This window comes from Cheilinus undulatus, linkage group 13 (assembly GCF_018320785.1).
Source record: "Cheilinus undulatus linkage group 13, ASM1832078v1, whole genome shotgun sequence".
Taxonomy (NCBI): Eukaryota; Metazoa; Chordata; class Actinopteri; order Labriformes; family Labridae; genus Cheilinus; species Cheilinus undulatus.
This window is the reverse complement of record NC_054877.1, coordinates 35,550,929-35,668,404: the sequence shown is the minus strand read 5'-3', so window position 1 is coordinate 35,668,404 and position 117,476 is coordinate 35,550,929. Positions and strand designations below refer to the sequence as shown.

General features: G+C 38.9%; 2 protein-coding genes across 6 annotated transcripts; both read right to left on the bottom strand.

Moving 5' to 3' along the window:
* Positions 1–9,004: 9,004 nt before the first annotated feature.
* Positions 9,005–101,267, bottom strand: LOC121519628 (cAMP-specific 3',5'-cyclic phosphodiesterase 4B-like). 5 transcript variants are annotated; one of them, XM_041802413.1, is made up of 19 exons: positions 101,127–101,267; positions 100,569–100,848; positions 96,575–96,643; positions 70,070–70,222; positions 61,652–61,899; positions 51,890–52,084; positions 51,747–51,783; positions 49,789–49,859; positions 48,966–49,015; positions 28,794–28,906; positions 16,326–16,419; positions 13,974–14,188; positions 13,791–13,889; positions 13,243–13,407; positions 12,823–12,922; positions 12,489–12,643; positions 12,267–12,389; positions 11,991–12,173; positions 9,005–11,285 (listed from the first exon to the last, which is right to left on the bottom strand). In XM_041802413.1, exons 4-19 carry the CDS (start codon positions 70,109–70,111, stop codon positions 10,932–10,934), a joined length of 2,244 nt encoding a protein of 747 aa, XP_041658347.1. In that variant the 5' UTR covers positions 70,112–70,222; positions 96,575–96,643; positions 100,569–100,848; positions 101,127–101,267; the 3' UTR covers positions 9,005–10,931. The 5 variants fall into 5 exon arrangements, with proteins under 5 accessions (XP_041658347.1, XP_041658349.1, XP_041658348.1 ...); XM_041802415.1 differs by having other exon boundaries at positions 100,569–100,703; positions 101,127–101,221; XM_041802414.1 differs by lacking the exon at positions 101,127–101,267 and adding an exon at positions 101,059–101,073.
* A 6,903-nt stretch (positions 101,268–108,170) lies between these two features.
* LOC121520457 (leptin receptor gene-related protein) lies at positions 108,171–116,168 on the bottom strand. Its single transcript, XM_041803917.1, has 4 exons — positions 116,059–116,168; positions 115,623–115,698; positions 110,484–110,670; positions 108,171–110,263 (listed from the first exon to the last, which is right to left on the bottom strand). The coding sequence occupies exons 1-4, from the start codon at positions 116,072–116,074 to the stop codon at positions 110,147–110,149; spliced, it is 396 nt and encodes a 131-aa protein (XP_041659851.1). The 5' UTR covers positions 116,075–116,168; the 3' UTR covers positions 108,171–110,146.
* Between the last annotated feature and the right edge of the window lie 1,308 nt (positions 116,169–117,476).

Genomic DNA, 117,476 nt, shown 5'->3' with positions numbered 1-117,476 from the left:
TGGAGGAGGTTAAGTTTTGCTAGCAGCAGCATGAATGCAAGTAGGGATTAGTGACAAGTACTTCATGTTTAACTAGAAAAGCACTCAGAGAGCGCAGTCATCTGCCATTAGCCCTATCTCCCAATAGTGAAGTATCCTTCAAAAAAATTCCTGGATCCAGACAGTGATCCTGATTACTCCCAAAATCTAATTTGCCAATTACTCCCTCCCCATTGGGTGGAAACGCGGTGAGCCAAAGCATTGGCTTTGCTATGTGAAGACTCTCATGGTGGAAACATTGCCTGTCGGTGCCAACAGATGCACTGACAGTCTGACCCCTTGGTCTCACTGGACAACTGGAAGTCATGGCAGAGGGTGAATATTCCTCTATTCCTCCCAGCATTGTGAGTATTCTCGCAACAATTCGCTGTCTTTCTCTCTGTTATGCTCCGACTCGTCTCCTCGACCGGGCGTGTGTCTTTCAAACTCTATAAAGTCCAAAACTTTGAACAGAAACACACCCACAAATGCTGCTGGGATTGAAGTTACTCATGTCTGCAATCTTCTGGTGTAAAGTAGTAACAACAGTAGAAAAGGACTAAGCAAGCACAGACCTCCGCCATTAGCCCTATCTCCTAATAGTACAGAATCATTTAAAAAATTCCTGGATCCAGACGGTGATCTGGATCTCTCCCAAAATCTAATCAGTTCTTCCTAATGTCATCAAAATCTGTCCATAACTTTTTGAGTTATGTTGCTAACAAACAAACTAACTAACTAACAAAAGAACAAACCATGTGGATCACATAACCTCCTTAGCGGAGGTAAATATACAGCTGTGTTGAGAGAAAGAGCTGAAATTGGCTGTGTGGAGCTGGGAGATGATAATTAGGATCAGCTGGCCATCAGCTGATCACAGCTGGACTACCATGTCCTGCATGAACTAACGCTCTGCTCCATGTGTAGAATACATTTTAAATAGAGACATTTTTACAACATATAATCATAAACTAATCCTGCACACAAGGATTTTTGAACCATAAAACAGCATTATTTGGACAGAAGACAACCAGGTCATCTGCATACCAGTCGTCCATCCAGTGTGGCTGATTCTTTTATGTTTTCTGTTTATTCATAAAGGCTGTTTCATGTTTGTCTAAGTCGATATTAATCTCAGCATGCTAGGCCCCACATTCCTCCATGAAAAGGTCAGAAAACACATCCTACATTTTTGGGTGTGTTTTGACATGTCTCCTACATATTTTCATTTTGTGGATTATATAATGCTGCCATACAAAATCTATGTATTTGAAGATATTTGAGACAGTTGCATGCAAAGGCAAATCAACGCTGAGCAAGAAACAATGGTATATCTATGACGACTGCCGCCATGTTTGATAAAGAAATGATTTGTGACATTTTTTTCTGGGAAGGACACATCCTGTTATTGTCCAAATCCTTCATTTTTAACTCTGGACACACAAACACAAATACAAGAGGCCTGAGAGGAAGAGAGATGTCTCATCTCATCTTTTTCCAGATTCATCATTTTCTTTTGGACTGTCTTTTCAGGGAACTTCCTCACAGATCTGTCTCAACCACTCTGAGCTGATCTTTGCCATTTACACACAGGCCCGGGCTGTTATTGAATTATCCTGGAATGCCCCATATTACCCACAGTTTCTACCCAGCGACTACAGTCCTCACTGTCAACCCAACTAAAAACAAACAGCAGCTGGCTAGGAGAAACTGCAGGAAGACATTTGTTTTCATAAAGTGGGTATGGAGAGAGCAGGTTTGTTTTGCTGGAAGTGGTTCTCTTCCTCTCCAGCCTCGGCCCCAGGGCTGTGGATGCTTTCAGGGCCTGGCTGGTGCAGTGGAGAAACGAGGTAGACGGGGCTGTCAGCTGGATGTCCTGGCAACAGAAGCCGACAGCCAAGCCTGAACCGAGCTGGGCGTTTCACGAGCACCAGGGCCAGTCTCCTGACGTCAGACACCGGCAGACCACAAAACTTGTGTTAGAGTTTTAAACAAACTCGCTGCCCATTGCTATGGCAGTACGGACCACCACCATGGAAAACGCTTGTCCTCGTCTGCGTCCGTGTTTATCATAAACAGCTGCCACATTTTTGCTGAATCTGAAGGAAGAGGAGGCTAGTTCAGGTTACTCTCTGTCATTCAGACATCCAGACAATAGTCAACTATACGACTCTCCTGCAACTTTTACCACCAACTCATGACGCAGATTTTATGTAACACACAGGTTTATTTTACAACCCTACATTTTGAAATGTCTGAGGAACAAAGGAGCTTTTAATGACTCCATTGCTGCAAGCCATTGTGCCATCATACCAGGCAGTTTTCATAGCTGAATAATGAGTGCCTTTTGAATGCAACTGTGACCATGTCAAGGTGATAAAACTTGGCAGATTCATTAGACTGTTGATGTAATCCTGACTTAGTTTATCAGCCTCTCATTCTTGTGACCTAAATGTCTTGGTGGCATGCATGTTGCCACATTTTCCAGCTGTTGCAGTGTAATCCCAGGGGTATATGAATTTCACATAAATACGTTGCAACCATAAGTTCTAAAGTTTTCTGAAGCTCCAAAAAGTGTTTTCATATGTGATATTTTAAAGGGGACATATTATACAAAACACACTTTTTCAGGCTTTTCTAACAAAAATATGTTGCCCTGGCCTGTCCACAATCCCCCCAAAAATCAGAAAAAGCCATTCCCTCCCCTCCTCTCTTTCTCCACATTACGGAAAATGTGAATGTGTGTGCTGAAACTAGCCGTTCTCAGATTTTCCCCTCGTGATGTCATGTGGGGAGTTAGCCCCACCCCCAGGTTCGATTGGTCCGCCCCACTTGGAAGAAAATTCTACCTTCCTGAAAGGAGGATCAGGAGAGCCCCGTCCATTAAGCCACATCAATTTCCTGAGATGGTGGAGTCAGACGGCTCAGTACCATTTAAAGCCACAGACATACACTATATTGCCAAAAGTATTCACTCACCTATCCAAATAATTGAAATCAGGTGTTCCAATCACTTCCATGGCCACAGGTGTATAAAATCAAGCACCTAGGCATACAGACTGTTTCTACAAACATTTGTGAAAGAATGGGTCGCTCTCATGAGCTCAGTGAATTCCAGCATGGCACTGTGATAGGATGCCACCTGTGCAACAAGTCCAGTCGTGAAATTTCCTCGCTACTAAATATTCCACAGTCAACTGTCAGTGGTATTATAACAAAATGGAAATGACTGGGAATGACAGCAACTCAGCCACAAAATGGTAAGCCATGTAAAATGACAGAGCGGGGTCAGTGGCTGCTGAGGCGCATAGTGCGTAGAGGTCACCAACTTTCTGCAGAGTCAATCACTACAGACCTCCAAACTTCATGTGGCCTTCAGATTAGCTCAAGAACAGTGCGTAGAGAGCTTCATAGAATGGGTTTCCATGGCCAAGCAGCTGCATCCAAGCCATACATCACCAAGTGCAGCGTCTGACTGCATTGTGCCAAGTGTAAAGTTTGGTGGAGGGGGGATTATGGTGTAGGGTTGTTTTTCAGGAGCTGAGCTTGGCCCCTTACTTCCAGTGAAAGGAACTCTGAATGCTTCAGCATAGAAAGAGATTTTGGACAATTCCATGCTCCCAACTTTGTGGGGAGAGTTTGGGGATGGCCCCTTCCTGTTCCAACATGACTGTGCACCAGTGCACAAAGAAAGGACCATAAAGACATGGATGAGAGAGTTTGGTGTGAACTTGACTGGCCTGCACAGAGTCCTGACCTCAACCCCATAGAACACCTGGGGATGTGAAGTCATGGTTGACAGCTCTGTCAGCAAGTGTGACTTCTAAAGCTAACCTTGCAAAGCAGATGGGTTTACCTGATTCCATGTCTGTCATCAGGCGAATCCATCTTGAAAAGGTCCAATCCAAGAAGGGTTTAGCTGTGCTAGCCAATCACAATGGCTGCCTTATGTGTGGGGATTAGCTTGGATGTAGCTACATAGCAGCAGTTTTATCAGAAATAGACTGAATCCAGAATCCAGAAGCCTTTCATGACAGCAAAGATGTTTTGCTGTTCTCCCCACAGGTTTGCGATCATTTTGGATGGGGTCTGCCACTGTATTCTATGGTTGCTGCTGCGGTAGCCATTAGCTCAGATGTAGCTGTAGTAAAGCAGCAGTTTCATCAGAACTGGCCCGCATTTTCCTTTGAAACAAATACTGTGAGTCACACTGAAAGCTTGTCTTGGCAGAGAGGATGTTTTTACATGTCACCCAACTGGCCTTAGCATCAGTCTATTCACAGAAAAGCTTGTCTATTCACTACTATGGCAGCAGTAGACTGTCAGCTCAAGAGTAGTGCATGCATAGAACCTTACTTTGACCTGTCGCTCTGATTGGCTTGTCATGAATGTGACAGATGGAATGTTCCTCCAATCACCTTTTGAGAATTCTTTAAAAATGCCTGCCCTTCCCAGATACTTTCTTTGGGAGCTTTCCCAGGCGGATGTGAAATATATCCATGCATCAGATATATGAAACCGTCTGGCTGGTGTGTTAGGTTAGCTTACAGCACCCTTATCAGAGCAGAGAAGGAAATGTAAGGAGAAACGTAACAAAAAACAACAAGAGAGTCTCTTACTTCTCGAGCTGCTTTGCAAGGTAAGGATACAGAGACACACTGTCCATGTTTTATGGTATGAAACCATTAATAAAAGACATGGGGATTGTCTATCTCACTGTACACACTCTCTCTGAGTTTGGCACTGACTCATAGCAGTGAGCAAAGCTCTGATGCTAGTGAGGAAATAAGCCTCTGATTGTTCAATAGAATCAACACAACACATTATGTAATGCTATCTGATGGGTGAATGTGTTCAAGCAGAAGATTTGCATAAATGTTAGAATACATCATGCATTGGATTCACGAGTATGGTACTAATGTAGAAACTCTAAAACATTGTCTATTGTATCAGTACCCTCTTCCTTAAATGCACAGTTAGTAATTTCTGCCACAAGTGGGCTGTTATTCAAAACAAGATTAGGAAATATTGACCAGAATTCGCCAAAAGGCATGTGGGAGACTCCACAGTCAAGTGGAAGAAAGTATTACAGTCTGACGAGACCAAAATGGTGCTTTTTGATCATCAGACAAAATGTTTGGCATACATCATCCCAAACACACTACCCCCACTGTAAAACACAGTGGTGGCGGCATCATGTAGTTGGGATGCTTCTCAGCAGCTGGCCCTGAAAAGCTTGTAAAGGTGGAGAGTAAAAAGAATGTATCAAAATAAAAAAATCCTGGAGGATCTTATTCAGTCAGCAGGAGAACTACAGTTTGGAAGATTTATTTTCCAGGAAGACAAAACCTGAAGCATGCAGCAAAAACTACACAGAAATGGTTTAAAGACAACAAGGTGAATGTTCCAGAGTGGCCGAATCAAATCCCAGACCTCAATCCAATAGAGAATCTGTGGCTGGACTCGAACTGTTCACAGCAGATCCCTGTGCAACCTGACAGAGCTTGTGCAGCCTTGCAAAGAAGAATGGAGTAAGTAATCAACTAGAAATAGATGCCACGTGGGAGTTACTTCTAGAAATAAATGTCATTTCAGTGCAAAAAAATCTATGTATTATACCTTTAATTTGGTGATGTGAATGGCACAAGCAGAACTGGGGGGGGGGGTAATAGAGAATGCAAAAAATGAGTTTGGCAGTTTTTATGAGCCTGGATTCCCACCATTACAGTTTCCTGGAAAGACTTTTATGAATCATAAGAATTCTAGCTGCTGAGCATTGACAGAAAATGAGCACTGAAGATGAGATAACCTAAGTCTAAATACCTTTAGTTCATTCCTGCCTTGTCTGTCAAGTTGATATTGTTTTTTTTAAAAACTTGTATCTTTAAAGAAGATCTCTGGTTTTGATTCTCGCCCTCCTGTTGATCACGTATTCAGATGATTATCTACTTGGGTCAAGGTGCTCTCAGCCATGGGAGAGTGAATGCCCTGAGGGCTCTGCACATAGCTTCACTATCTCTGCTCTTCCTGTTTACATTGTTGCCTCAGCGTCCAGCAGCTCTGAACCCAAATCTGAGGGGAGATGTGTCATCGGTGTCACTGCAGGGAAATGACGGAAAGCGCTGGCTGGTTTTCCCCACAGAATTACAAAAATGGAAGTTAAAAAACAGAAACAGATAGAATCATAATGGACTGGGTCACTGACGTCACTCGTGTTTGTTGTCTGCCTTTTAAAGCTCTTTGTTGTTATCTGGCTGCTGCTGTGCTACTGTTTTTGATGCTGAAAGTGACTGTAATACACTAGAGTGGAGTGGAGTTCACGGCTTTTTAAGACGGATTAAAGCCTTTTTCAAAAAAAGGGTTTAGTACATTTTTTACTCCATGCAGCATTGATGTTTTATGGATTCACTGTAGGACTCATCAGCTCTGATTTCCAGCTGTCCCAAGAGTAAACTTTTTTTTGCAGATTTTGTGAATAGCTCATGATTTTTCATCTTTAATCCAAATTTTCTTGAACATGCCTTTCCCCATGTTCTTTTGTCTTGTTCAACCAACAAAAAATGAAATAGATCATGATGACACTTTATTTTTCCCTGATAGTTTTAACCTTATAAAAATGTCCAAAAGAGTGGCTTTCTCTTTGCCCAATAAAGCTTAAACTGGGGAAGAACTCAGGCAACCATTGTTGTAAGAAGTTTCTCTCCGATCTCAGCTGCTGACCTAGCACCACAATGGCGTCAATCATACCAACAAGTCCCAAAATAATAGAAATGGCTATAAAAGTGCTAACAGAATTAATGTTGTAACTGTGGCCTTTTAAAGAGATGCACTACTTTCTTTTTTCTACAGTCTGTAAAACTACTGCAAAGTCAGTGTCCTGGGAGCTGAATGAATTTAGCCCAAGTGAACAGTAAACCAAGGGGGCGGGGCCATGACACCTGTCAATCATTTACACAACAGAAGTGAATGGAAGAAGATGCAGCAGTGCCTGGGATTTAAAAAATAAGCCTTTTGAAATATATTGTTTTATTGTAGCCATTAGATTTGACAGCTGCTCTGTTTGACGGTGTTTTAAGTCAGATATAAAGTTTGAGGAATAAATAAACACGTTAGTCCATAAACCAGCCTCAGTTTGACAAGTATGCTGAAACACATCAAAGTGTTTTCCAGAGGTCTACATTGCCATTTCTTGAAAATAAAGGCCTTTTAAATGTTTCAAGATGATTTTTGAGACTGATCTTCTAAATTCTACCACTACACTAATCGCTCAGATGTCATGGGGACATCAATGTTAACATGTTGACAGGGGTGACTTGAATTTTTTTCAGATTTTGAAAAGGTGCCTTGACAGAAAAAAAGGTTGAGAAGTAATATCTTTAAACAGACTTTAACGTGAAAGGAATGGTGGTGAGTAAAAGAAAAATACTTCAGCTGACATACGTAGGCCTTTTGGTCCAGCCTAAAACTCCACTAACTTCTTGGTTCATAAGGCCAATATTTACAGCCAATATAGGCAGGTATTTGTTGTAAAAGCATTTCTTGTGAAGAGGCCTGCCCACAGAATTTGCCAGGCCCCTGAGAAACACAAGAAATAGGCTGCCCCACTTGTGATTCATGAATATCAATAAATGTGTTGGATCAGCAGCATTCGTGCTGGCATCCAATCTAGCAAACTGTGTCAAAGTTTTAATGGCTTCTAAAGCTGAAAATATATTGGTTCTATGTTTTAGCCCCTTTTGATGGCAAATGGTGCCACTTTTTGACCTTTTTTGGCTTCTTCGTCATGTTTTGCCTCTTTTAACCCATTTTGATTGCTTATGACCCACAAGCATCACTTTTGACCCCCTTTTACCATTCTTTCCTGCTCATTTCTGCCTCTTAACAAATTTCTGCCAATATTCACCCATTTTTACCCTATTTGTCCCATTTTTCCATTTTCAACCTATTTTTGCTACCCTTTGACCCATGAGCATCCATTTTTAAACCCTTTTAACAACTTTTCTGCCCATTATTGCAATTTTTAACCAATATTTGCCACTTTTAACTGCTTTTCACCCCTTTTTTCCTGCCTATTTTTGCATCTTTTGGCCACTTTTAACCAACTTTTACAATTTGTATTCCTTTAACCCATTTTGTTTTTGCCACTTTGAGACCCATATTCACCATTTTTTACTCCAATTTCACCACCCTTACCTGCCCAGTTTTTAACCAATTATTCACCCTTTTTTGAGTGAAGCCCATTTTTTGATACTTTTGGACCCATTTACACCACTTTTCTGTCTATATTTGCCACTTTAAATCCATTTTCACCACTTTTTAAAACATATTTTTGCAAATTTTCACCCCTTTTGAGCCATCCTAACCCATTTTTGTCATTTTAAGCCTTTTTTTTTGCTCACTATTGACCTATTTAAATCCTGTTTCACCGCTTTTTCTGCATATTCTTTCATCTTTTAACCTTTTTTTGCCACAATAATTTAATAGGTCAACCCTTAAAGTTGTCTCAGTTTATTCTGCTTTATTTTTTTGGCATCCTGGCATTTGTGCACATCATGGCTTAGCTATTAAGTCTGACTCTACCTCCAAATGACAGTTCAGAATAAGGTAACTCTGTTTAAAGAAGAGAAAAAGTCTACATTGTACTACAGCATGAATAAATACAGATATCACAGATTAAATTTACAAAGGACCATGATTTTGCTGACGTATATGGGCCCCCAACTTGACAGGGCTTCAGAAAACACTCCCCTTTATCCCCCCTTATGGGCAGCCTTGGTTGTAAATTGGGCAGAAATGTTCATATCTGCTGATATTACACTTTTTAAGCTATCTGCTGATAACAATATCATGCCAATAATTTAGTGCATCCCTACTCTGAAGATAAGGACAATAACATGTTCAGTAGATATCAATTAATCTGCTAATGTAACCTTTTCTTATAATTTCTTTTGTGATCAAACAAACAACAAAGACCAAAGAATTCTGTAATACATGCCCGTTTTAATAATCTGATAGAAAACATTTGTTGAGCACAACATACACTGTTTAACCATATATTGTGAGGAAAACACTGAAAAAATATATTTGAAACGTTTATATTTCAGCAAATATTCCTTTAGCTGTACAATGACCCGTCACCGTACATGATCTACTGCAGCACAGATTCAGCCTTTTTAATCTGGATCCAGACAAACAAAATCCAGACGACTTCTTCACCTCACCCGAGGTGTTGTTGGATCATCAAACAGTTCAAACGTTACATTTCAAACTGTCAAAAACTGAACTGCATAACTTCACTTCATAGCAAAGTAGCTTGTTGAGTACAATAAATCAGAACCACCAGACAAGTTCAGTCAAACTGTGACATGTGGTAGTGCATATAAATAATAACAAATATACAGGGAATATTAACATTCAATACCAATATTATCATATACAAGAATAGGATAATAAATAGACTGTTACAAACAGCTGAAGAATCAACGAGACTGTGCAACTCTGTTACACACAAACACTCTCTCACTCACACTCGTATCATGCCTTGACACGATATCGTCGGGTTGCAGCTCACATGATGTACCTTCAAGGTAGTGTTGAACGGATCAGCAACCAGCTGCTGAACCGTCGACTTAGTCAAAGTGCTGGAATAAAAACTACAGGATATAATTATTTTATAGCTAACAGGAGTCTCTTTTTCAAATGTGCACACAGTCTCACAGTCATTCAGAAGGTCAAAACAAATCACGGTGTATTCACGACAATGGAATGCTTTTTAACCACAGCAGGTGTGTTTGTGAGAGCAAATCAAGACTTACAGAGAAAACAGATCTATTATGACGTTGGTGCAAAACAAAGACAGGGGATTTTTTGTTGATTTACTAAGAAAATTAATTGCTATACAGAACCTAAAGGCCTAACTACTTGTCTAGCTACAGGAAGAAATAGCTGTTTTGGAAGTTTTACTTCCCTTTAAGCATGGGATCAAGCTTACAGACGTGGCAGTGAATTCACTGAAGTGCTCCCTTCAAGGGATCTTTGGATTTTTTTTTAACTTTAGATGCTTTTTCTGACTTAAAATGGCAATTTTTCTTCTTGAAATAATTTAATCTGTGGGTTATCAAAGTGCTTATGAAATGATTTGTTTGAAAACAGCTGAATGAACATATTTCAAACCAAATTGAATTCTCATTTTTGGTTTTGCATGTTTACGCCACTCTTAGTTATTGATTCTCTCCTCGCCTTCTGCTGCCACAAAGTGCAAACTGTGCTGGGAAGTCAGCTGATTTAAGAGATACATCCACCAGACGTGAGAACAAGCTTATACTATTGCAGGAACATCAGGAAGACTGTGTGAGACAATTACGTCCGCTTGTAGAAAATCTTAAACATTTTTACAGCTACATGAATGTGTTCAATAAATTATAAAAACACTTACAAAAAGACAAGGTTGTTAAAAAAAAAGGCACACAAGTGACGAGTGATAAAAAGAACTACTTGGTTACACAGAAATCGTGGACAAGTAGTTTTGGTTGGACGCTTTAACAGGTGGCATCCGATCCCGACACAATACGAAGAATCTGAATGAACATAAAAATGTCCTCAAGTGCAAGTTTGGAAGTTTCATCGTCCCAGTCCTCAGACACACATCGTCCATTCCACCGTCTTTGTGAGGATTCAGCCTCTCAGTAGTCCCCTCTAAAGAGCAGATGCTACTCTCCACCAGCTCCATTTGAGGGGGCTCAAAGACAAACTGCCACAGGGTTTCCTAGCCTTGTATGCAGGGGTGCCCCACATTCAGTCAGGCCCTCTTTGCTAGGCAGCTCCAAAGAGCAGGATTGCAGGATTTCTCTACTGCAACCAAAAGATTTCAGCTGAAAACAGCATAAAGCTGCTCGAAAACGGCGGCAGTCCAGCTATGTTTCCTCCGGCGAGACGTCGCGAGTCGTCATTTCGACCCCGCCCTCATCAGAAGGCTGGTCTTGGAGTGTCACACCAGTCTCCATCATCCCGCCCTCCCCGTCTCCGCCCTGATCGTCCAGCGTCAGTTCAAACTGAAATTTACTTGGCGCAGGTCTCCCTTCCAGCTCCCCGTGTGAGCCGCCCTCCCCATCGCTGCTGTAGAAAGGAGGGGAGGGGCTCTGTGGGATCATGCTCTGGTACCAGTTCCTGTTGTCCTCCAGGGTGTCCAGGATGTCCTGGGCATCAGGGTGGACCAGGTCAGCCCATGTTTCCCACAGTGGGTGGACAATGTAATCGATGAAGCCAACCTGGAAGTAAAATACAAAGACGTCAGTGATTTGCCGACAAAATTGATCAATGCTAGAGCCCTAATGAAGCAAAGAAAAATCAACTCCGTGACGCTTTGTCTCACAAATTCACTGGAATTAATCCTGTACATCACTTCAATCAATACCAAAGATTTCCAAAGTGCTGCACAATGGATAAAGCAGATATAAAACCAGGCAATTTTAACCACTTTTCAACACTTTTTCCTGCCCTATTTTGCCTCCTTTTACCACTTTGACTGATTTTACACCTTTAACCCACTTTTGCCACTTTCAGCCCATTTTTCCCATTCCTTTACTCAATTTTTCCTATTTCATACCATTTTTGCTTCCTTTTATGTCACTTTTAACCAATTTCTGCCAATTTTGAGCTTGGTGACAGATTGTCATTCAGTGGATCAAGTGGAATTAATCATATATATAATGTTTATAATAATACTGCATGCTTAAGAAACCAAAATATATCAATTACACCCCCTGGGAGGAAATTTAATGCCAATTGACAGTAAAGAATCATTTATTCATAAACTGACATCAGTATCTATGAAGATATAAAATATTGTGACACATATCATACCCTGATTTGAGTAGATATGTAACATCCCTAATTATAAATGTGCAGAAAAGGTCATGAGCATTTCTGTTTGTCTCTGTTTTGTGGAGCTTAATGTTTTAATTTTACTCTACCTGTGTCCTCTCCACTGACGCTGTATGCTTGTCACACATAGGGCTGATCTCCATCCCCCTCTCCCTCTCTCTGTCTCCCTGGTGGAAGAACTCGTCCATGATCCTGTCTGTCCACTGTCGGTACAGATCCAGAGGCTTGGTGGGGTTGCTCAGGTCGGCACAGTGAACCATGTTACGCAAAACCTGCAGAAAACATAAATAATTCAACACCTTAGATCTCTTCGGTGCATCAGACTGTCTGGTTTTTGTGTATTTGTGCCTAAGTGTGCTTCTTACCTGCATCCTGTCTGTGTAGTTGTCCAGCAGCAGGACTCCAGAGCTCGTCACTTTCTTGGTTTCCACCATCGTTTTCAGATCGGCCAGCAGGCTCATGTGTTTTGACATGTCTGTTGCCAAAACCTGGAAAGGATAAAAGGGACACGAATGAGAATGACAGAATAAATTAAGTGTTTTTACATAAGAATGAGAGCATGTACAGGCGTGCAGACATTTGCTCACCATGTCGATGACCATCCTGCGTAGCGTCTGCCTCTGCTTCTTGCTGAGGTTCTGGAAGATGTCGCAGTTGTCTTCCTGCAGCAGTTTGAAGCCCACAGCCAGGTGGTGATTCTCCAGCACTGACTCATCATTGTACATCAGAGCAAGCTCAGAGTCTGCAGGCAGAGGAGAGGGGGGGGAGATGTTAAATTCAGTGCTGTTTTTTAAACTTGGCAACAATATCCCTGAAGAAAACACTGTGTTAGCGACAGATCCTCCAAAAGCGTGCAAATATTTCTCTTGTAAATGTAGACTAAATAAAACATGGTTGTGGAAATCCAGTAAAGGGGCCTACTGGTGTTGATGAGGAACTGGTTGGACACTCCTGGGTGGTCCACGTCATGAATGGCTGCAGCGAAAATGGCCGCCAAGATCTCCAGATCAGTGAAGACTGCCTGTGTTTAAAGAAAGGGAGAAAAGGAAATAAACAGATGAGCTTCAGAGGAAATAAACTGGCAGAGCAAGGTGTCAGACGATTGTTCAAAGGCCAATCCTCGCATGTGTCATCCTCTTCGGCATGCGATTTCAGGGGCTTGCCAGCATTGATGACGTTAATGCCAGTCAGATAATTATATCATAATAAAGAAGCTGAGAAAAGGTGTTGGCTGTGTGGCCTAACTTTGAGTATCGGCAACCTAATTTACAACCAATTCAGCAACGAATAAAGCTGAAAATGTTTGATTGTGCTCTGTATTTTCACATCAAAGTAGCTTACATCGAGCGCAGGGGTTGACAGGAGGATGTGTGTTGACTGTGCTACATCAGCGGCGTGCAGGCTATTGTGGTACGCCACATCCGAGTGATAGTGTCCCTCCAGGGTCAGCATGAACGTCACAAAGGTGTCTGTTGGAATCTTGAACGTCCTCATCAGGTCTCTCTCCTGTATATGACACAATAGGACAGAAGGAAAAAAACAACAGTGAGAAGGGATGCAGCATGTTTTTCTGCACTGATTTAAACAAATTGTAGTAGTCAGTGGACAAGCGATCAGACCTTCAGTCTATTCTGACACCATAATCAACAAATTGTGACTCATTTCTTGCAGAAAGAGCTGTAAATGAGGATGATTCACAGCTAGATATCTTTTTCAGCTGTCCTCTAGCAGCTGTCTTTTGGCCAGGTGAACATATGGTACATGCTGACATGGGCTGAGCCTTATGTTTACTGTAGCTGTGTATGTGTTTGTATCAAAGCTTTCATATTTTATTAAAGATCTTTCTGACTGAGATCAAAATGGGAAAGTTGCAGGATGGAGGCACTAACCTGGAAGATGGTGTACATGGTGCAGGTGAGCGGTCGGTTATGTGAGTGCTCAGCGATTTTGAAGATATTTAGACCCCATTTGTTGATATTCTCCAGCTCCTGAAGAGGAAGAAACATCTGTGAGTATTCCAGCGGGTAACAGGATTTTATATGTTGTTTTCTTTTGCCATGCCCTTCTCTTACCTTTGAAAGCAGCTCCTCCTGGTCTGTCTTGACCCCGAAGCGGTTGCCGGTTCCTCCAGAGATGCTGGGCGTGTGGCTGACCTTCCTCACTCCACTGATTTGAGTCATCATCCCACCCTGCTGCTGCTGTTGGTGCTGCTGCTGCTGGCCCTGCCTCCTCTTCCTCTCCCTCGACTTAGGGACCGGACATGGAAGCTCCAGCTCATTCTGCTTGTCTGGAAAAGAAAAAAACAATAAAAATAAGAATTAAAAAGTGTTCTTATTCCAGGAGCTCTGAAGACAAAAACAGGCTAGACTTGTTGATGGTGGGTTGTGTCCCTGCAGAGAGTGAGCAAAGTTAACACAGGGAGACAGTTGACCTCTAACACCTATGTGACAACACGTTAAAGCTGCACTGATACTTATTTAATTAAGAGGCAGTCCTTCAGTTACTGTTTACTCTGCTTAACATAAATGTCACTTGACAGCTAAAAAACGCAAATGCTGAGCCCCAAACAACACATTACTTTACATAAAAGAGACTGTGATAGACAAATAGTTCAGAAGTGCCAATGGGGTTTTACAGTTCATTGAGTAAGTATTCATCCTTTAACTTCCTATAATTTGTAATGTTATGACTGCAAATGGGGGGATTAAAAAGCATGCATGCACAGAAATAGTCTGTATGAATGAAGAGCTTTAAAGCAAAGCCCGCAGGTTTACTTGTGCATCAAACAGATTGGATGATGTCTGAATTCATGGCTCTAAAAAGGTTCCTAAAGTTGCCAAAATACTTTTCAACACTATGGGGTTTAAACTATACAAGCTCCTTAACAAGCTATTTAATGACCAATAGTATCAGAAAGTACAAAAGCATCAGAGAGCAGATGGCATTGTGGTCAAAGTGCATCCCATGTATGTGGGCAGCCCAGGTTCAAGTCTGGCCTGTGGCTCCTTTCCCACATATCTCTCCCTCCTATCTACACACTGTCCTTCTCTATAAATAAAGGCATAAAACGCCCCAAAAATATATATAAAAAAAAGGAAAAAAACACATTAAACAAAACATCGGTTGTACTTTAAACACAAAGTTGCCTCAAGCAAAACAGATGGAACACTCGATAACTCTCATAAATACATTGGCAATATTTTGGTGCCAATATGCTGCCAATGTCTTTGTGCAATTACGACAGTATGCAGGAGACTTCCTGCAATTTTTGGAGATTAAAAGAAATAAAATTCACATTATTGCACGCCAAGACTTGCATTTCGTTGTCTTGTTATTGAAACAAGTATTCGTCAAAGTTTAGGAATCAGTAAAATGACAACTATGAACTGTGCAATATGGAAAAGTACAACACGTGCTCAATTCATGTGCAAAGCAATGCATGTGTTCAGAAAAAGCTTCATTGGCCCGTTTATTCTGAGAAACTGAGGAGCACTGCAATAACAATCCACAAAATCTTCAAATACTGGCTCATTAAGCCTGAACATGGTAGTATGCGGGTTTGTTTGGTGCATGTCTTGCAGTCTGCAGTGAGCGAGACTCCCTTTGTGAGTTTGTGCACCACTTACGCTGCAGCAAGACAGAGGAAATATATCAGTCCTGCTGTGCTCTCCACAAAGCACAGGAAGAAAGTGATCTCACTACACCTGACAGGTGTTAGCTACAAAGCAGATGACAACAAAACCACAGAGCTTCAAAGAAAAAGATGACTTCCTCTTCCTCTGTGTTTGCCTCTTCCATTGTCTCAGAATGTTTCACCGCACCACTCCTGTTTTTTTCTATCATCATTACCCTGTTACTAGTGTATAAAGATGGAGGTGTATCCCCACAGGAGCAGGGCATCAGTGCAGACACAGCCTTGACAAGCACCCTGTCTGGGTGAATGATGCCGTTAAGTTTGATGGGAAGGTGGAAAACCTGAGAGGCAGACTGAGCGGGCTGGCAGTGAGTCATAAAACGCTGCGAGGCTTTTAGAGTCAGGGAAATACTGCTGCCATCCTCCTGATGAATAATAAAGCATCTGAGAAGACCTGATGGCACTGTATGTACTCTCTCCTCCTTCTTTCCTCCTCTTTGCCTCTTATCTTTGCAGAGGGGAGTCTTCCCTCTCTCTACTCGTGTCCTTCCCTCCTTTCTTGCCTCCAGCTGGAGAGAGGGGACTCTCTGTCTCTCCCCTGCAGACTAGATCAGACTGGTTTGAGAGTGCTGAAGCACACCAGGTACTTAACACATGCTTTGGGTGGCCTCACAACCTCTGCTGCAAGCACACTGGCAGTCTCCAGAAGGATGTCGCCTCATGTATGCAGAACATTTCTGTGCATGCTTCTTGGAATGAGTGTGTTGTTATTTGTGTGAGCTGTACTCACCTAGGAAGGTATTTGAGATGTATTCTGACACTTGGTTGCCTGATCGACTCATCTCAGACAGGTGGCTCAGCTCCCGGTTCAGCATCCTCTTGAACTGAAGACAAAAGACAAAAAAAAAAAATACATGATGAAAAAGGTTTCATACAAAGGGGACATATTTATTGCATCATTTTAGTGCTTTTTCAGAGCAGAGGAATTCAGCATTTCCTGTTATTTTTCACTGAAATGTCCCCTGAGAGCATGGCCTGTTTTTTTTTTTTAAGCGCCATATAAGGTCGTGTTTACGTCCTCTTGGTCCTAGTTTAGGTAAGCCACATGCCAGCAAACAAATCATACTTTTATTACACAGTATGCTCCTATTTTTTTCAGGGAGACAAAATGTGCCAGTTTTTCTCAGCACACTGAGCAAGAGGGTGACAGAATCAGTACTCAGCCAAAAATAATACATAAAGAGAGTAAATTCTGACATATATTTCACCAGCTGCAGTGAAAAGACTTCAATACACAAAATATGCACACATGCACTACCAAACATAAACAGTCACATCTATGCCCGCTCTCCTCCAGGACACACCTTGATGTATCCCCAGGACACAGAGAACAGGTAGTTGGCCTCAGGCATGGTGCTGAGCTGTGCTGAGCCCCTGGTGCTCCCCAGCAGAAGCCCTGTACGCTCCTCTCTGAGTGGACCCCAAGGCTGCGCTCAGCCCCGAAACCTGCAGCTCAAAGCACCACCAAATCCCCGCCTCCTGACGCTCGACTGCGGTAAAAACGCCCCAGCTGTACCGCCAAAAAAGGGGCTGCGGCGGACCCCTACACTACATCCTCAACCAAATATCATATTGTCGCCTCCTCCTTTCCAAGACTGCAATGCTGCTGGCGAGAGTGATGGAATCCCCCTTGGACACGATCAATATTTCCTTTTCTTTTCTCCAACGTCTCTCTAAATCACAATGTTATTCCAAGATACGACGGGGGGGACATCCAGCCTTCTAGAGCCCAGATTGTGCAAAGCAGGGAGGAAGACGATGCAGAAAGATGGAGAAGACGAGGAGGAGGGGGTGCGCTCTGGCAGTAGAGTCCCCTGTGGCGAGGGCTGATGGAGTCTCTCTCTCTCTCTCCGCCTCCCTCCCCTTGCTGAACACTGAGCCATGCACAGCACTGCAGAAAACAGGAGAATCCCCCCCTTATCTCTCTCTCTTTCTTTTCCTCCCTCACTCCTGTGCTCTCTGCAAACCCCCTCCCACTGTCTTCTTCCCCATGCACTCCTGCTCAGTAATGCAGAACAGATCTAACGCACACTGCGCAATGTGAGGCTTCAAAGCAGAGCAGCGTTTGTCACATGGTGGAGGAGGGTATTAATTTACCACATTGGCTTGCTTTTTTTTTTTTCATTTTAAACACTACAGCACATTTTATTCCCCCTTTTTTGGTTCCAAATTTCATTTTTTCGTCACTGCCTTATTTCTTGTGCTGCAGATAAAAAAACAGACAAACTGAGACAACGGATGAGAGTTTTCAGTCTGCCGCCCACCAGTGTACCACCAATTGCACGACAACCTGAACGCCATGGCAACAGAGTCACATGCCACCCCCCCCTTTCCTTATTCATTCTCACGGTGGTCCAAGCTCTGAACACACTGCATCACATCACATATAGACACATTTAATACATGCTGTGTGCTCTAGACTGACATAACTGGGCTTAACCCTCCAAAACACAATTACAGACTGTCTCCTACTAATAGAGAGGAGCAAGAAATGATGCTCTGATGTAAACCACATCCTTATCTTTATAATGAATTCATATGAATGATAAGGCGGTTAATTCTTTTCCTGTAATATAACTCTCATATCCTGTTTTTAACATCTCTTTATAGACAAAAAGGCAAAAAGCAAGCTTGTGCAAATCTTTTTCAAATACTGACGCACACAGATGAACAGATTCATAGTTTGGATGCACATCTGCACAGATTTAAATTCAGACAAACTACAGTGCACTACAGCCCAATATGAAGCCTGAAAATGTTCTTGGGCCCACCAAAACTCTCATTCAACCATAACCTGAGACTCAAGTAACTGCCTCTGCATTTTTATTTCATAAGCAGAAAATTTCAAAGCAAATGCCAGTTTTTCAGAGACATTTACAACACAGGAAAGTGTTTGCATGGTCATTTAGTACAAATAGTGAGCCAATAGCATTTATATTGTTTAAGCAGACGTCTGCAAAGTCACTTATATTTTCTTTTCTTATATTAATCTCTTTTAGTTCACCTTGTGACTCCATACACCCTGTCCTTGGAAAGTTAACGCAGCTTTGTAGAATGTTTAATGGAGCAGCTCCAGTTAATTCAGCACCAGTTAAACCATGACACCTATACTGTACTTATGACAAAAGAAATGTTGAAAACTTGACATGTAGGTTAAATCTGGTGTTGTTTGTAACATCCCTGACTTAAAAAAAAACAATTAACATGTAATCAAGTATTTTTATATTCATTTAAAACTTGATTTTACTTTTCAGAATTATGTTTATGATTTTGATATAAGGTAAAAAGCTCTCTCGCTGCCCACCAGTGGGCCCCGGTCCACACTTTTGGAAGCACTGGTCTATATGATGAACATTTTTGTACATTTCTTTCTTATATCTTCATGTAAGAGCAATTGTGAAGCCCAAATTCCCCCTTGGTGTTAATAAAGTATTTGTGATTCTGATATGAGCTATTTTCCAAGGGCTTTTTTATTTCCTATACAGAACCAGATCCTCTCTAATATCTGTCAAGCAGACAGCTAACATCTACTTGACTGTGAAACTTGAAAACCACTTTCAAAGAGCTGGCAGCACTCAGAAAGCCAGCGTGCCAGAGGCGGTCCATAAAAATCAAAGAGAGCTCGTAAGGACAAAAATGTGAATTGGAATCAGGCGGCTTTTCTTCCATTCAAAAGGAAACTTGTAATTGATTCTCTAAAGCTGCAGAACAGTGCCGATTATTGTGACCTATAAGAAATGAATCAGGCACAAAGCCACATGTCAGTCACACAGGGTCACATAGTTCAGCTCAGACACAGCGTGTGTTCACGGTGTGACGGCAGCGTCTGTGTTCAGGAGAATAGATTACTCAATGCATGGTGGTAATTCACACATCCTTTTACGTTAGTGCTCACTCAGAACAAACCCTCCTCTTTAGTTACCTCCACATGTTACATAAACTCAACTTATGGTTGTTTCTAGGAAGGCAATAAGCTGATGTCTATCATCAAGTTTGAATATTCAAAACGGTGCACACTGCTGTCACTGCGTCAATGTAAATGACATGCTTGGGGTTATACCAAAACTCTATTTACATTTGAGCTAACTCAAATGTGTACAGAAACTATGCAAACATTTTAAGCCAAATATGCATACTGTTACATCTTACTGGCCTAAAACTTTGAACAAACAACAAAAAAAGTAGAAAATTCAGAAACAAAAACAAGCAAAAAGGAAGCTGCAGATCAATCTTCTCCCCAAAAATAACATTACTATAACTTAAAGTCAAACTAAAACTTTTTCTTCATAAAGCAGATCAGTAGCACAATGTGGGAAACTTTCTCACCTTTTTCCAACCTGTGAGCATCTCAAAGTTCTTCTCCTGTTTTTCAGAACAACATAGTCCCATTGTCACGCAACAGAAACCCGTTAACACAACTAGAAAAAAAGAATCAGTAAAGATCCTCGAGCAGTAAGTCCTCTTTAATGCTCTAACTGCTGCTTCCTATCTCTATACACTCTTTTGTCAAATGGACTCAGACAGGAAACGTATGGCGATAAAGCCTAGACTTAACTGGCCGGCCTCTTCAGTCTAACATTAGATAGATGGCTCCTCCCTCCAGCACAGGCCCGAGCATGCGTCCCCTCCTACTTCCCCTTCTTCACTAGATAGAGAAATTCACTGAAATCACTTACTAAACGTCCTGCCTCCTAACACGGCCTGAGGCTACAAACTACTTAACATACCTGAGTTTGTCACTAAAAAGTCCCAGACATTAAGTTAAACTGAAAGCCATGCTGACGTAATGTGGAGGAAAATCACAGATTACATAAATATATCTAGGACAAATCTTTAAAAGTGCACCGAGTTTAAACAGAAAACTTTAACCTTGACCTAAAAAGAGCAGAGATAGAGGCAGGATTGCACAGCTTGACATCATATTGCAATACTTTTTTTGTGCAATTTCACAAAACCCACAGTGATCCAATGCTTCCTCTGTCCCGTGTGAGGCTGTTTATTGTGCAAACATACTGTGCATTAGTGAGTTGCACAGTTTTGAAACACTAGAAAGACATTTCCTAGAAGCCAAGGAACAAATCTAAGAAGAAAAGCTCTTATTTACCTTCCGTCTATGGTTTATTTTCCATGCTAGCGTCAGATTACAGAGGTTCAACTTTTTAATTACAATTAGGCACCATAATCACTACTGCAGCTTCAGTCAAACCGAATCAAAACACTATAATTTAATGTCGATTACCCCTGCTGCAGCTACAAACCCACCGCTACATCTGTTTCAATAATTTTGTCATTTTTTCCCCTCTGAAAACGGCGGCACTTCAAAGTTAAAGTGACCACACGTGAGTTAAAGTTTCCTACCCGCTCGGGGGCTCACTCGCTTGCTTGCTCGCACGCTAACCCACAGAGCTCTACCCTCCTCTAACTGGATTCAGATGGCAGAGTTTGTCCAAGGACGCCACCAGCTCCAGCATTAAAAAGTGTAGCGAGGGTAATGATAGTGAGGGGGCAGAGAGGCAGCTCCCCCCCCATCTCTGAGGTCACAGTGAGCAGGCTGGTGGTCAGCAGGGTGTGTGGTCCCGTTTAGACCAGGATACACCTGCGCCCTTGGACACCGAAAGTAGAGACACTTTGGGTTTGACGGTGGGTTCAATTACATCCTCTCTGAAAAGAAATGGGCTCTTTTTCAAACATCACGTCATATAAATTTAGGGGAACGAGGGAAACTGCAGATTCTGTGTTAAGTGAGGGAAAATGTACAGAGAAGTCATTGTTATGGCAAAGCGAAACTCAGACACAGCAATGAAGTGTCATTCTGCTTTAGCAACCGTCTGACTGTACATGATGAATATCAATCTAACGTTTATCATCATCATTAGAAATGTTAATTTGGGTTGCAGGTTTAGCTCAGTTGGCAGAGCAGGCGGCCATAGAGAGGCTGCAGTTCTTGATGCACTGTTGTCTAGTCGTCATGTTTTAAGTTTAAATCTGAGCTCAAATTGGGACTTTATCAGACAGTCCTGGAGTCATCAAGTGGAGTACACTTAAAGTCAAAGCAACTTTAAGTGAGCACTGTTGATCAGAGAATGGTTGTGTCATCAATCATATCTGGCTATGGTCATTTATTTTGTGCTTCCTCAGATCAGATAGATGGATAGTTTATTGTCATTGCATAGCAAAAACACAACGAAATTTCATTTGGCAGGCTCCTCTGTAGCAGCAAACACATCGTCCATCCCGCTGTCGAAGGAGTGGGCACCCAGGAGAAAGATGCTCAGTACGGCAGGTTTGTGTGGGGCTGCTCTTAGCCTAGCCTGCAGCCAGTCTCGATTGCACTGCTTCCACCTTCTCACACAACGCCATCTCTGCCTCCTCCCTACCCTGCTGTGGGGGTTGTGCTGCTGCCGCGTCCTCCTCCTTTCAGTCTCCGAGCGCCCCGTTCTCCGGATAATCTCCGTTGGGAAAGATTCAAACTCTGGAGGCATGCTTCCTTTGCAGTAGTCAAAGAAGCAGTCTCTTATACACAGAATGTCAGTTCTGGTGTGAGTGTAGGGCTTTGCTTTGCTGCTAGCGATAGAGCACCAGGCTGCTGCGTCAGTATGCGTCGCCACCATACTGCCTCAGTAGGTAGCATTCAGTAGTCTCCTGTTGATCAGGCAGTGTCCCGTCGCAGTTACTGGCAGTTGTTAGCTTTTAAGCTAGCCAAGTCTTCTTTTTTGTCTTTTTTTGTGTTTTTCTTGAACAACAGATGTCAGTGTGGACTAGCTGTAATTTTTTTAATTACCACATTTAATGATCACAAGCGTATTAAAGTATATGGGAAATGTTGGTTCTAATCGGCCCATGGGAAGAATAAACATGACTTATCAAAAAGTCTCTTTTTCGTTGTCATCTTTTCTTATGTAAAAGCTCAGTGTCCCTAATCTCCCCCTAACTCACTTTCTGCAGGAGGAGGAGGAGGTCTGAATCACAGGCAAAATCATTGGATGGCTTGATTTGAGTCGCAACGGCTGAGTGACAGACAGACCGCTGCGACTGTCGCCAGTGACAGTCTCGAACGCAAATCTTTGGTCTGAAGTGGACTTAAAATTCAAAGTATTATCAACATGTAACAGTCAGATTCTATATTGCAGTGCTCACGTCTGGTGGTAACCAAGGTAAAACGTGGATTCAAAAGAAATGCGCAAGTGATATAGTCTCTCCTGCTATACTGTGGAAACATGCAAGATGCAGAAAATTAATGAAAAATAAAACAATTTTATATACTCAAATGATAAAACACAATTTCGGACAGGCCTAGTTTGAATTACAAGGTTTCATATTTACCAAGTTTGTTCTGCTGAATGCGACTACACTAAATGTACACACTGCACCTTTAAGCTAAGTAAATCTCTGGCAGATAGCTGTTAAACTTGAGTCTGATTCTGTTCAAGGTTTCTTCCTGCTAAAAGCAAGTTTTTCCTCAATACTTTAGCTTTGCTTAATGTTGCCAAGTGCTGTGTTCATGGTGGATTAGTGCTGAGTCTTTGCAAGTAACAACAAAGAGTGCAGTCTAGACCTGCTGTTTTTGGAAAGTGTGATGAGATAAAATTTGTTAAAAATTTATAAGATTAAATATTGATTTATTGATGGATATAACATACATACAGCTAGTCATTAAAGAAACTTTCTGAACCCCCTCATGATCCAGGGTCAGCTTGTGGAGCAGGGTGAGTCCTACAAATATCTGGGAACAGAGTTAGACACCTGTCTCACCTTTTCTCAGCATGTTAACTCTGTCTACAAAAAAGCACAACAGCGCCTCCATCTGCTGAGAAAACTAAGGATTTTTAATGTCAGCAAACATATTTTAACCCTGGTTTATATCTCACTCATTGAATCCATTCTCACCTTCAACATCTCATCCTGGTACAACTCCCTCACCATCAAACATAAAACAAAACTCCCCCGCATAGTTAATCAGGCCAGCAAAATCATTGGTTCATCCCAAAATCACCTTCCTGAACTGTATAAGCGCTCTGTGATCAGGAAAGCCACCCTGACCACAGAAGACCCCTCTTCACCATTCCTTCCAGTTACTGCCATCAGGCAGATAGTACAAAGTTCCCCTGGCCTGGAAAAATATCTACAAAAAAACCCTCATTCCTGCTGCAATAACCATCCTGAACAATATGAAATGGGTGTGTTTTTATCAGTTCACACGATACTTGTTTTTTATCAGCTGTTGCTTTTAATATATGTGATTTTAAATGTATGTTCTTATGTGTTGTCTGTGCCTTGTCTCAGACAGACAATAAAGTTTATCTATACAAATTTTAAAAGAAAGACTTTGCCCTTGATTCATTTTTTATTTTAATTCTTCAAAATAGTCACTTTACTTTACAGTTGTAAACTGCTTTATAAATTCAGGCTCTTCTGTTATTACTCATTCCACACTGAGCTTTTTGATGGATTATGAAGTAAGACAAGGTGAAGGGGACTGCATGAATCACTAGCACTTGATAAAGCTTTTCTAACTTGTCACTGTCAGAGTCGGATGACATTCCCCCCTCCCTCTTCGTTCACTTGAACATCCCGTACTGTTTAGTGTTTACTTCATGCACCCTCCTAAGTTTTGCTTACTACTTTTCTGTCTTTTCCTTTTGTCATTCACAGTAAGAAGACAGATGTTACATTTATCAGATATCCTGACAGTTACTGTGATAGCAATTAGTCCTCCAGTAATCAGTGGTTTTCAAAGCAATGGTCTGTTTGTTGCAGTCAGTGTTGGCTTTAAAGAAATAGCAGACCTAAACTTGTTGATCAAACTCAAATATTATTGATCAATCAAATATCCAACACAAGAAATAGATAATGCTGCAGTAGTAAAACTGTATTCATCAATAGTTTTCCTTAAAAACATGAATGGATTGCACAACAGTCAAACACAGATAGGAATTTAAAAACTGAACATCATAAACTCTTGACCTCCAGTCTTTCACCGCTAGCCAACAATGCTCAGAGCTGGTGTTGGGTCACACAGACAAGACTCTGACTCAAGGAGAACAATGTGCCCGGCCTGCCTGACCGAGCGCCTGTACTGCTATGCGCCTGCTGAGCCTTGTGTCCATTGTCCTGACAGTCCCAGTGACGTGGTTCTCTGTTCAAACTCAACCTAGCCGCATGGTCGAAGCGCTGCCATTGTCATATGGTAACCAAGGAGCAGAGTGGGGGGGGGGGGGCACAGGAAATAAAGAGACAGGAAACCTATGTCACGGTCACAGTCACCCACCACGGTCTGAGCACACTCCCCCCATCAAAACCGCCCCCAGACCACAGAGTAGAATAAGGACGGATATGGACAACGCCACCCTGGGTGTTTATAATCTGACGCCGCCATACTGTCTCCACTGTTTGCGAGGGGTTGAGTAATACTGTCACTGTATGGTAAGTCGGTCAAACTGTAATCAAGTTAAAAATGGGCATAAAGTCGTTCATTTACATCAAAGCAAAGGGAAGTAATAAATTATAAACAGTTCCTTTGTTTAATCTTAAAAAATGTCTATCTTTATTCACTTCAACCAATTAAAAAAGATGTGTTCCTTTTTATATTTCAGTTATTAAGTTGGATTGTGCAGTGATTTTGCCTTGAGGAGTAAGAATTTAATTTTTCTTTTGACATATGCTAGTGGGATTCTTCGGTAACGTCTATGGCTGTTAATGGACTGAATGTTTTTCATAGACATGCATCACATGAGGATGTTTCAAAGACTATTGAGATCCCCTGAATTTCCACAATTAAAACTTTTTTTTTTCTTAAAACGCCATTTAAGTATTGGATAATTCACCAAAGAATTTGAAAGAAACTCTCCCCTACAGGATCAATGTAACACCATAGATGATCCCATTATTTCTGCAAAGCATCATCACAAAGTCAAAATTTCATGTTGTTCTTAAACCACATTTTAATAAAGATTCAAATCTGACTCAGCTGTAAGTATTTCCAATTAAGTGAATACAGTTACGCTAACATGCTAAGCTAACATTGCTTATAGGATGAATACACCAGAAACATGAACGTAGCTTTACCAATTTGTTTCTGAAATGGGGGTTTTAAACCCAGTGATGGGGGTCGCCATAGTGAATGTGCTGACACCAACTAACCCTTACAGACAATTTACAAACAGACAAATGAGTAGAGCTAAGGTGGGCATTCTTATGCCAAACTCTTATCCTTCAGAAACTCAGAAAACATGAGTTATATATTAAAAAGAAGTCCTATAAATTTATAGAATGTATGTACAGCTTTAATCTAGAATTCTATAAATCTATGTAATGTTTCACAATGTAGACCATATTTAGCATTTCAATTAGCAGATTTAACGTCAGAAGCATGCTCCACTTTTTTTCTTTTGGGAGAAAATTCAAGATAGTCAGCATCAGGACCAAAAATCAAATTATGATTGAATAACCATGGCATTCACAATGCCAGGTGTATCTTAATTACTCAGAGGTGGTGTGGCAGCCACTTGTCAACATGGGAGCAGCCTAGAAATAATAACACTAATATTAGCTGAGTTATAGTTTCATGACAGGCTTGCAGATTAAATCAATATTGTTACAGTTACTGTTTAGACTGACTGCAGATGTGTCCCCTGCTTATTTGTAATCCTTTAATACCTGCCATGATACTGTGTGTGCACCAGCATTGGAGTTGAACTTTTTCATCTATCTACCGCTGTGGCTGGTGGTTTTAAATATCGCAGCATTATTCAATGAGGTTTTATTTAAAAATCAAGGATTATAATACTCAAGTTATGTGCTATTTAGTAAAAGGGAGTAGTTGCATAAACAGTCCGAACGGTTGATCATTTTAAACCATGCATTTTTAACCAATTTGTCTGTACCTGACCATGCAAACATTTGCTGTGCTTCCTACTGGAGCACTGTAAATTCACAGACATAATCCAGAATTCTAAGTTTTGGGCTTGCTGAAATTCAGTATTTTGTTTTCTGCAGTCTCAAGCCAAAATTCAGGCTTTGTTTAATGTTTTTTTGGACTTGCAAAAAAACCCCACACACTTTAGCAGTTCTACTAGTTGTAGTGGAGAACTACTCTGACATGAAACCGTCCCAGCACACAGCAGCCTTTAAACATTTGACTATAGCTCTGACACAGGGAGGAGGAGGCAGGTTTTACTGTTCAGTGAGTGTGTAGGTCTGCTCAGCTTTGCTCATAAAGTCAGTAGGAACAAGAAGAAGAAATGAGTTTAATTTATGCTGTTTACTGTCACTAAATCACTTCATTAGGCTCAGCTACTGTTGCCATGAATTTGTCTTTCATCTGGTGTTTTGTTGTTTCTCTTGTCCCTCTCCTCTTCTTGCTTTCTCAACCCCTCTTCTACAACTTCGTCAACATGAGCCTGGTTTGCTGGACAGTCCTGCCCTACTGTTTAGGAAGGTTTATGTCACCACTGTAATGGGGCTAAATGATGCTAGTGCTGTGCTCATGGTGATCAACGTTGGTCTTTATTAAAATAGGTTATAGTCAAATATCAATGATTAACGCTGGTCAATTATAGGCCACAACAGACAGTACAGTCTAGACCTGCCGTCTTTGTAAAGCGTCTTGAGATAACTTTGGTTATGAATTGCTGCTAAACCAACAAAAATTGATTGATTGATTTTATTTACCTTCCCCAGTGGCTGGTAGATTATGCAAATTCACCTAACACCGCTTAAAAAAACCCACATTCAGCTGGTTGCAGGTGCCAATACCCCACTCTGGTGTGTACTGTTGTGAATGTTCAGTATGAGACAACTCTGACAGAGTCTTTAGCAGAAAAAACATCCAACACTGCTTTACTGCACCTTCACTTCATTGTTTAAAGCAGGTTTAATGTAGATGGGACCTTTCCTGCTCCTAGTGCAATGATCATAAAAAAGACTAAATATGACAGCTTTTAATAAACTGCCTCTGCAAGGCAAAGAGTAATTAGATCCAAGACAATGTCAATAAATGTTACTGCTACTTTCTAACTGGGTAAAATAAAACAGTTGAATCTATCTTTAAAGTCAGAACGAACTCTCCTCTAATGAGGCTTTACTTTCTGTTAATCTTAAACTTTAGTCTGGCAGACTGATGTCTGTCTGTTTTAGTGTGACCTTTTGTGATGACGTCACTGCAGAAAGTAGACCAGTGTTTAACTACAGTCAACATTACAACAGAGCCAATATTCACTCTGCACTGGAATCATTGATGGATGGCTCTGAGTGCAGGACTGAATCATATTCATATTTATCTGTAGCTCAGCCATGTTGTATTACTTGCTATGTGTTTACTTTGAATAATTTCAGGAAATTACAGAGAAGAACAATGCTCTTTCCCAGAATTGTGCATTTATGGTTTTCAAACATACCTGGAACTCAGTTATCATTTGTGCAAACCAACTGCTGCCCAAACTTTTTACAAGACATCCATAAAACGATGGAGCCAGCTCAGACACTACCACAGAACTGCTGTTACTTTGCAAGTGCGTCAGTGTGGCAAAAGGCAATTAACATTTTGCATACACTTTGCAAATTGGCAACCACGAGGCAACAAAGACCAACTGTGCACAGGTCAGACAAGTCCACATACAGAGTAACAAAGCAGTCTCAGTATAGAGTTCTCTTACAGCAAAAGTTATTAAATTAGAAGTTATCAGGGCTTAAAACTAGGAAAACATCTTGAATATCATGACAGTGTACTGTGTTCCCAGGAGGTCTTATGGTGCACATCATGTCAGTGGATAGGGCATGCAATGCACCGTATAACATTTATCAAATGCTGAAGTTGTGCTGTGAGATGGAATAAGCATTTTAGTGTTTAAAAAAATACTTTTCAAAAACTCTTTGGAGATTAAATGTTGTCATGCAAATATTAGACCTCTTTGACAATTAAACATTGCATTTTTCTACTTATAAAAACTTAAATCCAGATGCATTTTTGCAAACTCAAAGAGAGTTTTTGGTCAACCCAGAATCTATGGTGTAATTTCCACATAAAATACCTTACTGAAAAAAAAAAAACATCAAAAATTTCTGCAAGGTGTTATTTGATCTGAGACACCTCCAAACAAAGAGTGTGTGATCCTTTTTCATGTTATATGCATGCAAAACTTTACAAATGTGCTGTCTGCACATATGCACATGATGATACATTTGAGGTGAATGATCCTACCTTGTTAGAGGCCATGTCACTGACTGAGCGGTAAGTCTGGATGGTCTCCAACTGGTCCAGACACCAGTCCAGCTCCTCCATCGTCTCCATCGCCAGCTTTTGATAAGACTCATCTGCCAAGAGACACATGGACACGTAATCAGACCTCAGAGGATCTCTGTCCATCGCAGAGCCCCCCGACACCATGCGTGGAGGTCCTAGGGTCCCTGAGTGGCTTGATCTCACGGAGGACTGGCCCGCAGGACATCCGGGAGACGTGGAGGAAGAGGGGGAGGCGTGTACACAGAGCTCCTTCATCTCGTTACTCTCCACCACCTCGGGAAAGTTCAGGGAAGTCAAACTCTCAGACAAACTGAGGCTAGAGTTTCTGTTTGCCCAGCCTCGCTCTATAGTCTCTTTCTCTTCAAACCCCCTCTTCCCCTTTGCTCTCGTGCGCTCTTCAAGCCCCCCCCATTCCCCACTCTGTCTGCTTCCCCCACCCCCTCTCAGAACGGCTCTGCTGAACGGGTGGCGTGCAAACTAGGCGGTCTGCTGCCTCCTGCTGTTGATGTGTCTGTGACCCTCCCTCTCATTTTAACACATACAAATGATGTGTGCATAGAGGGGCACAAACACACCATCAGAGCTTTTTTTAAAACTATCTTCATGATGTTTTTGACCCAAATGAAGGTAGCTCTTGGAAATCTAACACGTGAAACTTACTGGAAGAAAAGAGTAAAGGTGAGAAACCTCAGTGAACTTATTTGACGCACTTTGCCAATGCTGCAAAGACAACTGTTACAACTCCTTCTACTTCCTTTCTAAAATGTGCAGACCACTTCAAAACTTCACTCTGCAGCTCCCACCACACCAGCATGATTCACAAACTGGCTCTCTCCTCTCTGAACCTCTCAGAGGGAGGGGAAAAACTATATGAAACACCAAACTCTGTGTTTGCACAAGCAACACGAGAGGCAAACTTTGACTCCCTGAATTGAGAGGGGGGAGGCCAGGCCGGGGTCTCTGTGTGCCAAAGAAACCAAAACGCTTCCTCTTTGGCCCTGAACTCACACAAAACATGGAGCGGAATTATGACTGAACACTGGAGTGAAAATCATAGCTGTCGTTTGACAAAATAGCTGGTCATTAGCAGTTATTACTCCCAGGTGGGTAGACGCACGCGATGTAGAAGTAAAAAAGTGGTTTAGAAGAAATGCTATAAAACATGAGGAAACAAATTAAAAACATCTTTCTCTGGCGTATGAGGCAGAAGGTTGATTCAACAAATTTTTGCCCAGAGGGAGGGAGCACTGAGCGCATCTGGATCTCCCAACCTTTCTTTTTCTCTGGAAAAAACTCATCTCTACTTCATAGGGCTTCACACATGGAAGACATTTACCCCATATGCTTAGCACAACAGGACAGCCAGCATGCTGCTCCCCAATTTACGTCAATATAGTGGATCAAAGCACTTCAAAGCGCAGTAATGGCGTACAGACTCAGAACCACCGGTGTTTGACGAAGAACTTCAGTGAACTCTCAGATGGTATATACGCAGTTGAGGAAACTTTTAAACATTCAAAGTATCGGAGGATCATGATGACAACAGCCCCTTTGACTCTAACAGGGAGTCAAGTTTCAACTGTTTAACCTTGACTCTGCTTTTCAAAATCAGGCCACCTCGGCTGCAAGCACTAGTCTCATTCCTCAGGTCAGACAATTTTCCTTTACTTCAGCTCCAGGTTGGAGAATTTCAAGGAAACCTTGGCGACAAAATTCAGCTGGAAGCCAAGCTATTCACAAGAACCACTGGCATCCAAGTCATGTAAAAGTCAGTGACACAAAGCATCAAAGCAGCTCATGCAAAAGGCGTTGAGCTGTTGAAACTGGGTATACACCAAAGTGCGGCCTTTTGCAGCCATAGGAACAGGAGATGATGCCAAGAAGGTGAGACCACATCCTGCCCTCATTCCCTTCAATGAGGGCTTATAGAGACATTCGGCATTTCAGGAAACATCAAAGGCTTGGCTTGTCCACGCCGCCTTCATGACCGCGATTCAGGTCAGTTTGAAGCTGGCGGTTTATTAATTACACAGTCCAGGATATGATGGCAGTAAAAAAAAAAAAAAAAAAACCTTCAGATGGAGAACAAAAGATTTCTGCTTTTGGTGTCTGGATTCAAACCGCCTCTCTAGCGCAGGATCAGTTAAGCAGAACTTCACATCTTCATCTGCTATTTTCTTCAAAATGAGCACACAGCTGGACTTGAGACTACAAGGGTCTAAAATGACATTAATATCAATTTGGAGTTAAATATTGCAATCAAAGGCTGGTAAAGCAACAGATTTTTTTATTGTTGTACATTGTTCAGTTTGTTAAACAACAGAGGACTGTGTTATTAACCACCAGGGAAATTTCAGTAATGACATGTCCATTGAATGTGCAAAACCCATGCCCACTTTTTAGCATATTTTCTGCAAATATCACCGTCATTATATCTTGAGACATTTATATTTACACCAGGACTATACACTACATAGTCCTACTATATTTGTGTCCCAGTCTTTCAACTTAATTTGGGCAAACACTGTGCAAATTTCATCAGATTCAACCACAATTTTTGAGTTGCATGACTCACTTGGCAGTTGAACCTACTTTCAGTCAGATTGTGCGTCGTTTGTGCTGTGTACAGAGGGACATGACGGCCAATCACAACCTGCCTATAGCCCAACCAGTTGCTCCCAACTGGTCAGATGGATTTCTGTTATGTTTGATATTTTGGTCATACGACTGTTAGTTTAGTGTGAGCACATCGATCGTGCACATTGGTTGTGCACTGTAAGCGATTCCATTGCACAGTATGAGCTGACAATCCAACACGTCTGTTACAGAGTGGTCTTGAAATTGCACAGTATATGCCTGACCTAAGCAGATGGATTGTTCAGACTCCATGTCTGTCTTCTGGCAGCCACCAGTGTAGGAATTAGCTCGGATGTAAGTATAGTGTAGTGGAAGTTTTATCAGAACTGGACAATATTTCGTTATGAAATAAAGGGGAAAAAACACCAAAGCTTTTCATGATGGGAAAGATGTTTTTGCTCTTCTGTTCACCTGCTCCAGCATGAGTTTGTGAAAGCTAGAGAAGGTTGTAGTGTGAATCTAAATATACAGTGGCTGCTGGTGGAGTGATTAGCTCTGATGTAGTCACAGTGGCAGTTTTTTTTTTTTTTTTTAGAACTGGATCGCATTGTTTTATTTTAAAACAAGAGCAAAGAGCCACACTGAAAGCTTTTCATGACTAAATAGATGTTTTAGTTCTTTTCCTGACCTGCTTCAGCATGAGTCTGTGATTACTAGGGTTGGGGTTAAGGTGTACTGTAAGCCGCTGTATACAATAGCTGCTACCGCTGTAGCGATTAACTCAAATGTAGCTGTAGAAAAACGGCAGTTTAGTTCGATTTGACCACATTTCTTTAAGAGGACGAGAGCAAACGGCCATACCAAAAGCCTCTGTAGGGAGAGATGCTTTTTTGAAACAGCCTATCTGGAATCAGGTGAGCTCTGCATAGTTCCCAGTTTTTTTTTACATTAATGGAAACTTTAAACCAAGCATAAATATTTTGTTGGATACCAATGTCTGCCTTTGCTTTATGCAGATTTTTACACAAAGCACAAACACAGGCACACAGTAGAAGTAGATAGAAAAGATGATACATCAGTGTTTATGGTTAATAATAAATACACAGCTAAATGAGCTGACACATTTCATAATATGCCTCGTCAAAGGTGGACTGACGCATATTCAGACTGAAAAACCTGCTCCCAGACAGAGTGAGAGGTACTTTTCCAGCCTGACTTCGTTGTGGAAGTTTTTTTCCCCCTCGTTGAGTCCTAATGCTTTGACCATATGCTGGAGGCTGCTGAGAGGACAACAGACCTCAGTGTGCAGACAGACCCCGTCTGCCTCCCCCTTCTCACCCATTTCCCTCCCACTCTCTCCCCTATAGAGCCACAAACCGGCCTCTGTGAGAGCCATCAACTGCACCAACGACCAGGGCTGGGCTCAACCTCATCCACCTCCTCACCCCACCTCCACACTGACCTGAGACACCTTCCCCTCATATCCACCTCACACTGACCCTCTCTGTGATCGTAACCCCCCAAAAAGTTTGTGGATGAAGATTAAGATTAATGTGCCGAGTTGGACTTCCTTACATATTACATCATCAACTGATAAACTATAGCAAGAAGGAAAGACAAATCTATATCCTTTACTGCTAAATATTTCTGATTCATCTATTCAAGTATTTAAGAATAAATCTATTTATTAGCAAAAGTAAAAAAAAAAAAAATCCTTGTACAGGCTGGTGTTAACAGAATTTTGTTTTATAAAGATTATACATTTATAGCTTTTCATTAAGGAGATAATTTCAGAACCATCTTCATTTTTGAAATATTACTTATTAATCAATCACTCCCTTTGTCACTGTCAATATAAAAAAGACTAATAAAACCACTCAACCTGGGAGGCTTACACTCATACCCGGAAATTTTCTGCTAATTCTTACTATGGCAATACTTCTTGCTTTCTTCTATTATAACGTTTTTTTTCCTCTAAAAGACATTTTTTGCAATTTTCTTTATGAGTTCAATTTTTACATTTATTACAATAATTACTTTATCTTTGGTTTCATGTAAGGAACTAAAGCAGTAACTTCCTGAACTAAAGCATGGAGGAACTAATGTAACTGTGCAATTCCTTTACTGGTCACTTGAGGTCCCGTAAAAAAAAAAAAAAAAAAAAAAAAAAGCCAAATTTTAAAACTCTTTTAACTTCCACTGTTCTACAAATACAACTATTGTCTCCAAACTTGATCTCTCTCTGAAATAGATTTTAAGCACATATGCTTAGGCATGCTTGCTTTAAGAGAGAGAAGTGTTCCAGAAACTGTCTGCTAGCCTTCACCAAGGTTGCTTCAGTTTCTGAACTTAACCTGGAGTTTGTTTCAGAATATGTGCATGAAAAGCACAGCTCAATTTTTGTTTTTTGCATGTTAACAGGTCATGGCTTTCAGACTGTCTGCATGAGTGCTACATCTCATGTACCTGATACTCATAGCCCAGAATCTAGAGAATAGAGGGCTCCCCTTTATCTGCAAATGATAAAGATTAAAGTATGCTCTATGCATTGTTTATTTTGGCAGATACTCTATATTTAGTCTCAGACTTTAGATTAAAGTCTTATTAGTTTTAACCACATTTTCATCATTTTTTTTGCTCTTTAAAGTTTAAGTCTAGATTTAATCCACAAAAATTTTTCAGTCCAGTTTCAGTCAAGAAAAATGTTTTACATTTGAGTCTTTAAATTCAGTCAAAACCTTTATTCTCCTTAAACTTATTTATTCAATTAGCCAAACTTTAAATTTAGAGCACTTAAACTAATGCAGCACTAAAACTTTAATCAATTTGAAATATTCTGATGAAAATTCTGACTTTGAATGCTATCTCACCTCACCTCTGCTTGTGTTTTGACAGATGTGGATTTTCAATGCTCAAAAATCTTGCACTAACATTTCAGTCTTGTTCGGTCTCCTTGAAGAAAATGAAACTTTCTCTTTGTCAGGATTATCATCATCAAAGATCAATTAGCTGCTAGTTATCATCCTGGCTTTCTAATAAGAAATAAGGTTGTAGACAAACATTTTTAGTCATATTCTGATAAAATCAACACTGGTTCGGTGTGCTCTCTTGGCCAATAATATCTGATAAATGAACAGCTGGTCAGGTAGCTCTACAAAAAAATATCATCATTGGAAAAACAATGGGTGGCTCTATCTTAAATACAGCAGGATAGTTTCTTTATTAGTAATCCTCTTCAATTAAAGCTATTTGATCAATCAAATCTTGAATCAGATTGTTTAACAGAAGCAAAATCATGAAATCAGGGAGAATAAAGTAATCAAATTCTGGTTTTAGTCTACACAAAATATCCATGTAGTCCATCCATCCATCCATTTTCGACACTGCTGGACTGGTCGTCGGTCAACTAGAGGGCTTCCAGACAGAGACAGGGAACCAGGAATACTCACACACGCACACCTATTGCCAATATAGAGTAATCAATTAACCTAATGAGCATACCTTTGATGGTGGGAGGAGGCTGGGGTACCTGAAGAGAACCTATGCATGCACAGGGAGAACATGCAAACTCCGCACAGAAAGGTCCTGACTGGGAAATGAACAACTGTTGCTGTGAGGCAACAACGCTAACCCCTGCTCTGCCGTGCAGCCCAATATCCAAGTTGTGCTACTCAAAACTTCTTAGCAGAATTACAATTACTTTGATCCACAAACTCAGTATCATCCTGAGCTCAGCAGTGTTGGATTCAGCTTGGATTACAGGAAAATAAAATCAAAATTAATAAAACAATAAACAAATCTAAAAAGTGGCTAAAATTACAAAAAATATGATAGATTTTGTCACAAAATGACATTAATATCAAATAATAAATGCTAAAATCAAATTAACTGAGGGTCTTTTTAGTTTGTATGGAATTTTGTGGAGACTTTATGAAGTGTGATGTGAAGTCACCTTTAAATCATTAGCAATACAGATTTTGTGATCCTTGAATATCTGTGCCGGTTTACAGTGATCCTATCCAGGATAAAAAGGATAAAAGTACACTGGATTATGTGATCCTTGTTAATCCAGATGAAAACCTTTTGAACAAACTGGCATTGGTGTTCATCAACCACAAGGATTTAAATAAGCAATAGTGTGAGAATTACTGTACCGTGTCAACCAGCACAGAATAAACATTTGAGTTTTTATGATGAGGCTGGACAGACACAGTGACTAATGTGACATGGGTCTTGTTTATACAGAATAATTTGACTAGTAAGGGAATAATGGGGCCATTTTAAACACAGAGTCAATGAAGAAGACTTGAGTCATCAGTAAGAGGAAGTGTAAACAGCTCTGAGCTATCAGAATATACGCAAACACACATTCCTCAACTTGACCTCAGCACATCATGAAGGAGAATGCACTCTGACAGCGATACGTGTGCTAACCCAGTGGTGTTTGTTTCATTCTGTTCTCCATGTGGAGCTGAGACAGACAATGATTCACTCACGTATCACCCCCAATGTACGTCAGTTTACCCACATGATGAAAGAGGGGAGTGAAGTGTTGACATGAAGAACCAGAGGAGACAGACTTCTTAATCCTTACGGATGTTTGTCCAATCAGCGAGCAGCACAGACAAGTTACCTTCACAGGTAAACACACAACTGTCTGGAAAGTAAACTTTATCTTCTTGAATGATTGATGAACAACTTGGCATCAGCATATTTCACTATTTGCTTTTAACATATAACAGAACAAACTTGGCTTTATTTATAGTGTATTTGCATATCATAAACTGCGCTAAATTTAGAACGTTTGTGGAGCTTCAGCATCATTTTAAATGTTTTCCCGAACAATATTAAGTGTATATTTAAAGCAGTTTCATCTGTTTATCATCTCATAAAAGAGCTGATATACTGTAAAATACCAAATAATCGCCAGGTCCCTATTAACCGCCGGATGTGGCAGTACATTTTGACAAATAAACGCCTGCTCCAAATAAACGCCAGGTGTAATTTATTTAAAGCTCCGATATGTCACTGAGATGAGATGAGAACCATATAGAATCAACTCTCAACACTCACCCCGTGCCCCCCATTCCTGTTCTTCTCTGTGTTTGACTCATGGTTTGACTGTCTGAGCTCCGTAGCTCTCTTTACGTATCTCCTTGTGGATGAGAATGTCCGCTGAATTGAATACTGACGGTGGCAAAGCGCTTGTGGAGTGATTTTGCTCGGCTTCTCCATTGAAATCAATGGCCGAATTACAGGCAAGAAAACACTTCATCTCATCATGAACAAATTCTACACAGGACTAAACACTGCCGTAATTCCGCCATTGAATCAACTTCTCACTGAGCTGAGATACAGAAGCTACAGCAGCCAATAGGAACCCTCCCTCTGACCTGAACCTGACTGGCTGCATGTACTAGCCTCCTCAATGGCTGGGGCACCCCCGTCCCTTGCTGGTTTTCTCAAGTGAGATAGAAGTGCCATGCCCCGATACAGCGAAAAAATAAAAAAGTACGACATAAACTTTAAACTGTCTGTCGTCAGCTTTGTGTTTGTTTAGTTCCTTACCAGTATTTAAAGTGTTTAGAGAGTGTTTAGTTGACAGAAGAAGACAAAAGTATAACTATGGTACTGTAATCTTGTCTTAAAAATGTAAAGGTGATATTCACTCTGGTTTAAATAAATAGTTTGATTAAATTTACCATATTTTTCCAATTTTTGCAAAGGAAGATTTTTGTGAGAAAGGAATCAAACGCCTGTTCCAAATAGCCGCCTGGTCCCAAATAAACGCCTGGTCTGCTCAGTGATTGAGACAAATAAACGCCCTGGCTATTATTTGGTATTTTACATTACACACATGGATCACTTCCTTGGGTGTACCTGTTCAACTGCTCAAATAATCAATCAGCCAGTCACATGGCAGAGACCATTACATTTAGGCAGGTTACCTGAAGTGTGAGTGGTCATAATAATTTAAATCAAGGGCTTTAAAGTGTAAATAAAGTTAATAGCACTTTGATGTTACATGGCACTGATTGTTCAACTGAGCTGCTATTTTCTTAATGTGCCAACTCCTGACATGAAATCATGAGGGGAAAATCTGATAACGCCTTGTTTTAGCAAACATTTTCTGAACGGTGGAGAAAGAGAGAGAATGTTTGTTTCTGATTCTTGGGGGGACTGTGGATAGGCCAGGGGCACATATTTTTGCTAGAAAAGCCTGAAAAAGTGTATTTTTCATAATATGTGACCTTTAAATATCAGTATTGATATCTGTGTCTGCTAGAACGAATCTGCAAATATTGTCATATCGGATATCGACAAAAATTCAATATTGCGCATCCCGACAAAATTCGCCAACAGGGAAATTTAGGCCCTGTTAGCATGACAAAAGTCTGCTTTATTTTCCATCCTTGTATTAAAATTGTTCCATGTGCAGACATAAAAAACACTAACTGATAGTATCAAGAGTATCTCATAGGAACTGTAAAAGCCAGTTGTAAATTCACTAATAATAATGCAGAGACCAGAGAAAAAATTTGGATAAAAATGCATTATATATGCACACAACAATGTAAATAACTGATTACAAACAGGATTATACAGTAAATCTACCCGTAATGTAATCCTACTCATATCTTTTATGAAATGTATGCAATTAATTGTAATTAATTAATCGCAACGCTTGTAATGAAACAGATTTTTTGTTTCTAATAGTTTGGCAGAACTAACTCACATATAACTGCAGCAGTGAGTGATGGCATTCAGCACAGCAATGTGGACATTCAAAGAGGATCGAAGGCCGGTAGTGCTAACATATTCTGTAAACCAACTTTAGTAAAATACAGTCATTATACCGTTATAGATATTTGCAAGAATTGTCATATACGATAACAAACTTTTTAAGTTAACATCTGCTTATACTGAAATCATGCAGATAATCTTCCTACCCTATGAAGAAGTTTGGGAACCAACCCTTAATCACATGGAGAAGAAGGTCCTTTTAAAACGATTTAAATAACTATACTGAATAGTATAATACAGTAAGCCCTCCTGTAAAGCTATATTTATATGATTATGATTTATGCAATTAATTACAATTAATTAATCACAGTGTGTAGCGACTTAGATTTCACTGGTGTTGAAACCTCACATCTCCAGTTTTCATCATTTGCTTATTGTTTTCATAAATCAGTGCTACAGGTCACTCTTTACATGTTTGAGCAGGTTTTTACCAATTGCAGATCATTTTAATGTGTGAAAAAACTGCTATTATCATTAAGTGTTAAAACTACTTGAAAAATACAGCTTTCTTTTACTCCTTGAAAAATTGTGATTTTGGAGATAGGAGGTTTGGGCTCAAAGCCAGTGATTTATTAAATGCTTTACCAGGTTTAAGGGGTATGTTTTTTTTTTAATCACACAATAATGAGTCAGTCAAAATGTGCCAAATGAGTCTGTAGTGTATAAAAACATTTTAAGAACAGTATTTCAAAAGCTTTTAGCAGTATACAGATAGTGCATAATGCACATAAAAATGAACAAAAAAAAAAAGTCTATATTTATTAAGTCATTTCTGCAGAGGTTCATGGCATGCCTTCCTTCTTACTTCTAATGCCCAGTTTAATCTTCAGTAGATCGTCTTGATCATGTCTACATGCCTGAATATACTGATCACTGCCATGTGGTCGATGAGCAGATAAACTGGTGTACCTAATAAAGTGATCTGTGCTGAGGTCTGCTAACTGGTAATGCAAATTTACTTAGAAAAATGCAGTGTTCAGTAAAGAATTCTGCATTGGTGATGAAATCAGTGCATGCATGATATAAAAGGTTTATAATCGATACTTGGATAAAATATATGATAACTGTATGTTCAGTTGGGATGTGGCATTGGGTTGGTGAGGTTGGTGTGATCATTAAAATGAAAACCTTGTGTGACACATTTACCAAAGGAGCCCAACCCTGAAACCACATTATCAGCCTTTTGTCTCTTTTCACAAACAACCTTCATACCAGATTATCTCTCTTCATAGTTTACAACTGCAGCAAAATCTCCCCACGTATCAAAACAAAAGGCTTCAAGAGTTACACAAACAGCCACACAGAGGCACACAAGCACACACACCTCATCAGGGCCTGTTTGACAGCTTCCTCACAATGAACCATGGAGCTGTGTTGGCACGGGCCAGCCTGAGGGATGGGCCGCAGCGAGGTTTATGACTGTGCTGACGTCAATGACATAATTCAAATACTTAACCAGGCTGCATGCTTCCAGCCCTCCGGATCCGCTCTTCTGCCTGCCAGCACGGAAAACCCGACACAGATTCTTAATGTGGAGGAGAGCAGAGCGGACTGTAATGCCTTGACAGAAAAATGACAAGTCAAATTTGTTCTGGCTGTGTTCAGCTGTCTGCACACTATCCTATTACACCTCATTTTGTTTGCTCTGTCCTTACTTCTACACTTAATAGTGCATTTTTTTGCATTTACACAAACCTGCACTGAAATTACAACACTTCCTCTGATAGGAAAATGATTAAATGTTAGATTGCATCAATCTGCAGATCAGAGGTGACTAACAGATGTTTTTTCTTCTTTCTGTAAGACTAACCTGTTTGCCAGTAGTTGGTCATTATTTTCTTTAAGGACATGTTTACAGAAAGAGACAAAAGATAAATGACTAAGGCTTACTGTGCGTGGTCCCACGCCCTGTCCAGTTTACGCACAAAGTCACGTGTGTATTTACTTTCAAGGCAAAGAATGTGTTTGTTTTTGAAGCACTCAATTCATTTTGCACAGTTTGCATTGCATTCACTTCTTGGAAACAGGCCCACTAACCATATGACTGCAGTACTCCCACAGAGAAAGAAAGAAAGACAGTGAAAAAGACTTAAAGGTTGCATTCAAAGCTAATAAAGATCAAAGCATAATAATGATGATGATAAAACCTTTTGTCCTTAAGTCTATGTCAGGGAAACAATGCTCCCAAAATGTTTTCCCATGAGAGGTCTTTAATGAGCCTTGGTGAAGGGCCCTTTCAATGGAAGCACACTGACATATGAGGTATGGCTAACAAATGACTGCACCTATGAGGATAAAATCACGTGGATCAGTCACTCTGAGTGTTATATATTAAAGGTTAGGCATTCACGTTAAACTGCTGCAAGTTTCTAATAAGTGACGTCTTTAGCTTACTGCCAGCTACTGACTGAAGTGCACGTGTTTTTGCTAAGGCATTGGAAAATTATTCGCTTTGAAGTTGAGCAACACATTAACTTGAAATTTTTGGTGAAAATGAACAAAACCGCAGCCAAATCTTTTTATATATTAACTGATGTGAGTGGGGAACACTGCATGTCACATGCACATGTGTTTGAATGGCACACAAGATTTTGTGCAGGCAGAGAGGATGTCTAAGACGATGAACATTCTGGGTGCCCATGCACATCAAAAATTTCAAAAACATTCAACAGATTGAAAAAACCATTCGAAATGCTTGACGACTCAGTGGAAGGATGATAGCAGGAGTGGTCTCCATCAATAAAAACAATTTGGCAAATTTTGCATGAAAATTTGAACATGACAAAAGTGAGTGCCAAAATTGTCCCAAAAATCCTGATCAAAAGGAAACAAACAAGCAAATTTGTGGAGACATTTTTGAACAAACTGAAGGAAACCCAAATTTTTGATGATCATATGAGATGAAACTTGGATACTCCAGTAAGATCCTGAGACAAAACGTCAATGCATTGAAAAACACCATCATCACCAAGGATGAGAAAGCACAACAAAGCAAGTCCAAATCCAAGGTAATGTTGATTGTTGTCTTAAAGGGTATAGTTTTGGAGGAGTGGGTTCCAGAAGGGCCAACACTATTTCAAAACAAAACAAAACCAAAAAACCAAAAAACAAAAAAGATTCTGAAAAAACTGTGAGAAAAAGTCTTAAGGGAGAGACCACAATGGTGGAAAAATGGTTTCATTCTTTATCAAGATAACGTACCAGCTCACACTATGCTCTCGGTAAAACAGTTTCTGGTCCAAAAACAAATCACAGTGCTTGTTCAATCTCCTTATTCACCTGATGTAGCACCGAGTGACTTTTTCCTTTATCCTAAGTTTAAATCTGTGCTCAAAGGAACATTTTTTTCAGTCTGTGACAGAAGTAAAAAAAAAAAAATCAAAACACAAAGGTTCTGAGACAACTGACCGAAGAAGAGCTACTGTACTGCTTTGAGCATACTGAAGGAGAAAGCCACTGAAAAATGTTTATGTTCAATTAAACTGTATTACAGCACGAGTCTTGTTTTTTAATAGCCATACCTCGTATAATGGAAAATTAAACTTACGGATGTTTCATGATGCAAAATGAGAGGAATAGCCACATTCATTTACTCAAGATAAATCTTCGATTTACTGAAAACAAAATTCACCTACTTAAAAATACAAATAGTGCTTTGAATCCTGTTTATGTAGAGGGTGCTCCAGATGATTGAGAATGTTGATTTTAGCATAAATGTTTACAATCATAAGCTATGTTCAGAAGATAATAAGCTTGGCTTAGCATAGAGACTTGAAATTCCTTTCCAGTTTTAACAAATATGTCCATTTGCACAATAACTTCTTTCATTTTTTTGTTTTTGATAATTACAATAAAAAAAAAAACAACAAAAAACACCTTTTTGTTTTTTTATGGGAAGTTTTGTGCTAGAATACTCCATTAACATAGAAGAAAAACTCTTCAATTATGACATTAAGAATATCTGACATATTGTTGCCATACTTCATGCATATTAATCATTAAAGACTGAAATGATTGGCTACTGCAATAGACTTGATGTGTTTTTAGTTGTTGTTTGTTTCTTTTGTACGAAGCCAGGCTTGTTTCTAGCCTTTACTTTGGGGTGGGACAAAATATCAATACAGCAATATCCTCATCCTCCTAACTTCCATCATCTGGTTCTGGAAATCAATATTTTAATAAATAAAATATACTGCTCTCTAAACTGATTTCCCTGGGGCACTGGTAGCCTAGTGGTTATTTCCCCACATCTAGTGCAAAAGCTGTAGTCCTCTCTCTCTTCCCAGTTCTGACTTTATTTATTTTCCTTTCACTACAAACCCCAAAACAAATATTTTCTAGCTGATTTCCTCAGAAATTTGACTCATGATGTCATTTCTTCAAGAATCCTCAGTGGCCGTTGAACAAAAATGAACTTGTCAAGTACAGTTGAGGTTTCCATGTAGTTACAGTCGGGATAAATCTTATCTTTTGATTCATCTGACCACAGAAAAGTTTTCTTTTATAGCTGCCATTCATTTCAGATGGGCTTTGGTCAAAAGAAGATGGCGGCGTTTATGGATTGTGTTCACATATGGCTTGTTCTTTGTATGATACAGCTAATGATTTCTGAAAGCTGTTCCTGAGCTCATGCAGTGATTTCTAGAACATAACTGTTTGTAGATTGGTGAAGCTCTACCCATCTTTACTTCCAAGAGACTCTGCCTCTCTAAAATGCTCCTTTTATACCCATTCATGTTACTGACCTGTTGTCATTTAACCTAATTAGTTACAAAATGCTCCTCCAGCTGGTTTTTATTTGTACCACCTAATTTTCAAGCCTTTTTTTTTTTTTCTCTGTCACATCTTTTTGGAGATGTGTTGCTGCCATCAAGTTCAAAATAAGCAAATATTTTTTAAAAAAGGTCAAATGTATCAGTTTCTTATATGTTGTTTATTTTCTTTTGTGAATAAAATATACGTGTGTGAGATTTGCAATTGACTGCATTCTGTTTATATTCATATTTTACACAGTACCCAAACATTTTTAGAATTGAGGTTGTCTGGTAGGATGAACCCCCCCACCACCCAAGTATAGTCTCACTCTGTGGGAACTACCAGTAAGTGTAATTGTAACTGCTTATTTTTGTAACGATGTCCTACACTAAAAGTTAACCACAGGGAAATGGTCTATTTTAGAAAGCAGATCCCAGCCATTATTCCTAAAGGTTTTGTGCACACATAAATTTCTCAGAGGGAACACAGACTGCAGGAACATCATGTTTACCATCTTTTCCATGGTAAAATGACTAACCATGGTTCCTGGAGTCCCCTCCATCTGTGACAGTATTCAGCTAATTCTGGTGATGACCGTTACAGATTGATCAGCGTTCCTTGACGGTCACAGACGTCATCATGAAGAATGTTTCTCAAAAGCACCATTTATCATGCGTAATATAGAACAAAGCCTATAATCTGAGTGAGGCAGGGAAGAGTGAGCCCTTTGTTGGCCATCGGGCTCATGGAACAGCATGTGATGGGGCCTGCGATGGTTTGTGAAGCGTAAATTCAGACTCACATGAGAAACACTTCAATCCCGTCACGTTACTGGAGTAAGATGGTTAACAGTGTAAACAGCCTTCAGTGACGCATGCAAGTCTGAGCTGATCTTTAATAATATACCACCCAGGCTGTCTGATTCTGGTGCACTTTTACCCAGTCACTGTGGTCACGTTTCTGAGTCTTGTTTATTTTATCCAGTCTGGCCTTTTTTCTTTCTCCCATATCACATCTGATTGAGAGGCTTCAAAACGCTGACGTCTCTCTGTGACCTTTGCTGTGTTTTTGTTCTTTCCTATCTCACTCGATGAAACATTCTCACTCAGTGTTTCTGTGTAGCCTCGCCATCTTCCTACAGGAATTAACACCTCTCTCTCACTCATCAGAAGTTTCGATTTATGTCACTGTGCCTATCTCATGGACGCATTTCAAGTTTTACAAAGCCTCTCATCAGCCATTAACGCCGACCTCACACCCTGAAAAATACAGGTTCTTTTTTCAAAAATAGGGGATATAGCCTCAGTGAAAACAGAGATGCAAAACAGGAAAAATCTGTTCTCCTTTTCCGCTCGTTCAGTTGACAAAAACGAGGGAGAAAACAGCAGCAGGGAGGATATGAGTGCACCTTTCTTTGTAGTATTGTTAATTGTTGTTCACTCCTTCCAAACAACTCAAACAATTACTGTTACACTGTAGCAGGTGTAGTGAACGCTCCTTATATGGCCATGAACTGTTCATGACGCTGCTATTTAATTTGGGTCAAGAGCAAGATATGTGTAAGAGATATAGGTGAACTGTTGTTCAAACAAATTAAAAACCAAGTGAATCATGTTTGCTTTCTTATTCTGTTATGACAAGCGCCACTAATGGGACGGTTTCACTCGTCAGAGTTTGCTCCCTGAAGGTCAAGGTTTGTGAGAAGTGTGGAGGAGGAGGAAAGACAATAAGAGCCAAACAGTTGTCTTGTATTTTTTCCTGCTGTGGGACGCTCCTCGCGGCCCATCTGTGCTGATAGGAAGTGGAGAGCTGCTGTGTGCAGGCCATGCTGACGTCAATTGGGCTTGAAGAACCAGTGCAGCAGGAACTAATATCCCCATCCCTCCTCCCTTTTCTTTCACCCATCCTCTCCCTCCTTTACATCTTCCTTCATGTGAATCTGAAGCATTAAATCTTGTGTGGTTCTTACCCTTTTTCACTCCCTCTGCACGGTCTGAATGTTAGTGCATGCAAATGTTTGCGTTATCAAGTCAGCATTTCCTTTATCAGTAAGTCAAGATCTCAGCTTCTGTTTGCATGCATGAAAATGATCTAAGATAACAGTTTGCACAGGAGTTTAAACATTATCAATAGGATGATGTGGACATTTTCATAAGGTTCTACAGCTCTAAAACACTAAAAATATTAGCATGCAGAAGACTGAACAACAAATGTTAATTGTAAATGTGCACCATGTAGCACATTCTTTTGTTTGTTGCACAGGGATGAGCCTGCATGAACTTTCTGAATACTTTCTGAATGCTTTTTTAATGCCAAATTAGAAATGCTTAATACTGTGCTATTCCACTCACATGAAGGTCAATTTTGATCTTTGGCTTTTATGCATGAAGCTGCATGTAAACTGCATGTTTTGGATCAGTGTTTGTTATTCTTTTAAATCTTTTTTTATTGTCCTAAAACAACAACTAAACTTTTAACATCCTCATTATCTATTATGATTGGTATGATCTTTTCTCAGTTACTCACACTTCCCTCACAGTATTCTTATTTATCCTGTATTGCTCCACTGGATTGCTAGTAATATTCTGTTCACAACTATCGATTAATTTATGATATTCTTTGTCATTCCACACAGTTTACCATATGCCATTTATACATTACACATTACCCTTGTAACCAGGTATTTATCGTTCATATTTTTTAACCTTTGCACGTTTTGTATATTGTGTATATTCTTTTTTAAGTGTATAGTTTGTACTTTTGTTGCTACAACACTCTGTTACTTTATGCACATTCTGAATACTTGAATTATTTTTAGATTTCCTGTATTTCTTGTTGTTTTCCCACTCTTACTGAGAGTGTAATGGAACAGCTGAAACTTGAATTTACTTTTTCCAACATTTGAATGCTTTGACTAACAGCACATACTGTTTTTTGTATGTTTGATTATTGTTTTTAGCGCATATTCAGAAGGTTCACATTGTCTTTCTTTGTCATGATTTTCATTGCATTCAGCAAAGTACATTACTGTGCAGCTGTTTAGCTTTCCAGTACTATGTGATTTTGCCCTGTGGAGTTTGCAATGCTTCTGCCAAACAGCTTTGTAGTTGAGCTTGTAGCCTACTCCAACGCTGAAAATTGCTAGGGGTGTAAATCACCAGTTTCATCAAGATATGATACAATATCGATTCTCAGAACAAAGATTCGATATTTGCCGATATCACAAAGTCTGCCACGATTCGATTTTGATTCGAGTCGATTTAGAGGCCTGCGATCGATATCAGACCATATTGTGAACCCATTTACCACAATCTGTAACTTTTCACATAAAGGGAAAAAAACCACAATATTAATACGCTCTTGGCTGCTAGCCATTTCCTGCTATCTGCGCCTAGCGGTGTTGTGACTCGTGGATGGGTGGAAACTGTCATAACCAAGCACGTGGGGGGACTTTCAAATTAAAAGCATATGGTAAAAATGGCGATTAATATCAATGTTTATACTTTCAATTGATTTGGCCGAATCATTGCTCAAACAATCAATATATCGATCCAGATCGATGAATCGTTACACCCCTAATAATTGCAACATACATTTCACAGTTCTTGGGTTGCTCTGCCCACCTACACTGGCCACCTGACATAAATCGAGGAGTCTTTCCAATCAAACCAGCACTTCATGAGATAAATTCCTAGACCATTTAAAACTTTGAAGGCATGACTATTCCCAGCTATCAGGTTGTTTGCAGTGGGTGATGTGGTGGTGCATGTTTGTGACACATTTTTACAAAGCCATTAAATACATCTCTTGACTTTTCATACTGGTAAATTGCTCACAACAGTATTTAGGATACCTAGCCTACTTTATAGATGGAAAAAAGGATATTCAGTCTTATGCATTAACTGTTAGGTTATCTACCTAAATCAGTAATTATTTTGTTGCTAATTAAACCCAACAAATGTCTATTTTTGTCTGAGTTACACCTTGTTAAGAAGACACAAGAATGCTTTAAATGCTTTAAAGAATGCTAATTTTATTGGATGATTGAACTGAGGGGTAGGTTAAGGTCGGCTTAGACTACATGATTTTTTGGTCTTTCACGATGGCACCATGCCAGACTATACGATCAAATCTTGTCCTGTCTTGGCCAACAGCCTGGCCACACTACAAGTGCGATCCCGTCCGCTAACCGTATGCTGACGTCACCAACGTCTCCGTGACTGAGTGCGAGTTCACAGGTTGTCGGGGGACGGGGGCCAAAGAGTGTCAATCACTCTGCAACAGAAGTGCTCCATGTGATTGTAGTGGTCTTTTGCTCATAAAAAAGTAAAATAAGAAACAACTATGGATTGGATTATGGATAACAGTTATGGATGTATCAAAAGGAGGATGATATAAACTGGCTCTCCTTCAGATAGAACTTAAGGTATGCATATGATAATGTAAATAAAATAAAATGTACACATTAGTTATAGGGAATAAAAGGGGATAAAAGTGGTAAATCTTGTAAATGATGATGCAAAGATAATGAGCAAATGTTCTCCTGTTGTTAGATGTCAGGATTCACGTTGTTAACGTCAGGTCAGGGTGTCAAACTAGACGACGATGTACAAAAAATTCTAACATGCTAGTCTTGTTGAATCGTGGTCGTGGAGCATCTTGGACTCATCGTTAATCATGTCACAGTACAAGACTGTTTGTCGTTCACGACGCTCTAAATCGGGCCTGAGTTTTGACAATGAGCTGAGACACTGCAGTCAGGCTTGAATCTGGCTGAATTCGTGCAGTCTGAGCTGGCCTTAAAGGCTTTAGTTTTACTATGAAACCCCTGAGTAAAATCCAGGGCACCCAATTAACTTCAGAAGTCACAATTATTAAGTGGAGCCCAACTATGTGAACTTTAATCTCAGCATTAATACACCTGTATTGTGAAGGCCTCACATTACCAAACAAAAAGCATCAAGAGACCAACTAGCTCACTAGACAGGCCAGGGATAAAATTGTTAAGTATAAATCAGGATTAGGCTATAGAAAAAAATATCCCAAGCTTTAAACAACTCATGGAGCACCATTAAATCAACCATCTGAAAATGGAGAGAGTATGGCAAAACTGTAAACCTACCAAGACAAGGCCATCCACCTAACCACTGACAGGCTGGGCAAGGCCAGCATTAATCAGAGAAGCAATCAAGAGGCCCATGATAACTCTGGAGGAGCTGCAAAGATCCACAGTTCAGGTGGGAGAATCTGTCCACAGGACAACTATTAATCATGCACCCCACAAATCTGGCCTTTATGAAAGAGTGGCAAGAAGGCAGCCATTGTTAAAAGAAAGCCATATGGAGTCCCATTTGCAGTTTTCCACAAGCCATGCAGGAGACATAGAAAACATGTTGAAGAAGGTGTTCTAGTCAGATGAGACCAAGATAAAGCTTTTTAGCTTTGATCACCATGAGCACTCCATCCCCGCTGTGAAACATGGGGGTGGCAGCATCATGCTGTGGGGATGCTTTCTTCTTCAGCAAGGACAGGGATGCAGGTCGGAGTTGATGGGATGATGGAGGGAGCCAAATAGAGGGCAATCCTAGAAGAAAACCTTTTACAGTCTGCTAAAGACTTGAGAATATAGAGTGGAGGTTCATCTTCCAGCAGGACAATGACCCTAAACATACATTCAGGGCTCAGTCAAAGACCAGACCTAAGTCCAACTGAGAATCAGTGGCAAGACTTGAAAATTTCTGTTACATGTATTTTGCAACTTCAGCACTGTGCATTTTGTGCTGATCAATGGTAAAAAGACCATTTAAGCCAAGTTGAATTGCAGTTGGTACCACTACAAAATGTGGAAAATTTCAAGGGGGGATGAATACCTATGCAAGGCACTCCATTTTAGATGTATTTAAAATACTGTTAATGTTTCTACACTTTGGCATTTTAACAAATATATTCATTCAACTCTTCATAAACTATAAGGTGTGTGTCGATGGGACTCACCTGACAAACAGACTTTGGTGATAGCAGGCTGATTCGCTGCAGGAGACCTCCTGCAACCGGAGAGAAAACAGTCGGTCAGTATTCAAATCAGGAGCCCTGATGTGTAACAAATGCTTGTTTATTGTGATTTTTTTTTCAGCAGCCGTCATTGTTGCCATAGCAAAAAACCCAAAACAGGCACTCTCTCAGGTCACGTTCCATTTCCTACATGTGATATTGCAACATCAGCTACCTCAGTTTTGGGTTCACACTGACCCTCTATATGATGTTGTATTGGCTCTCTGTCCTCAAACATGATTCAGCTGCAAACGATGACCCAGTTTAGGGATCAGAGTGACAATCCAAATGACAACAGTGCCAAAATACAGAACAAAATGTTACTGTGTCCCTTCTAACATGTCAATGCTGCTGCTTCCAACCAGCTTTATTTTAATTAACTAATTAAGCATTTTGATAGCTTGTTTAGTATGAGCAGTTCCTTCATGATGCCATAGCATTTTTTAAGACCGCTGGCGCCCCCAAGTGATGCATGTTGGCACCTTGAATTGTAACATCTGAACTACCTCCACAGTGCTTCTACCTGCATCTAGATCGCAGATATAAAAAAGTATTTTTGTTTCTTTTATTTAAATTCTGCAGCATGTTGTCTTGTTTACAGAGCAAAAGCAGATGATGTCTCAAAAGATTACTCAAAGCTAAGATTCACATCAGGACTTTTTCTTGAGACTCATTGGCTGTATGTTTTTATCAAAGACAAGGAAAAAACCTTCACTGAGGATCTAAAACACAAGCAGACACTTAGATAAATGTAGTGATGACTTACTTATTTGATACACACTGAACATTTGTTAAAGTGGTGAAATTGTTCCTGACAGTCCGCAGGCTCGCCAGAACCTGAAACACAGAATAGACAAAAATCTCAGGAGTGAAATATGCTCAGTATTCACATGAAAAGACAATATGATATGTCCAGATTATAATTCTTGTCCCTCTCCATTATTAAAAGTCACATATTATGAGTACTGAAGCATCATGTCTTTGAATATAATAACACAGACTGATTTTTTTAAACAACATATTCTAAAAAATGGATATGGATAATATTTAATGAAGTTGCAGCTAATTATACAGCCTTCCTGATTAGCCTGTGTTTCCAAATCATTCACTCTTGTTAATTTGTTGTCGTGATCAGTGCAGACTTCACAGCTGCATCCAAATACTGAATAGAGTCTAGTTCTCATCCCCAACTTCTTGCTATATCAGCATTAAAACAGCAATAACATTTTAAAAAACTGGACTTTTTCTTAAATGTGTTATATCTAGGTTAGAGAAAATCTAACTCATGTCAATATTTGTTTTTTATTGATTAGGCTGCAATCTGAAGACTGCCTCTTCTATAGTGCACCACATAGAATCTAATACCTTAAAACAGTGGTTCTCAAACTGGGGTCTGGGGACCCCTGGGGGCCCGCAAGCCCAGCTTGGGGGTCTATGAAATAATTTAAAATAAATTATTAGAGTAATACATATAAGAACCACAGCTCTTTAAAACAACCATACTGAACCAATGACTCCCACATAAGTCAGCTTCGGGCCAATAAAAACTCAGATATGATTGTGACAAATCAGATAAACCTATCACTCATCATGCATCAGAAACTTTACTCAGGAAGCATTTGGTGTGCAGGTCCAGCTAGCAACAATGGAAAATTTTCTGCCTTGTAAGGGGTCCCTAGCCCCCAAAAGTTTGAGCACCCCTGCCTTAAAAGATTCAAATTCTGACCTAATGTGGCCTTATGGTCATTTAGAGCCCAGTGCAATCATGGATAGCAGAACTGGTCAGGATATTGCTGTTGAAGTTGGAGGATTTCTTTGCAAAAAGGCCACTGCAATGTCATCTAAAGACCACTAGGGGGCATAAAGGTTAATGATGGCTGAACAAAAGAGTGACTTTCTGAAAGCATGAGATGCTCCAAATCAAAAAGCCTTTGGTGAAGTTTGCGTACATAAAGAAAACACCAAGAGGAATATAACTATGGGAAGTGTGTTCAGGGTTCTGACACAGTTTTAAAAATAAAGACCTGAACTGAGAAAAACTAATACCACTTTTCATACAGCAGAGGAGATTTCTTAATATATGGAGCCAGAAATTTTCTGATTTAATGTACTGTTTATGCAATGTCCAGTGATATAGGGCAGTGGTTCCTAAATGGTGTGCCTTGTGGAACGTGTAGGTGAGCCCTAGGACTAAGTACAACTATATGTTTTTACTACAACAGTACATGATCTAAAGATAGTGTCCCATGAGTTAAAGAGACTATTTTAAATGCATATGAATGTGGTGTGCCTCAAGATTTTGGCTTGATCTAAGGTTTGCTTTGTGCGAAATAATGAGAACCACTGATTGACAGCACAGACATTTTCGGGCCATAAACACCCACATTTGATGATTTCTGGCATAATCGGTGACTCTATTCTATCAATATACTATAGTGGTATTTCTCATAACATTATCAGGTTTGCTGGCCTGATTCTGAACAGTTAATACATTTTAACAACAGAGAGTTACACCTTTTGTCAAGGGAGGCATGTCAACTCAAAACAAAGGTTGGCTGTACAAATTTTTAAGTGGGCAATAATTGGATAAAGACACATCTTTGTCAAAGTGCCATCTTAAATTTAAGACCACTCACTAGCAGAAACAATAGTGTATATGTCCTTGGATTTAAAAAGAACAATTTAAAACTTTTCAATGTCTGCAGATTTTTATTCAATTCTTACCTGAGCATATGGAGTCACAATCAAGTCTTCTCCATGCCTGAAACAGGAAGTGAAATGAGACAGTCACACACAAAAAAGTCCCACAGATTTGTACAGTGTTGTTTTTAAAAAAGCAGTCTCTCTCAGCTTTTACTCCTACTCACAGTTCTCCGACAATCGAGGAGTTCCGGGACAAAGACTTTGGTGACAGGTCATAGTCGCTGTCAGAGCGGTACAGGAAAGACTCTCGCCGCTGTCCGTGACCCGCAAGGTTGGGGTGTAAAACCAGACCTGAACCCGGAGACGCCTGTGGGTCTGAGGGGCTGCAGCACAGTGATGGACCATTCTCCACTTCAAAGCTGAGAGAAGAGATAAACAAAAAACAGACCTCCACAATTAGACATTGTGTACCTCTGCAGTGATTTTATTCTAAGTACATGTTTAGCATTGAATTAAATTTTAGAGAAAACTCAGATACACAGGCAGAGAAAAGGCAAAGTAGAGTATTTGACATTTAAAACAACGAGCAATAAAGCAAAAAAAAAAGCTATAAGGGAAATAAAATTATACACTTACAGAGGAGAATATGTGAAGGTAAAAAGTGGTACAGCATGGTATTAATGTTGTGATAGCAAATTACTGAAAAATTCACAATTCTTTGTTACCAACTATTAAATCAATTATTATAACAACTATTATACTGAACAAACTAATAAAAATATGTTTTTGTTCAGTCCACTTGATGCTACAGCATGATTTGTAACAAGTTGATGAAAACACAACTGGGGATTTCATTGATTTAATTTGAATGAAAGATTTATTCTGTTCCTAATTTAATGTTCTAATTTTTCCATTAAATATCATCTAAGCCTGCAGTTTTCAAAGTGTGAGATGGGCCTCTCCTGAGGACTTCTGGGGAGGCGTGGTGAGAAAGGTAGTTTACATGCTTACTTGGATTAATTTTTGGTAACTACTGAGAGACAAGACAGCATAGACACAGACTCATCTTTCTTACTAAGTGAGAGCATGGAGTAAAAATTAGACAATATATTCAATTAGTTTGTTGTAGAAAGCAATACATTAATTGCACCAAAATAAAGATTGAAAAATGCAGAAAAAATCTCACAAAAATGTTTAAAGATGAGACCAATATGTTTGCAAGAAGACTTTTACGGGGAGGCGTTCTATCCCACGCTGTGATAACCTCTGATCTTAGTTGGCTAGTGTGTTAAAATACTTATAATTAAGCAATCGTCTGAATTACCAAACAAGATAAACTTGAGATTTATTACCTTGTTTGTATGTCTGCCAGCTTTACAACCACATTTGCCAAGACAAAAACTATTTTTGGATTACATGAAGTAAAAAATAAAACAAACCTATCAAAATTAGTTATCCTAGAGATCACTATATATCAGAGTATTGAAATTACAAAAAATGTCTTGGATGAAGTATTATTATTAATGTGTTTCATCTGGCATTTGATGCTGCCCAACCATGCAGATTTCAGGGCAGTAATAAAGCGCAATCATCCAATAATCCCTCTAAAAAGAAGTTAAACTAAACAAAGTCACCAGAGAACAACAGAGTTCTAAAGGTTTGGTGACGTTAGATATCATCAGGAGGTTTTTTTTTAATGTGTTTGCAACATAAAGATCAAAGAAGCCTTGCCCTGTTAAGTTCTTACTAGAGCAAAGACCCGCTGACTGACTACTAAAGATCTGAGGGATCTACTGGATTTATTTTCTTTGATCCTTGAGCAGATCAGGGATGTTTTCAGTCAGAGATTATTTAGTGATTAAAAACCAGCAGCAGCACTTTAAAATCTCAACTGGAAACAGCATCAAGACTTGAGAACAAAAGTAATGTCCATCTATTTTTCCAAAATTTTTGGAAAAATAGATGGAGCCATACTGAAGCAGTCCATGCTACTGGATCAGGTCACACCAGCTATGCACAGGTTCATATGCAGCCTAGTTTGAACGGAATTTGTAATTTAGGATGGAGTTTATGTATTGATAACATTTGAGGATTGGCACTAGTTGAGATAGTTCCAATGTAAGCACAAGTGACAGCTTCAATTTTACAGCTCATTGTAGGTGCAAAGTAAAATATGGTTGTCATGGTGCATTATTTAGAAAGGTTGGATAACTAGGAAGATGAGTTGGAACAGAGAATTTTACTAACTGATATACATCCACAGTGTGACCTCTGTTATGGATTGTATCTCTCAGAGAATTATGCATGTTTTACTCCCAACTTTCTTCATCAATGAGCAGAGGTGATTTTAACGTCCAATAACTGACCTTAAAAGGAGTCCTTGGTCCCACTTTATATACATTTATTATAAGATTATCAGAGATGAGAGGTGGTTCTGTAAAGAAAATGCATTAAGATGACAACATTTTACCTTGACTGATCACATGAAGTTAAAACACCATTTCTGCAATGATATTTAGCCAAGTGCTGAGATTAAACCAATAAGTAAGACAAACCATTTGTGGTGCTATCTTCTAAGTTGTGTATCAGGTCCAGATGTAAATACCGGGAAGTAAAAGCTGAAATGTTAAACTTTTGTCTCTTATTCATCTTTTGATTTCAAACCTAAATGTTTTTAGTCAACAGCAAAAATGATGACATTGGGCGCACTGTTCCAATACTTTGAGGGGAGTGTAAAATATTATTCTCAGGACAATCAAATCACCATTGTGTGCTAAGCACTTTCAATAAGCTGCCACTAAGCAGTGGATTGTGCAACATTTCCACAAATCCCATTCAGAAAAAGAGATAGTTGCATAAATCCTAAAATGATTACTCACCCATCCATTTATCCATGGCCTAAAAACCAAACTACTGTGCTCATTAAATAAGAGTTTTTAGCTGACTGCAGAGGGGAGGGGCTTTTGTTGTTGTAAAATGCTGCTCTGGTCTGTGTTTCACTCAAAACTGACTCTGTTCATTTAATTCTATCAGGCAGAGACAAACAGCAAAGACATTAGCTCCTTATCACAGGATATCTGTTATTCTTTATTGTTTTATTTATTCAGTTAGTCTTGCTTATTTTCATAGTGACTGATTCACCTACTATGACATTGTTTTTATGGTATACGGCACCTGTTGTGCTTTCACATAGTTTATTAGAAAGTGCACACAACGAACAGATTAGAGGTAATATTACTGCAGAGGGAAGCAGCTTCTCCTCTCAGTTTCTGAGATTTGTTTTAGTTTTTATCCATCAACCCTGAAGGATAAATGCAATAAGAGCAGATATAAAACATTAACCATCTAATCCAAATATAATATCAAGACTGAGTTTGTTTGCCTCTGGCTCTTGGTAGAAAAAAATACACCTCCAGACAAACACATGAAAAACATTTATGGGAAACAAGGACTCCTAAGATCTTATCAAAAAAGGAAAATGCTAAGAGCAAGAGTGCTGCGTCTTTTTTTTTTTTTTTTTTTACAAGCGCATAAAATGGATTATAAAAACCTGACACATGGTTTCCAAAGCAAATGACCAAGCAAAAAAACTTACATCAATACAAGCATAAGTATTTTTTTTAAGTTGGGAATAAGGGAATAGTTTCATAGTTAGTTTTATGCCATTTCTATCCACTTTATTTGTAGAGCTTTTACAAACACACTTTGGTACATGTGGTCTTGTGATTTTGGTTGTTTCTTTGTCCAAATAAACAAAGGCAACATCCCCAAAAATATATATTTCTATTTGGGAAAACATGCATGTTTTATGCTAGCAAAATGAAAACATCTACTGTCTGTCCACACAGCATGTTTGCTAGTATCACTGTGTCAAACATCACAGATTCATGGAAAGATATAATCTGTCAACTGAGTGTGCAGGAAGAGAAAACAGGCTATTGTGTAACCAGCTGATTGGGTCAGATGGAGCCGAGTTTAGAGGTTAAAAGTCAAAAAGTCAAAGCTCTGCGGGGACAACAGATGTGACAAATCATGAATTAGAGGCAAAATAATGCTCTTTAAAGCCTCGGTTAAGCTTGACTACTCGAATACACAAACTGGTGCTGTGTAATTGAGGTGTAAAACCTCTAATTATTTAAGTTTCAGTCAAATGACAGTAGAAAACATACCACAACAGAGAATGGCCACATTTTGTTTCTTTCAGAAGCAATGAACCAGCTTTCTACAGTCCAGATCGTCCTAAAGGTCACGTCACTCTTTACCCCACATTAACCTCCCGGCGCCGTAATTTCTGCAACATGTGGGATTAAACACACACACTTATCCCACTGAGACACTCTCAGCTCCACACCTCTGCCAGAAGAGCTCAGATTAATGGAAAATGTTCAGACTCTGATTACACACATGCAGAGCCATAAACGTCATCAGCGTTTCACTCTGCGTCATTCAAATCCCAACTTCACAACATTAACAACATGCTTTACCTAGAATCTAATCTCTTAATCTGTCGTAGGCAGGAACCGCTGGATGTCAACAGCGAAGCATTTCTGTGAAGCCTGATGTTCAGGAAGTACCAAACATCAGATATAACTCACTCTTATTGTCACCTTTGGAACCATTTTTTAAAAGTATTGCTCAAAAATACAACTATCATTCACATAGCTATTAAAATCTAGATATAGTTAAAGAAAGCTGAAACCAGTGGGGCTTAAAACAAAGAATAACATTGTCTATTCATGTCTTTGCTGAAAAAAGCTTTGAAATACAGAAAAACAGAAATGACACAAAACACAGTGTTAAATTATCACCTGGGAGCTGAAAGGTGTTCTCTATTCACCACTTCCTCGCTGAAGTCAAAGTGCCCAGCTCTGCACCTTGGGGACCTCCGAGGCATTCTTCTCTCCCTTTCGTCTCCTCATCAGGCGACAAAAACACACCAATGTTTTGGCTGCTCGCTCATGCACATACAAACGCACTCTGACCGACAGTCTCTGTGACCAGGCACAGGACATGTGCTGGAATATAGTCCGCTTGGCAGGAAAACCAGGCAGCTCTGGACTGCTGCAGCACTCGCTTTGTTTATCTGACCGCCTGTCCCTTTTTCCGTCTGATATTAAACCATGAAGATTAGTCTGTGCGTTTATCATCCTGCTCTGCCCCTCCCTCCACCACCTGTGATGTCCCATTAGAGCTTTTACACCAGAAAAGTCTGTTACTGAAGGAGAAATCCACATGATTTTTAATTTCTCAACTTAACTAACACTAGTGTGGTTAATTTTGTAATGTATAAACATTAACCAGAGCAGGGCTAGGGAAAGACTATTTTTCCTTGCATGGGAATCTCAGGTCAAAGCATATTTATTAAACATTTGGAAATGTCAGCATAAAATTCTAAAATTAGTTTAAAAGAAACGGTGCAAGTTACAAAAAAAGAAGCCAGAATTAAAAAAAATCTATTTCTTTTTTTCATTCCTTTTAGTATTCATCATTTAACCCTTGAGCATCTCATGTTTTACTAGGTTAGTTAGTGGTCAAAGCAACTCAAGGATTTTAATATTATTTGATCAGGTACTAAATATCACTATGGAGAATTAAGGAGATTTATAAAAGCAAGCGGTTAAAAATATAGTTCTTTGAGGATGGTGATCTGGATTAGTGCTGCACAATTTGGAAATAATGTCTGACAAAATACTGCATGTTGCGATGACCATATGATATATAAAATGTATCACGACTCTATTTGCTTGGTTCTCAAGGAAACTGCAGAGAATAATAATTGTTTTCCCAACTCCAAATTTACTAATATTGTAGCATTTAAAAAATGCTTTCAAAACAACTTAATATTTTCAAAAAAATTAAAGTGTTTTCCTTTATCAAAAATAAGGGTACTTCTGCAAAGCCCTTCTGTGTCACTACTATAAACTTAGGGCCTTTTGCAATCATTATTTAAACCTTTCAAGTTCAACATAGTACAAAATAATCGCATCCTTGTATGTCTTTGTTATTGCACAGCCTGATATTGTGATTGCAACTGACTAATTGTGCATCCCTAATCTGGATGAAGACACATAGAGGAGGAACTTTTACTGCAGTAGAGCAGAAAACTGAAGGAAATCGTTCCTGAAAACATAATGGTCAACACTGGCTGGTAATTAGATGGAATAATCATCTTGTTTAAAAGGTCCAAAAGCCCTAAATTATCATTAATTTCAGACAGACAGGACAGTAAAAATATAATGGTGCTTTTCCACTGTGACTTTCAGCTGCGCTAATCCTCCCTAACAGTGGTGGTCTAATGTCAGCATTCACTGTGTGACTGAAACGTTTCTGACACAAGACAAAAACTTCAGATTTTTGTGCTCATACTACGGAACGATAGTTGTGCACGGCTGGAGTCTCACACTGACAAGAAATCAGGACCAGGCACAGAGGATTACAACTTTTTCTTTACCTACTAATAATAAAAATTTAACCCTTTCCCCTTCTTAAAGACAAATGAATTCTAGAAAATTCTCTCTTTTTGATAAGAGGGAATTTTGTTTGTTCATTGATCGTGGAAATAGAGTGAGAGAATGAGAAAGCATGAAAAGAGAGTGGCGCGAGGTGCTGTCCATCTACAGTTTGATTTTTGCTTTAATACACTGTGAAATCATTTAGATCAGACAGATATCAGACTAAGGATGACATCGAGGAGGGTTCAGAAGGCTGCATCATCAGCTCTAGACACGCCCACAAATGGGTAGCTTAGCTTTAATGTAAAGCAAAATCCCTGCCACGCTGGACTGCCGTGCCGTGTAAAACAAGTCGAGCCGAGCTGCCCCTTGTAATGAAAGAGCCCCATATGACTGACCTAAAATAATATTAATGTCCTGAATCTGTCAGACAGTACATCATAAGCAAAACACTGTTTATTAAACACTATGACAGCATTTACATATTATACATCCACAACAGTAAACATAAGTTGGTGTAACAGTTGTTTTGGCAGACTAAAAGAAATCTTGAAAGAATGACTGGACGATGTCTGTGAGTCTGACAAGAACCAGAACCTCACATTATCATCAGTGTGCAAACAGAGGAAAAAGAGATGGACTGGTTAATCTCTGATCAGTTTGTACAATTAGAAATCTAAACAAGAGACGTTTAAAGACTAAATATTTTCATAATCTTGCACCCTTAATCAGACTTAAAACATTCAAACTATAGCAGCATGCTCCTTACACAGGACGGCAATAAGATTAACAGAAGCTGTCTTGTAAAACTTCTTGAATTTTGGCCTAAAAATAAATCACATTTGTTCTTTTTGGTTAGTTTGTTTTGTTTTGTTTTTTTTTTTGCAGTAAGTACAACCCAAATGGCAACCTCTAGTGTTCAAAAATGTTGCCAATCCGGAAATGTAGGGTTAAAAAATTATGAATTAATTATCAAGCCTGTCCAGTGCAACATATAAATTATGTTGCTACCCTTGCAAAGCAGATAAATTGGCCAGATTCCATGTCTGCCATCAGACAGATCAATCTTGTAAAACTTCAGTCTAAAACTACTGTAACCAATCTGAGAACAGACCAGACAAATCATGTGTGATTCGAGGAGAAAGAGGCAGTAGCCACGTGGTTTAGTTGTATTGCAAGCCAACAGCAATTACCTGGGTTAGCCAACCTGGGTGAAGCTATGAGTGCAGACTTTTTTTTTAATTAGATCTGGACAGCATTTCTTTATTGAAGGAGGAGGTACCACACTGAAGGGGTGGGTGCAGAGGTTTTTACACTTCTCCTGACTGGCCTCGGCATGCATTTTATCCACCAACAAGCTCCATCATTCATAAACTATGACAACGCCTGCCTGCCAAAATGGAGCTCAGCGAAAGTTCAAACAGGAAGATTGTGCTCATTCTTTCGTCCCCATTCGTTTTCTGTTTTCCATTCTTTCTCTCTTCCCCCTCTGGTGATCAGCTGATTATGGGCATTCACTCTCCTTAATACTCAGTCACAGCCTCGTTTGTCCAATCATCATGCAGATTTGAAATCTGTCACTCTCTTTCGCAACAGTTGTTCTGTGCGAACACTGCAACCCTCCTCCACCCCAGCCACCTCCATTCAGTTAATCAGCATCTAGTCCAGATCCTCACAGGTCTTCTGCTCATCTCATTCTGCATACCTCAGTCTCTTCCTCCACACCACCTCATTGGTTCCTGGGCCAATTTCTTAGAAGTCTTCTCCTCATCGGATCCTGCATCTCTCAACACAACCACCAGCGTCCAGACTCCATATGGGGAGCTGCACATGCCTACTAACTCATTTTGTCTTGTCTGGTTGGTCCATAATAAATATTGACAGACAGAAAGTTCATCCAATAACCTTCCGTGAATTTCTGAAAAGTCCTGTCATTCCAAACTCTTTCTAAGGGAGGTTTCCCAGATGACTAAATATATGAAACAGTCATCTGATGGGTCAGATTATCCCTCATATTTCCTGTCTTAGCTGTCCAGTCAAAATAAAGGCAAAAAGTCACAGAAAATCTCAAAGATTAAATAAAATAACAATGGCATAAAAACAGGTCCAAAAAATCATACTGCACAAAATATAAACTCAGAAATTTTACACTACATGTAATAGGTTATGATTGTTTTCCTTTTCTACAGTATCTAAGATACAAATTACACATTCAAAACAACATCCTTTACATGAACATGCAGATTTTCTTATCTAAAATAGCAGGGGAGAAAGAGTTGGCCAACAGTAAACAGGACAAAAGTTTCCCTGCTCCTGGCCTTATTTCATAAATAATGTTTTAAAAAATTAGAGAGCCAGAGTGAGAGCAATGTGGAGATGAAAGAGACTAAAGAAAGAGTCACTGACAATACAGGTCTGGTGATAGACTCTAATCTTCAGTAGTTTAGTGAGGTGAGTCACTCCGGTTCAAAAGAAGCTCATTCAACATAGAAAAGTAGTCCTCATCATTATTAGTCAATTTTATGTAATTTGTCTGTGGAAGTGCAGCCCACTCTGTTCTGCCTCATGGGTGGACAAAACAAGAGGCGCACTTCACAGCAGCATGACTACCGAACATCTGATGTCTGTTCTTCAGGGCACAGGGTTACTTTTATACCTAAGAAAATACATAAAAACAACAAGAATAAAAACAGAGGAAAACTGTTTAAAAACACAAATTCTCCGAAAAAAATAATACTGCTCCAATATTTTAAAACTTGTAAAAAATAATTTGGAAATGTAATATCAACGAAAGATAAGGGAAAACACATGACTGACTGTTCAATGTGAAACCTTGTTCTAAAGTCAGGATGGCTGACTAGAACAAGCACACTACAGTGACTCAAAAGACTTCCATTGGGATAAACAGTTATGTATGGTTATGGAAAAGCTATGATGCTTTAATAATATCCCATTTTTTTTACTCTTTGGCTTCACTGATGCTCCATCAAGCCCCTAACCCTTTTTTTGATGCACCTGTGGTGTAACCTATATTTAAAGGAATCACTATACATGCCTCCTTCTACACTTAACTTCAAGATGGACTGAAAAATCTGCATTAAAAATATACATTTCTCTTTGGCCCTACCATGGTTCAACAAGAATATAACAAGTCTATTTTCTTGATAGTTGTATATCCTTTTGTATGGATGGTATTTTTTGCCTTTCGAATACGCCAATATTTCCAAACACATTCTCTCCAATATTGATACTGAAACTGATATCGAGACATTTTTTTTTCTGTAAGAGACATCAAGTGACTCCTGAGCAAAGAGAGCCTAAGTCGAGTGGAGCTGTGAGAGGAGTTGGTAAACAGACAGTCTGGTAAGAATTTTACATTTAGGGCTTCATTCAAAATGTTGAGGGCTTAAAGTGGACCTCATTAAGTGTGTAGGGGAAAAAATGTTAAGAGCATAAAATGCAAAAGACCAACAGCAACATAATAAAATTTCACTCTGACAGTCACATCAATGACCACTGATTTTCTCTCCCTACCTGTCGGGGTCGGCGTGTGTGATGTCAATGCGCGGCAGAGAAACAATGGGCAGACTTGTGGGTCTGGTCCGGGTTGCTGGATCTTCCTCAGGTGTTGGAGACCTGCCCCTGAGACTCTCCTTTTCTGCCTGTCGCCATGACAACGGAGGCAGCTGCAGGTTTCCAGAAAAGCGTCTGTGGACTTTGAACAGTTCAACCCCGAGGGTGCTGCCAGAACAAAACTGTCCTGAAAGAGGATCCTTGATCTCCTGAGGGGAAAAGAAATAATGGATGAGATCAGGGGTGACAATAGCATTTATCAGTCTCTATACATAAAATACAAAAAACATGAAGAATGTGTTGATGAAAATTTAACACACAAGAAATTATTAACTAAATCTAGTATGCCAGCAAACTAGGGTGCTGCAGGCAGAACAACAGGCATATGATGTGCTAAAGTAAAGTGACTCACAGATAGAAAAGTAAAAAGCCCAATCTAATGTGAATATTTTAGGTTTTTTGTCTAATCTGGAGAACAGGCTGCAGTCATGAGGTGTGAACAGAAGTACTCTTCGTTTGAGTAGCATTTCCAAACAACTTAAGATCATAATGAACAGAAAAAATGGATCATTTTAAAAGAAGTGGCACTGAAAAACTAAGTTTAAAAACAGAAAACTAAACAAAGACATACAAGGAAAAGGGAGGGGAGGGGGGAAAGTACGTAAAGCTAGATACCAAGTAGTCTGGAAAAAGGGCAAAAATAGAAAAAAAAGATTCTTAAAGAAAAATAAATCATAGTAGTACAACTTAATCATGTAATGTAGGAACAAAATTTATAGTATTCATAATGGAAAAGATTTAGCCCACACATGCTCAGATATGCCTTTATCTGTTTAACAAACAACCTGCCAGAGTACAAATATCTCTGATTTAATGAAGTGACAAACAGTATATTAATGTTTAAGCTTGACTCTACAGAGAAAATAAACTGTTTGATCAACACCTTCTCCAGTCCCTCTACAGCTGACCTACCAATTGACATTTTTATTAGCCTGCACTGAATATAAATTGTGTGTTTAGTGTGTCTGTGAGAATGTGACAGCTCCAGCAGCGTTCTTCCCCGTAATGATGGGTTGTAAACAAGTGTGGGTACGGAGGAAAAAGAGGCAGGCTGCCAGAGCTCAATCTGCATACATCAACCTCCACTTTATGTTCGCTGCATCCAAGTGTAAATGAAACACTCAGACAGGCCTCAAATGAACAAGGGAGGGAGGACAGATTGATGAGTGAGGCTTTAGTAAACAGGAAAACAGTTGTTTCCTATGGTTGAGGATCAGGAATGCAAACAGAGAGGATAAAAGTGAGCTGATAGCAACTGAGAGAGAGATGGGAGCAGATCAACCCACAGTTTGACCTCTCTGTCATTAAAGATAAAAACTCTCCACATGACAAGACAAGGATCACAAGTCACCCTCTGCCGAGGCGACCCATCACAGGCTGTCCAGACCTAGGTGTGTGTCTCATGGTTAGCTTGTTGGAGCCCAAAATGGACCTTTCTGTTTCTACCACAACCAATGATTGCTTCTCTTATGCAGAATTGGCAGGGGCTTGACTGCCTTCTTGTGGGCCTGCACTTAGACGCTGACCTCCTTCAGGAACTTTGAGATGGACCTGGCCACAAAGCCTCTGCAACACACCCCCCACTGGTCACACCTTGTCCTTCCAGTCTTGCTCCTTGGCCTCTACTACCAGGTCGGTGTACTGCTGCTTGTGTTGCTCAAAGGCCTCTTCCACAGCATTCTCCCGAAAGGGCGGTAAGCTCGATCAGGTAGGTACACAGACAAGAACTGGACCAAAGGACCAGATCTGGTCACAGATTGGTTTCTGTGATTTCTGATGGCACAGTGAGTCTCTGGTCCAGGTCAGCTTGCATCTGCCAGTCTCTGGTTGTGCTCAGTAGGCATGAGTCTAGGGCTGTGACAGCTGACAGCTGCTTTTTCTCCTTCCTCGATGTAGGATGGTGGTGAAGCTACTCTTCCCGCTCTTGAGAGGCATGGCATTGGTGGTTAATCCCCTCCCTCTTACACCCAACCAGAATGGGCTTCAGGGTTGCTGGAGCTGTGCATAGAGGACAAGTCAGATCCTCTCATAGTCAAAGAGGTAGGTTTGTGGGTGAGAGAAGGATGTCATATGTGGCTCTGATGAGAAAGCTCAACATATTGGACTCCTTGTGCAACAGCCCATGTGATCTTTCTCCTCTCAGTGGCATCCCACCTTGTCCAGCCTCCTTGCTTGGCTTGGGATATGGCTTTGGCACCCCTTGCACCTCCTCCGCCACTGCCACCACCAGTTGTCGGCATTCTGTTGCAGAAGCCTTTTGCCAGGTAGGATTTGTTTTTAACATAGTATTGTTAACAGAAAAAATAAAAAAAACAAAATAATGCAGATTTTTTGGTCTGAATTGTGGCAAAAGAGGGACACTACATAGAAAAGAGATAGAAATGCCCTCTGGTGCAGAAAAGACCTCAAACTTAGTTTTACTTTCTGTGCCGCAATTTCAAATTCAAAAGACATGCTCTTCAGGTTGATTAGACACTCTACATTGACCATAGCTGTTGATCTGAGTGTGGATGTTTGTTTTAACATGTCAGCCCTGTGATTGACTGGTGACCAGTCAAGGGTGTATCCCATCTCTAGCCCAAAAATTGATAAAATTTGCTCTAGCCCCCTGCAACCCTAAAAGTGGTACAATACATGGACCATCACCTGTTCTGAGATATCAAACTCCAGTTTCTGCAAACAGCTGCAAAATATTAAATAAGCATCTACTGAAACTTGATAAAATGTCAAAAGAGACAGCTTTGAAAACCTGTTCACAACAGAAACTGTTTTTGTAAGCTACATAACATTTCTGTTTGGATGCATTGTTTTTCACCAAGATATTCAAACAGTCTCTTAACAGGACAGAGATCCTGTCTTAAACTTCAAAATGTCTTGTAAAAATGAAAGGTAGAGAGGAAAAAAAAACAACATGAAACTAGAAAAGCACTTAGAGAGCGCAGACCTCCGCCATTAGCCCTATCTCCCAATAGTGAAAAATCCTTTAAAAAACTTTCCTGGATCCAGACGGTGATCCGGATCACTCCCAAAATCTAATTCGCTGATTACTCCCTTCCCCGGTGGGGTGGAGACACGGTGAGGCAAAGCACTGGCTTCAATACATGTTGAAGTTCATGGCAGAGGGTGAATATTCCTCTATTCCTCCCAGCATTGTGAGTATTCTTGCTACAATTCACTGTCTCTCTCTCTGCTACGCCTGACTTGTCTCCTTGACCAGGTGTGCATCTTTCAAACTCTTCAATTCCAAAACTTCGGATAAGTTACTCATGTCCGCCATCTCCTGGTGTAAAGTGGTGACAGCGCAGACCTATCTCCCAATAGTACCAGAATCCTTTAAAAAATTCCTGGATCCAGACAGTGATCCAGATCACTCCCAAGATCTAATCAGTTCTTCCTTATGCCATTTCTGACATTTCCTGAAAATTTCATGAAAATCCATGACTTTTTGAGTTATTTTGCTAACAAACTAACAAACAAACCCACCCGATCGCTTAACCTCCTTGGCAGAGGTAATTAGTATAGTTAAATAAGTGGTGAATATATTATGAGAGAAAGCAACAGTATTTTAAAATTAAGAAAAAGAACAGCCAGACAAAAATTAAGTCATCCTACCTCATCCTACCAGTCAAAGAGACTAAAGGAAAGTCAATACAAACTAAGAAGCAAAGTACAAGTATAAAAAGAGAATTCATTTTAGCATGGGGGAAGAAACAGGGAAAGAAGAGTCACTGATAAGAAAGAAGATGGAGTGAACAAAGAAGAAAAAAAACAGACAGAGATGTGAATCTGTCCTCCCCTCTGATTGTCTGTAAACAACACTCTGCTGACTCTTCTGCTCCTTCTAGGAAATGCAATTTGTCTGATTTATAGTGCCTGTCTCTTTAAGACAGATTCCCTCCTGTCCAGTGGAAAAGGTTGAAAATTAACACAACACTTTTTACCTCCTGTAACTGTTTCCACTCACACAATTGCTTTAAAAATAAATGTTATGGGCAGATAGCTAAAATAGTTTCTTGTCAATATGCCACACTGTCACAGCTGTTTGACTGCCAAGTTGTTGATCAATTGTGCATTGATTGCATCTCTGAAACTGGAAAGTAATTCTAGTTATTTATTAATTCTATGTCTGTGGTCTGAATGGCTATTGGACAAGGAAGTACCGCTTATTTTTTTGAATGTTTGCCAGTCTGTAAACCAGGACTGGGACCAGGATGTTTATACTTTAAATGCAGAAACCTTAATCCATCTTATGTGGCTGAAAACAATCATAAAAGACAGGATGTGAGATGAAAGGTAAAACAATGAGTGTGAAAAGGAGGTAGAGTAGCGCTAGTGTTAAAGGGGTAGACTGGGTGTTTCTTTCCTGAAGATGAAAGACCTTTTTTGGTCTCTTTGGCCTGCCGAGCTTAGTCTACTTCTCTGGGAATCCTCCGAAAAACCTTTTTGAAGACAGTGATTTAAAGGAGGGAGTGAAGCTCTAACAAGATTGGTAAGGAGCCTGAATTATTGAATCCTACGGCAAAATTGTTCAATTATTAATGAGGTATAGAGTCTTAATGAAAGGTGGGATATGGAAACCCGGGGTGTGAGTTGTGGAGAATAAAGGATGTCTTACCAGGTCCACATTTAACATTTCTATAAAATGAGGAGGGGTAACTTTGGCTTGAAAATTAACTCAATAGCTTTGAAAAAATACATCAATACACAAATACTATTTTGTCAGGGCTCTACCCCCAATTATAGGAGCTTTTATGATTTTATTTTATTTTAATTTATTCTATTTTTTTATATTTCATTTTTTTAAGTTTGGCACCATAGTTCTTAAATTTGTATTTATTTTTTAAACATTTCTTAATACAAGAAAATAAATATAAAATATATAATTATATAAATTTCAATGCAGCAATTTTCTGTTGTCCCAACCTCCATAAAACAATTACTGTCCCTGGTACCAAATATCAACATTTTTATTTAAACAACACGACCCTTTAAACATATCTTCCTGCTGATTAAGCTTTTGTAGCTACATGATGGCTCGCCATGGGGGCTCTTCTGAAATGAATAATGGTAAAGTGAACACAGGTTAACCTGCTAAAGATAAATTGAACAGGACAATAAAAAATAACAGTGGACAGAGATGTGGAGACTGGTCAAGATAAGAGGGAAAACTGACAACAAAATTGCCCCGAATTAAGGACTTTTACCTTGCACTTCAACAAAGGCACACTAGGGCCCCTTTGAACCATGAAAAAAAATGAAAAGGATCTGTTCATTTTTAAGAAAATTAGTTTATCAAGATATCAATTTACAATAAACCAAACTCAGAACTTATGAGTTTAAACAGTTATAAATAAAAAAAAAATCCATTTTTAAAATTTTAAAAAGTTGTAGATTTTAACTTAACTCAAAAACAACTCAAACTCAAAAACTCAAAAATTTCAAGTTTATAAAGTCAAAACTTACAACATAAAAAAAAAAAAAAAAAACGTAAATTACAAGAAACTGGATTCAAGACACTGGTTGGATAAGAGTCGTCCCCCAGATGCTGTCATTGTGTTGTTTTCATCTGATTAGTCTCATTTCTGCATTTTTCTAATCTAAGTCCGGATGCTAATGATAATGGGATGATTCTGAACTAAAATCACAAGTACTTCCTTATTGCTCAGTTCTAGCATAACTTATAATTTGATAAGGCCCTCATCAGCAGAACTTGTACAAGCAAACAGCTTAAACTGTTAAGAATTTCTTCCACCCAATAGGCTTTTCTTAATTTTATGATTTAAAAAAGGTCAGTTTAGGTTCTTGTAAATTGTAAATTTTTTTAACTACAAAATCTTTCTTGTACATTTATGACTTCTTAAACTGAAAATTATGTGGGTTTTTCCTAATAAATTCACATTTTACACTCGAAATACTGAGTTTGGTTTCTTGTAAATGTATGATTTATGACTTTATCATCTCGAAATTTTCTTTTTTCTTCCCCAAGAAAATTAAGTGATAACCTTGATTTTTTTTTAGAGTTGCCCTCATATGCTATCATTCACTCCCCCTCTTTGTTTGCCTTTCCTCAGTCTTATGTATTTATAATAGTGATTTATCATTTTATAATAGATTTGCATTACAGCTGAACAATATTGTTTAACAACCACAGTGGGGATATGTACATCTGCAATGTCACATGGCAGGATGTACAATGCTAGTCAAGTGATCTGAAGCACGCAATGCTGCCACAACTGTGTTGATTGATAAGAACCAAAAACAAAAGTTCTCTGTTTTTTTCTAAACTCAAAATGTTGTCTGCCATCATCAGCAGTCAGTGAACTGAGTACAGTGCATGCAAAGTCTGTGTGTCTTCTGTACTTAAAGACTATAGCTGATACTAGAATCATCACAGATACACCAGTATGACACTCCAGGCAGACACTAAATTAAACCTAGCACAACAAGTAAGGACATTTGTGTTTAGTAGATTATTTCTCTGTTACATTACTTCTTGGCAATCAATCTTATATCACTGGAAACCATGTTTCTTTCCCTTTTAAATGGTGCCACATTTGTAAGGAGCATGGATTTGTGGCATGAGCAGCAGAGTTGAGTATGTGGGATGGGGCCATGAAAAAATTTACCAAATTCTCTCTGCCAGTGCCAAACAGTGTGTTCCATTGCAAGATGCGTCATATCATCTCATGTTGAGTGTCATATCATATTGTATCATGAGTTACCTTATTCCTAACCAAGGGACCTTTAAAAACCATCTCAAAAAGGCTTTGTGTGATATTGAACTAACAACTGAGTAGCATTGAAGGTAGTTTGACTATCTTTGTAAAACAACAGAATATATTGTCACGTCAAAGTCAGCAACTCACATCATCAATCAAAACAACCATGGCTCAATTTCTCTTGATTTATTTTTCATTCATTTTCTAAGAAAAACAGACAAGCTGCAAACTTTAGAGAAGTTGTTATTGTATGATCCTTCAGGGTCCACTGCTTCTTTTAACCAGGCACTGAATTATTTATGGTTAATAAATAATTTAATTTATGGTATGGTCACCCCTCTCCATAATAAACAGAACTGGTGATTAAAATAAAAAAAAACATGTAATGGAGCAGTTCCATTTATAAATCAGTGTCTTTCAAAGCTGTTTAATAAAGCCTGAGGGGTTGCAGACATAGCTGCCACTCACTTTACTTTAGCCTGCTACATAATAAAATCTGTTATTTAATTTCCTCATTTACTTTAATGAAAAAGTTAATAATTACAGTCACATAAAACAACAAGAAAGAAGTCTGATGAAAAAACAGTGTTCATTTTAACAGCCTAACCCAAATGGAATCACAGTCATTGGTGGTAAAAACATATAAAGCATTTTAAACACTAAAGAAGCTGTCAAAAACAATGGCACAAGTAGAGAGAGCACTTTATGTGATATTATTCAAAAGTTTTTGTCTTAAAACGAGACACCAACCTTTAAAAAATGTGTCTGTCGCTCCTAAAAAAATCCCTGCTAGCATTTAAGTCAAAGTCACTATTAATCATCCCTGACAACACAGGCCATTATACTGGGTTGTAATGCACATTTCTTCTTTAAAAAGTGACAAATGAGCCCCACTAAACAGGTTTTGAACATTTTGCTTTATCATAAATTTTAACAAGAAGGGAGATCTAGATGTTAATGGTGTAAGCTTTAGCAGGAAAACTTTGAGTTCCTGTTGGACGATGTCAGAGTAAATGATCTGTCCTGCTGCCTAGGTTATAAAGGCAAGTGGTGAAACAGATGGACCTCTCAGTTAGGTCTCCGCTCTTCCTCCTCACATCCATGTTTCCATTCAGTCAAAGCCCTGAACATCTCCTGCTGTGAACTCTATTTTAACCCCCTCTTCCTGTTCTGTCTCCTTCCTCTAAACTATGCATCAGTCCTCAGTTCATGTTCTGTCAGCTCACTCACAACACAATGTCCTTCAGACTCTGTTCCAACACACTCACATATACACCATCTTGGTCTCTGCGGTGTGTCCTGCTGGATAGCGGTCTGTTGTGTACAGTACAGTCATCTGTTCATGAGTCACTGACCACCTCACAGACATACAGTGCTGCACCTTGCTCCTACAAGAGCTAATTGTGTTTTTGTTTGACACAGAGGCAAGACAAATGTTACATTTACAGAAACTGTGCGAACTGCAGAACCAGGCGGTAAACTTTAGAGGCGAGAGGCAGGATTTCAGAGAAAGAGAAACAAAGAGTGGCTGTGTAATGAATGCATGGATGGATTTGTTGCTGCATGGATGGACGGTTGAAGAAATCAATACTGTACTTACATCGCCTGGTATAACCCCCTGTGCACTGCTGCTTTTCTTCATCCTGAGGGATGTTCGGCCAAACTCCCTCTCTCTCCTTCCCTCACTCTGATGCTCTCTCTGGAAGCTGTCTCTTTCCTGCTTCTTGTGCTCTGGGCAGCCTCACCAGTCCGCCTGCACATGGGAAACAGAGAGGAGGAGAAAGAGGAGGAGGAGGAGAGGGGGGATTGATAAAGCAGCCAGTTCCAAAGTTGTGAGTGAGCATCATGTCTGCAATTGTTGTCAGACTTGTGTAATTGTTCTTGGTAATGCTGTTCTGAGTGCAGCAATTTGACAAGTCTCCACAGTGTTGCATTATGTAACATAGACCAAAAAGCAGACATTACACAAACTGTGATGGATGAGCTATCTCAGCAAATACAAGTTAGAGCAATGAGACATTCGCATTGTAATAGAATGAATGGAAAAACACCTTGGCAGCAAAAAAAATAAAAAAATAAAATTTTAAAGAAATAAAGCAGAGCTGTATGGCTCCAACAGTTTAAATACATGATTTATCATCCTGACAGCCGGGATGGAAGATAAAATTGATCACAGTTTGAAACTGTAATCACATTTACTTCAATCATAATGATAAATATCTAATTTTGAATCATCAAAATGTAGAATTTGTACTCTAGAAGTTTTAATTTTCCATATGTTGAGTATTCTGTTTTTTGTTTAAATACATTTGCAGCTTGAGAAGTATTGGGTAATCACTTATAAGTAGGCTTTGGTGCATACAGGTGAACACTTCCTGGCAGAACCTATGTTAATGACACATCAGCTCTCACTGATCTTATTTATTTTAATTTGACATGGACACACAGAAACATTGATGTCGTGACATTTAATCATGCACAGGTCCCAGATGTACTGCTTTTAGTCTTGATAGCAAAGGGCTATGCAACACGTGTCCATGGGAGACTTTTTAAAGTTGAAGTTGAGAACTAAACTAGAGATCATTATCCAGGACTTTTCAGTGACATTTTCAGTGACAATTTAGCCTGTATGACAAAAGTGCATTGCACCAATACACCCATATGTCCCTGCCTTTGTCAATAACTATTCATAACCATGAACTCTCACATACTAGCTGGTTTTAAATCTGCATCTGTGCTTGAATTTCAAATCATAATGCATAAGTAAATCATTGCCCTACATGGAGGCAGCCACGGCTTTGTAACAGCAGTGTTTAAATTTCTTAGTATAAATTTCACAAGGACTGATTCTATTAGGAAAGGTCCAAGAAATGTGTACTTGACTAAATTGTGGTTAATGCACTTAAAATAAAAATATATGAATTACTCTTCATTTTACAGGCTTTCTGTCATACCTTACAGTGGTGGTGAAGTTAATGTACTGATCTAAGGAAAACAATCTTATTTGTACCCAAAAACATTAGTTTAAGAAACATTCAGGTGCAAAAGAACACTACATGCTCTGCCAGAGTCAAAGAGAGAGGTAGAGAGTGAGATCTCAAATATCAGAATCACCTTTAACCTGACAATTTAAACAATCAAATAAAGTGTGCAAATAGCATTTGTGGTTCATGGCAGCTTTTAGTTAAGAAAGTTTGTCAAGGACTGAACAAGGGCCTACAACTCTGCAAAGTGACTTCAAAACCAAATGCCTGCCCTGGAAACAGAGGCTAACATCTAAGCTAGGTACAGCTAAGACTTCCTTTTTTATGCTCCTCTGTTGTTAGCAATTGGTGAAGCTACCATCTGATTAGATCAAAGTAAAATTCTCTTTACCAGGTTTGTCTGAAAAGTAAATGCTGTCATTGTTTCTGGTGAGTCTCAGTTTCTATGTAAATAGTAAGTTACACAGAGGCTTCACTCTGGTTTAATTCAGGGAAACAAACCCTAAAATGAACCTCTTTTTTATTTACTTGAGATTAACAGATTTTAAGTTTGCAGCAATAACATGATGATAAAGAGTAGTAAATGTTAAAAAAAATGGCCTTGTCAGATCAACAGCAAGCAAGTGTCACTAAAAAGTTATTTGTGAACAAAGGTCAGATCGATTTCTTCTGATGCATTCAAAGAGTTGTCATCACAGTGTCAAGCTTATTTGCCACGCTACAACACATTTTTATCTGCACTTGAAATCAGAAATCCGTTTGTAGAGATAATTAACCGCTGTCAGATAACCCTTGATGGAAGCTGCAGTGTCATTACTGCAGAGTGTGTTCCACCTGCTGTTGCTCTACATATGGACTGTTTTTCCTGATACCACTCAAACCTGCAAATAAGAGACTGGTCAGTAGTGCTGGAGCTACTAAAGGCTTATATGTGCTGTGAATACCTGACACTTGGACCTTAAACAAAATTATGAGTGCCTTTAAAAACAAGCTGTCAACCAAGATATTCATGACTATTCTGAAGGAATTTTAAGAGCAAGTCTCATTTCATACCACTACATGATTTGACTGATCAATTCTGAACATATATCAAGAAGACTGACTCAAAACTAGCTCATGGTTGTGGACAGCTTAAACTAAAGTCACTCAACTGTATAAAGCTCTAAGTTAAAAAAAGATTATAAAGCTCCCATAGTCACTTTAAAATTGTAGGTTTAATAGCAAATGAATTAACGGAGCTGTTCCGTAACCCATCAAGAGCCCTCCTCCAACCCCCGCCCCCTCATCCGCGTGCGCTACTTGGGGCCGCACATGATCCATCAATGCATAATAGGTTCATCATAATGATCCGAAATGATGAAATGCTGCTGCTGGAAACCTATGCAGTCTCTGCGATCTATTTAGTTTGTGTTTGAGCACAGACTCGCTCACAGTGCTGCTATTTGTGACTTTGTAACTTTGATTCAGTAGCTGCTTGGTCATGTCTCCTTCTCTTCTCCCCATCTGTCAGTCACACATCCATCAGCTGTTGGCTGTGTGTATCATCAATCAGCAGCTTAATATGAGTAGCGCAACAGGCCAATTTACTGCAGCGGTAAACTTAGCAAAACAAACTCTGAGCACCATAGAGTCCACTGTTAGCTCCAAAAACCGAAGTTCTAGCTCCAGTTAAACGTGCCCTGTTTGTTGTCTGACAGCAGGCAGAGACACACGCTAGCTCACCAGTGCACACACATTATCACACACGCTTATCTGTGTGTCATGTCCAACACCGTCAAAGCTCACATGAGAAAAAAAGACCACAAAACGATAAAATAATCTATTTCTCTAAATCACTGTTAAAAAAATAAATGTGTTATTGAAAGAAATATTTCTTTTGAGTTTTTAAAAAAAATGGATGCAATCAAAGAGGATGAGAAATAGTTTGATTTTATGGATTCAGATTAAGGTCTGTTACAAACTGTTTTAAAAGTTCTTTCATAATAATCTAAATGCTTTTATTATCATTGTAACTGTAGGAATGAGTGCACAGTATAGAAAAATAAAGATGTAGACTTAAAATGAGAGATTTGATTCAAAAAGCTTTAAAATGTGCAGTTTGAGTCAAAGTTAGATAAACTGCGTCCAAGCATCAATAGTCTATTCAGTACAAGAGAAGTTAAGATTAAACATTTCTGAATGGACCTGAATGCTTTGCAATTTTGACTTTCAAATGTATAAAGGACAAGTTATCCACCCATGTATTTTTTTCAAAAATTAAAAAAAAGTGAAAAATCTCATCTCGTCTCATGGGCCCAAATTTTGTCTCGTCTTGTTAGATAAGAGTCTCATCACACCCCTACTACAGAGACATCAGAGAATTGTTAGATGCAGCTTTCAAGAAAACTCAACATTTCTCTGATATGAGATCATTTGAGTCACAGCTATGACTAATCTTTAAAAGACATGATTGACTTTCATTCTTTATAATTTGATGTCATCCTATTGAAATACTGCTACTAAAATAAAGAGGCTGACAGACAGAATATGGTGGTAATTGAACCATAAAAGAATTGTAAAGCAGCTTTAAGGGAAACTTGAAGAAAAGTGAGGTCATTGTTTAATTTACAATAATGTAAAGAACCTTCAATACTTTAGTACTTTGTGATACTGCATAAAACTTTTTATTCTTTTCTTCCATGCACAAATCTTTCATGTTTGACATTTTAAACAATAAAAATTCTACATTTTTAATTGAGGAATCAGCATCAAAATGTTTCTAAGCTTTTAAATAACAGATCTAATACTGACAAAAAGCAATAAGGGTCTGTTTAAAATCAGAGGTTGTCTGAAATCCATTTGTTGTCTAAAAAAAGACACAAAAGTTTCTTTTACATCTCTTATGATCAGACAAAAAGCAGAGGAAGCAAGACTGTCTAAATGCAGAAATATTGCAACTGTATTTGTTCAGTTTAGACAGTGTGCAGGAGCTTCATGGCAGTTTTTGACAATAGAAACATAAATTACCCAGCACTGGTAGCCTAAGGCATAGGGATGGGTATCTTTCTTTTCTGAACCAGTATAGATTAGAATAGAATAGCCTTTATTATCATCATACAAAGTATAACAAAACTGCAAAGAGCTGCTCCTTTCACAGTGCAACCAACATCATGTGATACAATAGGGCAATATTGCAAAAGGAAGTGCAATGTAACAAATAACTGCAAAATGCAGTGGGTTCACAGATATTATGAATCAGTAATGTGTGAGTTTAGGGTTGTTATGGCTCTGGCAAAGAAACCGTTTCTGAGTCTGTTTGTCTCAGTATCGTACCGATTCCAGGTAATAAAGCTATTATATTTTACAAATTAAAATATTACAAACTAAAAATGAAAGTAAACAAACTACTTCTTCTACCAGGACCTACATGTGCTGCACATCTTTCCTCATGCAGTTCTTTTCAACAAAACTAGCAAGTGAACTTTCTCTGGTAGGAGAAGAGCCCGCTCCACACTCAATCAATTGAGCAGCCATCCAAGCAGAAGAATAACTGAGCCATCACTCACCCAAATCTTGCACACCGAGTCCATTACGTTCTATTTGTATTCATTGCAACATTTCATAGGATGCGGCAAATTATTTTATTCTGCGATGAAAATAAGCAGCAAGGATGAGTCTCCTTCAAAGTCACTCTGGATCTATGCATCCTGACAGAGAGTTTCATATGACACCAGCTGTGCCAAGCTGGAGAGCAACTTTTAGGAAGAACTCACACTAGGCAATCCGTACCATGCCTTAGTTAAGTCTGTGAGGTGACTAAGAAAACAAATGCCTTTATGATGCATTTTTCCATGGTTGATATCCACATGATTAACGGGCAAATGACGGTGTTTAAAGTGAGGATTCGGTGCGAGAGAGAGAGAGAGAGAGAGAGAGAGAGAGAGAGAGAGGGAGGGGGGTGAGTGAGCAGGAAGCAGTGGGAGTTGATCTGAATCATTAATCATCACACTGCTTCCTCAGATTAGAAGTATTGCCGTGGTAAGCCTTGTACTTCGCGTCACAATTATTGCAGCATAATCTGTGTCGTATTTTAAAGTGGAGCCATACATTCTACCTCTTCCTATCAGCGATGCTTGCTTTGTTGATTCAGCAAGCTGCTTGTCATTACTCTTGTGTGTGCAATGCAGCGTTCACGTCCGGCATCGAAAATTGACTACTTCTCCACTCTCTTCCAGTCATAAGGGCGCATTAAGGCATTGGTTCCCAACCTGGGGTCTGGGACCCCCCCATGGGGGTCGCCAAAGATCTTAGGAGGGGTGCGAGGCTTTGTCTGCTCTGGGACTGGCAAAATTAGATTTGCAAATATTGACCAAAAAACTTGATGAAGCAGTTATTAAGTAGTTTATACAAAGGTCTTTTGATGAGAAAAACAGGCATAGGCTTTTTCTAGGGTTTTATCAGTGAAACAATTAAAATCTATGTTGATTGTTGAAGGTAGTGTATCAATTTTTCTTCTCTGTTGGGTCCTGGGGGGGCTGCACTTTTCTTAGGTACATGTAGGGGGGCTTCAAGGAAAAATGGTTCGGAAACACTGTATTAAGGTACAGAAACATGGTACCATTTCATTTTATGTCAATCGATACTCGGGAGTACTGACAGAATTCGGTTGGTACCTATAGAAGTACTGAACTTGGTAACCATCCCTACTGGGGCATATTTTTTCTGCTGCTATGGTATCAAAACAGACACTGATACTGTTTTATTTTCCCCTTTTCCATTAAAAGACACTAAAACTGTTCAGATATTGCTTAACATAAACTGCTTTCAGTTCTTTAAATAGATTCAAGGGAACCAGGGAGTAAAAAAATGCAAAATAATTTCCTGCTTAAAGTCCAGGTCATTCTTACAGCTTTCTGTAGGCTCTCTGAAATTTCCTGAGTTCAGTTCACCCTTTGTTTTCTCTCAACCTCTTGACTAGTTTGGTCTGTGGCCTATTGTTTATGACTACCCTTGTATTAATGATAGACAAACTTGACCTGGAAGCAGGGAGACTTCATGACTGCTGAGCTAACAGAAGAAAACAACACTCATTATTGCCACCTGTGTCTTTCTAAGCGTATGTTGAAGCTCTTTTTAAATAGCTGAGTTGTGTTGTCAAGTTGGAATTGTGAGCATGTTAGCATTTAGCTACAGGCTCTGCTATGGTTACTATAAAAAGTTTCTGGCATACCGCTGCATGTCTGTGTAATCTTTGTCTCATTTCAACAAAACCTGTTTTCCTATATTTGGGGGAAAACATTGTGGCTCAAAGCTCGTCTCCCTAAAAGGGATCTTGTGAAGAACTTTAAAATGTACAGCTACTTGTGTATTAAGTGTCTTCTGTGTCATGTTTGCTTTTGCCAGGCTCAATTTCTTCATTTTCATTTAATATCAAGGACGTGATTGGCAGTAGATTAATCTTGCAAGGCAGATGGATTAGCCAGATTCCTCGCTGACAATGGACCCACCAATCTGCATCACTTGCGGAGAATGAGGTGGTAGCTACAGGTGGGGTTTAGTTATACCCGAAGCTGGTAGCAACGGCTGCCACCACAGTAGCAACTAGCTTGGATGTAACTTGACAGTTTTATCAGAACTGGACCACATTTCTTCATTAAAAAGAGCAAAGAACAGCACAGAAAGCTTTCCATAATGGAAAAGATGTTTTTGCTTGTTTCCTTACCTGCTTCAACATGATTTTGCAATAGTTACAGGTTTGATTGTTCTGTGAGTCAGTATTTACAATGGCTGCTGGTGGAACAATTAGCTTGGATGTAGCTACAGCGACAGTTTTGTCCAAACTGACCCACATTTCTTTTTTAAAGATTTATTTTTGGCCTTTTTGCCTTTATTTGATAGGACAGTGGATAGAGTTGGAAACAGGGGAGAGAGTGGGGAGAGACATGCAGGAAATAGTGCCACGGGCCGGATTTGAACCCGGGTCACCTGCGTATATGGCACGGCCTTAACCACTTGACTACCGGCGCGCCGACCCACATTTTTTTATCAAAACAAGAGACTGACTCAAAATGCAAGCTGCTACTGAAAACTCTACATTTCCTGAACAACCACGACTTTTATTGTGAAGGATTTGTTGGAAGTACCAAGCTAAACCTTGCTTTAATTTAGCTTTCGCACCATGTTTACAGTAGGGGTGTGTACTGGCAAGAATCAGGGGTGCCGCTATCGATATATTGCGATACTATGAGCAAGGCAATATATTGGAATATTGTTGTAATTTATATATATGTATGTGTGTGTATATGTGTGTGTGTATGTATATATATTTGTATGTTTATGTGGTTGTGTATATACATGTTTATTTATAGAAATAAATAACCATGTAATGTTAAGTTAATATGGAATACAACAGAACAGAATTAAGCTATTAATAAAAATCTATTAAAATTATATGTATAGTATGTTAATTTAAAAATTAAATGGTGTATTATAAAATATATGGTCCTATATGGAATATATGGAAAAATAAATCAATATAGACTAAATGCACTAAAGTCTTATATTTCATGGTACATCAGCTTGTATGTCTTAACGTAATGACAAGGTGCTTGTGGAAGAAGACTGATCCTCACGTCCAGCTTTAAGGACTGATGGACTGTGTTGTGAGGAGGGCATGATGTGACTGGCCAGTGTTTTTTTTATCGTACTACACAATCAGTCATTCTTAACAACACTACAATGGCACAGGTCCTTACAAAAAAAAAGTATTGAATGGGTAATTATGGTTACATTAGTAAAAATCACCAGTAGCTTCAGCGGGCTTCTTTCACGTTAGCTGACAGCCGCTAAGCTATCGCTATGATGTCTCGCGCCCGGGATTGTCGTGTCTTCAAGCATCTCACTCTAGTGTGGCATATCTTACAAATGACTTGACTCCTGTAGAAGTCTTTACCGTCTTTAATCTTTTGGAATCCAAAACAAGTCCACATATCCGCTACGAATGCAGCAGAAGCTGCACTGCTGGGTAAGCATGAGCAACCGGCTCGCTCAGACCGGAAGTCTTGCATCATGTTGTTGTCTAAGCAGAGGAGAATAGGGAAGAGTCAACTGCCTGCCGCCAACTAGTGGTCAGGGGGTGAAACCCTTTCTATCACCCCTAGTTTACAGTCAGCCTTGATGTAATTCTATAAAGCTGCTTCTCTGACCTTGCAAAATGCCACAGCCTGCTTCTACATCTTTGAATCATTGTGGAATTAAAACGTGCAAATCATGAGTTAAAACACCTTTAAATAGATGTCCAAACTGCTGTTAAATGAGTTGCTGCTGTTTGTATAAAAGGCACAGTCAATCAAACAGAGTAGACTCTTTCATTAAACTTAATGAGGAGAGAACACACCTTTTACCTCATTACTATGCTTCACATTAATCACACAGACACCAACAGGTGACATTTTGGCTGTTATTTGACTGCTCTTTAGTGTCAAAGTGAAATATAATGAGCAGGCTCCAACTGAGCGGCTGTCTTGTAGCAGTCTGCTAAGCTAAGGCTGGCATTAATCCCGCTTGATGTGTTCATGTCCCAGTGAAAATGTCAGAAATTGGATTGGTGACGTGGATCAATGCAGTCAGTCCAATATAAAAACAATGTAGATATCAGACCCGGTATGACATTGGAACGGGCGTGGCCCGTCTCTAATTTTTTTAATAGAATAATTTTGAAAGAGACCATCCTGCTGAGCGGTCACTCCAAACTGCATGCACAGAAAAAGAGTGCCAGCGTCCTTACATAGACGATTAGTGTCAATTTAACCTCTGTGACATCCAGGCTAGGTACAGCTGACATTATGAAGACACAAGGAAATGAAGAGCAAACTAAAACAGGATCATACCTCATTACCACAAAATGTTATTTGCTGTACTGTACAAGCACAGCAGGGAAAATAAACACACACAGTTATGACTACATGATGTGAATTTTAAAACAGGTTTAGTTAGAATTATTTGGAGAAATATCATTAAACATTTAATCAACTGATGCCTGAAAATGTTCTCATCTCACAACAGTCCTTTTGAATTTTGATTTCATCTATACATCCAGAATTCACAAGGGTGGGCCACCTCTTCAGGTAAGAAAATCCAGAATATAAAATCAATCTGGAAGAATTCCATCCTTGAATTTCAGCTTCCTAGATTACAGATTTTCAATTTAAAGCAAAGTGTATTTTTTAAATTTGCATAAATATCTGAGGTATGATTACTGAGTACAATCCAGAGCGAGAATAATTCAGGAGAATCGTGGAATTAATTGATTCAGTGCATGGCTTTCTCGGTAGAGGGTAGTGCCTGATTAATCAACTATAATCACCTGGCTGCACATGGGGAAAAAAACACCAACATATACCAATCAGACATGAGTGATAATCCTAGTGACTGATTTGAATCAATGTTTTCCATGTCACTATTGATCTGACCCTGTGTTTTTCACCCACATCACCTCTAAGTCTGCCGGCATTGTGTCTATATGTTCAGATCTCTGTGGGGCTGCTGCAGAAGGAGGCTGCTGCAGATGCTTTCAGCTGTTGCCAAGTCAAGTGGCACAAAAAAGAGAATTTCTCAGCAGCACAAACAACCTGATCTTGCTTGTAGCTCTCAACACAAACATCTATACATGCAGCACCCTGCTGTCCTCAGTTATTCTGGAAAAAAATGACAAGAGAGATAAAATGACAGCAGAGGTTTGGTGTTCAAGCATCCGGAAGATAGAACTCTTCAGCTGTTGGTTCTGATCTCAGCAGTAGGGGAACCTTCTCAATAATGTATGGGGTTGCAGAGATGTGTCAATAGAAGTGTTACATGAAAATCATACTTTGGGATGCAGAGGTTTCAAGTAGATGGTCAAATTGTTCTGGTTTCTATATGAGAAAAGGTATGACCATGGATATAGTGAATATTAAATCAGCTTAGTCAAATTGAAGAGTCAATGTATTCATTGCCAGTACAATTTATCTAAAGATGTCAGACAAGCATCAACTTTCATCACAAGATCTACCTTAATTAAAAAAAAAATACCCTTACGCTGTGATGCAAACATGCTTTCTGCAAACAATAGATGAAGTCCAGCTCATTGTAGGGGAGCTGATTTGATGAGATATAGTCCTAGTCCTACTACCATATTCTAAAACTAGAAAAGCACTCGGAGGGCGCAGACCTCCGCCATTAGCCCTATCTCCCAATAGTGAAGAATCTTTTTAAAAATTCCTGGATCCGTCCCCATGTGCCCCCCGCCATGGCTTTTGCTGATTACTCCCTCCCCGGTGGGGTGGAAACACGGTGAGGCAAAGCATTGGCTTCGCTATGGGTGCCATCAGATGCACCCATGGTCTCATCGGACGACTGGAAGTCATGGCAGAGGGTGAATATTCCTCTATTCCTCCCAGCATTGTGAGTATTCTCGCCACAATTCACTGTCTCTCTCTACATAACGCTCCGACTCGTCGCCTTGACCGGACGTGCGTCTTGCAAACTCTATAAACTCAAAAACTTTGAACAGAACACACCAAAAAATGCTGCTGGGATTGAAGTTACTCATGCCGCCATCTCCTGGTGTACAGTGGTGACAACGCAGACCTCCGCTATTAGCCCTATCTTCCAATAGTAAAGAATCCTTTAAAAAAATTCCAGACAATGATCCGGATCACTCCCAAAATCTAATCAGTTCTTCCTTATGCCATTTCCTGAAAATTTCATCAAATTCCATCCACAACTTTTTGAGTTATGTTGCTAACAAACTAACAAACAAACGAACAAACCCACCTGATCACATAACCTCCTTGGCGGAGGTAAAAAAATATTTTCAGTATTTATGATGATTCAGTCAAAGCACTCCTAAATTATTATGCAACATTTTATTAGGATGGACAGCATGAGGAGAATACTGCTAAGTATCAGGTAAGGCCTTCCATTTTTACTCTTGAGAGAACTGATAATGCACTTATGTACACAGCAAAATGATGATAATCGTTAATCATGATCAAACATGTAAACATTTGCAAAACAGCATTAACCCGAGGTAAAGCTGAGGCTGATAGGATTCTAAGTATAACTGTAGGTACTTGTCCAAAATTCAAAAGCACTGGGCAAACTAAAATTTGAAAAGACCATGAAATTCTGAAATCAACACAACAAATGTATAAGAACATGTCCTCAAAAATCTATTCCTACTTTGTCAAAAAAACAATTATAACAAAAAAAGAGAGTGAGTGGATGTTTAGAGTTAATGGAATTCATTTTTGTGTTATGAAATAATTATCAACCTAATGCCTGTACTTGATGATACTCAGAATAAGAAATTAAGGGCCCCAAGAACTAGGGATGCACAGATCTGATAACAATCTGATCCAGACTAAAATCTGGTACATGTGACAAAGGCCTGATCCATGGGGTAAATCTATTTATTTACTGTTCTGAATTTACAGCAAGCACATACAGGCATAAGGCACTGTTTTCAGTGCACTGGCAGATCTGTGCATTTTGCCAGGTGGCGCCAACATAGCATGAAGGGGACAAACAACAAAAGCTAAGCAGCTTGGATGCATTTCATGTCCGCTTATTCTTTACAAGCAATATCTGCATAATGTAAATCAATACTAAATCAAACAAAGCAGTTAACTTTGTCAGCTGCATTGCAAAGACATGAGAAACTTCCCATTGATGGTCTGAAAGTGACAAAACACTTGAAACCTCAGTTCAGAATGCCATCTTGGCATTTCTTCTCTGAGGGCACTCTGCTTTGTTCCTACAAGAACAATGTAGAAAACTTTTCAGCAGAGGAGATGAAATTCAAAATGGATAACTGGAGCTATGATGTTATTACACAGAGTGTGGCAAAGAACGTCCACAATACCGCATAAAAACTCAATTTTAACAGTCATGAGGCAAGCATAATATCAGTTTACCAAAGTGCATGACACTTTCAGAGACAATGCTGGCAACATGAAAAAGGCCATAGACAACAAAGGAGCCACAGCTTTGTGTATCAGTTCAATGAGGGTTCACTAGGACAGCAGAGGGTGAGTGATGCTGGTGGTTTACAGATTGTTGGGCAAATTGTATTAATGATTTCAGTTTATACATTATTCATTAATTTTTATTCCTTTTAAAAAAACAGAAAAATAATGCTGCATTACACAAAGGTTTCCCAGCCTCCTCCTCACAGAGAGGAATATGTGATTGATTTAACTCTCTGTGGGTGCATTACTAGTAACAGATAGCAAAAGCACAGATATCAGATCTGTGTTTGAACTAAAAAGGCTGCATCAGTAAGTCATTTATGATTATGACTGCCCAAACATGCTTTTCATAGCCAAATGGTTAAAATTTATCATTCCACGAATATGCTGTTAAACTTAGACCTCCTTTACAAAACAGTAATAAGAACCAGTGTTAAAAGGGTATTCTAACTTGTGTTGTGCAAACCTAGCAGTAAAAGCAGTGATCCAGCAGTTGTTAAAAAGATTAAAGACCATAAGCACAAATCATCAGAGAAAAAGATCAACACAGCATCTGCCATTTGAGACACAATGGAGCACTGTGTACAAACATACCCCAAAGGGCCCATTATCTCTCATCGTACTGATGTCTTATGTTTTATAACAAGCAGTTAGAGGCATTCAGCCTCTTAGAGACCACTCAGTGCGACTTTCAGGTGACCAACTGCGGTCCATTGTCTGTTTGTGAGCTTGGAAATCTAGTTTTTGAAGGGTCCTGTATCTCCAAGGACTTACTTGTACAAGAACATCAAAATTCATGGCAACACAGCCCACTGTTCCCAAGTGTACACAATAAAGAGTCAATATTGATTCTCCCCATCATAAAGAATACGCTAAAAAACCTCAATGCAACTCCTCAGCTACAGTAAAAGTTCAGTAGTAAATCTGGCAAACGAAGCTGATTAATTATTTGTGGACCATATTTCTGAATCAACTCATTCATGGCACAATTTTTGCATTTGTTTCTCATCCTTCCAGTAACCCTGCTGGGTAAGATTTTTATCGTGTTCACCTATCCGTGCACTTTGAATCTTATAAGACCGTCTTTAAATTTAGTTTTCTTTGAGTTAACAAGCTGTTGATAATATATCTATAATCTATACAGCAACAGAAAACTGAACATCTATGGATAGATCCTGCAAACACACGACATTGTCTCTGAGCTTACTTATTGGTCTCTTCTTTTGATTGTTGTCAATATTCATTTTTTCTTATTCATTTAAATGCTGCATACCACAGTATTTTATTTTATCTATTTTATTGTAATCACTGCAAACAGTTTTATGAACCTTGAACTTGACTGCTATTCCCTCTTGATGATGTTTTTATTTGTCTTTTTGTTGTCTGTACCTCAGCACCATTGTAAATGAGGGTTCTCCCTCAATGTCTTTTCTGAGGATTTAAATAAATATAATGAAATGAAAAATTTTAAAGCAGTATTTGGTCAGTCTTTTTAGGAAGTCCTGGAAGCAGATTTGTACACTTTGAAAAAACAAATTCAATCTAATTTTTTAACTGTCTGCAAGAACATTTTGCTACTATCTGTGGGTTATAATCCAAGACAAGAGGAATATTGAGACTGGACTTCTAGAAGGAAATAAAGTTTCTGTTGCCAAAAGCTTTTCTCTTTTAAGGCTGTTGGCTTTGCCGCTTTTCCTTCAATGGCCAGCTTTAGGCTGTCCTTCTATCCAACAAGTGAGCCTATGGCTCTGAAGAGCTTTTAAACAAAAAAAAAAATTCAAGGGACCACTCAATCACAAAAAAGAACATAGGACAAAAGACACTTGTTAAAGAAACAAGCCCCAGGCTTCCTCTTATCTTAACTTCAGCAAAACCGCATATTGACTGTTTGTACCTCTACAAATAATTTGTTGTTGAGGTGAAGCTGGAACAATATGCACGGTCATGAGGCAAATTCAAGTTGGCAAAGACTTACTATAGACAAACTATTAGGACAACATTTGCTAACCAAGATGGTTTCTGTTATCTGGTAACTATTTGACCTCTGTAATCAAATGCAATTAATGATCACTGCATATTGTGGTACTCAATGACTGGATGGTCAGAAAAAATTTTTTACCTCTGGGAATTTTTAAGGGTGTCATTTACTTCTACAACTCAGCAACTCATGACTGAAGACAGCTGTTGCCTACGTTTGAAGAGGGAGACACCTGGGGGAAGACACTGTGATTGTGAAACTAACTGATAAAGGAGGGGGAGCTAGTTTTAAGAGAGGTGCAGAGTTTTATAAGTATATCACCATCTTAGTTTGATAAAACACTGCACGTCTTTCTGCCCTGCAAACACGTACCCTGGTATTCAGGCAGAGAAAGGGTATTTAAGTTTTTACTGTAGTTGTAAAACAATTATGAGCTATCCATTTCTTATGCTCGAGGTAGAGTGTGAGAGAACTGAGCTCTGACTGATTATTTAGATTGTAGGAGAGTAAAGCTGAATGTTATCAGCATTAAAGTTGTATGAGAGATTGTGCTTCTGAATAATCTGACCTAATTGGACCGTGTATTTTGAAAACAATACAGGGACTTTAATTGATCTCTGAAGTTTTAACACTAGTAAGAGCAGCCTGGGAGTATGCGCCATTGTGTAAGTTTTCAGAAAAAGTTCTGTTATTACCTCCACCAAGGAGGTTATGTGATCGGCTGGGTTAGTTTGTTAGTTTGTTAGCAACATAACTCAAAAAGTCATGGACGGATTTTGATGAAATTTTCAGGAAATGTCAGAAATGGCATAAGGAAGAACTGATTTGATTTTGGGAGTGATCCAGATCACTGTCTGGATCCAGGAATTTTTTAAAGGATTCTTTACTATTGGGAGATAGGGCTGAGCTGCCTTGGCGGAGGTCAATGAACCAAGTCAATGCTGTGCCACATACACCAACCAAATGCTGCAGATGACTGACTGAAGAACTTTGAGGAAAACTTTTCAAAATGGGAGTTGTGTTGGTATAGGAAAGAAAGCAGAGTTGCTCATGCTGCCACATGAAAATTTGGTGTTCAATGAATCTTTTTTCAAAAGCTAGTCTTGAAAAGGGTTGCCATCTTGTATTTGTGCCAAAACAGTATGTTGTATTGTATAGCTGCTTGTTACTTTGTGATTCCAGCCCTGTAAACTGTTGGCCCACTGATGATGTGGTTTGCTGTCACATTTTAATACCATGCCCTTTAAATCAACTCTAAACTCCTCATTACCTGAACTTTTATTTTAGCATGCATGTATTCATTTCATTGATAGACTTGTGACCTTTTGCTCCGTTCACACCAGAAGAACAGTCAGCCCCACAACACCTAAATCCATGCTGACCCTGAGCTGAAGAGGCAGGTATAGAACCACGGATACCTAAATGCTAATTAAGGGCTTCTGTTACATGAGATAATTTTCTTTTACTCAACACAATCTTAAGCCTCTGACTACATGGGAAAATATTTTAAGCATTTGGGAAATTCAGAGCACTGTTATGGCGACCAATGTTTGTACTTTAGCTGCATATTGTACACAAGAGGTCAACAAGGTTGAGTCTCTGGCAGCAGTGAGAACATGTTCCCATCTGACCAGTCCATCTATGTCACTCAGTATCCACACACAATGGAGAGTCACTAAGCGTCATATGTTTAAAAATCCCTGGACACCCACACAAAGGTAGCTTTTGTGGCCTCAAAACAAAGAAGGCTCAAGAAAGCAATGTGTGGACCTGCGTTAATATTACGTTCATTCGCTCAGTATTCAAACAATGAGACGTCTGTGCCACACAGCAGTTCACTTCACTGTGGTGAATAAGCAGAAAAGTCGAATTTAACACAAACATGAAAAAGCCATTTTGAATAAAATCAAGGAACATAGTGATCTATCAGGCAAACTGACTGTGCTCATTGTGGTTTAATCAATTTAGTGGAAATTAATCTGCTTTCTACAAAAGCTGTTATGAATGCCAGACAGAGAAAGAAAGCACTGGTCATCCCGAGATGGCAGCTGCGGATAAAATAAAGCAGGCCTTGTTTGGCCTTATCCACATTTAATTAATGTAAACACCCATCCAACTTTATTCATACTTTAACAGCAGCAACTCATTTATACTCATTTATAACTCATTTATACTTTTTAAAAATAGGGTTGAGAGCATCACTTAAACACTGCTATGAGACACAGCCTCTCTATTCTTCAAAGGCAAAGCCTTGAGGTCATTTTCGGACACTGATGAACTTAAATCAATAGAAGAGACTGTGCAATCCTGTTTTATCACCTCAGATACACATCTGATATGTAAACTCATCTCATCCTGACCTTGAAAATAATAGCCCTGTCCGCCTATAAAAGACCACAGAGAACTGAAATGAACCCCACTGAAGACTTGGCCAAAGCCACCAGAACGCTGTATTTTTAGTAATGACTTCATTATTTTTCTTTTATCAAGCCTGGATAGAATGGCCATGTTCTGATATCATTTTCAGATGAAGATGACAGTTTAAAATAAATAAATAAATAAATAAATAACAGTTTAAGTTTTGCTAGCTAACCGCTAGCCTGAAAGGTCATAAAGGACATGTTTCTATTTGCCTTTCAACTCTGTTATTTCAATGTTGAACAGTGTAACTAAATATACTGTATTTTCCAATAAGTGCAGGTCTGATACCTAATGTGAACAATGATATCATCATATAGCAGCTGCTGCAACAATAACAAACAAGATTTTTTTTTTGATGACCCTCTAAGAGAACACACCCTAAGCAATTGTTACTGCTAATGTTAAACACAACCGTATAATGAAAATAGCCGTCCAGCACCATCTGGTTGTGACTGTGGCGGGATATGCACATGTACAATTGCAGCCTTGGCTGTTTAACTGAATTGAATCTAAATGAAAACGATATCATCCTGAGTTGCAAATCAGTTTTTCAAGGAGCCAGCAAATTTTTAATGCAGTACAAGGACAAACTAAGAAGGATTCTGGCGTAATATATCGATAAACTGAGTGCACTACTTTCCTGCATAAGTAAGTGATTCAAGCGCTCTAGTATATTCAATGTTTGCAATTTCTTAATTATTTTATGTCAAGTAAGTATTTGACATTTTGGTTAATTTTGTATGGATTGATTATGGCATGCTACAAACTTGATATAAAAGAACTACTTGCTGAGAGGCTGTAATATGAGTCTAACACTTTTCTAATCTTATCCCTGCTTCCCACACCATTTGTGTGGGTTTGTCCTCCTCACAAAGCAGCTGATGCATCACTTTGAGGTGCCCTAACATGCACTGACCAAGTCGGACAAAACAATCAATACAGCATAATATATATATAGTACAATTCTGGCTTATTAGACTTCATACATCTACGTCTTAGCATCTTCTTCTCACAGAGTGGGACAGGCAACAAGAAATAGATCACAAATCAATGATCCAACAGAACAAAACCTTTTAATCATAAGACTATTTTGCAGCAACATTTTAGTAAGTAATTTATAACTGTTGGATGATAGATTTTTGGCTGCAAATTTAGCCATTTCTTATATGAAGTTATAATAAACTGTATATTTTGTGATTACGGTTGGGCAAAACAACCCATGTGACACAAGTCCCTTTGTCTGCATGGCAATTATGATTACATTTTGTCTGCATTTTCTGACCTATGCTGCACCAAATAAACATAACATTTCATTTGCTAAAATCATGAATGCATTCTGAGCTGTAGCACTGTATTTTCTAGAGGAGAGTTGCTATAACAATGCCAAAATGTTGCATTTGCAGCAGAATGTGATGGAAATAAATTATAATGATTTTAATACCCTTTGCAATAACAAAGTAACAAATATAAAAGTCCAATAACTGTAAATTAGATCAGGTGGTTTTTAAGAACAAAACATTGCAAGTAAAACTCCTGCAAGCTGTCTAAAATGTGCAAATTTCATGGTAAGGGTCACTCTATATTGGTTTTCAGGGCAGATATTGATATAGATTATTTGTAGCTTAGTAGCTAGCGTATGAGACCAATAACTGATACCTGGAATCGATATGCATCTGTTATGAGTAACCAAATTTTCTTACTGTGACAAAAGGAAAACTGCATGTCAAAAAATTGAGGAAAACAAACAACTAAGCACTAGCTCTGTCAACATGAGAAACAGTACTGAGAAACACAGTAGCAGCTGGAAAGAGGAAGAGATGCCATACATTCCCTTTGTCAGTGCCATTCAGGGCTCAGTGCTGATTGGCTAATAGTTGCGTGAAATCGAGCCAGTCAGATAGTGTTGTGAGCAGGACATGAGGTGAGACTGTAGAGAGTGAAAATTAAGCCAGAGGGGAAGACATATCTTGCAGTGGAGCCAAAGGAGCACACCTTTAAATTCATACATTTTATCAATTATCAGTAAAATAAAATGCTGATACTGATAACCAGCTAATTGCAAAATAAAAAAAAATCAATATTAATAATAATAATAATAATAATAATAATAATAATAATAATAATAATAATAAAGGACCATCTGGCTTCACCTGATGGTTACTGCTAGACAATTTCAATCACAAGTTTGGCTTCCCACAATCATGGAAACAACATAATCATGATTAAACTCTTATTTTGCCACATGCCATGCTATGCTCTTTTATGCTCACTTTTATATGATTAAGTTTTTTCAACCATTTATATTCATTTGTAGTATGTTTTCAAAGAGTTAAGAGTGTTATGGGTGAATAAATGCATGAGATCCAGATGTTTTACAATTTAAGAGTAATATAATTAACAGTCATGATCACAATACCAATCAAAATAACTGTGATTATAAGTTTTGTTATCATTGAGCAGCCCTTGTAACTGAACTGTTGCTTCAGTATTTTTTTTATTATGACTGCTCTGGGAAATAACGGATTAATCATTTGAAAACACATGATACTGCATTGGGATGCATGATATTACTGGCATGATATCAGTATCTGCAAATATTGGCTTAAAAAGATAAATATCGATATCTGCAAATATGAACATTTCTGCTGATATTTACAGACAATATCAGCCATGCATACCTGCAGTATATATCAGCTTTAAATATCGGCCAAATGTACAACTGTAGAATCAGGTATAAGTGGTTATCTAAGGTTCAACAATCTCAATGAGACCTACCAGGAGTCCGAAATAGTTTGAATAAAGCCCCAAGCATCAAACAACTACTAGTCCATTTACTTCCCAGCTCTTCTCTCTGCTTCGCCTGACTCAGCCTCTTTGAACAGGAGACATTAGGTTTTATTTGCAATAAAAAGGCGGTGTTCATACATCACTATCTGTCTTAGTTTGGGGGTATCAGCATCTTTGATATCGGGAAAATCCAAGACTAGGTGTCCCTAATACTGACATGTGTTAGGAGCTCATTGTACCAACAAAAAGAATCTACTTTCATTACTCTGTTAAACATTCACAGTATGAGCATAACAAAATGGTTTATTAAACACTTTAATGTATTTAGTGAATATTAATGTAGCTGCCAATTTACTAATCAATCTCCTCCAGTGGGCACCAGTAAGTGGAGTCTGGTGTGTAAACAACTCCATTAAACCTTTCTACAATGGTTGTCATTTTTAGTTTCATTTCACTTTTAATTTCCTCATTATTTAAGTAGACAAACATTATTCAACACTTTTATATTGTTCCAAACTGTCAACCTAAAGAAACACAAGGTCTGAGACTGAAAACATGTCAATCAGCTTTTGTCAACATTGTAAAAAAAACTCTAGAAAAAGCCACAGTGGAAAGCTGGCTGTAGTGTTCATATTCAGTGAAGCAGACTGCAGCAGAACTGAACTTTTGAGTGGGCTGAGAGGAGTTTGTAGAGGAGGAAGAGAAACAACACTGTGATCTGTGGCAGCTGAAAGATGACATCACTGAGGAGGCCACATGCAGGGAACCCAGTGCCCTACTGTACAGAGAGAGAGAGAGAGAGAGAGAGAGAGAGACTGGGCAGAATGTCTCTCCTCACTGGGCCACATGGTAAAACACCATTTAGGCTTAATCTACTCTCACATCATGTGTTTGCTAGCTTGGAACATCAAATGTTAAAGTACTTCCATTTGGGCACTCACTGTTATTGAGTACAAATATGAGTACTTAAGGCTATAATGGCTCTTCAAAATATATTGAAAGTTTGTTTTATTTTCATCAGATGTTCTTCATTCTTCACATTTAGTATCTATCACTGCAGTTTTTATTCTCCTCCTCATTTATGTTTAAAAATAAAACAACTGCAGGCGTGGCTCCAACTTTGACAACAAACTAACACAATGCAAAAAGACACAGAGTACAGTGTTTGCAATGTTTTCTGAGTACCTGATACTGGTATCAGTATCTGTGCATCCCTGTCAAATGTCACTCCAGTTAAAATCCTGAGAAGCTGTTTAATCTTTCATACAAAAATGATTGAAGCAGACTCATTTCAAGCTCTGCTGTCCACCAAACTGACAAAGTTCAGGGTTCCTACAAATTTTACTGTTTGAATTTCCAGATGTCTCAGCACATTTTTCTGACTATATTTTGGTGCAGAGTCTGACTCAGGGTTGTCAGAACTCTACATTTTAAAATTTTGATATGATTCTTGTACTAATTCAATTCTATTAATATCTATTTCAATACAACAACAACAAAATGCAAGTCCTAAGCACAAAATATTGGGTAATTTCTTGTTTTTGACCATCAAAAATGCAGAAAATCTACTTCACTCCATCTTAAATCTATCAAAACACTGGCATGGTAGTGGTACCAAAGCATTACCAGAGTATTTGGGTTTCACTTGCTAGTTAGAAATATGACTTGACCTCTAAAGTTTCAGTTTTAGTACGTTCTGATACAATCATTAAAATCTAGGAAAATATTTCAAGTGAATTTCAAAAATTAAGAAAGTAACAAAAACTTTGATTACTCTAGTATAAATATTTATTACTTTGTCATATTCTCTAAATTTCACTATATATTTTACATTGTGACTTTTTATGCTGTTGTGGAGATTTACTTGTGTTTTACTGAAGACTTGCCTTTTCCTAGAGTAAGTAAACTAAGGAACTCTACAAAAAATATTATCCTTTTTATTTTTCTATAAACAAGTAATATTTTCTCCTCTACAGTCATGGACAAAAGTATTGGCACCCCTGGAATTTTTCCAGAAAATACACCATTTCTCTCAGAAATTGTTGCAATTACAAATGTTTTTGGTATACATGTGTGTATTGCCTTTATGTGCATTGGAAAAACACAAAAAATCTGAAGAAAAAAGCCAAAATTGACATAATTTTACACAAAACTCAAAAAATGGGCCGGACAAAATTATTGGCACCCTCAACTTAATATTTGGTTGCACACCCTTGGAAAAACTAACTGAAACCAATCACTCCCTATAACCATCAACAAGCTTCTTACACCTCTCAAATGGAATTTTGGACCACTCTTCTTTTGCAAACTGCTCCAGATTTCCCAGATTTGAAGGGTGCTTCTTGCAACAGCAGTTTTAAAATCTCTTCATAGGTGTTCAATGGGATTTAGATCCGGACTCATTGATGGCCACTTCAGAACTCTCCAGCGCTTTGTCTCCAACCATTTCTTGGGGTTTTTTGAGGTTTGTTTGGGGTCGTTGTCCTGCTGGAACACCCATGACCTCTGACACAGACCCAGCTTTCTGGCACTAGGCTCTACATTGCGGACTAAAATTTTTTGATATTCTCCAGATTTCATGATTCCTTGCACACAGTCAAGGCACCCAGTGCCAGTGGCAGCAAAAAACCCCAAAACATCTTTGAACCTCCACCATGTTTGACTGTAGGTCCTGTGTTCTTTTCTTTGTAGGCCTCATTCCATTTTCTGTTAACAGTAGAATGACGTGCTTTTCCAAAAAGCTCTACCTTTGTCTCATCTGTCCTCAAAATGTTCTCCCAGAAGGAGAACAGGTATATTTTTCAAACTCCAATCTGGCTTTTTTATATCTCCTTGTCAGCAGTGAGGTTCTCCTCGGTCTCCTGCCATAGCGCTTCATCTCATTCAGATGACAACGTATGGTCTGAGCTGACACTTTTGCACCCTGAGTCTTGAGGACAGCCTGAATTTGTGTGGAAGTTGACTGAGGATGTTTATCCACCATTTCAACTATCCTGCGCTGCATTCTTTTGTCAATTTTTCTCTTCCGTCCACATCCAGGGAGATTAGACGCAGTTCCATGGGTTATAAACTTCTTCATTATATTACGCACAGTGGACAAAGGGATTTCAGGATCTCTGGAGATGGTCTTGAAACCCTGACATTGTTCATATTTTTCAACAATTTTGCTTCTTAAGTCCTCAGACAATTCTTGGCCCTTCTTTCTCTTCTCCATGCTTGTTGTGACACACACAGAAACTCAACACAAGGTTGAGTCAACTTTTATACATTCTAAATGGCTTCAGGTGTCATTTCTAGATTGCCAGCACCTGTTACTGCCACCGGTGAGTTTAAATGAGCATCACATGCTTGAAATGAAACGATTTACCCACAGTTTTAAAAGGGTGCCAACAATTTTTTCTGGCCCATTTTTTGAGTTTTGTGTAAAATTATGTCAATTTTGGCTTTTTTCTGCAGATTTTTTGTGTTGTTCCAGTGCACATAAAGGCAATACACACACGTATACCAAAAACATTTGTAATTGCAACAATTTCTGGGAGAAATGGTGTATTTTCTGGAAAAATTCCAGGGGTGCCAATACTTTTGTCCATGACTGTATATGAAAAAAAAATAAAAATGGGTTTAATGATTCAGTATTCATTTTAGTTCACTCCATCTTGCAGCCTAGTTAATTCACTGTGTCCATGGAAATGATAATGAACTCAGCCTTAGAGCAAAAAATAATCCATTTACTTTTTTGGTTAATTAGCCTACTTCACAGCTGAACTCATAAATGTTCAAATTGCACAATGATGTACATTTACACAACAGCGTATAGGAAATAGTCCTAAAAAAAAAAAAATTCACTTAGCTTATCGACTACTCCATTTTTATATTCTCATGCTGATTTAATACACTCAAATGACACACTCCTCTAGACTAAGTAGGAACCTTCACTGGATTAGAAATCAATAGTTAATACATTAAGATATTCAACGTTTTTTGCTTGGTAACCTTCAATCAAGACAAATTACATCTGTTATGAAATGATTTGTATAGGAGGCATCCACCACTATGATGTATCCACAATGTACTGTACACCTTTGGCATTCGCCGCAGATGCTTTAGTTGTTTTTCCATAGTTATTTGATGCAAAAGGTGAGTAAATGCATTATTCATTATGGCTGTGCGCTGTGTCTGACAGAGAGCCATCAAACCTTTTAAGAGATAAAGAAATAAATGAGAAATACTTGGTGGGCCAGGATGCATGACAGTGCTAACTGTGGATGAGTCTGTGTTGATTGGAGTTGCAGTAAAAGCACAATAATTAAAGGGGAGTGTCTTTCTGTCATATTCAAACACCCACAGACACATGGACTAATTACCCCATCATATTCAAGTCCTCCCTATTTAACTTCTATTGCTGTTTTGTGATGGAAATACAGTCAGTGTCAGCTCTTTGTCTGCTGTCCTTTAACTCACACAAACTACGCATTGTAAGCTTCGAGTCTTTTAGAGGCAATCATAACAGAGGACTTGGAGAGTCAAGAGGCGACAGAAGGCTTGGCAGAGTCTGCAGGACTCAGGGCATGTAGAGGGCCAACATGTCAGTGCCCCAGGTTGGCAACCTTTATGTCAATATGGTTGCAAATTCTTCAAATGACAATAACCTTTAAATTACAAAGGGGTGTTAATATGGGAGATTGTAGAACCCAAAGAGCAGTCTAATGCTTGCCTTGGAGAAAAACAGGGCCGGTTGAATGTCTTGCTGTTAGATGGACAGTACAGGCAGTATATCAGTATGTCATAGCACTGTTGCTGAGAGATAACTGATGTTAGCAGTGTGGCTGACAAGCAAGGACAGACATACCTCCTGCTGCACTGGTGTACCAAGAAAAATGGAAGGGGTCCATTAAAGAAATGCCAGCATCAGGGTTGCCACTGGTAAAAATGTATTTGGGACAAAAGAAAGTACATTTTTTAAAAATCTGATTTTCAGGCAATTTAGAATCAGAATCTTGGGATGTTGAAGTTTTAACCAGCTTTTGCCAACATGTATATTGTGTTGAAGATTAGGAGACCCCTGCAGTAACTGAAATAATATGAGGTAACTCAGAGTAGACTGAACTGCTGTGTACTGAATGGAATTAGATCATCTACACCAGTCAGTCACTGTGGGTGCTTATGGTCATTCAAAGCGTCATTTTATGGGCCGATAATGTCAGCCCAGAAGGATGACGTACTTACTGTGCATCACAAATTCACATTTTAGAAGTTGGAACTATCTCATTTTGTCCTTTATATCTTGAAAAATACCTTCAGTGATTATTAAACTTAAGATTCAACTCTGTTCATGTCTGTTCTTTCTATGATAAAGATTTACCAGGGGTAATGGATGGCAAGAGTTACTATGGATATTGTTACTGCTTAGATTACACCTCACAACTGTAAAGAGGTAAAAAGCACTGCTTCATCCACAAGGGGATGCCAAGATTGACACAAAATGAAACCCTTAACAATAACTTTAGGTTTTTATCAAATAGCTGTAGTTGAATTTTGAGTTAATCAACTTCTTTATGAGAAACGTCAGCCTTACACATGTACGCCCTCGATACACTAATGTTTCCCATCAATTATCTAGACCATGGCGCTTCGCCATAGTCTAATTTTTATTGCCATAGTCTAATTTGCCACACCAGCGTTATCTTTTCATAAAGCTGACATCCCATTGGCCTGCTCGGCAGTGAAGCCGTAAGCACACGTGAGCTGTGCAGCACCCACACTCCAGGGAGTGTGACGCAGATGAACACTCTGCACTGATTGGTTGAGCTTCAGACACTCAGAGCCTTGTGCTGATGAAGCTATGAAACATTTCAGGTAAAGCTCGGAACTGTTCCTCTTCTTCACCTTTCTCTCTCACATGCGCATGGGCTGGGTAGTGCTGTACGTTAATTCAACCAATATTTTGGTAATATTCTCATTTTAAGTGACAAATATGTGCGAGCATGTTATCGCAGAGACTGAGCTTCAATCAGATGTATCACGTTACATGAAGTATCATTTCAGAATTTATAGTGGACATAAATGTTAAAATAAAAAACTCTGCACCCACAAATACCATTTACTGTCTGAGGCAGAGAGGAGAGGCAGTCAGGTAAGAGATTTTCAGTTCTAGCTGAGTGAACATCTCTAAATTTGAGTTACTTTTTGGGTAATCAATGGCTCCTTTAGCAGCAAGAGAGAATACAGCTAAACGTCTGTTATTTGAGTAATTTTGAGTTACATTAACAAAGACAAGAAACAGAGTGTTAATAGTGACTAATTATTTCTCTTTAAAATGTAAACTTAAAATAGAAATTAAAATCATGTAACATTTAAAAAGATATTGTTTTACTTAGGCTAACAAACATAAAATAACAACTCCAGCATGAATAAAGGAATGCAAGAATATGGGAAATATAGGCTTTGAGACCATTTTTTGGGGGGGATTAGTTTAAGTTAAAATCAGCGATGGTCATGTGATCTGCTGCAGTTTTGAAACATTTTTAAGATATCAAATCAACATATAATCAGTAAGTCTCTCATTTGTTTATTGTAAGAGCACTTTTTAAAGAGAGCAAAATTTCATTGATAAAACCTCTGAATTGGCTCTCAAAGTGCACCAGTTCAATGCATTTAACCCAAAACGTCCATATTTTTCTCCCAGGGGAGCATGTCTCCAGACCCCCCTAGACAGTTCAGAGTCTCTCCCCCCATAGTCTCCTAAAATCCTGAGGAAAAACCTGAAATACCACCTAAAAGGAGGAGGAATATTTCTTGTACAGTTCAATAACTTACTCCACTGGAAGGTCGATAACAGATGTTGTTGGTCTTCAACTTGAGAAGAGTGAAGAAATCTTATACACTGCTCAGTCAGCTATTAGAGTTGCAGTAGAAAACTGATACCAATCACAAAGAAGTGCACTTACAGATTTAGCTCTTCTGTTCGGGTCAGCTGCGTGAGGATGAGCAGGAATTCACATCAGCAGATTGTCAGCCTGAAAGACAAATAATTTATGGATAAAAACTTCCGAGATAACAGACCACAGCAAAAAAGGACAATTTGTTGAAACTGTGATTCAATGATAAAGACCTCTGACATATGTATTCATTTAGAGGAAAAATATTTATTTTGGACAATAACCAACAAGGAGCTTAGAGGTAAATAAATATATATATGCTGTGTTCCAGGAGAAAACTAAAAAAGGCTACTTATTTCCTCTTTCTACATATGTAATCTACTTTGATTGCTGTGCTTCTCTAAACTCATTGCTTATTACAATCAGGGCTCAGCCAGTGCACACACTCACACACGTTACTGTCACACACATATGCACACAAAGCTTCTTGTGTTCCCAATCAGCTCCCAGTACAACAAACACTCACTCATTCTGCAAACTAGCGCACACACGGCATGCATTCATCAGCTGGAAACATCAATGTTCAGATACAGAAAAGGCCGCATAGTGACCATGTCACCAGTAAAGCCAACAAGCAGCCAGTAAGTGAATCATCAGTCTGGCAGCTAAAGCTCTTTAAACAAGAAGCTGGATGTATGTGCTCTGTTGTTTCAGCACTGGCTGACAATAAAAGGCCAGTGGAGGGCTGAGTTAACACCACATGACTGGGCGACCACAGAGAGCTCCAAACTAGGCTTAAAAGGAAGTGTGCTTTAGGAGTAAAACAGAATTGTATTCATGATGCGTGTAACATTTAACAACTGTGTCCTTTGATAAAAACTTAACCACAGCTAAAACAAACAACTCATTACAGAAGAACTGCTATGATGAAGCAATGCTACAAGGTTTTATATCCCACAAACTCCAGCCAAAAGACGGCACAGGCTTTTAGATCTGTCAGTATTAAAATATTGGGCAGATATTGATGTATCATTTTGAGTCATCAGCAAAGAAAGAACATCAGTAGGTGACAGGCTGATGCTTAAGTCTTATTTTTGTCTTAAATCTTGATGTGGCTGGAATCTTACAGGAGTAGGGGATACATGACGCAAAGTTGTCAAAGAGCTCATGTGACTTTACAGACATGACAAGCACTGGTGACCACCATAAACATACTTCCATACTAGCACCTGCTAAGAAGTGTCCTGATTATAATGCACCAGATAATATGACACACAAATCTCATGCTCAAATATTTAAAAAGTTATTAATATAAAAAAACATATGTTCAAAAGGGATGTAATGATACAATTTAGTACAATTAAAAACTCAATATAAATATAGGTGACTCAAATTGATTTATCAAAAATACTGCCATTTTTTAGGGATAAAACTGTCTCATGAATCCAGCATCATGATAGACTTTCTGAGTTGAGTATTAGATTCCTTGCGTTTAATTCTTAGAAAGTGTTATCACTTTCAGCAATACATTTCTAAGGAAAATGTTAAACTGCATTTACAATACTGATTCCAGTTGTTGGAAGCTATACTCAAAATACCTAGAATTTATTGAGATTGTTGATTTTAGAATAAGGCCAAAAACGGTGATCAACTGCAAAACGCCTTGCTGGCTTTCTCATCTTGCCTGACAAGTTAGCACTGGAGCCCAGCTAAGGTATAGGTCATGTGATATCATCAGGCCAACATGGACCCATCATTGATGTTACAGTGTTGATATATATGCTGTCCAATACATGCCAAGCAAACCATATCATATGGAGAACGATGCTTGGGGTGATATGGTAATGCTTTTTTCATAGAGTTTGTTTTGCAACTCCATGGTGACAAACACTCTCTCAGCACTTTCTGCAGATTCCAAAAAGCATCACAGCACAGCAGGCAATTGGCAGTTCTAGATCTTGTGCACGTTTTTTTAAGAAGTTTCAAACATTTTGCATAAGCTGTTTTTACAAAAACACTCCTGAAAATTGCTTGAAAAATTCCACAAGGATTGCTCCTGAGTTGGATGTTCAGGTGTGTATCCCACAGCAGGAAGGGGTCTGAGGAGGCAGGGCATGATGTAAAAAGTGGTGCTCCATGGTACTGCAAAAATGTGTGATTGCGATTATACTGGACAATATTGCAATTTTCAATTACAACTATGTTATAAAAATAAATGGCATCATGAGTTAACTTGCATGTTTATCAAGGAAAATGCAGAGAATGTTGATAGTTTCGAAGTGTGTATTTTTCAGCTGTCAAAACACAAATATTAAGCAGCATGAAAAATACAAAACCTGAAGATTTTACAGTACTAATTTCAAAATACCTCAGTATATCTCAAAAAATAAAAGTTTTTAATTTTTTGAAAATAAAGGCACTTCTACAAATTGCAATTGTGGCACTATTGTAAACTTAGAGGGCTTTCTTCAGGCATTTTTGTAAATCTTTCAAGTACTAATCTATACAAACACAATTGCAGCCTTTTATGCAGTTATGTAATCGCACAGTCTGACACCACAAGTGTGATTAGATCAACTGTGCAGCACTAGCAGAAAGAATGATGCACAAGTGACAGATGAGCATACCGAGTCAGCTATATGGTGCTCTAATTACTTTTCCCCCTTTTAATCAATGCAGCATGTAGTTTGACACAACCACATTGTCATTAAAAGAGGATCGAAGAACATACTGCCTAAAAACACAACGGAGCAGTTTCGTTACATGCATGGAGATCTTTGAGGTCCATCACTATTATGGTTTTACACCGGTTTCATCATCAGCCCTGCCTGCTGACCTGCTGTGAATTCTTATTGAATATTTCCTGCTGTGTTCTCACATCAATTCATCCAGACTTCCAGTGTAAATTTGATAAGGGGCAGGCAGGAAAAGGTTTGGGTGAATGTTCTGGCTGTTAGTGTAACACATGCAGCTCATCCAGAAAAATTCAGGGGACATTCAGGAGTTTTCATTTGCACATATGGCCCTATTCACATGCACAAACTGAGCCATCCCTTCCTTGACTAACAGGTAAATATTCCTGCTGTGAGGGACAAGTGTAAACAAGAAACCCAAGGGCACCCATATACTAAGGCCACAGTCTTCGATGCACTGATCATGGGATCAATTCCCGTTCTCTGCAAATGTTTGGTGCATATCTTCCCTCACTCCCTCTTTCCATGTTTCTTGGCTGTCTGTTTTTTATTTAACCTTTATTTAACCAGCATTTTATTCCCGTTTAGATACAAAAATCTCTTTTACACGGGAGTCCTGGCCAAGACAGTTACCCTCTAATTATGTGAGCATGAAATCAAAGTTGGAGCCATGTCTGCTGTTGGTGATATTTTACTTGGTCTGGAAAAATGTGGTATCAGTGCATCCCACCATCCCATAATGTTGGGCATTTTACCTTTTTAAAAGGTAGTAGTTTTTTGGCACTTTGAAAATGAGGGACATAACACTTCCATTTATGTGTATTTCCTCACAAAATACATAACACTGTGATAAATTTAAAATGTCTTGTTGTGAATGTACAGTGACAAACGATGTGCGTCTAATTAAGTTTAAAAGGTCAAGTACAATCACCAGTGTGGATATGATGAACACAAAACTAATACAATCATTGCCAGTTGTCCCTACATGTCAGTTTATGGAGAAGGTCACTATTGAGTCTCTGAACTAAAGTGGAATACAGAAGACTGTTGATTTTTTCCTGTAGAGTGAAACAAACAGCCCAACAGAATACATTTATCCTCTGGAAATGTTTGACCTTATTTAACTTAGACTTTGTTGCTAAATGGACGCTGATTGATTGCGCAATTGCGTAGAAAATGGTTTATAGACCCAACCAGCATTCTTCTCCATCACTGAGCTAATGATTTTTACACAAGCCGTCCACTTTGGCTCCACAAATATTTTCCCTTTCCACCAAGCACCTCTTAATTAACCCAAACTGCCTCTTTATAAATTTACACCATTGACTCTGTGAGTGATAGAAAAACAAAAACGTGGGAATAGCTCTTACCTTGTTCGACCTCGCCGTCACGCTCCAGGAAAGAGCCCCAAACGTTTGTGTAGGCTGTAGTATCCAGGGCAGCACATCATTTGCTCAGAAATGTGTTTCAAAGTGGACACACACCAACAAAACTGAACAAGCCGACTGTGAAAAAGGAAGAGGGATGCCCACAGAGAGATGAAGAGCACAGCCTACATTCAGACAAGAAGCCTTCGTGAGAAGAAAGAGCTTTACTGCAACTCTGGGTATCTGTCTGTCGATGTTTCCTCGAAGTAAAGCTTCTGTGCGGCTGAAAAAAACAAGAACCCGACTGTTTGGGCATCGTTAAACGTTATATTTCACAAACGTGAACAAATCCTTTGAGACTAAACTTCACATAGAGACGTTACAAGAATTGAAAACTTCGAAGTATTTAACGCGGTTTAAAGGCAGCAAGTTAACTTCACTACACCGTGTGATTACGACAAGGCTGATCAAAGTGGTACAGAAATGTAATTACCTTATAATATTAGCTAGAAACGTGGAAAAAGTCAGTTCTCTGACAGTAAATTCTGTCAACTGTCTTACCGTTATTGTGACCGTTCCTTCTCGCGCTGTATCCTCCCCTCATTCTCTGCCGCGACAAGCACGCGCCCCTTTTATCAGGGTCCATTTATCCCATTCGCGCTTGTTCCCCTTTTCGACCTCGCGAGCGCATCGATTGGCTTTGGGACCGGTAACGCAAATCCTGCCGTTTACCAATGGGTGCTCCCTTTTCTGGCTTCCCGCCCCTTCCCTCCGTATTCCTCTTCCCCGCATCTATTTGATTTTTAGCGGATGTCGGTCTCACCGTTAAATGAAGTAAAGCCCCTGGCTGTCTGCACTGACTACATGAATTTAGATTTTTTTTTCATTTGCGGTTAAAAAAAACCCGCAGTTGTGAATTGTTAATATAAAATAACCTTAAGAAATGTTCTGAATCCAAGTTTAATTCTTCGCCAGAATAATATTATTTCAAAAGTCTGCCATCTCCCTGTAAAAACACGCTCAGGATTCAGCATTCAGTGCTGTAGCTAAAATTATGTATCAGGACCAGGACTTGTTACTCCTTATGCATTAACAACAATGTCAACGAATGGTACAAAAGAAACAAGTAAAGAAAAGGTGACACATTGCTGATATCAACATCAATTTAGATTTTTTCACTCATAAACCAAAAGACCTATGCATGATTTTCTTATCTTTGTTAAAACTACTTCATAATTGTTAAGCACGGCTTTGGTCAAGATGTGCAAATCTAATTTGGCAGCCTCAGAGCAGACCGCCCTTCCCCCCCTTGGAGTCCACCAAACAAATGTTACAACTCTGGACATTACAGAGCTTGCTTGATGTAAAGTCCTTTAGGAGGCCTATCTTAATATATTACACTACCAAAGGGCATTATGATACAAAAGATCATGTTGAAAATTTAAAACAACCAATTTCATAGCCTTGTTTGTTAAACAATACCGTTTGAAAAGTCAGCCAGCCTAGCTTATGTTAGCTTATAATTACTGTCCTAGTTAGAAATTTATTTGATTTAATCTTTAACCAGATGAAGACCCATTGGGGCCCACTGGGGTCATAATAAATATTACATAATCAAGAAAAATGTGTTCCTTTTGTACATCATGTAAACAATATTCGTTTTGAGCCACTCCAAAGCTAAACAAGTCTGGCTGCAGCCCATACACCTCTGACGGCCACTCTCACAGACCGTTCATCTGAGACAATATCTCAGAACAGAAGTGCTGCAATTTGCATGTTTTATGTTTTATTTTATTTTTTTATTGAACTTAATTCATAAACAAGGTCTTGCAGCTACATTCAGGAAATTACCACATCTCAGTTTAACACAATGAATAAAAAAATTAGAGAAAAAGGTCAGAGGTCTAATTTGGGAGGAAATGATGTAGAACCATTTCAGAAATTACGTGGTCAGTGGCTCGCTTTAGCTCTGTTAGCTCTGGCTAAAACAAACATAGCAAGGCTAGCCATGTAATTAATGTTACTACAAAAGCCAATATAGCAAAGCTAGCTAATGAAGCAATGTAGAGAACGTATATAGCTTCTGAGCGTAGCTATGTTAGCTATGTGAGCTATGTAGCTTCGTTACATAAGTAGCTTGCGCAGCTAACTGAGCTAGGTGAGTTACTTTTGCTGTGTTAAAATGTTTTCTTGGAGGACAACCTTTTTTCCTGATTTTTTTCCTTACTCTAATTTATTGAATATTTTGTAATCGGGTTTTGCAGGTCAGGTTTTTAACTTTTGTAGCCTAACATTACCTTAACGTAAGTGTTACCCTATTCTATTTTGAAACTTCTAGCAAGTACTGCCATTCTGAAATAGACTGTGGCTGTGTCTGAAATCACTTCCTATTCACTATATAGTGAATAGTTGTTATGCATTATATAGAGCACCCATTCTATCCCACAGTGCTTTTTGAAAAGTAGTGAACAGCCGATGGTCACTAGCCCAGGAATAATTACCATCATGCATCGCGGACGCGGCTCTCAAACATTACAGACAAATGAGAGGAGCTCAGGAACACATATAAAAACTTTTTTAATATACTTTTTTGTTTCATGGTTTTAACCAAAGTATGTAATCTGTAAGAAAATGTTAACGATTCAAAATGAAGTAACTTTTTCCCCCATGAGGATTACAAGACATAAGAACATTGTCTTTATGCAAAAGTAAGTCATAATACACACAAAAACGTTTATTTAGCCACTTAAGACACAAACTTTATCTGTATTCATTTTAAAATTTTCTGTGAAAATACCTTACATTTTGTATCAGTTTTCAATGAAATTCTACGTTAATGTCAAGCCCCAACTGTTGTCATCAAAATCTAGGAGCCATTGTTGCTAAACGTTTTAATTTTGAGACGGTGATGACGTCATTGCCCGCGGCCGGAGGAGTGTCTGAAACCGTATTGTGTATTTACAGTGAGTGCACTATATAGTCCACGATGTGCAGCTCACTATATAGTGGATAGGGAGTAGGGAATGAGTGAGTGGTTTCGGACACAGCCATTGTCTCAGATGAACGGTCTGTGGGAGTGCGCTATCAGAAATGTACAGTCTGCAGCCCTCTCAAGTTAACAAGCAAGCGGCTGATAAGATAAATAGATCAGTATTAGAAATTATTGGAGGCTATAAAACAACACTGACCTAGCTAGCATTGCTCAACATCTGTTAATGTTTAGCCACTCCGTTCCTCTACATCACATTAGCTAGAAAGTTTTCAGGAATTTAAGCCTTTTGTGGGCCTATTTAATGTGACATCACCCAAGAATGAGCTAATTGAGCAACTTCGTAGCTAACAGGCAAGCAGGTGACATTGTTTGTAGGCAACTGCTTCAAAATTGGCCATCATCAGGATGATAGTAGAATTTAATATGAGGCATGTTTAAGAAGTGAAACACTAATAGCCTAGCTTATATTGAATATTGTATTAAATATGTAGCCACTTTGTAGCCCACATTAAGTATGCAGTAGCTAATTTATGCATTTTGTATGATTTTATAACAGTATCACAAAGTAATAGAAGCTTTGAGTCACTTCTGAGCTAAAAAGCAATTGTTTAAATGTGTATGTTAGCTGTTGTAGGTTAATAGGCTAGCAGATGGCTATAGACCCCATTTCAGGAAGTATTGACTGTTTTTTTGACTGAGAAGAGCTTTTGTTTCCTCAAACTATTTCATATGCATCACTTTAACAGGATTTCAGTTACATATAAAGTTAAATTAAGCTGGACTTGCTGTAATTCATTTGGTTTTGTAATTCTTAGGTCTTTCTTTTTTCAGTAGCCTATTTTTAAAATTCTATGATGATATCAATGAATATGTTTTACTGTTGCATGAGTGTACTGTGGTATTGCTGTATCAAAGCACCGTGAAGTCCAGAGGAAATTTACCATCACATTAATGTCTGCCTTTTTTGTTTCATATTAAGATAGAGTATGTAATATTTAGTCTAGCATCATTTTTACTAGAACAAACTTGGTAAAAATGAAACATTATATTTATAAGTATGCCTATCTGAGTATAAGAAATGGTTTTATTTGTATTGACGGAGAATACGATGGTGTGTTTTGAGATTTAGAGGTAATGAGTATTTCCAATCTTCACTTCTCCTTTAAATTATCTTGGTTGTGTTTAACTGATGAAGATTTGCCTCTGGCATCTGCTCAAATCAACAAAGCTTCACATTTCTATAGAAAATGCTGTTCTCTCAGAAGAACTGGACAATGCATGGAACAAAGTTTCGTGTTGCTTGAATCCCCCTTGATTGATCACATATCAGCTAATAAGTAATAGTACGCAGGAACCTCCCATGCCTAAAAATTAAGCCAATGCAGAGGGTTAAAAAAGAAACTGTATGGGGTGTGCAGATGGTCCAGTGGTTTAAGGCGTGCCCACGTATGTGGGCAGCCCAGGTTTGAATTCGGTCTGTGGCCCTTCGCGGCATGTCTCTCCCCGCTCTCTTCCCTGTTTTTAAATCTATCCACCATCCTCCTCTATCAAATAAAGACACAAAATGACCAAAACTAAATCTTAAAAAAAAAAAAAAAAAATTGTAGTGTTTTGAGTGTCCACTAGAGACTGGCTGCAGAAGCATCGCAAGTCACATACAACCCATGTTAAAATGCATATTTTTTTACAGCTAAAATGCAATGTTTACAGCCTGGTTAACAAGATGATTCCAGTTAGAATATTGTTTGTCTTTATGGGCACATACACTATGGGGGCTGAAATTTTTACTTGCCTGTCTTGGTTTCAAGAAGAATACAAGATATGTTTGACATGGGGAATGCCAGTGCTGTCTAGCTGTTTGTAAGGAGGCTTAAGCTCCATCTCCTTGTCTGTCACTAGGCTAGGTTGAGGCAGCATTGGAAATTTAGTTGTGCCACACACTGACCTCTAAAGATGGCTTTAGTAATGGGTGACTTCAGATTTCTTCCAGTACTTTGCAGTCTAACGCTGAATTAAAATTCCTTATCTGATGATCTATCAGGGGTGAACTAATCCCTCAAATGCATTTTTATGGTGGGCAACAGAGATTTTTAACCAGTATTATTGTGCTAAATCATAGTGAGTAATGGACTATTTATACATTTACCGAGCAACAAAATAATATGAAGTTGCTATATTCAGCTTTTGTAGCTATATATCAATTAAAACAGCTGCTTGGTAAAACTATTTTAGTAGCGAGCAGTAAGATGTTCAATTCAGAGAAAAAGGACTATCACTTTAGCACAGACTTTCATGCATATTAGAGCTAATACCATGGCATGTTAAAATTCCCATCCCATTTGTCATAGCTATCTTTCTGCCTGTGACGATTATGGGCCCCTGACAATCTTGTGTTTTAGTGTTGTTATATAGTTTTCTTGAGTTTGGTGTTGTATTGCATAACGTCTCATGACTTTTGTATGACCACGCCATTGCCTTAATATGTGTACTGTTTCATTATTGCATTATTTAGTTGTCTTTCATGTTGTGCTGTGTCCAGCTGGGATGTACTGCACTGAGAAGCAAAGGCAGTCTGCTGTATTGCAGTATCACACACTATACTGTGTGTAGCATTGTGTAGTTTTCAAGGCCATACTCAACAGCCTTTTTAAATAATTCTGATGCCTTTGCTGTTGCCAGGCAACAGCTGTCCTGCAATAGAGATGAATGGATGTCCCTGAGCTCTTCGTCTTTCTTCATTTTCATCTTTACCTTCTCTTTTCCTTCTCAATTTTTCAATAAATGGAGTATGACTTTATGACTGTCTCTTAGTAGACTCTCGAGCATTCAACTGTTCAGTTGTGGTTTTGGGGACATTGCGCAGTTTCTGGTGTACATGAAATTCATGCGAGCTTTAGGGCAGGTAATGTTTCATTCATTAAAATCTAATTAATAGAGCAGAATTAGGCCTTTCTTTATGAAATATGTAGTTAACAGTAGCCAAATTTGGATTCATAGCCACCTTAACATCCATCTCTGTTTCTGATGCTGACTTTATTGCACATATTGGAAAAGAAGTGTGAACCAGAACACCAGTAGGTAATATGTCACTCCTTTTGGTCACTCTCTTTACCACGATTGTGTCCCATTATCAGGATAATGCCTGCTGGCATCAAACCTTTCAGCACCATCTCTCCACTTCTTACCTGCCTTGATTTATCATTCAACAACATGTGTAGTCTTAGTTCTATTCTGTTTTCTTTAAGTTACAGAATTTTTAACTCATTGCATCATAGTGCGTAGCATTAGTTAAGTCAAAATACAGCATGATCAGGTCGCTAAAATATTTTAGAAATAAATAACAGAATTATTCCTTAACATTAATGTGTCTGATCTGTGCCTGTTAGTGCCCTTCGTTGTATTTAGTACAACCCCAATTCCAAAAAAGTTGGGGCACTTTGTAAAATGCATATAAAACAGAATGCAATGATTTTCAAATCTCATAAATCCATATTTTATTCACAGTAGAACATAAACAACATATCAGAAACTGAGACATTTTACCATTTCATGAAATATTAGCTCATTTTAAATTAGCATATAATAAGGTTAGTTGGCAACAGGTCAGTAATTTTACTGGCTATAAAAGGAGCATTTTAGAGAGGCAGAGTCTCCCAGAAGTAAAGAAGGGCAGAGGTTCACCAATCTGCTGAAACTGTCCAAAAATTGTGGAACATTTTCAGAAAAATGTTCCTTGAGGTAAAATTGCAAAGACTTTGAATATCCCACCATCTAGATCACATAATATAATCAAACGATTAATAAATAGTGCTCTTCTCTGATCAAAGCTCATTTAAAATGGACTGAGGTGAAATGGAAAACGGTTCTGTGGTCAGATGAACCAAAATTTGAAAATGTTTTCGGAAACCATGGACACTCACTACAGAGGAGAGGGACCATCCAGCTTTTTTTTCAGTGCACAGTTCAAGAGCCTGCATCTCTTATGGTATGTGATTGCATTAGTGTCTATGGTGTAGGCAGCTTACACATTTGGAAAGGTACTGGAGGTTTTAGAGCAACATAGCTCCCATCCAGACAACATCTCTTTTAGGGAAGAGGCATTTACAGACTGTTGTTAAAAGAACGGGGAATGCTACACAATGGTAAACATGGCTCTGCCCCTACTTTTTCTTTTTTTTTTTCTTGAAATGGTATGTCTCCATTCCAACCACTGATGCGTTGTGTATGTATGACTGTGACTAAAATGTGGGTTTATGAGATTTGCAAATCATTGCACTCTTTTTTTTATTAACACAACCAATGTTAGCATGCACATAACTAGCCAGTCACAGGACTCTTTGCACTGGGTTCAACACAAATTGCAAACTAGCATCAACAGGCTCCTTTGTGAATGTTCATGCTGCTCACTGCCACTTAAATTGGACACAACCATGCATGTTTATGCCATAAACACATGACAGATTTGACATGTGTTTATGACACAAATGCTTTTCACTCTGCAGCTCTAAAAAATGTGAGCCTTTATATGCTGTAATTTCCACTTAAGAAATGTAATCAATGGAGGCAGGATGCAGAAATGTTTATCATGAAAATAATACATTAACAGAGCCAGTTTCTTATAATTGCAGAGGGAATGAAGTCAATTTAAACATGCAATACAGGGAGGCAACTCTGGCATGTTTATTAACACAGGTGAACAGAGAATGAAATTTAACCATTCAAGTTGTGCATGACAGATTTCTATCACGCCCTGTTGAATCCTGACTAGATAATACTTATTTTTATCATCCTTTAGTTGTGCAGCTTGATCACATCTAACAGTGCTGTCTTTCTGTTTTCATATAAATGTTTGTGAGGCTGGAAAGACCAAAACAGACAGGTGCAAAGGCACTTTCACTGACAATCACAGACAGCTGGTAAAAAACACAGAGCTGCTTTGCATACTGCTAGATAAATATTGTAAAACATGTAAATTATTCAGCTGCTTTTCACACCTGAACCCCAGGGAGTAAGGCCTTTAGGGTCATAGCATTTCCAGGTGAGACAGAGACATACCATAGTTTACACTGCATTTTCCAAGGGTTAGGGTGGGGGCTGCTGTAATGTTAAGACAATGTGCAGGCGTCGGTTTGCCTGCATCATCCATTACTACTGCAGAGATGTGAAATCAAGTTTCCTGTCCAGTTCTCTCACATTATCAGCAATAACACAGACACAGTCTCTACTTTTGTTTAAACAGAGACTTTTAATCAATGTTGGGAAACAAAATGCAGTCAGGAGGGTATAAAATAAAGTTTTAGATTTCATTAGTGTGGGTCCTGGAGTCATAACAGAAAGACAAACTTCCACTGAGCATGTCAATTTCGGTGCATACAGTATTAATAACTTTCCTTGTGGAGCAGTAAAAGTGAAAATTAGAAATTAGGAATGCTTGTGATGGTTTTCTTAAAACTGACAAAGTGTACACATTTCAGAGCCTCATTAAAAGTCAGTTGATGAATCTGAACATGGCTATACTAAAAAATGATTCACAAATGTAGATTTCATAGGCTCCTGTTGACGAAACATTACATAAAATGACTCGAAACAGAACCACACAGATTTCTCAATTTATCAAAACATACACTGTTGAATGACAGGCACTTCTGATGGAGTTTGCAGGTACAGCACTGCCCTGTAGGGCCTAACACATAAAAGCACTGTATTAACCATTTACATAAGTCAAAAGTAAGCCTTTTTGTCAGTTAAAGGATTGTGAAAATATTATGAGAGATAACAGACAATGCATAATAAAGGCGGCTTCTCCAATGGCTGCACTTGTGGTTGGGAATCATGCTGCTGCTAAGCATAAATCAAAACCCAGATTTCAAAGGCAAATATAATTCATTTCTACACTCTAAAATGATCTTTGGTGAGAATGTAAACTGTTGCACTAGCACAAAAAGCACTTTTTCTGAAAATAAACAAGCCATCTCCTTACAAATATATCTTTACCTGATTAGAAGTCCATTAGCTAGCTGTCAAAAAGCATGGATTAACATAACATAACCTGCTTTATACTTTACACAGCAAACAGTGATAATTATAAGTAAGCCATATCATCTATACAGGCACTCCCCCTTAGGCAAATGAGGAAAGATAATGCAGTAAGCATGGCAGTGTATGATACAAGAGAGTTACTCTTTCCGATCCCTTTGTGATATTTTATAACGAAAGCATATAGAAGTAGCAGGCAGCTGCTATGCGCGCTATTATTTGGGGATTGAAACAAAGGCGACACAAGCTAAAACAAGGTTAAGGTGGATAATAATGGGGTTATAGCATAAGAGGGGTATAGGCATCATTGTCTCCCTGGTCCCAGACATAAGGCACATTGATAGGGAACATAGTGTTGTTTCCAACCTTAATATCCCCTCATTTAAAAAAATGTCCTGATACATGCCAGGTACAATTGACATTTTGCAGCCTATAATGTACAGGAGCGTCCTCCTCAGCTTGAATACAGGACACATGTGCCCCTCAGTCTGCAGTCTATCCATTCGACTATCCACCTATCCTTCCTTCCATCTTTTCACTGTCTAAAGGCTCACTACCACTGCTCCCAGCTGAAGTCGTCCCCGCCTCCAAACACGACAAAAAAGCCGAAGATTGTGAGGAAGATGACAGCATTTCCTGTCATCACCAGACCGCAGGCACCCCACTGGATCTGTTGGAGAAAATATTCACACTGAGCTCTTTTTGTCCAAACAAATGCCTTGTGCTCCATTTGTATTGTTATAGTAGAAATAAATTATTCTAAAAACTGATATGGTTCAGAAAGCATAGGCTGACCTACACAACTGCAATAACTTTAAGGATTGTGGCTGCGTTTACTGTATGGAAATTCACTTTCAGAACAACAATGATATGCTTAATGAAAAACTCACAGTTGTTTTGTGGGCCAATACAATGGGAAGACCAAAAGCTGATACCACAATGCCAGTTGTTATGAAGTAGGCCAGCTCTCTGCATGCATTGCTGGAGGAGTCTGTGTCATCACTGAGGCGTCTGGCTATGAAGGTCGGGATGGGGCTTAATATGTAGAAAATCAGGACAAACAGCGGCCAGTACACCCTACAAAACAACACAATTATTGCATATGTAAATTAGGCTGCAGCTTGTTAGATACAAAACAGGTGCAAGATGAAAAAAAAATACACAAAAAAACATATAAATTGTAAAACATTTTAAAGTGATACACCATTAATTTTATGAAAGAAGCAACTCTTTGTTTCTACAGTGACTTCTCAGGCCCTGGACAGTCTGGACAGTGCCCCATGTGCCACTCTTACCAACTCTATCCACTGTCCTTCTCTCTAAATGAAAGCATAAAAAGCACAAAAATATGTTTTTAAAAAATGAAACCAAAGGATTCTCCACAGGTTGCACTGTTAATGTTATCTGAAGCAAGACGTGTGCAGAGTGGAGCTGGCTGGTGGATCTGCTGAACTGAAGGACACATTTAACCTACTGATAAAACACCAAAGATCACTTTGGTAAACACAGTCCACAGATTCTTGTGTTGGCCTTATGTGAAGAAGTTGCACCCCTTTCCTTAACTTAAACATTCCATTGCATCTTATTTCTAAATAATTTATTCTCCCAAGACAGCTTTTATGCAGTTGCTGACTTAAAACACTTTTTTCTCTTAAAAGTATTTATTCAGGCATTAGCGCCTTTTAAAAGTATTGTTTCAGCACCAGTATATAAAAAACCCAAATGATATCCAACCTTAAATGGCTTTTAGCAGACACCAACGTTTATGGAAACCTCAATGACTGAACTGTAAGTTTTCATTATGTTTGTTTTCTCCTTTTTGGCTTTACTCTGCTAATCTGCTTCAGAACACTGAAAGGAGCTGCATTTGCAAACAGAGCTGTCACTCATGACATTACATAAACTTATTTTTGCATCAAATAACTAAAACAAAATACCCCCTAAAATTATTTGACCTGTATTTTAACTAGTTTGACCCATGTCTCAACTCTCAGCTCCAAAGAGGCAGAACCTGTGATCTATAATGCAGTCAGTGAGTGTGAGATGCTCTAAATATTCAGGCTACACTCTTGGGCCTGGCACATACTGAAAGATTTTAAAAATCTAAACCGATTATCAAAATGTGAGAGACTCCACACATTACATCAAATAATGACAAATTTAACAGATATGCAGAATGTGGTGTGCAAGAGATGAACAACACAGCACATCACACACGAACAGATTCAGTCACCATTGACCACAGTGACACAGAACTTGAGAGCTCACACGGTCAGAGGCAAATTTAGACTAAACAAGCTCAATGTGGCTACCTGCTACATCAACTGCAGTCCGTCTCCTCTCCTTGTCAGTTCAGTTGTGATATGTTTTACAGGACATATTGTATGCACTTGTGTTGTTGCCCCACATCAACAAGTCAGTCCCCCATTTCTTTTAGGTTGTTTGCAATCATATGAATGTCCCAAATATCCGTTGAGGGTCAGGCAGTGGGGGCAGCCATTAGGACAGAATGGTAACAGAGGAAAGCTTGTACTTAATAGCTCTAAATGGACCTGTACATTGCACTTATTATCAGAAAATTTCTACATGTGTCGAGTATGTCCCCTACACTTTATAGAAAAAGGGATTTTACCACAGATTAACTGATTAACCTGGCATGGAAGGGATCAATATCACAAATGTCTTGTAGACTTGCTTGTGGTTCTTGAAGACATTTCAACCCTCCTCCAAAAGGACTCTTCAGTTCTGATCTGAAACGCGAAACGTCTTTGAGAACCACGTCCAAGCATGTCCTTTTGATGAAGAACTGGATAACCATGACCTGGATGAATGACGACCTACAGTGACAACAGTAGAGGTGTCCTACTGAGATAAGAGATTAGCTAAGCCCCTTTAACATATAAAGGAACCCTCATTTGTCACAAACATGCTTTTAATTAAAACAGTGAAGACTATTAACCAAATAGACCTTGCAGGGTAAGCTACCGTGATACGATGAGCTGTTAACAAACAAGGCTGTGCTATGAAATGGCTCTTTAATATTAGCTGTGGTAGGTAGCTCCTGTTTGAGTGACAGCTTCCCTTCCTCCATCCTTAGTTGTTATTTAATCTACATTGAAGAGTTATTTGGGAGCCAAACAGCCAGCACTACTGAGCTGTGCCAAATGATCTGGATCTCTAAAAAGAGATGGATTTCCCATCAAACTAAGTGGGGTAGAGTTTTAGACAGCAACTAAGGAAACACGGGTAAGAACAGAGTTTAATGAGCTAAACTATGGTAAAACTAGACTGAACCAAACTGGACGGCTTTGTGGAAACAGACCATGCATACACGAGTGTTGTATGACATGCGTCCAGGCTTTAAACAGAGGCTCTGTTTAAGTCCTACCTACTTCCACGATTTTTACAAATTTTGTAATTTTTTTTCAAATTGCCTGAATATTTCACTACGTTCGGCACACAAAAGTAGCTTAATAATTAGTACTGCTTTTATTTTCACACCTTGAATGCCTGGTTCAGTTATTAACAGATCAAAACATGGCCTTTTGGCAGAATTGTTCTCGTAAAAATAACTCCTTGCCCCGCAAGGGATGTTCTCTGCTGCTGCATTACGTCATCTGCAAATAACCTATATCCATCTAACTTTATAGCGTATGTTTACTATCACCATCATGGCTGTGTTTGTTGCACTTCCTTCTCGAGTCAACTTACTTTCTGACCAGCTATTATTCTGCCCCACATAACAATCCACGGGAGCCAAATTCACAGTGCTGATAAAAGCTGTGATATTGACACCCCTGTGATGTTTCACCTTCACCATGTATGTCACAGAGACATAGAGGGGAATGATGTTTTCTCCTGTCTGTGTCATCCTCAGAGGCAGAACCAGGTGAAAACAGGACCAGCAAAGCCAGCAGAGGAGATAGGGTATGTGGAGATCCCGCTGTGCCGTGCTCTCTCACCATCACGTAATGCCAAAATACAATGAATTGACAGATTTAGACCAGGGATATCATGCTATTTTGGTCTCAGTATGAATTGCTCAAGGTATAAAGACAGTGTAGCTATGTTACTGGATTGTCAGGGAAATGTACTGTGAAAAAACCCAGAGTGTGTTCTCAGCTGTTCTTGGTGTTACCCCCACACAACAGGATTTCTGGACAAAAATATTAAACACGTCCAATATTTAAGATTTGAAATCAGAGCAACGCAGATCATCTTCTGAGCAGAATTGGAAGAGTAAAATGACTCTTCACACGCCTCATGCCACAGGAATTTTGGGCAAAATAATCTTCAGAACCATCATATAATCAGGATTTTGCTGACTTTGGTCTGAACAGGGGAATCAGGCTCAAAATCTACCTGATGAGCTGTTGCTCTGTTCATCGCAAATTTGAGTTTGTGGTCTGGAGACACAACTCATCTGAGATGAGACATCACAGATCTTTTCAAAGGTGCAATTAGGTGTCATGGAAACACAGGATTCAGCATTTCATAATTCAAATATGCTAGGAACTAAATGTTCACGTCTTTATTGCACTGATTATGTTTTTTGTCCCCACTTTAGAGCTGCTGTGAGTAGCATTCATTTTGTGTCAAGGATTTTAATTAGTGTCAGTCCTTGCTTTGGAAAATGTTTTTATAATGTGCTGGAACTAAATTCATCTGACATCGACTCTGCAGCAGTTGTAAGGCATTAAAAAACAATACAGGAATTGTCAGTTAGTACTGCGCAAATTGGTAATAATATGCAGTTGCGACTGTACTGGACAATACTATCATTTGCAATTGTGATTACAATAATCAGGGGTGTCCAAACGTATTCCACTGAGGACCACATACTGAAATATATAAGAATGGCGGGGCTGCTTTCATATACTGAACCTTGAAGGTATTAAAGTTAGTAAAATCAATCTAGTATAGGTTAAGACTAGTGAGACAAGACTCTTAGTGACTGTGAGTCCTCACACGGCTAGTTAGAGGTTGACAAGGCAAATAGCCAATCGTTTCAAGGACTTTGGGGAGACCAATCAGATTTCCGGGACCTGGCTGGCCCTGGCTACGGCTCACTATGCACCTGGAATGCTATTGGTGCTGCCATTTTCTGCAGTGATCAATTAGGGCGTTTTAAATTGAGATATTGTTATTTCTGTGGTTGCCAATATGTTTTTACCATTTACAGTGTTGTCTTAGTCACAAATTATAAAAACACACAAAAAAATTATTGTCAAAATGTTTGTTTACAGAATTAGCATGGCAGCACTGCCTTGTGCTGAAATGAAGCAGTACAATACAGTCAAGCAAGAGCTTTATTTTGTAATGTGGGCCATATTTCACTAAATTTTTTAAATTTGCTTTGGGCCAATCAAAATGGATTGAGGGCTGCATTTGGCCCCCAGGTCATAGTTTGGACACCATCGTTATATATAAATGCATCATGAATCTACATGCTTGGTTAGCAAGGAAAATGTACAGAATAATGATATTTTAGAAGTGTGTATTTCTCAACTCAAAACATACAAATAATAAGCTGCATAAACAAAATGCAAGACCTGAAGCTTTTACAGTACTCCTTTCATAATGACTTATTATTTCCCCAAAAGGTAAAAGTTTTCCCCTTCAATTAAAAAATGTTAATTGTACAAAGTGCACTTTCTGCAGGATTTTTTTGTAAACCTTTCAAGTACTACATAATACAAAATTTATTGCAGCCTTTTATGCAATTATGTAATCACACAGCTTGACATTGAGATAACATTTGCAATTGGATTAACTGTGCAGCACCATTATCAGTTTTGATGCAGGAGGCCTTTTTGCTTTTGTATTCCCAAATAACCCCTCCTTTAACGTACATTAGTAGTGAAAATTGCAACTGCAATACAAATTGCTGGTTCTGTTTTTGTTACTCTTTTGCTGTTCATACCAACCAGATTAACCATATTTCCTGGAAAGGACTTTTAGGTAATCCCCTTGAGTCGCAAAAATGCACGGGTTTATAGTTACTATCATTTAATTATACAAATACTTACCCGTACTGTTCCAGTGCACAGCCCAGCAGAAGAAATGTAAGTCCTATGGCACCACTGAAGGACAGCGCAACCAGTGCTGAAATATCCATATACATTACATTACATTCAAATAAATCCTTTTGTCAAAACATAAAAAAAAATCAGAAACAATACGCTAGACTTCTTCCGTCAACACAATGTAAAATTGGTATACAGACGATGTAAAAATGTATAATTAAAAGAAGAAAACGTTAAAAATTAAGTTTAACGCTGGTATCATTTAAAACAAGTCTTTAAACTGATAGACAGCACTGCACTTCTAAATGTCGACAAAGGTTTCCACCAATGCTGAATCGAAAGCTAACAAACTTTTGAAGCATTGACGCTAAAAATGAAAGTTTATATAACTTGACAAACATGTAACTGCCAACTAAAGCATATTAGTATTCAAAAATACCTTTAATACCGGCCATTGCGATAACTCTGTTACACTTTTTCCACTTTGGATGTGTCTTCTTTGTGTATTGTTTATGTGCTCAGACTTCTTGGTAGACGAACTTCCTGCTTCCTCCATCAAGTTTTCTCTGACGTCACCAGGCCGTCTTAAAGGTACAGTGCCTCAGCATGCCCTGCCCGTAGTTTGAACCTATGTATACTGCACATGCAAACACATCTCACCCCCACCTGGCACAGCCGATTTTCCACAATTAAAGCCATCATTATCATGATTGTCATTGTCATCATCAGTCACTGTTTGTTTGAATATTAAATACATGAATAACTGTACAAATTTCGCCCACAGTTCCCCTTGTGACAAGCACGAGGCCCTGCGGTGCTGCTACCCTGGATTAAGTGATGCAATGTGTAAAGAGGATATTGTAATGCAATTCGGATTTCATTCTGTAAAAATTAGTCAACATTCATACCTGTTTTGATACCACAGCAACAAAACTAAAAGTCCTGGGCACTCAATGTGGGAAATAAAGTCTGACTTTTGATGATATTCTGTGTAGTTTTGACAGTGTGCTTGTTGTTAAATAGAAGTAGGTTACACAAACAACTGAAGATCTTTAAAAGGTTTAATACTTTTCAGTCACTGAAATTACCGAGAGTGTGTCTCTTTAAAACCAGTGGTTGTTAATATAGAAACTCTTCATCTGATGTAGTCTTCATTAAAAGTGGGCATACTCTATGGAAAGTAAAAGATGAGTGGGTATATGTTGTATACTGGCATATCCTTCATCATGCAGCAAGATAATGACCCAAAACACACTGCCAAAATGATCTATCTATCTATCTATCTATCTATCTGTCTGTCTGTCTGTCTGTCTGTGTTTAAACTTTGAAAGATTGCATGCTGATGTATTATGAAAGCGTTCTCTCAGGAGCCCTGTGGAAATGTGCCAGTAAATTTGTAAATGTGCCCCCTTTCTAATAAAGGCCAGTCTGACATCAGAGAGAAAACAGGTGCACCAGGGCCCTTTTATAATGTGCATTCAGGCTTATTGTCACATTGGGACTCTTGAACACAACAGAATCATTGTTCATGTTTGCAGCACCTGTTCCATTTTAAAATGCTGAAAATATTCTGACATTTCCAACCATTTCAGTCATATCCTGAACATATAACAATCTTCCTTATTTTATATCAATGCCTAGAGTTTATGGGGCTTTATTAGAGAGACAGGATGATGACTAGACCCAGAAACTATAAAGAGAGAAAAAAGGAAAGGCACTTAAGGCTGGAATTAAACCCTGGTCTCCTTCTTCACTGTATCAGGCAAACTCTTATCATAGTAAAATACTGGCAAAAAATTTGTAAGAAGGGTTTTGCATGCATTTTTGAGGGACACATTCTTTTCAATCATATTGGTC

Excerpts from the sequence above, each read along its gene's own strand:
- LOC121519628 (XM_041802413.1), bottom strand. The coding sequence starts at position 70,111 with ATGAAGAAAAGCAGCAGTGCACAGGGGGTTATACCAGGCGAT. Across the intron at positions 28,907-48,965 it reads CACCAAAGTCTGTTTGTCAG|ATGAGTCTTATCAAAAGCTG; the intron begins GTGAGTCCCATC and ends GTCTCTTGGCAG. Across the intron at positions 14,189-16,325 it reads CATCTCAAATACCTTCCTAG|ACAAGCAGAATGAGCTGGAG; the intron begins GTGAGTACAGCT and ends TTTCTTTTCCAG.
- LOC121520457 (XM_041803917.1), bottom strand. Across the intron at positions 110,671-115,622 it reads TGTGCACTGGAACAGTACGG|GGTGTACTGGCCGCTGTTTG; the intron begins GTAAGTATTTGT and ends GTTGTTTTGTAG. Across the intron at positions 110,264-110,483 it reads TATTGGCCCACAAAACAACT|ATCCAGTGGGGTGCCTGCGG; the intron begins GTGAGTTTTTCA and ends TTTCTCCAACAG.